This window comes from Moschus berezovskii, chromosome 15, assembly GCF_049115385.1.
Source record: "Moschus berezovskii isolate FMDL1 chromosome 15, NW_MosBer_1.0, whole genome shotgun sequence".
NCBI classification, from domain to species: domain Eukaryota; kingdom Metazoa; phylum Chordata; class Mammalia; order Artiodactyla; family Moschidae; genus Moschus; species Moschus berezovskii.
This window is the reverse complement of record NC_142474.1, coordinates 34,929,340-35,073,518: the sequence shown is the minus strand read 5'-3', so window position 1 is coordinate 35,073,518 and position 144,179 is coordinate 34,929,340.

Sequence of the window (144,179 nt, the reverse complement as noted above, 5' to 3'; positions counted from 1 at the left end):
ACAGTGGATTGAAAAGCAGAGATACTACTCTGCTGACAAAGGTCCACATAGTCAAGGCTATGGTCTTCCCAGTGGTCACATATGGTTATGAGAGCTGGACCATAAAGAAGGCAGAGTGCCAAAGAAATGATACCGTCTAACTGTGTGCTGGAGAAGACTCCTGAGAGTCCCTTGGACAGCAAGATCAAACCAGTCAATCTTAAGGGAAATCAACCCTGAATACCCATTGGAGGAACTGATGCTGGAGCTGAAACTCCAGTGTTTTGGTCATCTAATATGAACAGCTGACTCATTGGAAAAGCCCCTGAGGCTGGGAAAGATTAAGGGCAGAAGCAGAAGAGGGCATCAGAGGATGAGATGGCTTAATGGCATCAGTGATGCAATGGACATGAGCTTGGGCAAACTTTGAGAGATGGTGAGGGACAGAGAGGCCTGGCCTGCTACAGTCCATAGAGTTGCAAAGAGTCAGACACGACTGGACAACTGAACAACAATAACATCCTGTACTTTGGACTTCCCTGGTGGCTCAGCCAGTAGAGTCTGCCTGCAATGTTGGAAACCTGGGTTCGATTCCAGGGTCGGGAAGATCCCCAGGAGAAGGAAATGGTAACACACTCCTGGATTCTTGTCTGGAAAATTCCATGGATGTGGAGGAGCCTGGCGGGCTACAGTCCATGGGGTTGCAGAGTCACACATGACTGAGGGACTAACATCCTGACCTACTGTATTTCAATCATAATATGTCACCAGCAGGTGGCAACAGTGAGTGCAATAGAACAGGGGAAAAAAGGAAAAGGCATGAGGTCAAGATCTTTGCAGATAACTAGGAGGGTGACAGGCCATTGTGTGCAGAAGGGAAAAGACTGCTATTTATTTTTTAAAAATTGTCTTACTGCTCTACCCCACCTCTCCAAAACCCCATTTTCTTTCTTCTGTCAACATTGATTTGCACTACAATTCAGTACTCTATTACTCAGAGGAAGTTTCTTTTAACAGCCTGTAGATCTTTTCCTTTATATCAAGGGAAGGGTGGTTTGCCAACATTTGTTAGAGTTATCATTTTCTGACTTGCTTGCCCCTATGAGCCTCTTAAAACAACTCTGAAGGCAAGCTTCATGGAACACTCAGAAGACTTAGCAAGTGATAACTAATCTGACCTGTTATGTAGAGAATCCGAAAGCTAGGAAGGGATGACTAGGTTATTTGCCCACATGTAAGAACAAAAGAATCCATGGTGTTGGAAGCGAGCAGCAGCTGCGGTGAGTGGGCTTCACTTGCACTGACTCTCCCAGATGGAAAGTCCCATTTCTTAATGGATACCATCTCAGAGAGGGAACTGTAACTCTGCACTGGTCTCTGTGATCTCACAGCTAGAGTCGTGATGGAAAATATGGCCGAGTGAACCATGCTTGGATTTGTCATAAGCACAATGAGGAGCTCATGCTCTCTTTTTCAGTTTCAAGAGACACACTTTTTGAAGAAAGATCAGCTAGAAGCAAGTGTTCTTGAGGGGACATCTGTTCCATAATGATGCAGACCCTTGGAAGTGCATCCTTTGCAGGCTGTGGATGGGACAAGCCATCATGAGTAAGGCTGAATTCACCACGTGCTTGGGTCTACTCTGAGTTCCAAATAATGTTATAGACTGAAAAACTTAGTGAGGCTTTAACCAGCACAATGCATCAAAGGAAATAAATACAAAAAATGTGAAGACATGGTTGTAGCACAGGCTTCGCAGGGCTCCTCTAAAAAATGATCCTTTCATGTTCTTGTGAAAGCAGGAGTATGAGAATTTTGCAGAAATGTCTTGCCTCTGTCCCACTTCAGTTCAGTTCAGCTGCTCAGTCATGTCCAATTCTTTGAGACCCCATGAATCACAGCATGCCAGACCTCCCTGTCCATCACTAACTCCTGGAGTAATCTGAATATCTTCCTGAGATACAGTTCCAGTCAAACTTGAGGGTCCTTCTCACTTCACTTGCTTTCAAAGACCAACAACTTGTCATATTTTCAAGGAGATGGGCGTTGTATTTCCTTCTGCACCTATAAAAGCTCATTGTAGGATCTCCAGCTATGGATTTGGCTTTGCTTGTGATTAACGTTTAAACTTTTAAGTAACAAAATTTTTGCATTTCCATTTAGTCATCTGTTAAATAGGATAATGATTCCATCATGGATACACTATGGAATATATAGTAGTAACTAATTATGACTATTATTTATTCATGTGCTAATTGCTAGACCATGTGGCCTGGTGCTTTACCCATCTATCTGAGAAAAGCCAGAGTCTTACCATCACCTGTCAGGTCCTATTATGACCTCACTCCTTTATCTCTGACCTCTGAGCTCCAACTCTCCTTTCACTTGTTCGACACATGTCTGCACATTGGCTCCTTGTGATGTCTGGAGTGTACTGGGGTCTTTACATTTTCTGTTCCCTCTGCCTGGACTGCTCTTCCCTGATTTGCACATGGTCAAATTTTTAACCACCTTCTATTATTTGTTCAGATACTACCTTCTCAAGGAAGTCTACATGGACCACACTTTTTAAAACTGTGTCTGTTCCCCCCACTCAAACTGCTGGCATTACTCATAACCCATGTCTGGTTCTACATTTTCTGCATTCCAAAGCTCCTAATTGCCTATTAATTATGATTAGTGTTTATTGTCTATTTCCCTCAACAATAGTTCAATGAGGGCAAGTAGTTTTGCTTGATTTTTCTCTGTGAAGTATTCCAAGTATCTGGAAGATATCTCATGTACAAAGGGATACAATTTAATACTTGGTAAATGAATGACGACACTATAGTCCTACAGTTAGGTACCCACACATTATTCACACTTTTGTACACACACAAACACACACTCATGAACCTGCTTGCTCTCACATACACATCTCTCACAAACTCTCACATATACACTCATACTCAGGTTAAAGGATTTAGGTTTATTTTAGATCTTGCTGAGGTTGGTTAATAACTTATTTTGTATTTTCACTACACAGGTAGTACAATTAGAAATATTTTAATATATGTTTAGGTGAATTGGCTAGTTTTTTTTTTTTTTGGTGATTTATTTATGGCTGCCCTGGACTTCTGTTGCTGCATGTGGGCTTTCTGCAGTTGCAGTGAGCGGGGGCTTCTCTTCGTGTGGTGCACAGGGTTTCTCATTGTGGTAGTTTTTTTTGTTGTGGAGCATGGATTCTAGACATAAGGGCTTCAGTAGTTGCTGTGTGGCTTAGTAGCCCAGACTAAACTGTTCCATGGCATATGAGATTTTTCTGGACCAGAGATCCAAACCATGTCCCCTTTATTGCCAGGTGGATTTTTAATCACTAGACTACCAGGGAAGCCCTGGAACTATTTTTATAAAAGAAAATACTTTTATATTTATATTTATACAGAAGTATATCTCTTTACACAGGTATTTTTTAGAGAGCATTATATTTCTAATATGAAATAACTGTGAAGTAGTCAGTATGATTATGAAAAAAATCAGAATGTAGGAGTATTTCATAAGAGAAATGTGGTTTGTCTTTAGTATAAAGTCAGAATAATAGCAGACTCCTGAGCTATTCCAAAGAAACACTCTTCTAGCCTTAGTTGAATGAATAGATAAGGATCATTTATAATTAACACACTGTATACAGTTGGGTGGTTGTAAATGTGTTTGAAAATAATTTGTTCTCTTAAGTAAATCTGAACACCTTCCACCTTCACTTTTGTTTACATTATCAATTTGTCGAAACAGTCTATTGCTAATATTGACCATGTCTCAGATCCTCATTCGAACTCCAGATTCTGGATTGCTTTGAGAACTAATAGAACAAAAGGAATGCTTAGCAGAATAATATTGGGTGGGCCAAAAAGTTCATTTGGGTCCTTCTGTAAGATGTTATGGAAACACCTGAAGGAACTTGTTTGCCAATCTAATATATATTTACAAAGTATAAAAATACATATGTATATTTTTTCTCTCAGACCCAGATAACAGAATTATCTGAAGGAGATGAAATGTCAGAATAGAATAGGGTAAAAAGAATTACAAAGGAAAATCACCTTTGACTTAAAACTAATTATGGTGATATTTCACATTAAAGAGGATTCTTGCAGAGTGTAGAGTTGTTTAGTCCTTACAATCATCATTTTCAAAACCACATATTCTGCATTATCTTTATACTAGGTTTTGTCTACTAGCAAATGAAGAGAAGGCCCCTGGGCTTTTGGAAACATTCAAGCTATCTACAGAATTAGTCGTGAAGTGGGGCAAGAGGGTATAGGCTTATTAAAAAAAATGGCTATTCGTATCTGTCATTGGATTCCTAATCAAAATATCTGAACATTTGGATTTCTTTGATGAGCTCAGACTTTTTCTTGCCAGTTACCAACATATTTCCAGAATTTTGGGACTAAATGAGTTCAGTTTCAAAGGTGATAAAATGTTTTGTGAATTTTAGAAGAAAAATTCAATGTGGAAGTATGTGGTTACAAAATGATTATTGTGCATATTTAATCAGAGTAAACAAGTTTTGTGTCCTTGGGTAATTTTTTAAATTAGTAGGGTCTTAACTGAAGGCTTAATAGTGGACGAGGTGTAGCTGAATTTATATTAAAATTGTATATGAAATATATAGCAGCTTATGATATTACGCAAAGAGAGTACTATCACGCACATTCACCAAATTTTTCCATATTTGCTTATTTGAGGCTCCAGGAGTTGGTAAATATTAAAGGTCTGAAATGTATTGTGTTATTACAAAGACTACCTTTTTTTATGTTTTCTATTTCTTAATGGCCTCTGATCATTTGACCAATGGGACTTGTTAAATAGAAGACGAAAGACATCTGACATTTTGCTGGGCAGTTTTTCATCTCTTGTGCCATTCAATTTGAAAATAATATTTATAGTTTTTTCCACTTTCAAATAATATATGCCCAATTATGGAAAACGGAAATATATGAAAAGTATAAAAAGGAAAAACACTGATCCTATTGCTCAAAATTAATAATGTTAATATTTTAATATGTTTTTACTTCTATTACTACATTTTACATATTATATATCTTTTTGTGTTTGTTTCACTTCATATTATTATTTTGCATATCATGTGATTCACATTTTGTTTTGCATAATATGAGTTCTTCCTGCTGCTGCTGCTGCTGCTGCTAAGTCACTTCAGTCGTGTCCGACTCTGTGTGACCCCAATATGTCTTATTGTAATACTCTGTCAGAATGGATAATTAATAGCATAAATTACCAAACTTTTTCACATTTCAACAACATTATGTAGGAAAAACATACTTTAGATGATGAAAAAACTTGAAACCTAAAACAAAGCTTCATTTATTATTGAAGACTACTATGAACATATTAAGTGCTCATGGAGTGTTTTTGCTTTTTGATTCTCCAGCGCTCTTGAGACAGTCTTTTAAAACTATCATCTAGATATTGGAAGTAAATTTTTGAAAGTTGTATTTCAGACCAGGAGGCTTACTGGGAAATAAAACCTCTAAGTCATAGAAATCCATTGATCTCCTAGAGAAAAGTTATGTATTTTTCTACATTAATGTTATACCTGAAGGTAGGCTGAGAATGATGAATTTCCAAGGACTATTTTTTGTAGTACAGTGTTAAGTGAAATAGAATATATCCCCAGTGTCTGGAACACACACTTACTTTGCACTTAATGAGTTAGAAATATTTAGAAAGGAAAGATGCTATTTTCCGAATTTCTCTGTTTTTATCTCTATGTTAATCATTTGCACTTTCCTTCTAATTTAACTTTCTTTGTGGGTTTCAGGATAGGGAAAACTACAATTTTCCAGTCTGTTGAAACTTTTGAATTAGGCTGCAAGCCTTTTAGCACACCAGTACCCTCACCTTTCAGGATATCACATAACCTTTGTTTTTAATAGGGAAGACAAAACAAAACAAAAATATAAAACCCTCTAATGAAACAGCACAACACTCTTAGATGGAATGTTTCTCTTTGTTATTTCTGAATAAGTCAAAGTAACACATGGTTAGTGGGATGTTTTAGCTGCTGAGGTAGCAATTTTTTGCACCCAGGAATTTGAGACTTTTGGATTTACAGACTTTACCCTGACCACTGTGTCGCCTAGGCTGATATGCTAAAGCCTCAAGTATGCTTTTGAGACCATTAAAAAGGTATTGATACAACTGAGAATGTGCATTAATTCCTCTTATTCAGAGTTATGAAAGAAGACAAGGTCATGTGTTCTTGCTTGGAAATTGTAGGGTTCCCGATGTAAACATTTCAGACCTGGAAGACACTTGAGCCAGTTCTTCCCTGTTCAAACCAATCTTTATTTTCTGAAGAGTAAAGTCTCAGTTTGCTTAGGACCATGGTTCAGTTTGCCTGTCAGTCCCAATATATGCCTTTTGACTGTGTAATTATAACAGCATCTCCCCTCACTTTCAAGAGTTTCTGGTTTAAAGGATAAATTATAGAGCTACCTTACTAATGAGGGGACAGCCTCAAGCTTTGACAGAGCTACACAAGTTTTTAAGTAGATCAAACTAAGTTTATGGCAGAGTTCAGAGGTGGACCCTTATAACTTCCAAACTAGGGTTAAATTTATTATCCTGAAGCTGTTCATGAATTCAGAGGAGTGAAATAAACACAGAAACTTCTAGATTTGTGACTAAGCAGTACCTGTTTCATGGTGTTAGTCATGCTCTCATATTGAGAACTTCTGCCATTCACAATGTTTCATGTTGGAAGACAAAGATGGAGGGTGCACCTTCCCCACTGCAACCATTCACTTTTTCTTCTCAATATATAACTTATTTTTTATATATTCCAGATTTTTTCCACAGTAAAAAAGGGGTGGAGTAGAAAATTAATTTGAAATACAAAATTCACTGGAAAAGGTTGTGTGATGTAGGGATGAGTTTGTCATTTTTTTCATCAGGAGGCACAAGGCTACTCTTTGACAATAAAACTGGAATTTAATGCAGTCAGAAGGGAGAAGCTGCATCTTCATTTATGCTCGAGAACCTTGCTACTCAGTGGGTCCATAATCCATGAGGGTCATCTGGTTATTGCTGGAAATACAGAGTTAGGAGATGGCAGGGCTCCTGTGAGGGCCTCCTAACTTGATGCTAGTTAATTTGTCACCGTGAGTGATTGCATTAGAAACTGATTCACTGAAGTGGAGGCAGCACCAAAGTTGACCTTGATGTGGAGGAGGCATCAAAAAATCGTTTCCTATTGAGATACTAGCTTCAGAGTTTCTGCTTTCAAGCCACTATGAAGGAAGATTAAAGTGTACAAAAGATTGACCAGAACTGTGTTCAGTTCTGTGTTCTAAGCACATAATAAAATCCTGAAGCAGGAATCTTCTGGGGAAGTGGAGGGGGTGACCTGTATCACTCCCTTTCATTTGGAGAAATAGAAACTGGAACTAGACAGTAAGGGTAAAATCAGGGTAAGAAAACAGAGAAAGGTTAATGAGATTAAAATAACAAGGAATGCATCATGTCAGTTAGGGTCATGATATCCCAATATTGCTTAAGCCAAGGTTAGAGGCATCAAGGGGGCTTCCATGATGGCTCAGTGGTAAAGAACCTGCCTGCCAATGCAGGCAACATGGGTTTGATCCCTGGGTCAGGAAGATGCCCTGGAGAAGGAAACGGGTACCCGCTCCAGTATTCTTGCCTGGGATCCCACGATCAGAGAAGCCTGATGGGCTATAGTTCATGGGGTGGCAAAGAGTTGGACACGACTTAGTGACTAAACAACAGAAGAGAAATCTAGTAGGTAAGAATGAAGTTATGTATTAATATGCATCATTGAAATTAGATTCACCAGGACCTCCTGAAGGAGAAGTTAATAAGAACTTCCAGAATTATTATTTCTAGTACTCCAAGTTTTCCAGGAACTTGTTGTTGTTCAATTGCTAATTTGTGTCCAGCTCTTTGCAATCCCATTGACTGCAGCATGCCAGGCTTCCCTGTCCTTCACTATCTCCCAGAGTTTGCTCAAAATCATGTCCATTGAGTCCATGATGCTATCTAACCATCTTACCCTCTGCCACCCTCATCTCCCTTTTGTCTTCAATCTTTCCCAACATCAGGGTCTTTTTCAACGAGCCAGCTCTTCGCATCAGGTGGCCTAAGTATTGGAGCTTCAGCATCAGTCCAGTGATGATTCAGGGTTGGTTTCCTTTAGGATTGACTGGTTTAGTCTCCTTGAAGTCCAAAATACTCTCAAGAGTCTTCTCCAGCATTAAAATGCAAAGGCATCAATTCTTCAATGCTCAGCTTTCTTTATGGTCCAACTCTCACATCCATACATGGTTACTGGAAAAACCATAGCTTTGACTATATGGACCTTTGTCAGTAAAGTGATGTCTTTGCTTTTTAATATGTTGTCTAGGTTCATCATAGCTTTCCTTCAAAGGAACAAGTGTCTTTTAATTTCATGGCTGCAGTCACCATCTGCAGTGATTTTGGATCCCAAGAAAATAAAGTCTGTCACTGCTTCTATTATTTCCAGGAATAATTGGATCAAAATGATAAGATAGTGGCTTCTCATTCCTTGCTTTTCCTCAACACCAAAAAATGGGAAAATACATATTAAAAAACACACGTTTGTAGGAGTCAAGTAGAACCACCTGTAGCAATGGTGAGTCACCATTTTAAATTACTTGTCAGCTCTCAGAACCCTGTGGTCACTATGAATGACACCACCTTTCCTGGAACATGCCCCAAAGATAGTCAGCTCCAAAGGGCATTGTTTTCTGTCTACCTTTTAAGACACCAAACTTTTTCTCTCCCTTTTAGGACACCGAGCATTCAAAATGCACTTTTCCCCTGTGCACCTGCAGTTCTGAGTCAACAAAAATTGCCAAACCAGGGTGATAAGCTCCATATAAATAATTAATGACATGAAACTAATTACTCCTGCATTAGGCCACCTGCACCCTCCAAGCTCAAGAGCCCCAGGTGTGAAAATTGCAGGGGCAACTAATTGTGAGCTGCATCTCATCACGTAAACCCTGCTGAGGAGGTCCTGGCTATTTCCTGCTCACGTTTTTTTTCAGGGTTCAGCAGGCCGAGCATGGGTGAGACCGGCAGCATTTGTGACTATCTCAGAAGGCAAACCAGATAACACAGTGGCTCTTGAAAACCGAGCCCTTCAAGGCAACCAGGAGGTAATAGGGATTAAGTTTAATTAGAGGAAAATGTGCCTTGAAGGGTATGGTTAGAAATTGTCCCTTGAGGTATGTGAAAGCTCCTGCAAGAGCCATAGGTGAGAATGCTGTACTAAGGAGCTATGAGACTTAGTAGATTCAGAAAGAAGAGTTTAGGACTTCAGTCTCCAAAGGTGTGAATTAAGTTACCATATATCTGTATATCTGAAGCTTTTATTTTGGTGGGGATTGTGTTTTAGTGTGTTGGTGCTCTGTGTGTGTGTGTGTGTGTGTGTGTGTGTGTTTGTGATGTAGACTCCCCTAAACAAGATCTTAAAATCTTGTTTAAAAGGAATCAGTGGAAGTTCTGAGTCTGTCTTGTACTCTGTTATTTTGTTTGGCTTTGGCATGTGGAATAAAAAGAAAAAAAAAAACATGATGTAAGTTACTACCACTACCAACTTCAAATTCATATTTGATTTTGTTTGCGAAGCATCATCTAAAGATCTGGCTCCTCACTTAATGATAGTTTCATGGTTTAAAGGTGAGTTGATGAGTTGAAGAAAGAAATATTTATGACAGAGTAGAAATAAGGATTCTAAAAGTATTTGAAAAAACATTCCAGCTGGGTTTGTCCAACTATGTATTTTCCCTTCTATACACACACACACAATTTTATATGAATTAGATCCTAAAGTGCCTATTGTTTTCCTATTATAAGCTTAAAAATTAAAAAAAAAAAAACTTTTTTTTTTTTTTTTTGCTTAACTCCATTATCCACCTCTCTTCTTCCTCTTCAAACTGCAACTGAGATTGACATCCTACAGTTTTCTCTATACTCATTATTATATTTAAATCTTAAATACATACATAGTGGTCTCTAACCTAATTATATTTAATTAACAGACTTTTTGAGTAGTTTTAGGTTTACATAAATATTGAGTGGTAAGTACAGAATGATTCCATATACCTTTCAACTCCTTTACCCTATTGGTAACATCTTGTATTAGTGTAGTCCATTTGTTATGATTGAGCCAATGTTGATGTATAATAATAATACATTATTATTAGCTAAAATCCATAGTTAGGTTTCTCTCTTGTGTTGTATATTATATGAGGTTTGACAAATATGAAATGACATGTGTCCACTATAATGGTGTCATACAGAAGAGACTGTTGCCTACAACTTCTAATCATGTCTTTACAAAAGTTGGATATAAGTTGCATCTTGCTTTTCTCTTGGTAGTTTCAATTTAACTGGCTGGGTAGAGTCACCTTATTTCTTTCCATTGCTGTGTTATTTTCTATGGTATGTCTCTGCCACAGTTTATTCAACATTTCCCCTTGTGGAGTAGAAATCACATGTGCTTCCTATGTTTTTACACCTACTGGATTAAGTCTTAGGAGTAAGGCTGCAAGATCAAAGCTATGTGCACTATTAATTTTAATAAGTATTGTCACATGACTTTTAAAGAAAGCTACATCAAGTGACATGTCCATGAGCCATATGTGAGTACTTTTTTGGCCCCAATCCCCACCAGGATCAGATTTTGTTTTTTTTTTAAACAGTTGATATTTTTAAACACTTGGTAATTTTTGCTTGAGAAGGACACGCAACATACTAGTTACTTATGTTGGCCCTGAATTCTGATTAGGGGAGAGTTCTGTAATGATTCTATTATATCATAGGGCTGATTGAGTGATTAGACAAATACTGAACATAATAGGCTTAACTTCTGCCTGCCTTAGACAAAGCATTCAATCAAGAACAGTTCTTATTAGAATATTACAGAGTGATTGTCAGACTTTGGGAGCAATAAAAAGGAATATTTATTGATTATGTATATTCCTGGATGGACTGTAGAATTCTGCCAAATTTGATGATAACTAGGTGAGATACAAAGCGGGTTAAAACATTCCCCTCAATGCCAAAGCACAGGATATAGAGCCCCCAAACAGAAGGCCTCTTCTGATCACTATTTCTCTATAAATGTATTTTAAAAAAGAAATTAAATAAAATCCAGGTTATTATAGAACATTTTTCTGTACAAGCACAAACTTTTAAAGTGGAAGCTACCAATTTGGTGTATTAAATTTATTCAAGTGTTATGTCTTCTTTTTCATATTTACAAATAAGAAGTTGTTACTATTAAATATTCAGTTAATAGATATTCAGCAGTCTGTAGACTATATCTCAAGGCTAGCTATATGCTCCAAGTGATGATTGCTTTTCTGACTCTCATCCTATCCCATGCTAGTTTTGCTACTCATTCACTAAAATTTGTTGCTTAGGGGAAGAGAAGGAGGAAGGGGGAGGGGAGCAAGTGTGGCGATGGGTGTCTGAGCTCTATCTTTGAAATGAGCATTATCCTCCAGGATTCTCTAGGCCAACAGCAGCCAGGTGACAGTTCAGTTGCTCTACTCTAGGCCTAGGTGAAATGACCCCTCACTCAGATGAGAAGTCTTGTGATAGATTAAGAAATTGTGAATGCCCTGATAATACAGCTCCTGGTCTCACACTGGGCAATGTCTAATTATGCAGAAAATTGGTTCTATTGGATAAAACCCTTGAAAATGATGATGAATTGTTTTTTTTTTTTTCTTGTCTGGGGGCTTTTGTTCTATTCTGAAGTAGGACATATGGTTTATGAACTGCATATTATGTTAAATATGCCCTGCTACGTCAGCTCTTATTCCTGAAGCAAAGTCAGGGCGTGTATTCTGATAAGGGAGTTTTATTAGCTGTTGTGACTAATGCCAAACATTGAAATCTCCAAGACCTTTTCACTATGTGATGGGATTTGTGGAAATCAAAATTGGTATTGACTTGAGAAATCAATAAGTTGCACTTTCTGAAAAATGAAATTGAAAATTAGTTGTGTTTTTTAAAAAATAAATTCGAACTCTTTCACATATGATACCATACTGGAAAGCAATTTACTATATTTTTAATTAGTAATTCTGTGATATCTTTTGAATGTTCATGGTATGTGAAAAGTGTGCAACAAATGTCTAAGAGCTCTGATCTCCTCTCTAAGCTTATCATCCAGAATGGGAAATACAACACTTGATAATAATCTCAATAGATAGAAAGCTCTGAGGAAGTGGAATTAACCCTAAGTGAGTGTGAGAAGAAGAAGGAATAACTTCTGCTTGGAAGATCAGCAACAGAGTCACATGGGCAGGTAAAGGGGTTGGACTTTAAATGATGGGTACAATTCCAACATCTTCAGTGAGGGGAAGCCTTCTTAAGAAGCAGTGATGAGTGTGAAATTTGAGTGTGAGAAATATTCTAGAGAGGGTGAATAGACCTCAGACATGGGGTGGGGGACAGTATGAATCTAAAATATTCCCTTTTGTTGTCTTTTCATCCAAATAAATTTATGACTCAGTAAAAAGAAAAACCGTTTGATATGACACATGTTGCCACCTGGGCTGACAAAGTTTGTTCACCCAAACCCAAGGGAAATGGTGGCAGTTACTCTTAAATTGTGGAGAGACTGTAGCATTGAGCACCTCAAGCAACAGCTTAAAAAAAAAAAGAGCTTCCATTCTGGAGTCCACAGGGAATTATTAAAATATTTTGAATGGACATGATGGTGGAATTGTCAAAGATGAGACAGTGCCCAAGAGTTTCCAATCATTTATATGGAAGGGACAATGAAATGGGAGAAAAGAAGGAGAAATTGAAGTTTTTAAATGTTGTGGGTTGATTGAAAGGTAACATAATGATTAGATGCTGAGCTGTAGGATGAATAGATACAGTCTGAATCTTATTTTCCTTGTTTCCTAAAATTGTAACTTTGGGAAAGTTTCCTTGTTTCTAAACCAGAAATCCTAATGGAGTCCATATTAATGTGTAACTGAAACAAATCTGTGCTTTCAAAATTTTATATTATTATGAAAATTCAGTCAAGAAAACCTAGATATTCTCACTAACATGCCTAAGTCTCTTTTATTTTCTGGATATCAGAGGCAGAAATCAACATCAACATAAAATAGTGGGGAGATTGTTCCTTGTTTTCCCATTTGTAAATTGCCTATAGAATTCCATGGATGGTATATGGAAATTTCAGTAGTGAAGGAAAGACAGTAAAACAAAAGGACAGAAGTGGTAGGTGGGACATCCTGAACCAAGGCAGAGAATTAGTACCAGAAAAATGATGTGTGATGGGGGGATGGGATATATATCTTTGTCTATTCATCTATCAAAGAAGACCTAGCAGCTATGAACATAGGGTTGAATGTATGCTTTCAAATTATAGTTTTGTCTGGATATATGTCTAAGAGTGGGATTTCTGGATCATATGGCAACTCTAGTTTTAGTTTTTTGAGGAACCTCCATACTGTTTTCCATAGTGGCTGCACCAATTTACATCCACACCAACAATGTTGGAGTTTTCCCTTTTCTCCATACCCTCTCTAGCATTATCAGTTTGAAGAGAGATTAATATGGAGTCTATCATGTTTCCATATGTTTCCATTTTTTTCTAAGTTAAACCTAACCCAGTCTCTTCAGTAAATTCTCACAGGACATAATCAAGACTGTTGGATATTTTCTCTTTCTAGTACTTGAAGTCTGTCTTATTAGTAATTAATAGTATAGTATTATGTCTTTGGCCACCTCATGCGACGAGCTGACTCACTGGAAAAGACTCTGATGCTGGGAAAGGTTGGGGGCGGGAGGAGAAGGGGACGACCGAGAATGAGATGGCTGGATGGTATCACCAACTCTGTGGACATGAGTTTGAGTGAACTCCGGGAGTTGGTGATGGACAGGGAGGCCTGGTGTGCTGTGATTCATGGGGTCGCGGAGAGTCGGACATGACTGAGCGACTGAACTGAACTGAACTGATTATGTCTTTGAGATAAATTATATTTTTAAGTATGCTAGGGTTTCACATATATGAGCAACTAATTTTTAAAATTAATTTTCTTCTGAAAGTTAACATGTTAACATGTGAAGCTGATAAGTTCAATTTATATGACCAGTTTTCCAAGGAAAACTGCTTTGGCATAATTTTGGGAGTTTGCCACTCTGTTTTTCAGATTGGTCTCTGGTGACCAAGTCAGATTTAAACAGGCACCAAAAAAAATGAAATGCATCAAATTTTACACAAAGAAGTGTCTAACTTTGAGGGCAAAATTGTTTTATATTATTAATTCCTTGACAGCAATATCAAAGTGAGCTCCTTCATTTTGAGCTCACTCATCTGTTCATTCAACACTCCCCAGTGCCTGTAGACACTGGGTGAGAAGTGGTGAAAGATGAATCATGTTCCTGCTGGTCACCAAAACTCTCCTAGTCTCAGTTGGCTTTGCTCTGCCATTGATCCAGCTCATTATTCCATTCAGAGGACTTTCATGTGCACTATGGCATTTGAACCTCCTACTCTAGAATCTGGAGGAACAGGGAAGATGGGGGTCTCACTCTTGGCTGAGAGCTGAGGTACCTGAAACCCAGTTAAAATAATTAGACCCTGATCACACCCTGTTCATCAAGTTCTGCTAACAACAGTGAATTTGAAACCAAAAGTGATGTGAGAAGTTTTAAAAATGACAAATGACTTATTATTCGTATATTGAGTGGAATACATAATTTTCAGTACATCTTAGAGACTTTTTCTGGTGTTAACTAGGGAAGGACTCCTCTCAGGAAAATGTTTCAAGGCCATTATTAACTTCCTGATACCCTGGAGATAATAGTATGTATTTATTATAATTCAGTCCATTCTAAAGGAGATCAATCCTGAGTGTTCATTGGAAGGACTGATGCTAAAGCTGAAACTGCAATACTTTGGCCACCTCATGCGAAGAGTTGACTCACTGGAAAAGACTCTGATGCTGGGAAAGGTTGAGGGCGGGAGGAGAAGGGGATGACAGAGAATGAGATGGCTGGATGGCATCACCGACTCTATGGACATGAGTTAGAGTGAACTCCGGGAGTTGGTGATGGACAGGGAGGCCTGGCGTGCTGTGATTCATGGGGTCGCAGAGAGTTGGACACAACTGAGCGACTGAACTGAACTAAACTGATTATAATTTAGCAACGAATTTAATCTGTATGATATTTTTCTAGCCACCTCAACTTTGGGGACATGGACAAAACCTAGAGGGAAACAAAAATTCTTTGAGCAGCCAAACAGACATTACAAGTTCTATAACTGAGTTTTAACAAGAGAATTTTGCAAATTCAAGAAATAGCTAAACATTTACGCAGAGAATAATTTAGAAAAATGGCTAAACTAATGTAGAACAATATTGAATAAATGAGTTATTAGCGTGAGTTGTTTAGCACACAAAAAATTTCCACTTGAAACTGAAAAATCTTTGGAAAAAGACAGTGAATAATACAAGTTCAAGAGGTTTTTGCTTTTGTTTTTTAAGTAACATTGCTAAGTAAAAAGATATTTGAAGTTAAGCCTTGAGAATTGTCCCCAAACCTTTGAAGCTGTGATTTTGGCTTGTGGCTATGTGATGCGAGCCTTTTACCTTCATTTCATTACCGTCACTGGACCCCATCAATAAGCACATTATTTAGCAGTATAGGTCAAATTCTTTTAAAAAAAATGCCACTAAAATGCGAAAAGATTCCCAAATGTCACTAATTTTACATGGCATTGCATACAATAAAATTTCAGAACTATAAAATAACTTTGTTAAACCTGAGAGTTTATTGTATAAGAGAATTTGGTCTGTGCCCCAGTGAGCCGAAATATAATATTGTTATCCACCTGGGTTGAGCCTAACTTCTCATGAGCTCTGGCACTGAGGAAGGGAGTCTTAAGCTAATTAGTCAGTTCTTGTCATAGGCCAGGGATTAAATCATGTTTCCTGGAAACTATATAATTCATAGATCTGTTTTCAAAGTCCTATACCTCTTAACAGTGTCACCCATCTGCAAAGTTATGTGGTACTTGCCCCCAGTATTTGACTGCTTGTGTGTAAAAGGAAAGAAACTTACGGTTGGACTGATCTAGGATTTGGTGGTGCAGTAAAAGGACAAGGCAAAAGGGGTTAACAGGTGAAGTGGAAGCTGAAAAGACACACCAGGATGGATGGCTAGGCTGCTTGGAAAAGGAAGCCAGGAGGAGGCTCTTGCAATGGAAGGAAAGGGGAGCAGCTAGAATTGGAAGAAAGACAGAGGGAGATGGAAGAATGTGTTCAGAAGGAAGGGTGTATGTTACTAAAATTTCAGAAATGGAACAATCCTGAAATTCAGGATATGGTCATGAAAGTAGATTAAGGCATGGGTTTCAAGCAGGCAGACAGCATGGGATCTGATAACAGCCATGTCAGTTGCTTCATGTTTCAAATTGATTTAAGAAGACTGGGATCCCAATACCAAAGTCTTCAGTAGATGAAGGGAGTATTCTAGCAGCTGGTAGGTATCAACTATGAGGAGGGACAAGAAGTTATGGAGTTCGGTATCTTAGGCTTGGGGAAGCAGGAGTATTGTAGGAGATCAGAAGGTGTTGAGGGGGCTTCCTAGGTGGCGCTAGCTGTAAAGAACCCACCTGCCAATGCAGGAGACATAAGAGAGGCCAATTAGATCCCTAGGTCAGAAAGATCCATTCCCTGGAGGAGGACATGGCAACTCACTCCAATATTCTTGCCTGGAGAATCCCATGGGCAGAGGAGCCTGGTGAACTATAGTTCATGGAGTTACAAGAATCGGACATGATTAAGTGATTTAGCATGCTTGCACAGCTGTGAGAAGCACAGAGGCTGTTAATGTTGAACTCTCCATGAGTAGCTAGAGAGCAAATAGTCTTGCATTAGAAAAGTGAGGAAGGGTTTGAAAGGAGTGAACTTGTGAAAGGGCAGCTTTTGCTTAGCAGGGAGCACACGTTCAATCTTCAGTTTCCTGAATCCTTAAGACTCTTGGGATCTGTTTTCCACATTTAGACTTCCACTGTCATCCATGACGCAGTGGCTGATGCTTCAGCCCATAAAGGAAGAGACATGGTGGTGGCTTGGTTTCAGCAACTTCTGTGAAAATCAGCAGCCTGAATCTGCAAGCCTGCTCCTTCCCAATTGATGGCCCCCAGCTGTGATTTCTCCAGTAATTACATATTGGGTAATGAGGTTTGCTTTTATCTGTACCAAATTTCAGTTTTAAGCTTTATTAATGGCCTTTCATTTTGGCACTTGTGGGAAAAGGACAGTGAAGAGAGCTATTAAATTTTCTCTTGGTTTTTATATCTCTACCTTCCTTCCAAATAGAATAATAAAAATGGGCTTCCTTTTATCTCCTGTAACATGCTCTTCATCTACATTAACCCAGAGCCCCTCCACCATGTCTGAATTCCAGGTGTGCCACTGATTACTTCTTGAACTTCTCTGAGCCTATTTTTTTCATTTGTAAATTCATGATAACATTATCCACCTCAGAAGGTTGTTCTGAGGTATAAGTGAGGTAAAATTTGCAAAGCAGTCAGAATGGTGTTTGGCAATAACAAGCCTAATGAAAAGAGTTTGTTAAATAAAAATACCATGTGGGAGGGGGGCACTCTTTGGGGGTAATTTTTTTCACAGTAAAACTTGCTGGGAACTTAACCTCAGAAACTAGAAGCATAAAGCTATTGACTAGTGTTGTCCTCTTTCAAAGATCCAATTATTTTCCTCAGAGCTCCCCACTGTGGTTGTGCAGACCAGAAGAATCTTGTGAATAGATCCGTCCTTCATATCAGCTTCATAATTTCCTTTGCCTCAGTCGCCATGACCGCTATCTCTCTACTGTCTCACACTTGTTCCCGCCGAAGATTGCGAATTTCAATCAAAGCCCTGATAGTGGATTAGGAAGCTGCCTTCTGCTTGGTACACTACACTAAAGCCTCGCAAGACTAGTGGTTGGGCCATTAAAGGACCTGGATTGAAGTTAATTGTCAACCCACTTCCTAACCAAACCTCGAACTCAATTAGCACTTATTTGACTGTCTAAACCTTTGGCTTGAAGCACCCTGCCAGTTTGGGTGGGAGCTATTGGTATGAAAGACACCCTTCTCCTGGGAACTCAGCCCAGACAAACCAATTCATTTCACACTTATTTTTCCAACTCACTACAACTGGGGAAGGAAATCTTCATCACACTTCATCTATTGGGACTGTAGCCAGCAAGCCGATAGATCCCATCAGCCCGTCTCTTCAGTTACCGTGTCTTTCCATGCTTATAATGGCTTTTGAGTAACACCTTTGCTTTGAATAACCATTTCACAGAGAGGCTTCCCAGGCCTGCTGGAGTTCCTTTGGGGAGAGCAACATTTTTGAAGATGGTATTTGTGTCCCTTTTAATGCCATTTTATAATTTCAGTGTTAAAGATTGTTAAGCAAACAAGTACAGCCTACAGTTTTGTACTAACATTTTATGACTGGTGAATTCAGTGACCTTCTACTTAGCTTTGATCTTAATTATTTTAAATATCATAGGGTCTGATTCACAAGGCAGTAACGGCAGGTCATTATTTCTGGAATGATTAGTCTAGGTTAGAAATTAGCTTTGAGGCCCCCGGCACTACGCTCTAATACTTTCTGAAATGGAACACCTGTGTAATGGCTGCACAGATTATTTTGTTAAATCAGCCTCTAATTTAATGAGCTCTGACTTCACATTTTTGTTGTGATCTTTAAGAGTTAAATATGTATACATAGTTTTGAATTTGCCATGTAGTACAATTACCTGCACACTCAATATTGCTACTAATTTGTGCAAGAAATCTTTGCATAGATAAGCATCTGTAAATTAAAAACCAGCATTGACTTTAAACAAAACAGAGTATAAATCCATGTAATCTGTCTATACATCAACCTACTTGCCAAAATGTAAAGACCAGGAACAGAATGTCATCATGATTTATCCTCAGAAACTTTAGATGGAGTCGCAAGTGAACAAGAGATTTTTTAGTATCTATACCAGAGGTTCAAGATTATATGTGGCCAATTGCCAGCAATACATGAACCATGAACTTCCCAATGTTCAAGCTGGTTTTAAAAGAGGCAGAGGAACCAGAGATCAAATTGCCAACATCCGATGGATCATCGAAAAAGTGAGAGAGTTCAAGAAATACATCTATTTCTGCTTCATTGAATATGCCAAAGCCTTTGATTGTGTGGATCACAACAAACTGTGGAAAATTCTGAAAGAGATGGGGATCCCAGACCACCTGACCTGCCTCTTGAGAAACCGGTATGCAGGTCAAGAAGCAACAGTTAGAACTGGACATGGAACAACAGACTGGTTCCAAATAGAAAAAGGAGTACATCAAGGCTGTATATTGTCACCCTGCTTATTTAACTTATATGCAGAGTACATCATGAGAAATGCTGGGCTGGAAGAAGCACAAGATGGAATCCAGATTGCCAGGAGAAATATCAATAATCTCAGCTATGCAGATGACAACACCCTTATGGCAGAAAGTGAAGAGGAACTAAAAAGCCTCTTGATGAAAGTGAAAGAAGAGAGTGAAAAAGTTGGCTTAAAGCTCAACATTCAGAAAACAAAGATCATGGCATCTGGTCCCATCACTTCATGGGAAATAGATGGGGAAACAGTGGAAACAGTGTCAGACCTTGTTTTTTTGGCTCCAAAATCACTGCAGAGGCTGATTGCAGCCATGAAATTAAAAGACGTTTACTCCTTGGAAAGAAAGTTATGACCAACCTAGATAGCATATTAAAAAGCAGAGACATTACTTTGCCAACAAAGGTCCATCTAGTCAAGGCTATGGTTTTTCCCGTGGTCATGTATGGATGTGAGAGTTGGACTGTGAAGAAAGCTGATCGCCGAAGAATTGATGCTTTTGAACTGTGGTGTTGGAGAAGACGCTTGAGAGTCCCTTGGACTGCAAGGCAGTCCAACCAGTCCATCCTAAAGGAGATCAATCCTGGATGTTCATTGGAAGGACTGATGCTAAAGCTGATACTCCAATACTTTTGCCACCTCATGTGAAGAGTTGACTCATTGGAAAAGACTCTGATGCTGGGAGGGATGGGGGGCAGGAGGAGAAGGGGACGACAGAGAATGAGATGGCTGGATGGCATCACTGACTCAATGCATATGAGCTTGGGTGAACTCCGGGAGTTGGTGATGAACAGGGAGGCCTGGCGTGCTGCTATTCATGGGGTCGCAAAGAGTCGGACACAACTGAGCGACTGAACTGAACTGAACTGAACTGAAGTTCCTCTTATTTTGTGGTCTCTGGACCATCACATCACCTGGGAACTTAGAAATGTAGAAACTCAAGTCCTGTCCTGCTGCTGCTGCTAAGTCACTTCAGTAGTGTCTGACTCTGTGCGACCCCATAGAGGGTAGCCCACCAGACTCCACCGTCCCCGGGATTCTCCAGGCAAGAACACTGGAGTGGGTTGCCATTTCCTTCTCCAAAGTATGAGGTCTACTCAATTAGAATCTATGTTTTAACAAGGTCCTCAGATGGTCTGCAGATACAGTCAATTTTGAGACACACTAATTAGTTCATTCTTCTCAAGCTGATATTAAATTCAGCCTTCAATGTTGATATTTTGGGGCAAAATTCCTAGATAGATAAAATCAAATGATACTGACAGAAGCCAAAACAATATGGATCTCCAGCAACATCAAAACCTGAATGTAACCACCTCTCTGCAGGGTCATCTTAACATCTTTACCCAAGCCCCTAGTTCTTCTTGCTCAAAGTTCTAGGAAATTAGGCTGGTGAGATAGGAAGGTGAACTTCAGAAAAAGAATGTGTTGGCTGTGTGGAGTCTTGGATTCAGCAGTTCAAAAAACTGCCTGGGGAAGCCTGTGTGATGCTGAAAAAATTGCACTTCTTGACCTTCCCTCTTGGTGCTTTTGTCTCCTTCCCTCTTGCTGTATAATTTTTCTTTCTTCTCATTTTCTTTCTTTCCTTTATATATATATATATATATATATATATATATTAAATTGAAGTGTAGCTGATTTACAATGTTGTGCTAATCTCTGCTGTACAGTAAAGAGACTCAAGTTTTATACATATATAGACATTCTACATTTTCCTTCTTTCTCTTCCTCCCACCTTTCTGCCTACTTTCCTTTTCATCCTTCCCTCCTCTTCTTTTGCTTTCCTTCATGTCTTCTTCAGGTTGCTTTGAGAACTGAAGCATATTATGAATTGCTTTTTGTTGCTATTCAGTCGCTCAGTGTGTCTGATTCTTTGGGACACAGTGGACTGCAGTACTCCAGGTTTCCCTGTCCTTCACCATCTCCTGGAGTGTACTCAAACTCATGCCCATTGAGTCGGTGATGTCATCCAACCATCTCATCCTCAGTCGTCCGCTTCTCCTTTTGCCTTCAACCTTTCAGGACCCATTTCAGTATTAGTTCACTTGCTCAGTCTGTCTGACTCTGCGACCCCATGGACTGCAGAATGCCAGGCTTCCTTTTCCATCACCAACTCCCAGAGCCTGTTCAAACTCATGTCCATCGAGTCAGTGATGCCATCCAACCATCTCATCCTCTGTCGTCCCCTTCTCCTATCTTCAATCTTTCCCAGCATCAGGATCTTTTCAAATAAGTCAGTTTTTCGCATCAGGTGGCCAAAGTATTGGAGTTTCAGCTTTAGCATCAGTCCTTCCAATGAACACCCAGGACTGATCTCCTTTAGAATGGACTGGTTTGATCTCCTTGCAGTCCATGGGACTCTCAAGAGTCTTCTCCAACACCATAGTTCAAAAGCATCAATTCTTCAGGGCTCAGCTTTCTTTATGGTCCAACTCTCATATCCACACAGAACTACTGGAAAACCCATAGCTTTGACCAATGTCTGCAATTCAGCCTTTTGTGGATAGAGACCAGTCAGGACCAGGAACCTGTCTGAGCTGTGTTTCAGAACAGCACCCTCCATCTGAAGTAGATCACCAGCCAGTGGAAAAGCCAGCTAGAACTCGTTTCCCCCAAGGGAGCTAATTTTTATTGCATAATATTCTTCAGAATATTTCTCAGGCTATAGAAAGCAAAACAAAAAAGTATGTGGTCCATAACACTAGCTACTAGCTAGCTACTTACCAAGGTGTTTGACTTGACTATCATTTTTTTTCTTAATTTTCTTCTGGTGACAACATAAGCTCTCAATCACTCACTTATTTGTTCTTGAAAATTGCATGGACCCACCTTAATTATAGATCCACAAAAACTTGAGAGAGGCTATCCTTGGGTAAATGGGTCCTTCTGCCTGTTTGTAGAGGTGGTGGAGAGGAGGAAGCAGACTAAAGGCAGGTGAACTGTGAAGAGGATTGCCTGGTGATTCTAGGCAGGAAGAGGCACAGGAGAACAACAAGTTAATGCAGAAGAATCCCTAAGAGCAATTTGGCAAGATTTGGTATCCTATAGAAGAAAATTAAAAACAAAGAAAAAAGTTCATGCATGTGTTTATTTTCTGTAGTGTTGCATCTTCAGAAATTAGGGCAATGTTGGGCAAGTAGTAAATATTGAAAAATATTTACTGGAAGAAAGGAACAGAAGTGCCTCCAGTACTCTGTTTTCAGTCCTGCAACTTTTGCATCTTTCTTTCAAATTGTTAGTGAGGATAGAAGAGCATGAGCCCTCTTCATCAGAAATTCTTATGACTATCAGGGAAGAATAAATTATTTTGGCCACCCTCTAATTGATTAATTGCATCTTCCAAATGCAGTGAGTTAAAAACTATACATTGTAAGACATAAAAATCAAGCAACATATTCCCAGTTCCTGGCCTCTGCATAAAACCCCTTTCTTCTCAAAGTAACGTAGGTTATAATCAGCTGCTATTAGTTTGGGATCCTTAGCCTCTGTCAGAGAGGCTTCTTCTTGTTTCAACTGTCCAAAGACTAGAGACCTGCCCCACCCCTCACCCCCTTAAATAAAGAAAAACAGAAGTTAATTCACCAGAGAGATCTGTGGACATGGCCAAGTTATAGCTTCCCAGGGGCAGAGGAAACTGGACTCTCTCTTTAATAAGCAGATGGTTGACCTTAGTGACATTCATTTACCACTTTTCCTTTCTCATTTGAGGCCCTGGGAGGTAGGTTTCCTCTCTTGTCTAACAGATATATTATGAAATTCCAAGCACACAATTTCGGGACAAGGAGCAAGGTATTAAAATGAGGCAAAGCATTCTTTCACATGTATTATTCATAGATCATCTTCTTAAATGAAATGGTCCTGGCCTTGTGGTTGGTATTCCAGGAATAAGAGCATCCACTTATCAAGTTCATTTTATCCCAGGTCCAGGAAGATTCTAATGTGTAGGGATTAGTTTTGTGTCCCACATTCCATCAGAAGACCTTGGATCTTGGCCACAGCATGTTCTGTGGCATTTCTTAGAGGGACTTCACAAGATGGAGCCCCCTTGCTCACAATGTAAATACATCAATTAACCTTTTAATGGACTTCCCTCATTCCTTAGTTCATTTTTGTGGGATCATTCCTACTCCCTATGGGATCACCTCTCAAATAAATACTGGCACCCAAGTCCTTATCTCAGACTGTACTTTTGGAAGAACCCAAACTAAGACAGCTTCCTAGATGGCACCAGTGGTAGAGAACCTGACTGCCAATGCAGGAGACATATAGAGATGCAGGTTTGATCCCTGGGTCGGGAAGATCTCCTGGAGGTGGGCATGGCAACCCACTCCAGTATTCTTACCTAGGAAATCCCACTGGACAGAAGATCCTGGAGGGCTACAGTCCATGCGGTTGAAGAGAGTTAGACACAACTTAGCAACTAAGCAACAACAAGAAGATAGGGTATGAAGAAAGGATTTGTGTAATACTCCAACGTGTATTTTAATACTCCTAGGTTTATTTTCTTATTTTAATGATAATTTGACTACTGTTCATATTGGCTTGAAGGAGAAATGGGAAGATATAATTGTCAGAATGGAGAACAGAGACGGCTGTGCAGAAAGGGTCAGCAGACAGGAGTTAGAAGTTTGCAAAAGACATAACCAGTCTGCAATAATTTAGCAGGAGTCTGCAGAGATAATTATTCCAGCAGCTCTCTCCTCCTTTTTTTCCAATCTCCTACTCAGGCAATCCATTCTCAAAGCCATCTGTGCCCTTGAGACGCTTCCAGTCTGGTTCTAGTAGGGTCTGAACACTCATCTGAGCCTCAAAAGATTCACTGTGTTAGCAATAGAGCACATTTTCACAAAATGAAGAATCATCTGAGGCCATAAAGAACTAGGCTGCAATAAAGTTAGGTGGCAATATGAAATACTAATAGCGCTTGGGCTATTTGGAGTGATGGGGGGAAGTGGAATCAAAAGCACACTGATCTGTTTGCTGGGAAAGCTGTGCTTTAACTAATGAAACTACCACAATCGAAGCTGGAAGAGTGGAAATTTACGAGGCGAGTATGCCAGGGAACATTCTGAAGGAAATCCAAGGGAAAGGTGTCTAGACAATATTAAGGAGTGGCCGGACAACGCCGTCAGTTGGTGACACAAATAACTATCTGTAAAGTTAGCGGCTCAAAATGGTTGCCATAGATACTTCTGGAATGGAACAATGGGGTTTCTAGCAATGCTTTCTTTCCAACATATTAAAATATTTGAAGGAAATCTTCTTGATTTCATTTGGTAATTCTTGACTACTGACTTGTGGAAAACCCCAGGTTTTAGAATATGGGACTGGGGGCAGTATTCTACCCTGACCTAGATTTTAACCTCATTTTACTTTTCAATCTTTGGTCAACAGGTTTCAGAGAAATTATAAAATCTAAGACTTGGATTTTGACTTTCATCATTGCTTTCCAAAAGTGAGAATTTGGAGGTAGGGTGAGGTAGAAGAAGGTTGTTTTAACCTAGAGGGGTGGGATGGGGTGAGAGTTTCAAGAGGGAGGGGACATATGTATATCGATGGCTTATTCATGTTGATATATGGCAGAAACCAACACAATATTGTAAAGGAATTATCCTCCAGTTAAAAATAAATAATTTTTTAAAAATTTAAAGATATTCAGAGAAATGAACTAGTGCCAGTGTTCATTAATGTGAAGGTCATTGGACTCCTAGCAGCTGAAACTTCTATTTGAGCATCAATCAGTTTTGCTTATAAAGTACAGTGTCCTGAAACCTTAATGATTCATGCCCAGTGATCACACTGCACAGTCCCTCCATCCTGGGACCACAACTTTAGTGTAACATTTTTGTGGAGGTTGCTCAGAATGTGGTTTGGGTTCATCTTTATAACAAAGAAGAAAGAGAGAGGATGAAGATATGCTGAACAGAAAAGCAAGAGATTTTACACAATGTTTTTGCTTTCAAGCAAGGAGATCCAACCAGTCCATTCTAAAGGAGATCAATCCTGGTGTTCGTTGGAAGGACTGATGCTAAAGCTGAAACTCCAATACTTTGGCTACCTCATGCAACGAGTTGACTCACTGGAAGAGTCTGATGTTGGGAAGGATTGGGGGTGGGAGGAGACAGGGACGACAGAGAATGAGATGGCTGGATGGCATCACCGACTCGATGGACATGAGTTTGAGTGAACTCCAGGAGTTGGTGATGGACAGGGAGGCCTGGCGTGCTGTGATTCATGGGGTCGCAAAGAGTCGGACACGACTGAGCGACTGAACTGAACTGAACTGAAGAGAGAAGACCCAATCCAAACTGGCTTTAACAATTTAAGGTGGTTCCCTGGTGGCTCAGATGGTAAAGTGTCTGCCTACAGTGCGGGAGACCCGGGTTCGATCCTTGGGTTAGAAGATCCCCTGGAGAAGGAAATGCCAACCCACTCCAGTACTATTGCCTGGAAAATCCCATGGACAGAGAATCCTGGTAGGCTACAGTCCACAGGGTCGCAGAGTTGGACATGGCCGAGCAACTGCACTTTCATTGGTTTTTGCATTTGGAAAGTTTATAAGCTTTAAGCCTGGTTTGTTCAGTGTTCAAGCTCTTGTCAGTGATTCCCTAATTTCAGTCTTCTTATGTATATAGTTTTTGTAATTGTGGTACCACAAAGGCTATCATGGCACTACATTCACATCCTGCATCATGACTCGGAACATAAGAGGCACTGTCCCAGAGTTCTTAGAGAATTCCCAGAAGTCACTATGATTTGATTGACATCCCCACCCTCCAGATCAATCTTGTGGTAAGAGAAATAGGTTATATCTTCTTCACTCTCAGTATGTGCTGCTGGAAACCACATTTACATGTAGTTTGAAGAGAGATATGAAATGGATGGTAGAGAGGTTACCATGGCACCCTTGTGAAGAGTGAATGTGTAAGAGAAAGAAAAGAGAGGTCGAGAGCAGAGCTTGACAATAATAAAGTTAGTTTTATTCTGCAGCAGATTTAGGCAATGCCAAATCTATTTGAATCAGAGGCAGTATCAGTGAAATAATTTAAAGTGGTTATATCAAGCACTAAGAAAAATGTTGGTCCCATCACTTATAAATTATAAGGTTTTGGTGAGTATTTTTATTTTTCTGAGTCTCATTTTTTTCAACTGTAAGATTTGTAATAATTACTATTGTGCAAGGCTGTATTGATAACTAACTGAGACAGTGTTTCTAAAGTCCTTACTATGGTATCTTCTGCAAAATAGGTGCAAAATATATGACAGAATTAATGGCCAAAATAATATTTTTTTCTACTATATTTAGTTCATTTTATGCACTCCCAAGATGAGAGTTGGGCTTCCCTGGTGGCTCAGATGGTAAAGCATTGCCTGCAATGTGGGAGATCTGAGTTCAATCTCTGGGTTGGGAAGATCCCCTGGGGGAGGGCATGGCAACCCACACCAGCATTCTTGCCTGGACAGTCCCCATGGACAGAGGAGCCTGGTGGGCTATAGCCCATGAGGTCACAAAGAGTCAGACACATCTGAGCGAGTAAGCGCAGCACAAAATGACAGCTACTATATTTTAGAGTTGTTCTGATAATTTTAAAAGATAGTGCCTTTAAAGGATTTGGATAAGTGGGGAGAAAATTAACATTAGAATCAATAATAATAAATTTTATTTAATATTATATAACAGGTAATTAGTACTAATTTTATATTTTGTATATATCCAAGGTGCTAATTGGAAAGACAGCACTCCCTTGAATAATGGTAGCTTATAAGATTTGTCTCATTATTACATGACTCCATATGATAGTCACTGTGAAAGGCTAGTAAATAAACTGCTGCAGTGATGGTTATGATTCACTAATATGTAGTTCAGTTCAGTTCAGTTGCTCAGTCGTGTCCGACTCTTTGCGACCCCATGAGTCACAGCACACCAGGCCTTCCTGTCCATCACCAACTCCCGGAGTTCACTCAAATTCATGTCCATCGAGTTGGTGATGCCATCCAGCCATCTCATTCTCTGTCATCCCCTTCTCCTCCTGCCCCCAATCCCTCCCAGCATCAGAGTCTTTTCCAGTGAGTCAACTCGTCGCATGAAGTGGCCAAAGTGGAGTTTCAGCTTTAGCATCAGTCCTTCCAATGAACACCCAGGACTGGTCTCTTATAGGATGGACTGGTTGGATCTCCTTGCAGTCCAAGGGACTCTCCAGAGTCTTCTCCAACACCACAGTTCAAAAGCATCAATTCTTCAGTGATCAGCTTTCTTCACAGTCCAACTCTCACATCCATACATGACCACTGGAAAAACCATAGCCTTGACTAGATGGATCTTTGTTGGCAAAGTAATGTCTCTGCTTTTTAATATGCTGTCTAGGTTGGTCATAACTTTCCTTCCAAGGAGGAAACATCTTTTAATTTCATGGCTGCAATCAGCATCCACAGTGATTTATTACTAAAAGGTTAACTCTTAATATGTATTCATTTGTTTACAATGATGTAATTTTGAGAAGACAAGGTACCGATGTCCATGACTGGATTCAGAGGTTGAGGTCAACTGATGACCAAACCTTCCTGGGTTTTACTTTCAATTACATGCTCAATGGCTTATCTTCAGCAATTTGTCCTCATAAGCCACTTTTACATACTCGGCAGTCTTTCTTTATAGGCAGTAGGTAAGATGAAATCTGTACATCTTGGCAGTGTTTAGTGTATGTACTTATGTTTTGAGTTGTCTTGCCCTGCAACACTCAAAATGTGTTTTTCATGTTATACTCTTCCATATTCACTACTATTTGTTGATTAGTCATCACTGGAACTTTTACTGTTTAATTCTTATGGTAATCTTGTTTTTAGTTTCAATTGTTGTCTTCCTTCAGAAATTTTTATCCTAATAAAAGGTTAATTTCAGTCTTATGATCCATGAAATTTTCCCTCTCATCTTTCTGAAGCATGTCTTTCATTAGTTCTCTGGGTTCTTTTCCAACTTTGAACCATTTTAATATATCCTAAAATAGTTAAAACCTTTCTTAAGCTTGATAAAGCACATATAATTATTTGATCAAGGAAATGAAGGCTTAGAAACTCACAAGATTCTTAAAATATTTTATATGCTATATCAAATTTCAAATAAGAGACACAGGTTTGTTACTAGACAACATTAGAAATTCTAACTTTCTTTTGAAAATTGAGTAGACCCATGTTTAGAAATGCGTAAAATTCTTATTAAATGTAGTTTGGGCAATAGGGTTGTAATTGTTAATTTGCATCCTTTGCTCTGAGATGGGTGTTGATCAATTTACAAATAATGAGAAGTTTTGTTTCTCTGAGTTTTGCATAAACTCCACAAAAGGTGAGTTTGTGGAAATCTTATGTTGGTTTTTCCATTTGCCAGTAAATTGAGTGGAAAGACTACTGAAAGGTCAGGAGTTTTTTGCTGTGTGACTGTGGGCAAGTTCTTTGCCTCTCTGAATCTCAGTCACTGCATCTGTAAAATGAGAGGGTAGAAGTAGATTATCTTTAATTTTTAAAAATCAGTTTATTTTTAGGGTCTTTGTTGCTGTGCACAGGCCTTCTCTAGTTGCAGAGAGCAGGGTCTACTCTTACGTGGGATTCTCATTATGGTGGCTTCTCTTGTTGCAGAACACAGGGTGTAGAGTGCAGGGGCTTCAGTAGTTGTGGCACATGGGCTCAGTTGTTGCAGCTTATGGGCTCTAGAGCATAGGCTCAGTAATTGTGGCTTAGTTGCTCTGTGGCATGTGGGATCTTCCTGGATGAGAGACTGAACCCATGTTCCCAGCATTGGCAGGTGGATTCTTAGCCACTGGATTACCAGGGAAGCCTAATTACCCTTAAAATATTCTTCTGTTTCAAATTTTAACCTCACAGGGTGCATCAGGAAAGTAGAAGTTACTCATTGCTACCAGATTAACACAGGAAAGGTGCCTAACCTGGGGCCAACTCTGTCTCTTCCCTGCTCAGTGCCTGGGGAGGCAGTTCACATGGTGAGTTGGCAATTGTGGACATGACATAGCACCATTCAGGTGAGCCTGTATGAAATTAGAAAACAGGAGCGTCTCCATGTGAATGATAGCTCCCGGATATCCCTGTGAGCCAATAGCAAAAAGGGCACGAAACCCAATCAACTCTAATCCCTCTTCCTCAGACAGCTGTCACTCTCAGCCCAAGATTCACCACTTTAGCTCTTTAATTGAAATTTCACAAATGCTTTTATATATTTAGAACTTACCTTTAAGGAAAACCTGAATGAACTGTTTGGCCAACCCAGTATATTTTATACATAAAAATGGAGTTCCTACTCAATTTCTCAATTTTTGTTCTTCCCAGAACATTTCTGAGGATTTTCCTACCTGGTTTTCTCTGTCCCAGTCATGACATTTCCTTTATAATGTTTGCATTGATTTTATACTTATGTGTGTTCACTCATTTTTCAGTTTTCCACATTAGGAAAGAATTTCCATGAAGACAGAAACTTAGCTGACTTGTTATTTTTATATACCCAGGCCCTGGCACTTAAAGAAACATATTTGTTGAATTAATAAACAAAATAAAGTTTACTGTGTGCAGTGTTCCAGTAAAACACTGTGTCAAGGACTGTCTAATATTGTCCCATAATTTTGAGGTAGGTTATGTTATTATCTGGAGAAGGGAATGGCAAACCACTTCAGCATTCTTGCCTTGAGAACCCCATGAACAGTATGAAAAGTCAAAAATATATGACACTGAAAGATGAACTCCCCATGTTGTTAGGTGCCCAATATGCTACTGGAGAAGAGTGGAGAAATAGCTCCAGAAAGAATGAAGATACTGAGCCAAAGCGGAAACCACACCCAGTTGTGGATGTTGGTGGTGGTGAAAGTAAAATTTGATGAGGTAAAGAACAATATTGTTTAAGAACCTGGAATGTTAGGTCCATGAATCAAGGTAAATTGGAAGTGGTCAAACAGGAGACGGCAAGAGTGAACATAGACACTTTAGGAATCAGGAAACTTAAATGAACAGGAATGGGAGAATTTAATTCAGATAACTGTTTTATCTACTACTATGACGGCAGACATGAAATTAAAAAATGCTTGCTCCTTGGAAGAAAAACTATGATGAACCTAGACAGCATATTAAAAAGCAAAGACATTACTTTGCAACAAAGGTCCATCTAGTCAAAGCTATGGTTTTTCCCATAGTCATGTGCAGTTGTGAGAGCTGGACCATAAAGAAGGTTGAGGGCCAAAGGATTGATGCTTTTGAACTGTGGTGCTGGAGAAGAGTTTTGAGAGTCTCTTGGACAGCAAGGAGATCAAACCAGTCAATCCTAAAGGAAATCCATCCTGAATATTCATTGGAAGGACTGTTATGGAAGCTGAGGCTCCAATACTTTGGCCACCTGATGTGAAGAGCCGACTCCCTGGAAAAGACACTGATGCTGGGAAAGATTGAAGGCAGGAGGAGAAAGGGACAACAGAGGATGAGATTGTTGGATGGTATCACCAACTCAATGGACGTGAGTTTGAGCAAACTCCAGGAGATTGTGAGGGTCAGGGAAACCTGGTGTGCTGCAATTCATGGGGGCTTGGCAGTCCAAAGAGTCGGACACAACTGAGCAACTGAACAACAACAAATGTTATTATCTCCTTTTTGACAAATGAAGGAACTCGTGGTCCAAAATAAATGCAAGTAGATTAAACTCTCCTATACGAGTTGACTCACTGGAAAAGAGTCTGATGCTGGGAGGGATTGGGATGGGAGGAGATGGGGACGACAGAGAATGAGATGGCTGGATGGCATCACTGACTAGATGGACATGAGTTTGAGTGAACTCCAGGAGTTGGTGATGGACAGGGAGGCCTGGCGTGCTGTGATTCATGGGGTCGCAAAGAGTCGGACACGACTGAGCGACTGAACTGGACTGAACTGAATACAACAGCAATAACAAAACAGCCAAGTGAATAATATATTTTATCTCTATAAGACAGACAAACACAAAATGAAAGCAGTGGAAAAACTGAGATGAAAAGACATCCACTGGAGACTACAAGGAGAAAATAGACAAACCCTTCATCGTTTAGGGATATTTTTACACACTACCCAGAAAATGACAAATCAAGCCCATGAAAGATGATTATGGATACAAAATTTTCAACAACTGGCATTCTTGATATTAACCTTATCTTCCAACCTGCCCAAGATGTCCATGTTCTAAATCCCTGGATTCTATGCATGTTACTTTATATGGCAGAAGGGATTTTGCAGACAGAATTAAGGTCAGGGACCTGAAAATAGGGAGATTTCTTTAGATTATTTGAATGGGCCAATCTCACCACAGGAGCCCTTAAAAGCAGAGAATTTTCTTTGGCTGGAGGAAGAAGAGATGAGGCAGAAGGAAAAGTCAGACGGATGTGAAGCATGAGAAGGATTTGACACCTTCTTTCTGGCTTACAGATAGAGAGGCTGATGTGATGAATAGAGGGGATCTGAAGGAGCTGAAAGAGGGTCCTGGTCGACAGCCAGCCAGAAAATGAGAGCTTCAGCTTAACAGTCTCAAGGAACTGAAAATTGCCAGTGATCTGAATGAGTTCGGAAGTAGATTCTCCCTTACAGCACCAGTAAGAGCCTGGGATAGTTGACACCTTGCTTTGGGGCTTATGAGACCCAGAGCACAGGATCAATCCAGTCCACCTGTACACTCATCCTACAGCATAACCCATTTGTGTTGGTTTAAATTTGTGGTAATTTGTTAAAGCAGCCATCAGAAACTAACTGAACGCTCAAGTCCTTTGTCAAATGCATTGTGAATGTGTTCCTCCAATCCTTGATTTGGCTTTTCATTTTCTTAATGGTGTCTTTGATGAATAGCAGTTTTGAATTCAGATGAATTCCAATTTATTATTTTTTAATTCATCCTTGTGTGTGCATGTGTGTGTGTGTGCTCAGTCGTGTCTCTTTGAGGCTTCATGGACTATAGCCTGCCTGGTTCCTCTGTTCATGGAATTTTCCAGGCAAGCATACTGGAGTGGGTTACCATTTCCTTCTATAGGTGATCTTCCCTACCCAGGGATCAAACCTGTGTCTCCTGCCTATCCTGCCCTTTTATTTTACCACTGGGCCACCTGGGAAGCCAAATTTCTTCCTTGTGCTCTTTATTTTGTTCTTGGGAACTTATCTCTTACATTAGATTCCCTCTTCTAAGGGATTTTAGCCTTTATCATAATTGTTAAGAGTTTTTTCATAATTGTTAATTTGTCCTACAGCCCCCAGTATTTCTCAAGAACAACTAAAATGTATCAGTTCATTGGTTAACTAGGGATCTTAAATATCACATCCACATTTATGGGCTAAGGATTCCCCATACACAGAATCATTCATCCTTAACTTAGTACATTGATTTTAATTCATTTTCCTCATACTGTTAGCTTCATATATAATTTTATTATGGAATATTTTAATTCTAATTGAAAGTAAAGTATCTTCAATACAGATTTTCATTAGCTCCCCTTTAGTGAAACTTGTAACATGTCAAGTACTCTCGTAGGAACATAATATATCTCTAATTTTCACAATAACCCTTAAAGTTGCATATTATTGACACCACTTTTAAAAATAATATTGTAGCTTAGTATTTAAAGGAAAATACAAACATACTGAAAATCTACTGCTTCAGTTTTGCCACTTTTCAGCTCTCATTCCCATTAGGATATTAACCTATATCCATACATTTATTTTGAGAGTAGAATCTTATCAGTGTTTACACTTTAGACAATATAATTCTGATAAAAATTTATTTTGGATTCAAAAGTCTTTCTCTTTAAATATTTAAGCACAAAGTTATTATAGAAAGTTAATGAGGAATGGAAGGATAGTCATATAGTTTAAATGTGTCTTTCCTTTAGGTAAAGAGACAAATAGTAAGTACAGACTGGAGAAATCAGTTACCACCTTGGTGAAAATAATGCCATAAATGTAGGCATATGGACATTGTATGTCCTCCAGATATGATATGTATAAAAAGACATATATTGTTTGTGAGATTCCAGCTGAGGCCATGTAAACTGAGTCTAAATGTAAGGGGAAGGAGAAGCTCTAAATAAGGAACAGTAAATTTTTTTTTTTTTTAACAAAAAGGGCCATATTCTTTAAAAAAAAATTCAGTCCTGAAAGATAAAGAAAAACTGAGGAACTGTCTTAAACCAAAGCTGACTGAAGGGGCTTTCAGTCAGCCGGTTCTCATTTGAAAGAACCAAACTTCCGCACCGCTTTCCAACTATACGATCAGTGACACCATTTTGATAAATTGAAATTGTCACAGAAATGACGGTGGTTCACTAAATCCTGAAGTGGAGAGAAAAATATACTACACAGGACATGCCTGGGTGGGTCAGTTGACAAAACTGGAAAAGAGATGGTAGAAGAGGAAGAGGATGGTGTCAATGTTAAATTTACTGAGGTTGATAATTGACTGTGGTTATGTCAGAGAATATTTTATTCTTGGGAAATACAGATTGAAGTAGTATTTAGGAGTAAAGGGTCGGCATGTAGCAACTTACACTGATGTAAGAAAGAAAAGAGGAGGAGGAGGAGAGCGTGTATTGTTGCTGTTTTAGTTGCTAAGTCATGTCTGACTCTTTTGCGACCCCGTGGATGCCTGCCAGGCTCCTCTGTCCATGGGATTTCCAAAGCAAGAATACTGGAGTGGGTTGCCATTTCCTTCTCCAGGGGACTTCCTGACACAGGGATCAAACCTGGGTCTTCTGCATTGGCAGGCAAACTCTTTACCACTGAGCCACCAGGGAATGTATAAAAACAAGCAAATGATAAAACAAGAGAGATAAAATACTAACAATATATAAACTTGATAGAGATTGTATGTGTTTTTAAAAACTCTTTCTACAACTTTTCTATAAGCTTAAACTTGTTTTTAAATAACAGCTTAAAAATATACTAAAATTTTTAAAAAGCACCATCATGAGACTAAGTTTAAAAATCAGAAGACCTGTACATGCATTTAGTTTCATAACATATCTTTTTAAAGTAAAGACAGATTCTAAGCTACACATGGAAAAGAAAGGAAATTTTACCTCCCTTGGTAAATTCCTTATTTTGGCAGGTTTAGGAACTAACAAGATGTGTGCCCTGGCTGTTGTGGTTTTTGTGTATCTATGCCACCTGGATCAAAGATGGCTCAGAATTTCACCTGCATTGGGCAAATAAGGCTACATGAAACTCGATGCCCTGTAATTCATTCTCCTGAAATCTTTATAAAGAAGTTGCAAGGGAAATGCATGGATAATTACTGTTTATGCTCAAGGACCATATTTACCCCTTTCATTGGGTTTGAAGGAGATGGTAATGAGCTTCTTTTGTGGCCCTGCCATTCACCAGAAGACAGCTCTTTCAAGCTGAAGGCTGATTTAATTCCTTCTCACTGAATAGCATTTCAGCAAGGTTGCCAGGGGAATTTCATTTTTATTTTTTTCAGTAAAAGTATTACATACAAACGTTAGAAACATCAAACTATACAGAAAGGTACAAGATGAACATCAACAATTATATCCATTCCTTGTGCTCCTAACCCTATAGTCATTATTAACCATTTCTTGTATACATCTGGGGGAAGAGAATATACCAGCACACCCCTATGCATGCTCTTTAAAAGTATACAAATGATTCCTACTCTAGAGTACTTTACATTTTTCTGTGTAAAATCCTTCCCCCCACCCCAGTAATACATCTGGGCCATCTTTTCTACTATATTGAGCTATTTGAAATTGCTGTTTTTGTGTTTTGACCTAATATCTCAGGATATAGATGTAGTTCATCTTTTGAACCAGTGTTACAGTGGTGCTGATGCAACAGATGTTTAGAAATGTAATCTGGACAGTTCCAGTTACTGCACATTCAGTTTGCCTAGATTTTTGGCTAATACATACAAAGCTAAAATGAATAGGTAGATAGATACTTTTGTGAGTTCATTTGTTGGACAAAATTTAGTAGGAGAATTTCTAGGTTAAAGAAAATGCACATCCAGAGGGAATTCTGTTAAATTTCCCTCCAAAAATGTTGTATCCCTTACAGGGGCCTCAGCAGTTCAGGACACTGCCTCAACACTGTCGCAACTCAGGAATTTTAATTTTTGCCAATCTAGTTGGTCAAAGTTTTAACTTTTAATTCATTGTCTTCATTGACTTTTAAAAAAATAAATGATTTTGAGCACCTTCTTATAGCTTCATTTTGCTGTCTGTATTTCTTTTTTCTACAAAAGTTGCCTTTATGTATCTTTAAAAATAATCATTTGACTCATCCCTATCCATTTGTGGGTGAGCTCAATTTAAGAAGCTAGCCCTTTGTCACATGTTTTGCAACATATAGGGCTTCCCAGGTGGCACTAGGGCCTGCCAATGTAGGAGACATAAGAGATGCAGATTCGATTTCTGGGTTAGGAAGATGCCCTGGAGGAGGGCATGGCAACCTACTCCAGTATTCTTGCCTGGAGAATGCTATGGACAGAGGAGCTTGGTGGGCCACAGTCCATAGGGTCATGAAGAGGACATGACTGAAGTGAGTTAGCATCATGCACATTGCAAAATTTAATGAGACTGAGTAGTGTGAATAAACTATAAACATGGTGACAGTAATTTTGAAACTGTCACAACTTACATACAGGACATTTTTTATCCTTGCCATTTGATTTTAATTTTTTAATTTAATAAACATTTTATTAATTGTATAAGCAATTTTTACTTGTTTCAAATTTTTTTCTCTTTTTGGTATCTACATTCTTTGTCAGAATGACTTTTATTGTTCCAAATTTATTAAAAATTCAACCCTATTATCATCTAAGATTTCTAAGATTTCCTTGTTCCTTTCCTAGGAATGCTCTGATTATATATGGTTCATCTTAGTATCAGACTATTCCACCAGAATTAAATTTAGAAAAAAGTATAACTATTGCCAATAATTCTAATTACAAAAACATAGCTGTGTAATGGTCTACATTAATTAAGCATCCCTGAAAGCTATTTCTACTGTTTTTCCGCCTTCTCCTTCCTGATTCATGCTCCCAAGTCAACTTTCCAATCACTATTTCAGTGTTTTGGAAGGTGAGTCTCTGGAGTAGGAAAGCAGCTTGAAATCCCACCTATAAATGATGAATTTGTATTCTGATGCAAAGAAATGGTTCCTGAAAGCCAGGCTTTGGCACTCCAGACTTGCTGAGATGAGATCAAGCTCACTCTGGAAACTGGAGGTAAGAGCAACTTGGAATTACAGGTTAAGGAAAGGGTTAGAGCCTGTTACTAATTTGGTTTCCCATCTGAAAGATGGCTCAAACACTTATTCCATATAAGCCAAAAAAAAAAAAAATGTTTCCAAGTAACAAGACCTGCGCTGGACCAAGCAGCAGGTAAGGTGACAGAGCCGGGGGTGGGTGTTGTTTCTGTGCATTTTGTTTGCTTGCTGAAATTTTCCCCAGGAGCTCATTGGATGTAGGCAGCCCAGCTTTCATTTAAGGAAAGGTTCGTGGGCGATTGTGGGCTTCACTCCACATGCCTCTGCACTACATCTATAACTCGCAAAGACAACCTCATGGTGTGTTAATTCAGTCTTGGGTTTCTTTTCCATATAAAATACTGCCAACTTGGCCTTAAATGTGTGCCAGATGCACTATGGTATGGTTTTGTGATGTGATATGGTTAGGAAGTCTGGGTTAAGTATGGATGCAAGCTGGCCTCTGCTCCTGGGGTGGTTTCTGTCGCTGATGACTATGGCACAAGCTTTGGAGCGGGAGAGCTTGCTGGGGACCTTGGCCAGAAGTGCCTGGCAGGAAACAGTCATCGAGAAGGCTTGTCACAAGTATCCCAGGGTAATCTGATGTGCACGCCTAGGGTGCTATCCTTTCCAGTTGAAGGATGTTGTCATTGTTTATGGGCTCAGAAACTAGAACATATTTAACTGTTGATTAAGAATTGGAAACAAAACGAGAGAGAGAGCGAGAGATAACCACTGCAGGGAAAAATTAATAACTAGGAAGTTTAAGGAAAGAAAGATAATTTAAACTGAAGTGGGCTCTTTTGAAGATATACACAGTTTTCCCAGTTTTAATATAGATTTTATAAGAAACATATTCCAAACTTTGTGGTGCATATTATCATCATTAAGATTTCTTCTTAATTTCTTAATTAATTTCTTAATTTCTTCTTAATTTCTTCAGTTCAGTTCAGTCACTCAGTCGTGTCCGACTCTCTGCGACCCCATGAATCACAGCACGCCAGGCCTCCCTGTCCATCACCAACTCCCGGAGTTCACTCAAACTCATGTCCACAGAGCTGGTGATGCCATCCAGCCATCTCATTTTCCGTTGTCCTCTTCTCCTCCCACCGCCAACCTTTCCCAGCATCAGAGTCTTTTCCAGTGAGTCAGCTTGTCGCATGAGGTGGGCAAAGTACTGCAGTTTCAGCTTTAGCATCAGTCCTTCCAATGAACACCCAGGACTGATCTCCTTTAGAATGGACTGGTTGGATCTCCTTGCAGTCCAAGGGACTCTCAAGAGTCTTCTCCAACACCACAGTTCAAAAGCATCAATTCTTCGGCGATCAGCTTTCTTCACAGTCCAACTCTCACATCCATACATGACCACGGGAAAAACCATAGCCTTGACTAGACGGACCTTTGTTGGCAAAATAATGTCTCTGCTTTTTAATTTACTATCAAGGTTGATCATAACTTTCCTTCCAAGGAGTAAGCGTCTTTTAATTTCCTGGCTGCAATCAGCATCTGCAGTGATTTTGGAGCCCCAAAAAATAAAGTCTGACACTGTTTCCACTGTTTCCCCATCTATTTCCCATGAAGTGATGGGACCAGATGCCATGATCTTTGTTTTCTGAATGTTGAGCTTCAAGCCAACCTTTTCACTCTCCTCTTTCACTTTCCTCAAGAGGCTTTTGAGTTCCTCTTCACTTTCTGCCATAAGGGTAGTTTCATCTGCATATCTGAGGTTATTGATATTTTTCCCAGCAATCTTGATTCCAGCTTGTGCTTCTTCCAGCCCGGTGTTCCTCATGATGTACTCTGCATATAAGTTAAATAAGCAGGGTGACAAGATACAGCCTTGACGTACTTCTTTTCCTATTTGGAACCAGTCTGTTTCTTCCATTACTTGTAATTAAATGAAAAGTGGTTACAATTTGGTGCCTTGTTTCTAATTTTGACCAAATCTGATGTCTCTTATGCATAACTGTGGCAAAGATATAGTATCACAGTGATTTTAAAATTTCATACACTTTAGAGAACCAAACAATGTTATGAATCAATGAAATTCTAACATTTTAAAATCTTGATAATCCAGGTTCTATTGGTCACTGGGCACCCTTGAATATTTTATTTCTGAAACCTCTTTGCTTCCTCTACAAGTATTCACGGTTAATTAGCACCAGAAATATTCAGGAGTGCTGATAATAATAATTACAGGTGGAATAAAAGCATAGAGGAAGGCAGTGATGTATCTTGTACATCATTTCCCTGATGAGATACTTACAAAAATGCAAAACAATGAAAAGGATTTTTACATTGAATTGAAATGAGGTACCGAAGTCCGGTTTGTTTACAGCATGTGGTAGACAGCACCTGCCATTTCCTGTAACAGGCTCATAAACTCCTGCTAACAGCTTACTTTCTCCCACACCATAGGGATACAAAGAGATTTATGACTTTTGCTGCCTAGGGTCATATTTGGTAAAGGGAGTATGTACTTGCAAACTTGGGATAGAGGTAAAGAAGATAACCCATTCCCTTCATTTCCCTTTCCACTTTTTCAGATATTTGTCCTTGGGCAGAGCTATCTGCCATGATAGAAATATTCTAAATCTGCCCTAATATGATTGTCAGTGGCCATGTGTGACTACTGAGTCCTTGAAATTAATGTGATCAATAAACTGCATTTTAAAAAGCAGAGCCATTACTTTGCCAACAAAGTCTGGCTAGTCAAATCTATGGGTTTTCCAGTAGTCATGTATATATGTGAGAGTTGGACCATAAAGAAAGCTGATCACTGAAGAATTGATGCTTTTGAACTGTGGTGTTGGAGAAGACTCTTGAAAGTCTCTTGGACTACAAGGAGATCAAACCAGTCAATTCTAAAGGAAATCAACCCTGAATATTCATTGGAAGGACTCCAATTTCATTGGAGCCGAAACTCCAATACTTTGTCCACCTGATGCGAAGAACTGACTCATTTGAAAAGACCCTGATTCTGGGAAAGATTGAAAGCAGGAGGAGAAGGGGACGACAAAGGATGCGATGGTTGGATGGCATCATCGACTCGATGGACATGAGTTTGAGCAAGCTCCAGAAGTTGGTGACGGACAGGGAAGCCTGGTGCGCTGCAGTCCTTTGGGTCACAAAGAGTTGGGAACAACTGAGTGACAGAACTGAACTGAACAAACTGCATTTTAAGTTTATAAATTATATTTAAATAGGCCCATGTGGCTATTGGCTGCTGCTTTGGCTAGTGCAGCCCAAGGCTAGAGATTAAATACTCTTCCCAGTGAGGACTAGCTTGGGAACATACCACTAACCAGAGCTTCTTAAATAACATCACAGGTGAAAAGTAAATGTTTACATTTTCCAGAATTTAACTTAGGTAAGATTTCATAGGACCCTAGTGACTTTAGGAAAAAGTCCTTGATTATAGACAGAAAGAAGCTCTAATATCACTTTCTAAAACGTTCAAACAAAAATGCATAATTTAAGTAAATCTATCACTTAGTTTCCTCTTTAAAACACATTTAAGTTATTCTGATATGACCTTATATCAGGTCAGATGTTAATTTGGAAGTCTCTTATATTTCTTCCTAGTTATCTCAGTAGAAAGCGTATATGAAGATTTATGGCAGAGGCATCTTTCTTATGTTTTGTTGCTTTTCCTGGTCTACTTTTAAATCACAGAAAGATGAAGGAAGTGCATGAAGTTGTTCTTAGAAAATATTTTGTAGTTGGCTTTGCCCCTCAGCTCTGTGAAGATTAAGTTTTTGTTTGTGTGTAATGACTAAAAGTAAGCCTCTATTTCCAAAAAGAGGAATTTTTAACGTGTAAACTATTCATTGTTGTTGTTATTTAGTCACAAAGTCACGTCCGACTCTTTGTGACCCCATGGACTGCAGCATGCCAGGCTTCCCTTGTTCTTCACTATCTCCTGGAGTTTGCTCAAACTCATGTCCATTGAGCCTGTGATGCCATCCAACCATCTCATCCTCTATCACGCCCTTCTCCTCATACCCTCAGTCTTTCCTAGCACCACCAAGGAGACACTTGCCAGGTGGCGAAGTGATAAAGAATCCGTCTACCAATGTAGGAAACACAAGAGACATGGGTTCTATCGCTGTGTTGGGAAGATCCCCTGGAGGAGGAAATGACAACCTACTCCAGTATTCTTACCTGGGAAACCCCATGGACAGAGGAGCCTGACAGGCTATTGTCCTTGGAGTTGCAAAGAGTTGACACAACTGAGCACACACACAAGGAGCCTGATCTGTGTCATGATTTTCCTATAAGGGACGTAATAAGATAAAAGGTGATACCAAGGCAGAGAGGTTAAGAGATATCAACTGTCTGTGAGCAAACTGACATGCAATAAGTTAAGTTTGACTTCCTGGAAACTGATTTTACTTATGAACCTACTTTTTCATATGTCCATGCTCTTCTTTGGTGGAAAATCATTGTTCACATCCCATTTCCAAGGTATGTATGAATATTTCAAAGAACACTGGACTTTGTGTGTGACTTCTTAGCTGAATGACAAATTTCTTCATTCTTTAGTTCTTCAGGCATGTGTTCAATCATCTGATATCAATGTACCTATCTATCTATCTTTAAAATTTACTAAGCAAATTTAATGCTGCCTCCTTAAATATTCTTTTAGGAAAAATGATGCAGCAGAAATACATGAAAAATATCATTGGTCACATGATTTTAAATGTTAGATTCTGGTTGGGGTTTGGGTGAAAGTAGTTTATTTGGGAGGTGCAGGAATCAGGGGGAGGGAAGTGGGGAAGTGACAAGGGAAAGAAAGTGAAGACCAGGCAAGATGATGAGCAGGTACCTACGGCAGGCAACTGGAGCTCTTCCTTCTGGGCCATCTGGGAAACTGTGTAGAATATGCCTCAAAATTGTCCCATTGGAGGAGTGAGGATGCCAATGTATTAACTGGCCAACTCTTGCTCATCAATGCTGAGCTCTTCTTCCCAGTCTGTTAATTTTCAAGCACCACAATTAAGGGCAACTAATGAGCAGAGTGGTTTTCCATGGCTTTGGAAAATGCCTGCAAGCAAAGAGATGTAAATACTGCAGTTAGAAATAAGAAGGTACACAATGAAGTGATAAAACTGAAGAATATGTGGAGCAACAACATCATTTGCTACACAGGAAGAAAGCGGGCCAAAAAATGAAAAGAAGAGTCTTGTCAAGTTTCCTGTTCTTGGTGACTGGCCATACTTGAGATCAGTGCTGCCATTCACTCCTGATGAATGGGTTAACCACTTCATATTCTTGGTGATCTTGGGATAACCACTTCTTGGGTTAACCACTTCATATTCCTGGTCTGCTAGAGAAGGAAATGATAACCCACTCTGGTATTCTTGCCTGGAAAATTCCATGGACAGAGGAACCTGGTGGGCCCCAGTCCATGGAATCACAGAGCAGATTCCTGTGCCTCAGGTTCTTCTCCTGTAAGAGTCAGTGATTGATCATAAAAGCTATAACTATGTTTCTTTTAATGCTAATACTGTTTGATTATTGTCTGTGTCTTCTAGGACCTCGGTATTTAAACTGTGGTCCACAGACCGGCAGTAGCAGCATTACTTGGAAACTTGTTAGAAAGACCCCAGTCCAGTACTAATGAGTCAGAATTATCATTTTAACAAGATCTCAAGATTTGCAGGAACTTTGAGGAGCAGTGGTCTAAGGTATTGCTTCCCATGCTCCTTTCATTCACAGTATTTCGAGGGTGGAAATTCTCAGGTGGGCCAGCTATATTGACAGAGCCAAGCAGGTGATCTACCACCCACAGCCTTCATCCCACCAGCCCCAGAGTGAGCAGACTATTTTGTCACCCAGCTGCCTCATCCATCTGGAGGCAATAAAATGTGTTCTCTTCAAGGACTTTGTTCAGCTTGATGATTCCATATTTCCAAGAGCACTCAATGAAGGGAGCACCTGTACGTGCAGAAGACATGGCAACTTGGGACCAACCCTCTTCATTGGAGAGACTTGACTTTCTCCCCAACTTGTTGGCAAAAACTGTGGAGTTTGAAAATGCTAATTGACAGGATGCAAAAGTTATTCTACATTATGAATTTGATAAGAATCACTTCTATATGTCTATGAGTAGACATAAAATTTAATTCAGTTGCTGGGATTAGTAAAACTATGGGTGAACATTTTCAACTAGCAGCTGTTTGCATTTATTTCACTCCCTAGGATACTGTTCATCCTTTCAATAAAATCTTATTGAACAACAACCCAACATAAGCATAGTCCAAAGATTTGAAGCAATAGGGTAAATATGCAATTATCTGATAAGAGAAACAAATGAAAAACAGTGGTGACTATAATATAAAGTGATGAGCATCATTAGAGAGATATGGCCATTATGCTCTGGAAAATGATGATGATATCTGGAAATCTCAATAAGAATCTTAGGAAGTTAAAGTTTTCTAGATAATGTATTAATTAACAGGAAAAAATTCTACCATATTCTAGATAGTACCTGAAGCTCTGAAGCAAGATTTGGTAACTCTGGCAAACTATTGTGATGTTGAACCCATACATACTTTGTTTTCAAAAATAAAATTTAATTGAAACACAGATATGTTCATTTGTTAATGTGCTGTCTGTCTCTAAGGTAATTGTGACTAAGATCATATGGCTTAAAAAGCCTAAAATAATTACTCTTTGATTCTTTACAGAAAAAATTTGCCAATCCCTGGTCTATAAATGTAACCATACTAGAAGGTCACCATAAAAAATACTTGTTAGAGACCAACTCCCCAGGAATCATCAGGAAGAGCCCAAGAAGGAGGAATCTTTGACCGCAGTTGAGTGTTTTGAAGAAACTGGCTTGATTGCCTGCCTCTTTCTCAGCATGATCAAGATTTGTGCTCACCATTATCACAGAACTGATATCACAAAACCTTCTTGTATCTATCCAAGAGCAGTGCAGGTACTCATTTATGTATCAGGGAAAGCACTCAGCAGAATACCAGTCCTCTTCTCACTTAGAAACTCATTAGTGTCAGGCCTGATTTCTTTCTTTGGTGACTTTGTGCAGATTCAGGAAGACTCAGGCAGGCTACTTGCCTTTGGAATAGGGGCCTCTCATTCTAGGGTTTCTCTCGTAGCTCAGTTGGTAAAGAATCTGCCTGCAATGCAGGAGACCTGGGTTCAATCCCTGGGACGGGAAGATCCCCTGGAGAAGGAAATGGCAGCCCACTCCAGTATTCTTGCCTGGAGAATCCCATGGACAGAGGAGCATGGCAGGCTACAATCCACGGGGTCGCAAGAGTCGGACACGACTTCATGATTAAACCATCACCACCACATTCTAGGGGTGGTACAGTGGAGAGATGAACTATTGTGTGAAAATGCCTCTTTCTCTAAACAACAGCATTTCCCCAACACCAGCAGCACCATCACTTTGTACCCATTTACCAGGCAAACACTTGAAATTTAATTCCAGCCACTTGACTAGGTGAAAAGCTTCCTCCAACCTTTCCTCTGGTGACCAAAATAACAGAAATGCTTTTGTTTGTTTTCAGTTCAGTTCAGTTCAGTTCAGTTCAGTCGCTCAGTCGTGTCCGACTCTCCGCGACCCCATGAATCACAGCACGCCAGGCCTCCCTGTCCATCACCAACTCCCGGAGTACACTCAAACTCATGTCCACAGAGTCGGTGATGCCATCCAGCCATCTCATTCTCCGTCGTCCCCTTCTCCTCCCGCCCCCAACCTTTCCCAGCATCAGAGTCTTTTCCAGTGAGTCAACTCGTCGCATGAGGTGGCCAAAGTATTGCAGTTTCAGCTTTAGCATCAGTCCCTCCAATGAACATCCAGGATTGATCTCCTTTAGAATGGACTGGTTGGATCTCCTTGCAGTATAAGGGACTCTCAAGAGTCTTCTCCAACACCACAGTTCAGGGAGTACTAATTAGCAGCTCTTTCAAGTATATGAAGATATGAAGTATTTTCCTCATTCTATATTTCATTTCTTGACAGCTTGACCTCTTCCCCTCCAAACAGTTTCTGCCACCATTTCTGCTGCCTCCTTTTCTTTGCTTTAGCAAAATTCAGAGGTTATACCCATTAGACTTCTAAAGACAGTAAGCACTGGCCCTCAGGTTCTAGAAATTGTCTTATATTTTTAACGTTTTTGACTTTTGACCCTATTCAATGGAACTGTAGCCTGGCACAGCCTCTCAAACCATAGAACTAGTTTTCCAGTTTGGAAGGACTTCACTTTGCAGAGGGAAAGCCTTACACTATCCTTAACTCCACTCATTGCTGGATTTGAGCTTCTCAGAAGCCAGAGACAGATGTGACCATCAGGAATGCTTAGAAATTAAAAGTCTGGACATCAATGTGAACCACAGAAAGAATGAAGAGATACATACAAGGCTACAACTTACGGTTGTGAGTCCGTAAGTGATCAAATTATTTTATTTTTCTTTCTTCTTAGTTTTTCACTCTACCATAATAATAGCCTGGGTGTGTTTCCTCACACATATTATGTTGTTTCATCTCTCACTGGCCTTCATCAGGTTGTTTCAATCCATCCATCCATTAAGCTAGTAACCCCGTGTGCTATATACTCTAAAGATAACCTTACCATATTTGAAGCACTGTGCTAATCACTGTACTTGTATTGGCACATTTCTTTTGGAGAACTATCACATGAGATATATAGTCTAAGTATCTGCATTTTTCAGGTAAGGAAACCAAGACTCAGAGGTTAAGAAACCTGCCCAGAGTCATACAGTTGTTGGGTGCAGCACCCACTGGTTTCAGATTTCATTACTAATTATGCCCCTCAGCTTCCTCCCCATAGGCTCTAAAAATATAAAGCCTCCTGCATTGCAGACAGATTTTTTTACTAGCTGAGCTACAAGGGAAGCAAAAGAATACTGGAATGGGTAGCCTATCCAGTTCTCCAGTGAATCTTCCCGACTCAGGAAATGAACCAGAATCTCCTGCATTGCAGGCAGATTCTTTACCAACTGAGCTATGAGGGAAGCCCAAGAATATAAAGAAGTTTTGTATATTCTCCTCATTCTCGGAAGTCACGGTGGATGAGAAGGATGACCATACATAGGATCAAAAATGTTAAGTGAAAGTGAAAGTCGCTCAGTAGTGTTCCACTCTTTGCGATCCTGTGTACTATACCATCCACGGAATTCTCCAGGCCAAAATACTGGAGTGGATAGCCTTTCCCTTCTCCAGGGGATCTTCCCAAACCAGGGATGGAACCCAGGTCTCCCACACTGCAGGCAGATTCTTTACCAACTGAGCCACAAGGAATGTATGACAACAAAGGCATATACAGAAATGAGAGGAAGAGAGCTGGGAAGTAGGTGACACAAGAGGAGGTGAAAACAGAGAACTCAGGTCAGAGACACCCTGGAGAAAGGAATGTCTCTATTGAGTTTCTCAGGATGGTTAAGAATTTATCAAAGAGAGTTGGGGTGTAAGGAAGCCATTTAAGACAGAGGAAACCTCAAACACATAGAACAGAGGTAACACCTTGTAATGAAGGTCAATACTGACCGAAGGTAGAGTGCATTGTGGATTAAGGTGGGAAGCAGAACTTCAAGATCAATGGGGGTGATTTCAGGAAGGTGTAGTGGGTCTTCCAAAGACGCTTTCATGGGGAGCCATGAAAGGCTCTAGGCAAAGAAGCTGATTTGAACTTCAGATACATGACATTAAAATCTGGAGGAACGATGAGCTTGAGAAAGGGAGCTGCTGTGATAAGTGCAGATGTGAAGTGATAAAAGCAGGGTGAGCAGTGAGGATGCTGAGGCTACAGTGAAAGGAAGGAGGGGGGAAGCTGTAAAATTTTCATCAGTCAAAATCAGCAGGACTTGGAGACTGACTAGATGTGAGGTGCAGTGGGAGGAAATGGGGTGATAAAAACGGGATTCTGTGTTCTGATTTGGGTGACTGGGCAGGTACTGGTACCAACGACTGATCTGTGAACTTTGGTGGGTAAACCAGATTGAGGCTTGAAGTGCTCTTGGAAATATCCAGGAGGCTACGAGATACTTAAATCGAGGTTAGAGAAAATGGCCTTGTAAGAAAGAAAGATTTAAGAATAAACAACATTCTGGTAACCACCCGTGTGTGGGCAGTAATGGACTAGAATAATCAACTTATAAACAAAGCCAAAGAAAAAGGAGCCTGTGCAGGACATAGAGAAGGCACAGGGTTGGGGAGAAGGAGGATGAACAAGAGTATTGTGTCATAGAAAGGAAAAAGGTAGTTTTTAGAAAGTGTATGTGGTGAGCACAGAAGAGAGTAGAGACTAAGGCTGTCCTGTATCCACCCACTGTTAACTGTTCCTCTCTCTCTTAACTAACTCCTCATCATGCTGAACCCCTGCATATTCTCCTGTGCATTTACAAAACTCAATTTAGAGGCATTGTCCCTTAGAGGTAGGCAAGCTTTCCACCTATCTAAGTTATAGGAGGTACGTCTCCATTTGAACTCTTGTCATTTCACACACAGACCTGTATATTTACTTTCGTTCTTATGCTGAAGTTCATTGTGGTAGACTGATTTGCCTTAAGGATTCCACTTTTTCACTTCCTTTGGCAGTGTGCTCTCACACTTGGACTTGACTCTGTGTCTTCAAGCATTTTATTCATGCCAATGAAATAGTAGTAAATGATGTAAGCAGAGTCTTGAAAAGTGCTTGTGCATTTTTACTTTCTCTTTTAGCTTCCTGGTACTACTGAAGGAGGAAACAGAACAGGCTCCGTCTTGAAAGCAGGACTCCATCTTGGGCTGGACTGTGGACTTTGAGCTATATGCCCAGTATCTATGAAAATGACATACCAAATGGAAAACCAGGCCCCCTGGATGGAAGAGCCCCAGGGCTTGTACCTAGACTCTCTGTTGCCTAAAAGAATACGCTAATTATCTGTGTAACCAAATAGAATCATAAATTCTATTACGCTTATTTGGGTATGACCACAGACCTATTGAAAATTGTCCACTGTTAACTAGCTGGGCTTAAGGCATATACATCACAGGTTAACTTTGATTGTATCTTTCTTTTCCTTTGTTCAGACTAGTTTCATGGAATTTGGGGAGGTGGGTTTGGGCACGTACACTTAGAGTATATAAGGTTTTCAGAAAAACAGGTCAGGGTCCTTGGCTGGGAGGAGACTCTGCCTTGGGCCCTCAGGTGTAATAAACTGCACTCCACTATCTGCATTGTCCTTCTGAGTGAGTTTGTTTCCCAGAACGTGTGGCTACAACATTTGGTGCAAGGGCCAGGAAACTCCTCACTTTGAGAAGACAAGTCCCATTTGGGACTACTCTGAGGCCTTGCGGCTCAAATCTTCTAGAGAGGGGAAGGCCCCTCACCCTTCTGGAAGGATTCTGCTTCACAATGCCCGGACCTTTCATGTTAGCATGTAATGGATGGTGGCAGGGGAACTGAGCGCTCAGGTGAGGAGGAGCCCATCCGGCAGGGTGGAAGGGGGGCCTGATCACCCCCCTGGGAGGGATTAGAAGGGGCACAGACCCACAGGAGCCTGGAATAGGCAGGTGGCAACGATTGCTTGGTACACAGGTTGATGAGCGTGTTAGGGCTTAGGAAGGAAAATTTGAAGGTCATTTAGGAGGTGGTGTCCATGCCATCTTGGGGAAAATTATTACCAAGCAATTGCCTAAAAAAGGATTTTTAGGAGAAGAAACCTGGTTTTTGTGTGCTCATATTCTGCCCTCCCGAAGGAGGTGTCCTATCTGCTATGAAATTCTTGATCCCCTCGGAATTGTCAGGCTAGAAGGAGGGGAATACAGAAGTGAGTACGAATTGGCTTTTCCAGACACGGCCTGGGACGTGGGATATTTAACCCATCTGTATTTTCATCCGCTCCTGATCAAGCCCACCAAGGCAGAATGGACTTTAAAAGTTAAGGGAGAAACAGTCTTGGATCACATGGTGTTCTGGTTCAGCAGTGCTGACTGGCAGGTGAAGACACGCCAATCCCCTTTCTCCCTCTGGGATCTGGCAGGTAAGGCTCTTCTCACCCCAGTTAGGAAGGAGGAAGAATGGCAATTTAAGTGTCATTGAGTGGAAATATCAGAAGTACATAGGGTACTGAGAACTTCGTAGGCAGAACGAAAAGTTGAAGAAGGTCCGAGAAGGTAAGCAAGATGGGGGGAAGTGAATCTAAGGCAACTGTATTGAGTGCATGATTAAAAATTTAAAGAAGGAGTTTGGAGGAGACTATGGGGTGAAGATGGAGCCTAACTGCCTCCACATACTCTGTGAGGTCGAATGGCTCCCTATGGGAGTAGGATGGCCACCAGAGAACACTATGAACTTAAAAATAGTGGAAGCAGTCTATGCAGTAGTCACAGGAGAGCCAGGACACCTGGATCAATATCCATATATTGACTCATGGCTAGAGTTAGCTCAAGACCCTCCTACCCGGACAAGGTTCTGTATCCAGAAGGGAAAGGGAAAAATATTAATGGCATAAAAATTGACTGATGATCAAAAAGGGAATTCTACAGGATTTTGATGGGGATGACCTGATCCATCCCCATATCAGATAATGACCCGCCTGCCTCCCAGTGCTCCACCAGGACCAGAGGGTGCCTTAATGCCCGATTCAGGGCCAGGTGAAGTTCCTGCAGCAGCCACTGCTCTTCCATCAGCTCTCCTGGAGTTCACAGAGCCGCCGTTTCAGCAGGCTCCAATCCCAGCAATGAAGACGTCTGGTCAATGCCCCAAGAATTCCACCTCAGCTGGACCTCCTAGATTATATCCACCTCTCCCAGTGAGTACTGATAGGAAGGGGGAAGAAAACACAGCACTTAGACAGAGGCTGCGCTCCGCCAAGGTACAGGGGGAAAGAACCCCACTACAGATGCCCCTCAGAGAGCTACAATAGCCTCCAGTTCAGAACGCATGGGGCACTCCCGTCACCTCGCTGTAGCCTATTATTACTAGCCATTTTCCTCTATGGATATATTAAACTGGAAGATAAGACCGCTAAACAAGTAGCCGAGGGCTTGGGGGTGACAAGTGAAGCCTCATATTGGCAGAGCTACCTGAACTAACGCTAGACTCTCCAAAATACACTGAAGCTAAAAATCAACTAGTCAAAGCAGAAGGGGCCATCAAGACTGAAAAGGGATGGTGGGAATTTCCAAGTGGCAAATTATTGGTACTGGAGGAGCTGGCACCCACTCTGGTAAGCCAAACACACCAAGCGACCCATCTAGGCCATGATAAACTAGAAGAGCTAATTTAAAAATATTTCTTGGTTCCCCACCTCTCCTCCCTATGCAGGACAAAATCTCAGAACTGCACTGCCTGCTCGCAGGTCAATGCTGCCTCTCGGCACAGACAGAAACCTCCAGGGATTCAGGTAAAAGGCACACTGCCCTTTGAACATCTGGAAGTGGATGTCACTGAAATGAAACCTCACCAACACTACCATTATCTGCTGGTCATAGTATGTACATTCTCAGTATGTATGTTCTCAGGGTCGCTTTTCCTACCCTGACTGCAAGAGCATCAAAAATAGCCTGGTGCCTGCTTAGGAAGATAGTTCCCAGATTTGGATTTCCTACCAGCATTGGATAGGACAATGGCCCGGCGTTCGTAGCTGAATTAGTATAACAAATAAGCAAAACTTTAAACATCAAGTGGAAATTACATACAGCATATAGGCCCCAGAGTTCTGGGATGGTGGAAGGAACCAACCAGACACTTAAAGAGCCACTCTCCAAGTGGATCTTAGAGACTGACTGTTCCTGGGTGGACTTGTTTCCAATGGCTCTCCTCAGACTCAGGATGATCCCACAGTCCCATGGCTCTTCTCCGTACAAAATTGTGTATGGAAGGCCCCCTCCCATAATAAAACAGGTGTCAACAAATTTGCCTCAGGTAAGGGGAGATAAGATTTCACAGCAGATGGAACAACTGGGTAAGGAAATAAATCAGGTAACTAAGTTGGTACAAGAATGGGTGCCATTCCCCCTTGAGGAACAGATTCACGAATTTGTGCTCGGGGGTCAGGTGTGGTCAAGGACTGGAAACACAACTTCTTGGCCCCACATTGGAAGGGTCCGTATACTGTTGTTCTAACCAGCCCTAATGCAGTTAAAGTTGCAGGTGTCACTCCCTGGATCCTCCACTGAGGGTGAAGAGAGCATACCACGCAGACCTGGAGGACGCCGAGTGGACTACACAAAAGGACTCCACCGATCCCTGGGGAAACCAAGATCATCTTAAAGAAGAAAAAGAGATGAAGCTCTACAATCAATTGTTGCTACAAGGACTTGCTGGTATCATCTTGAGACTAACCATAGTTTCAGTACAAAGAGGGACCTGTGCTATAATTAAAGCTGAATGTTGCAAATATATTCCTGATTTATCTGACTATATATTAGCCACCCTGATGACACGAAAGGTCAGGTAAAAGTTCTGTCTGATGATAATCTTCCTTTTTGGACTTCAGTCCTATCTTGGGTGAAGGGTGATTGGTGGAAAACTATATTTACCATTGTTATAGTTGCCTTGATAGTTCCACTTTGTGGACCCTTTATTTTACAATGTATAATGAACTTTGTACACAAAGGTTGATATCAGTTCAGTCAGTTCAGTTCAGTCGCTCAGTCGTGTCCGACTCTCCGCGACCCCATGAATCACAGCACGCCAGGCCTCCCTGTCCATCACCAGTTCTCCCAAATTGGAGGTTGGAGAGTCAGGGTGCAATATATCCCTATGAATGATGCTCATACTATGAGTTAAGAGCATCAAGAGGGGGGAATGAAGGAGGAAACAGGCAGAACAGACTCCGTCTTGAAAGCAGACTCCATCTTGGGCCGGATTGTGGACTTTGAGCTATATGTCCAGTATCTATGGAAACAACATACCAAATGGAAAACCAGGCCCCCTGGATGGAAGAGCCCCAGGGCTTGTACCTAGACTCTCTGTTGCCTAAAAGAATACACTAATTATCTGTGTAACCAAATAGAATCATAAATTCTATTATGCTTATTTGGGTATGACCACAGGTCTATTGAAAATTGTCCACTGTTAACTACCGAGGCTTAAGGCATATGCATCACGGGTTAACTTTGATTGCATCTTTCTTTTCCTTTGTTCAGACTAATTTCATGGAATTTGGGGAGGTGGGTTTGGGCACATACACTTAGAGTATATAGGGTTTTCAGAAAAACAGGTCAGGGTCCTTGGCTGGGAGGAGACTCTGCCTTGGGCCTGCAGGTGTAATAAACTGCACTCCACTATCTGCATTGTCCTTCTGAGTGTTTGTTTCCCAGAACGCATGGCTACAACACTACAAGTTGATAAGTTCCGGCTAACCTGCTGGAGGAAAAGAGATTGCTTAGAGAAGAACCAAGTTGTCCTAACTAAAGCCTTTCTATACCATCCAGACCCTCGCTGGCCCAATAGCTGACTTCACAAGTGCTGTTCTGGGGTGGTTTGTTACATAGCAGTACCTGATATGATTAAAAATTATGTCCTATATCACTTTTTATCTAGCATATTAACCAAGTGCTTAACATATCAGGTCTATAAATATATGTTGAACTAAACAGCATAGAAGAAATGGAAGGAAAATTCCAATCTATCACAAAGCCCCTTTTTTCTCCTTTTTTTCTACCAAACATCATGACTGCCCTAACTTTCTCACTCACTTTTACCTCTGAGATCTCAGAAGCTAAGACTGTAGGGACAGCTGTGGGAATTCCAGCAGGCACACTGTGGTTTGAAATCCACAGACAAGGGAGCATGGCTTCCTTCCTTGGCCTGCTGCCCCACGCATGGCGAGCAGAGCAGCCAAGCCAAAGTGGCAGCCGCAGTGTGGGAGCCCAGCTCTGCTGCCATAAATTACCCAGAGGCAGGAAGGAGCAGTGAGAGTCAGCGGTTTCAACTACCTAGTAGTTCATTTTTGTTCTTGTTTTTCAGTTCGCAACCTGTAAAATTTATTGCAAAATTAAGGTCCCTGCTCCAGAGTCAATAATATTCCTGGTGCCAGGTGGTGTAATAACTCACAAAAAGGGCAGGAGTTGGAGGGAGTGAGACTGATTTAAGAAGTCGACTTCCAAGCCCTCCTTTCTGCTGCCTACTCCCTGCTGCTAAAGGTCAGGTAAGTAGAGGGCTAAGATTACAGCCTCAGAACATCCTTGGAGGGCTAGAATTTCTATTGGATTTGAAATTTGAAACAAAAACTGTTTCTTTTGCATGATGGATTCCTTTTATCCTTCCCACCTCTGTTTCCATTTTAGCATAAAAATAGAAAATTAAATTTCATATTTTGTTTCTGGCATCACAAGGAAGAGGTACTGTACAAAACTCGGCCCTCTGCAAGCTACCTATGGTGCTTTCTAATAACCTAACATCAGTCTGTCTGAACTCGAGGGGCTGTTGGCGATTGCTCTTACTGCAGTGACTTCATTTACAGAGGCAAATACCAAGTCTCAAGGTAATTAATGGTTGTTCAGGTCCTTCCCAGGTGAACAACCTGGGATTAGAACTAAGATCTGATTCCCAGGTCATACACCAGCTGCTTCACTCAACATTTTGTTACTGAATGGACTTCAATTGATCACTTCAGCCTTTCTTGAATATATAGTTTCTTTAAAAATTGTCTCTTTGCGTGTGTGTGAAAAGATCACCACAAGAAGTCTAGTTATTATTTTTGTTATTATAGGAAGTTATTGTTAAGTCCCATTATTTATTATAGAATATAAATTCTCTGTCTGATTATTTAAAAGGACCATACAGTCACATTTTCATTACAGCTGCATTGTACCAGATGTTATCATTAATTTGCTCTTAGTTAATTATCTTTACAAAATAACTCTCTGAAAGACAATGATTGAAAGGCTATATTTGGTTATTCCACATGATCTCTTCCTTGAAATGCCTACAAAATCATTTTTGCAATCTGTGGGGTAAATTTAATATTTCTCGAGGGACATTTAGCAATTGTGAATTAAGCTCTGCAAGTTAAGTGTCTATGTATTTCTTGATCCCATTTGCTCTTTTAGAAACTTTAGACGGAATTTGTTTCCTCAGCTTCTCGGTTCTTCTTTATTGGTTGTTGAAGCTTTAGCCACTGCTCGGTGTTGGATATAAGGCTTAGATTAGAAGGAATTGCTTTGATGTTTTTCAGTCAAGAAAGAATTTTACACTTCTCTGAGTATCCCTTGACTGCAGGTAAAGAATGTACCTCTCTGGAGAGATACCAATTAAAGTTAATTGTATATAACCTGATTGATCCATGGAGCACTTAGAGTTTCTAATTGAATTTGCTATTGTCTTCATAAAATGAAGATTTCATTTAGTTTCAAATTGTGAATTGGAGGGCCTGGCTGCATTCTCTATCTGAGCACAATGATACTGTCAATAGAATGACCAAAAGGAGCTTGTACAAATCTACCCTTGCGCAGAATTCCTGCTCTATTCCTCTTGTAAATCAAGGGTGGTTCAGGAGAGCTGTTTCCTGGCTTCTAGGAGGTAATGCTGGTTTCACCACTCAGGAGCTGATGTTTTCTCCAGTTCTTACAAGGCAGGTAGGGATGAAAGGGGTCTATGAAACTTTTGTAACTTGACCTGGAACTGGGCAAGACTAACCTGGCTTTAAACTTCACCAAGACCTTGAAACTCAGCCAGAGATGATTAAAACCCCTGAGTATGTGAGTCTTTTCAAGTACACTAATTGTGTTACGTTGTGGATGAAAACCATGAAAAACGGGTGTGTTGAAAGTCTCCAGCTTGGAATGCATTTTACTTCTAAGATGATTAAACATCTGTTTCATTCTGAGATTTGAGTAAAAACTCAAGTAAATGAACAGTTGGGAAACAAATGGGGATAGTCAAGTGGTCAATAAAATGGATATACATTCTGGTGACATTTATTCTGACCTAGTTAAACTCAAATGCCTATTGTGGGTATCATCTTTTCATTTTTAGGTACAAGAATGTTTAAAAAAAAACTATTTCAGTCTGCTGTACACCTGAAAATTATGCAACTTTGTATTCAATTTTAAAAACTGTTTTTTTAAAAAATGGATTTGATACTGCATTTTCAAGTGATTTCAAAATAGGAATTGAGGCAAAGAAACTTTGTTAAACTTACTTTCTTTTTGTGTATGTATGTATTGAACATTCTATGATCTCCATGGAAAGCACAATTAAAGGTAAGGCTATCATTCCCTTCAAGAAATAGTGTTTGTCCTCAGTTGCATACCTTACCTCATATACACTAACACCATTAATTCGCCCACCTACCAAACACCCTGGACATTAAATTCTAGTCAGCCTTTCAGAATCCATGCTACACAACAAAAAACAAGAAGAGAAAATAGAAGCATTTCCTCAACTGGACATTTTCCCTTCAATTTGTATAACAGCAGATTATCTGCAGGTGCAACTTAAGCAGATGAACAGGCCACAGATAATGTTGTGGTGAGGATATGGACTTTGAAACTCGACCACCCAATGTCAGATTCCTGCTCTGTCACTTACTAGCCATATGACCTAAGGCAAGGTATTTAAACTGCTTGAGCCCTGGTTGGCTCATCTACAAAGTGGGATAATAATTCCACCCATCTCAAGGGATGTGGTTGAAACAAATCAGTCTACATAAAGTCCTTGAGATAGTGACTGGGTGCTTTTACACTTATGTACACAATATATACATTTATCTTACAATATCCTAAGTGTCTTAGGAATCTCCTTTTTGTGAATTCAAGTAGTCATGAAATAAATTGTGTTTTTTTTGGTTATATAAGATTATCTAATTAAAATGCTCCAACTTGAGGTCATTTGGTACCCATATGCCACCCTCCCCTTCAGATCAAGGATAATTTGCTTCTAGCTCAGGGCCCTTCTGCTTGTATAGCACAGATCGTGAAGCCCAAGCCCCAGAGTAACCCTTGGGAGATTTTTAAATAGCTTTATTTTCTGCTTTTTCTCAGGCTGATGTAAACATTATTTTTATCGCTACAAAGGAGAAGAAAGGTTGACATACCTGATGGAACAGTTTTAGTTATGGAGTGAATGGGAGTCAGCTGATTTTATCTGACTTGTCTCTTCAGTATCTGCTCAGCTTTAATATAACCCCACAAAAGAGCATAGTTCTAGTTTTCTAGAATTCTTCTCATTAAGAAAAGTTTTTAAAGATCCTTTTGGAAACCTGTTTGAAAATTTATGTTACTTGATGTCATGAGGTTTTCCTAGGGTTGGGGATTTTTCCAGAAAAAGCCATAAATCAACGAGTATACAGATTTCACTGGTCTCCTTTATGATCCTGATATGGATGAGCCATTTCTAAACTTGAAGTTTAAATAAGGTAGAAAAAAGAGGAAGGGAGGGAAAAAAAGTAAAGAAGATAAAATAATAGAATATAAAGGAGATGAAGAAAAAAAAAGAGCAAGTAAAGGAAAGAAAAGGAGAGAAGATGAAACAAACGAAAGGAAAGAAAAACTAAGCCCTCAGATTTCAGTTCAGTTCAGTCGCTCAGTCGTGTCCGACTCTCTGCGACCCCATGAATCACAGCACACCAGGCCTCCCTGTCCATCACCAACTGCCGGAGTTCACTCAAACTCATGTCCACAGAGTCGGTGATGCCATCCAGCCATCTCATTCTCGGTCGTCCCCTTCTCCTCCCGCCCCCAACCTTTCCCAGCATCAGAGTCTTTTCCAGTGAGTCAACTCGTCGCATGAGGTGGCCAAAGTATTGGAGTTTCAGCTTTAGCATCAGTCCTTCCAATAACACCCAGGATTGATCTCCTTTAGAATGGACTGGTTGGATCTCCTTGCAGTACAAGGGACTCTCAAGAGTCTTCTCCAACACCACAGTTCAAAAGCATCAATTCTTTGGCGATCAGCTTTCTTCACAGTCCAACTCTCACATCCATACATGACCACAGGAAAAACCATAGCCTTGACTAGATGGACCTTTGTTGGCAAAGTAATGTCTCTGCTTTTTAATATACTATCTAGGTTGGTCATAACTTTCCTTCCAAGGAGTAAGCGTCTTTTAATTTCCTGGCTGCAATCAGCATCTACAGTGATTTTGGGGCCCCCAAAAATAAAGTCTGACACTGTTTCCACTGTTTTTCCATCTATTTCCCATGAAGTGATGGGACCAGATGCCATGATCTTTGTTTTCTGAATGTTGAGCTTCAAGCCAACCTTTTCACTCTCCTCTTTCACTTTCATCAAGAGGCTTTTGAGTTCCTCTTCACTTTCTGCCATAAGGGTAGTGTCATCTGCATATCTGAGGTTATTGATATTTCCCCCGGCAATCTTGATTCCAGCTTGTGCTTCTTCCAGCCCAGCGTTCCTCATGATGTACTCTGCATATAAGTTAAATAAACAGGGTGACAATATACAACCTTGACGAGCTCCTTTTCCTATTTGGAACCAGTCTGTTGTTCGATGACCAGTTCTAACTGTTGCTTCCTGACCTGCATACAGGTTTCTCAAGAGGCAGGTCTGGTGGTCTGGTATTCCCATCTCTTTCAGAATGTTCCACAGTTTATTGTGATCCACACATTCAAAGGCTTTGGCATAGTCAATGAAACAGAAATAGATGTTTTTCTGGAACTCTCTTGCTTTCTCCATGATCCAGCGGATGTTGGCAATTTGATCTCTGGTTCCTCTGCCTTTTCTAAAACCTACCTGAACATCTGGGAGTTCACAGTTCACATATTGCTGAAGCCTGGCTTGAAGAATTTTGAGCATGACTTTACTAGCGTGTGAGATGAGTGTAATTGTGCAGTAGTTTGAGCATTCTTTGGCATTGCCTTTCTTTGGGATTGGAATGAAGACTGACCTTTTCCAGTCCTGTGGCCATTGCTGAGTTTTCTGAATTTGCTGGCATATTGATTGCAGCACTTTCACAGCATCAACTTTTAGGATTTGAAATAGCTCAATTGGAATTCCATCACCTCCACTAGCTTTGTTTGTAGTGATGTTCTCTAAGGCCCACTTGACTTCACATTCCAAGATGTCTGGTTCCAGGTGAGTGATCACGCCACCGTGATTATCTTCATCGTGAAGATCTTTTTTGTACAGTTCTTCTGTGTATTCTTGCCACCTCTTCTTAATATCTTCTGCTTCTGTTAGGTCCATACCATTTCTGTCCTTTATCGAGCCCATCTTTGCATGAAATGTTCCCTTGATATCTCTAATTTTCTTGAAAAGATCTCTTGTTTTTCCTATTCTGTTGTTTTTCTCTATTTCTTTGCATTGATCGCTGAGGAAGGCTTTCTTATCTCTCCTTGCTATTCTTTGGAACTCTGCATTCAGATGCTTATATCTTTCCTTTCCTCCTTTACTTTTCACTTCTCTTCTTTTCACAGCTATTTGTAAGGCTTCCTCAGACAGCCATTTTGCTTTTTTGCATTTCTTTTCCATGGGGATGGTCTTGGTCCCTGTCTCCTGTACAATGTCACAAACCTCCGTCCAGAGTTGATTAGGCACTCTATCTATCAGATCTAGTCCCTTAAATCTATTTCTTACTTCCACTGTAAAATCATAAGGGATTTGATTTAGATCATATCTGAATAGTCTAGTGGTTTTCTCTACTTTCTTCAATTTCAGTCTGAATTTGGCAATAAGGAGTTCATGATCTGAGCCACAGTCAGCTCCTGGTCTTGTTTTTGCTAACTGTATACAGCTTCTCCATCTTGGCTGCAAAGAATATAATCAATCTGATTTCGGTATTGACCATCTGGTGATGTCCATGTGTAGAGTCGTCTCTTGTGTTGTTGGAAGAGGGTGTTTGCTATGACCAGTGCATTCTCTTGACAAAACTCTATTAGCCTTTGCCCTGCTTCATTTCGTGCTCCAAGGCTAAATTTGCCTGTTACTCCAGGTGTTTCTTGACTTCCTACTTTTGCATTCCAGTCCCCTATAATGAAAAGGACATCTTTTTTGGGTGTTAGTTCTAAAAGGTCTTGTAGGTCTTCATAGAACCGTTCAACTTTGGCTTCTTCAGCATTATTGGTTGGGGCATAGACTTGGATTACTGTGGTATTGAATGGTTTGCCTTGGAAACGAAGAGAAATCATTTTGTCATTTTTAAGATTGCATCCAAGTACTGCATTTCAGACTCTTTTGTTGATCATGATGGCTACTCCATTTCTTCTAAGGGATTCCTGCCCACAGTAGTAGATATAATGGTCATCTGAGTTAAATTCACCCATTCCAGTCCATTTTAGTTCACTGATTCCTAGAATGTCAACGTTCACTTTTGCCATCTCCTGTTTGACCACTTCCAACTTGCCTTGATTCATGGACCTAACATTCTAGGTTCCTATGCAATATTGCTCTTTACAGCATCGGACCTTGCTTCTAGCATCAGTCACATCCACAACTGGGTATTTGTTTTGCTTTGGCTCCATCCCTTCATTCTTTCTGGAGTTATTTCTCCACTGATCTCCAGTAGCATACTGGGCACCTACCGACCTGTAAAGATCCCACAAAAAAAGAAAACTACAGCCCAATATCACTGATGAACATAGATGCAAAAATCCTCAACAAAATTCTAGCAATCAGAATCCAACAACACATTAAGAAGATCATACATCATGACCAAGTGGGCTTTATCCCAGGAATGCAAGGATTCTTCAATATCCACAAATCAATCAATGAATTATACCACATTAACAAACTGAAAAATAAAAATCATATGATTATCTCAATAGATGCAGAGAAAGCCTTCGACAAAATTCAACATCCATTTATGATAAAAGCCCTCCAGAAAGTGGGAATAGAAGGGACATACCTCAACATAATAAAAGCTAATATGACAAACCCACAGCAAACATTATCCTCAATGGTGAAAAACTGAAAGCGTTTCCCCTAAAGTCAGGAACAAGACAAGGGTGCCCACTCTCACCACTACTATTCAACATAGTTCTGGAAGCTTTAGCCACAGCAATCAGAGCAGAAAAAAAACATAAAAGGAATACAAATTGGAACAAAAGAAGTAAAACTTTCACTGTTCACTGATGACATGATCCTCTACACAGAAAACCCTAAAGACTCTACCAGAAAAGTACTAGAGCTAATCAATGATTACAGTAAAGTTGCAGGATATAAAATCAACACACAGAAATCCCTTGCATTCCTATACACTAATAATGAGAAAATAGAAAGAGAAATTAAGGAAACTGTTCCATTCACTGTTGCAACAAAAAGAATTAAATATTTAGGAATATATCTACCTAAAGAAACAAAAGACTTGTACATAGAAAAGTATAAAACACTGGTGAAAGTAATCAAAGAGGACACTGATAGATGGAGAAATATACCATGTTCGTGGATTGGAAGATTAAATATTGTGAAAATGAGTATGCTACCCAAAGTAATTTATACATTCAATGCAATCCCTATCAAGCTACCAACAATATTTTTCACAGAACTATAACAAATAATCTCACAATTTGTATGGAAATACAAAAAAAACCTCAAATAGCCTAAACAATCTTGAGGAAGTAGAATGGAACTGGGGGAATTAACCTGCTGGACTTCAGGCTCTACTACAAAGCCACAGTCATCAAGACAGTATGGTACTGGCATAAAGACAGAAATATAGATCAATGGAACAAAATAGAAAGCCCAGAGATAAATCCACGCACCTATGGACACCTTATCTTTGACAAAGGAGGCAAGAATATAAAATGGAGAAAAGACAGTCTCTTTAACAAGTGGTGCTGGGAAAACTGATCAGCCATTTGTAAAAGAATGAAACTAGAACACTTCCTAACACCATACACCAAAATAAAGTCAAAATGGATTAGAGAGCTAAATGTAAGACCAGAAATTATAAAAACTCCTAGAGGAGAACATAGGCAAAACACTCTCTGACATAAATCACAGCAGGATCCTCCAAGACTCACCTCCCAGAATATTGGAAATAAAAGCAAAAATAAACAAATGGGATCTAATTAAAACCAACAGCTTCTGTACAGCAAAGGAAACTATTAGCAAGGTGAAAAGACAGCCTTCAGAATGGGAGAAAATAAAGCAAATGAAGCAACTGATAAAGGATTAATCTCCAAAATATACAAGCAGCTCCTGCATCTCAATTCCAGAAAAATAAATGACCCAATCAAAAAATGGGCCAAAGAACTAAACAGACATTTCTCCAAAGAGGACATAAAGATGGCTAACAAACACATGAAAAAAATGCTCAACATCCCTCATAATCAGATAAATGCAAATCAAAACCACAATGAGATACCATTTCACACTAGTCAGAATGGCTGCTATCCAAAAGTCTACATGCAATAAATGCTGGAGAGGGTGTGGAGAAAAGGGAACCCTCTTACACTGTTTGTGGGAATGCAAACTAGTACAGCCACTATGGAGAACAGTGTGGAGATTCCTCAAAAAACTGGAAATAGAACTGCCATATGAACCAGCAATTGCACTCCTGGGCGTACACACCGAGGAAACCAGAATTGAAAGAGACACATGTACTCCAGTGTTCATTGCAGCACTGTTTATAATAGCCAGGACATGGAAGCAACCTAGATGTCCATCTGCAGACGAATGGATAAGAAAGTTTTGGTACATATACACAATGGAGTATTTTTCAGCCATCAAAAAGAATGCATTTGAATCAGTTCTAATGAGGTGGATGAAATTGGAGCCTATTATACAGAGTGAAGTAAGACAGAAAGAAAAACATCAATACAGTATACTAACACATATATATGGAATTTAGAAAGATGGCAACCTTAACCCTGTATACAAGACAGCAAGGGAGACATAGGTGTATAGAACAGTCTTTGGGACTCTGTGGGAGAGGGTGAAGGTGGGATGATTTGGGAGAATGGCATTGAAGCATGTATGTTATCATATGTGAAATGAATCACCAGTCCAGGTTCAACGCATGATACAGGATGCTCGGGGCTGGTGCACGGAGATGACCTGGAGGGAGGATATGGGGAGGAGGGAGGAGGGAGGGGGGTACAAGAAGGGGAACACATGTTCACTTGGGGCGGATTCATGTCAGTGTATGGCAAAACCAACCAATATATTATTGTAAAGTAATTAGCCTCCAATAAAAAAATTAAAAAAAATGATAAAGATAACAAAGATAAAATGGTTCTCTGAGAAGGCCTTACAAATAGTTGTGAATAGAAGAGAAGCAAATGCAAAGTAGAAAAGGGAAGATATACCCATTTGAATGCAGAGTTCCAAAGAATAGCGAGGAGAGGTAAGAAAGCCTTCCTCAGCAATCAATACAAAGAAATAGAGGAAAACAAGACTGGGAAAGACTAGAGATTTCTTCAAGAAAATTAGAGATACCAAGGGAACATTTCATGCAAAGATGGGCTCAATAAAGGACAGAAACCATATGAACCTAACAGAAACAGACGATATGGCAAGAATACACAGAAGAACAATACAAAAAAGATCTTCATGACTGAGATAATCACGATGGTGTGATCACTCACCTAGAGCCAGACATCCTGGAATGCAAAGTCAAGTGGGCCTTAGGAAGCATTACTAAGAACAAAGCTAGTGGAGGTGATGGGATTCCAGTTGAGCTATTTCAAATCTCGAAAGATGATGCTGTGAAAGTGCTGCACTCAATATGCCAGCCAATTTGGAAAACTCAGCAGTGGCCACAGGACTGGAAAAGGTCAGTTTTCATTCCAATCCCAAAGAAAGGCAATGCCTAAGAATGCTCAAACTACCACACCATTGTACTCATCTCACATGCTAGTAAAGTAATGCTCAAAGTTCTCTGAGTCAGACTTCAACAGTACGTGAACCGTGAACTTCCAGATGTTCAAACTGGATTCAGAAAAGGCAGAGGAACCAGTGATCAAATTGTCGACATCAACTGGATCACTGAAAAAGCAAGAGAGTTCCATAAAAACATCTATTTTTGCTTTATTGAGTATGCCAAAGCCTTTGACTGTGTGGATCACAACAAACTGTGGAAAATTCTGAAAGAGAGGGGAATACCAGACCACCTGACCTACCTTTTGAGAAATCTGTGTGCAGGTCAGGAAGAAACGGTTAGAATTGGACATGGTTCCAAATCAGGAAAGGAATACATCAAGGCTGTGTAGTGTCACCCTGCTTATTAAACTTATATGCAGAGTACATCATGAGAAATGCTGGGCTGGATGAAGTACAAACGAGTCGAGATTGACGGGAGAAATATCAATAACCTCAGATATGCAGATGACACCACCCTTACGGCAGAAAGTGAAGAAGAGCTAAAGAGCCTCTTGATGAAAGTGAAAGAGGAGAGTGAAAAAGTTGGCTTAAAGCTCAACATTCAGAAAACTAAGATCATGGCATCTGGTCCCATCACTTCATGACAAATAGATGGGAAAACAGTGACAGACTTTATTTTGTGGGACTCCAAAATTACTGCAGATGGTGACTGCAGCCATGACATTAAAAGATGCTTACTCCTTGGAAAAAAAGCTATAACCAGCCTAGACAGCATATTTAAAAGCAGAGACATTACTTTGCTTACAAGTTCCATCTAGTCAAAGCTATGGTTTTTCCATTAGTCATGTATGGATGTGAGAGTTGGACTATAAAGAAAGCTGAGCACAGAAGAATTGATGCTTTTGAACTGAGGTGTTGGAGAAGACTCTTGAGAGTCCCTTGGACTGCAAGGAGATCCAACCACTCCCTCCTAAAGGAAATCAGTCCTGAATATTCATTGGAAGGACTGATTCTGAAGCTGAAACTCCGATCCTTTATCCACCTGATGCGAAGAACTGACTCATTTGAAAAGACCCTGGTGCTGGGAAATATTAAAGGCAGTAGGAGAAGCGGACGACAGAGGGTGAGATGGTTGGATGGCATCACCGACTCAATGGACATGAATTTGAGTAACCTCTAGGAGAACACGATGTACAGGGAGGCCTGGTGTGCTCCAGTCCATGGGGTCACAAAGAGTTAGACACGACTGAGCCACTGAACTAAACTGAAAGATAACAAGTTTCAGCAAGTAAGAAAGCTCAGGAGCACCCTGTGGATAACTTCTCCAAATAAGAAAATGTACATAGCTTCTCAGTCATATATTTGTCTAGCTGAAAGGAGTTCTTACATTACTATTTATTAATTTCACTTCTAATTATGTATTTTATGGAGATAGACCTGGGCTTGTACTCTTTGCATGGACCTGTCACTGGATGCTGGCTGTTCTGGGGAGGGTTTGAGACCTGTAGCTGTAGGCTTTTATAGTCAAGTGCAATCCCCAGGCAGGGGCTCAGGTAGCTGTATGACCTTGAGCAAGTTACTTTAGCCTCTCTAGTTCTCTGCTTTCTTATGTTAAAATGGGGATTAGCAATAACCACCTTATTTACTATGCATGGTTTTAGGGGGAAATCACTGAAATGCCACTGTGTCTCAAAACACAAAACATGAAATATGAGAGAAGTTGTGCTCAGTCCTACAGCCTTGAAAGAATTTTGTCTTCTGGTTGGACAGTCAGTGAGGACATTATATATATATATATATATATATTTTTTGAACTTTATTTATTTTTAGTTATTTAATTTTTGACTGCTCTGGGTCTCATTGCTTTGCAAGGGCTTTCTCTAGTTGTGGAGAGCAAAGGCTACTCTTTGTTGTGGGTGCACCATGCAATGGTTTCTCTTGTTGCAGGGCATGGACTCTAGGTGGGTGGGCTTTAGCAGTTGCAGCTCATGGGCTTAATTGCTTCATGGCATGTGGGATCTTCCTGGATCAGGGATCGAACCTGTGTCCTCTGTATCGGCAGGTAGATTCTTATCCACTGTAACACCTGGGAAGTCCTGGACGTGATCTTTTTCAAGGAGGTCCTTCAGTAACCACACTTTGGCTTTGGAGAGGTTCATAAATATAGGACATGTTGAACACATTTCTTTTCTTCAGTGTGGGACACTATCTTTAAAAAAATAAATATGATGGTTAATTCCTATCCATCTTACACTGGGCGTAGCAAACAGATTCTAAAATGGTCTCAAATTATCTCCATTCCCTCTTCATGGGATATTTAGTTTCCTCTCCTTGAATATAGGCAGAAACTGGGATTTGCTCTTAACCAATAGAATATGGCAAAGAGGATGATTCGTCACTTATGTGACTGTGTTACTTAAGATCATAACTTTCACCTTGTTTGCAGACTTTCCCCATTCACTCTCTTCCTTGCTGACCTCATGAAGTCAGCTGCCCTGTTGGAGAAGGCCACATAGCAAGGAACCAAGGACAGACACTGTGTAATAGCCAGCAAGAAACAGAGGCCCTCAGTTTGATAGCCCACAAGGAACAGAAGGTGGTTCTGTCAACAACCATGTGAGTTTAGAAGCAGTTGCTTCCCCAGCTGAACCTCCGTGAGGTGCAGCCACAGCTGCCACTGACTGCAGCCTTGCAGAGAACCCAGTTAGGCTCTGGACTTCTGACCACCATAAACTGAGATAATAAATATGTGTTTTTCAAAGTTGTTGTGTTTGTGATAATATAGTTACATAGCAATAGATGACTAGGTAACACTTGTCAAAGGCATATATTCCTGAACTATTTCTCAGAAATGGGCATTTTATAAACTAAGCCAATTATTTATTCATTCTCAAGTTGTGCCCACATCACTGACCAGTACTTTCACCAGTACACCAATCAAGAGTTCACCAATCACAAGTTCACTCCAAGAGTTCCAGGAAAAGCTGCAATGAATTTAAACCTGGGGGTGGATTCTATATTCAGTGCTTATCAGTTATGTAACCCTGAGAGAGCCATATAACCTTTCTGGGCTTACAGTTCCCTTATATGTACAGTGAGATGACAAGTTGACTCACTGGAAAAGACTCTGATCCTGGGAGGGATTGGGGGTGGGAGGAGAAGGGGACGACAGAGAGTGAGATGGCTGGATGGCATCACCGACTCGGTGGACATGAGTTTGAGTGAACTCCGGGAGTTGGTGATGGACAGGGAGGCCTGGCGTGCTGTGATTCATGGGGTTGCAAAGAGTCGGACACAACTGAGCGACTTAACTGAACTGAACTGAACTGAATGTTACCTTTACAGGATTTTGTGAGAATTAAACATGCTGATGGAATTTAACTGAACTGACATGAACTCAATAGGCAATGCAGAGGAACAGCATATTACGACACTGAGAGAAACTTAACTTCAGTAGAGGAGGATATGAAATTTGGGGCCCACTCAGCCTTCTGAAAGGTTTAAAATGATGTCTATGTTAGTGATTTCAGTATGCATATTGTCTGAATAAAGCGTGATTTTATTTATTTAACAAAATATTAAGCACCCATTATATATCAGTCACACTCTGTGATGTTAAAGTTTTGCTGAAGTTCAACAGATTTAAATTCAGGGACAGGTTTTCATTAGCTCTGGTTTCATGAGATTATGTTTTTTTTTTTTTTTTTTAGTCAGGATTATTGAAGTAGGATGGTATACTATTCAGCAATAAAAAAAAAACAGTGATAGATTAATCAACTTGGATGAATCACAAATCACTGTGTTGAATGAAAGCAACCACACAAACATAGTACTTATTGTATGAGTCTGTGCACATGGCTGAATGGCATCACTGACTCGATGGACATGAGTTTGAGTGAATTCTGGGAGTTGGTGATGGACAGGGAGGCCTGGTGTGCTGTGATTCATGGGGTCGCAGAGTCGGACACGACTGAGTGACTGAACTGAACTGAACTGAATGCACATAAAAATCTGTAAAGTACAAACAAATTGAGAGTGGTTACCTGGGAATGAGAGCAAATCAAGAGATGAACTGGGTTTGAAGAAATTCTGGAAAGCAGTAGAAATATTTGGTATTTTGATTGACTGTAGTAATGGCTTCTTAGATGCAGAAATATATCAAAGTTCATCAGATAATACACTTCACAGGCATGCCTTGATTTATTTGTCTTGCTTTATTATGTTTCACATGTGTGCTGTACTCAGTCGTTCAGTTATATCTGATTCTTTGTGGCCCCATGGTCTGCAGCCCAGCAGGCTCCTCTGTCCATGGAATTTTCCAGGCAAGAATACTGGAGCAGGCTGCCATTTCCTACTCCAGAGGATCTAACCTACCCACGGGTCAAACCTGAGACTCTTCCATCTCCCATATTGGCAGGCAGCAATTTTAGCACTAATGCTGCCTAGGAAACCCATTACATTTCATACTGGGTACGTGGTTTTTGTTTTGTTTTTTTTTTACTTTATATAGGTTTGCAGTAACCCTTCATCAAGCAAAGCTATTGGCGCTATTCCTCCAACAGCATTTGCTCACTTCAAGTCTGTGTGTAACATTTTGGTAATATGTGTCTTCTTGTCACATTGTGGTAATTCTTAATTAATTTTTGAATGAATTCTTCCATTCGTTTTGATAATTCTTGCAATATTTCAAGCATCCACTGGATCATCGAAAAAACAAGAGAGTTTCAGGAAAAACAACTATTTTTGCTTTATTGAGTATGCCAACGCCTTTGACAGTGTGGACCACAACACACTGGAAAATTCTGAAAGATATGAGAAAGTGAAGAGGAACTAAAAAGCCTCTTGATGAAAGTGAAAGAGGAGAGTGAAAAGGTTGGCCTGAAGCTCAACATTCAGAAAACAAAGATCATGGCATCTGGTCCCATCACTTCATGGGAAATAGATGGAAAAACAGTGGAAACAGTGTCAGACTTTAGTTTTTGGGGCTCCGAAATCACTGCAGATGCTGATTGCAGCCAGGAAATTAAAAGACGCTTACTCCTTGGAAGGAAAGTTATGACCAGCCTAGATAGTATATTAAAAAGCAGAGACATTACTTTGCCAACAAAGGTCCGTCTAGTCAAGGCTATGGTTTTTCCCGTGGTCATGTATGGATGTGAGAGTTGGACTGTGAAGAAAGCTGATCGCCAAAGAATTGATGCTTTTGAACTGTGGTGCTGGAGAAGACTCTTGAGAGTTCCTTGGACTGCAAGGAGATCCAACCAGTCCATTCTAAAGGAGATCAGTCCTGGGTGTTCATTGGAAGGACTGATGCTAAAGCTGAAACTGCAATACTTTGGCCACCTCATGCGACGAGTTGACTCACTGGAAAAGACTCTGATGCTGGGAAAGGTTGGGGACGGGAGGAGAAGGGGACGACAGAGAGTGAGGTGGCTGGATGGCATCCCTGACTCTGTGGACATGAGTTTGAGTGAACTCCGGCAGTTGGTGATGGACAGGGAGGCCTGGCGTGCTGTGATTCATGGGGTCGTGGAGAGTCGGACACGACTGAGCGACTGAACTGGACTGAACTGACTGATGGGAATACCAGACCACCTGACCTGCCTCCTGAGAAATCTGTATGCAAGTCGGGAAGCAACAGTTAGAACTGGACATGGAACTACAAATTGGTTCCAAATCGGGAAAGGAATACATCAAGTTTGTGTATTGTCACCCTGCTTATTTAACTTATATGCAGAGTACATCATGAGAAATGCTGGGCTGGATGAAGCACAAGCTGGAATCAAGATTGTTGGGAGAAATATCAATAGCTTCAAATATGCAGATAACAGAAAGTGAAGAAGAACTAAAGAGCCTCTGCAGATGGTAACTGCAGCCAAGAAATTAAAAGACACTTGCTCCTTGGAAGAATTATGACCAATATAGACAGCATATTAAAAAACAGAAACATTGCTTTGCCAACAAAGGTCCATCTAGTCAAACCTGTAGTTTTTCCAGTAGTCATGTATGGATACGAGAGTTAGACTATAAAGAAAACTGAGCACAGAAGAATTGATGCTTTTGAACTGTGGTGTTGGAGAAGACTCTTGAAAGTCCCTTGGACTGCTAGGAGATCCAACCAGTCCATCCTAAAGGAAATATTCAGGACTGATTTCCTGAATATTCATTGGAAGGACTGATTTTGAAGCTGAAACTCCAATACTTTGGCCACCTGATGTGAAGAACTGACTCATTTGAAAAGACCCTGATGTTGGCAAAGATTGAAGGCAGGAAAGGGGATGACAGAGGATGAAATGGTTGGATGGCATCACCGACTCAATGGATATGAGTTTGAGTAAACTCCAGGAGATGATGATGGACAGGGAGGCCTGGTGTGCTGCAGTCCATGGAGTTGCAAAGAGTCAGACACAACTGAGCTACTGAACTGACTGACAACATTCCCTTAAGCGAAAACCTAATCCAGAGCAAAGCTCTTCAAATCTTTGAAGATTGAGGAAGGTGAGGAATCTGAAGAAGAAAAGTTCAAAACTAGCAGGGGTCGGTTTGTGAAGTTTAAGGAAAGAAGCATTTTCTATAATATAAAAGTGCAAGGTAAAGCAGCAAGGGCTATGTAGAAGCCACAGCAAGTTATCCAAGGATACAGCTAAGATAAGTAATGAAGGTAGTTATAACAACAGACTTTTAATTTAAATAAAACAACCTTCTTTTGGAAGAAGATGGCAGGTAGAACCTCCACCGGTAAAGAGAAGTCAAACCTGGCCTCAAAGGTTTAAATGACAAGCTGACTCTTTTGTTAGGGGCAATGGCAAGCCACTCCAGTACTCTTTGCCTAGAAAATCCCATGGATGGAGGAGCCTGGTAGGCTGCAGTCCGTGGGGTTGCTAAGGGTCAGACACGACTGAGCGACTTCACTTTCACTTTTCACTTTCACACATTGGAGAAGGAAATGGCAACCCACTCCAGTGTTCTTGCCTGGAGAATCCCAGGGACGGGGGACCCTGGTGGGCTTCTGTCTATGGGGTCACACAGAGTTGGACACGACTGAAGTGACGCAGCAGCAGCAGCAGCAGCAATGCAATGGTGACTTTAAGTTGAAGCCAGTGCTCATTTAACATTTTGTGAGTCCAAGTCCTTTAAGAATTATCCTAAATTGATTCTGCCTGTTTTCTATGAATGGAACAACAAAGCCTGATGACAACGCATCTGTTTACAACATGTTTTGCTGAATACTTCAAGCCCACTGTTGAGACCTGTTGCTCAGGAAATAAGAAAAAAAAGTTTCCTTTAAAAATAGTACCACTCACTGACAATGTACTTGGTCACCCAAGAACTCTGATGAGCTATACAATGAGATTCATGTTTTTTCATATCTGTTAACACAGCATCCATTCCACAGTAAGTGGATCAAGGAGTCATTTCAACTTTCAAGTTTTATTAAGTGTTTTTTGTAGGCTATGAAGTTTGGAAGAAGTTGATTCCGTGCCCCATAGATGACATAGATGACTGTGGGCTTTAGGACTTCAGTGAAGGAAGTCACTGCAGGTACGCTAGAAATGGCAAAAGAACTAGAATTAGAAGTGGAACCTGAAGAGGTGACTGAACTACTGCAATCTCATTATGAAGCTTGAATGAATGAGGAGTAGCTTCTTATGGATGAGCAAAGAAAGTGGTTTCACAAGATGGAATCTAATCCTGGTGAGGATGCTGTGAAGATTGTTGAAGTGACAACAAAGGATTCAGAATATTACATACATGTAGCTAACAAAGCAGCAAGAGGGTTTGGGAGTTTTGACCAATTTTGAAGAAGTTCTACTGTATGTAAAGGGCTATCAAAGAGTGTTGCTTGCTACAGAGAAATCACTGGTGAAAAGAAGAGTCAATTCATGCAGCAAACTTCATTGTCTTATTTTAAGAAATTGCTTCAGCTACCCCAGCCTTCAGCAAAGACCACTCCTAATCAGTCAGCAGTTATCCATGTCAAAGCATGATCCTCCACCATCAAAAAAATTACAACTCACTGAAGGCTCAGATGGTGGTTAGCATCTTTTTAGCAATAGAGTTGGGCTTCCCTGATAACTCAGTTGATAAAGACTCCGCCTGCAGTGTGGGAGACCTGAGTTCGATCCCTGGGTTGAGGAGATCCCCTGGAGAAGGGAAAGGCTACCCACTCCAGTATTCTGGCCTGGAGAATCCCATGGATACAGTCCATGGGGTCTCAAAGAATTGAATATGACTGAACGACTTTCACTGAGCATTAGAGTATTTTTAAGTTAAGGTATGTACACTTGTTTAGACCTAATGGCCTACTGCACATTAACAGACTACAGTATAAACTTTTATATGCATTGGGGAATGAAGAAGCCCATGGACAGAAGAGTCTGGCAGGCTACAGTCTGTAGGATTGTAGAGTCTGACATGACTGAAACAACTCAGCACGCATGCATGCATGCATTGGGAAACAAAAAAATTGTGTGACTTGCCTTAATGCAATATACACTTTATTTTAGAGGTCTGGAATGGAGCTCACAATGTCTCAGAAGTATGCCTGTATATATGTAGTTTATTGTAATCAATTGTTGTTTAGTCGCTCAGTCAGGTCCGAGTATCTGGGACCCCTTGGACTGCAGCATGCCAGACTTCCCTGTCCTACACTAACTCCTGGAATTGGCTCAAACTCATGTCCATTGAGTTGATGAATCCATCCAACCATCTCATCCTCTGTAGCCCTCTTCTCCTCTTGCCTTCAGTCTTTCCCAGCATCAATAATATCTTGATGAATTTTAAAAAATCTAAATCATTTTAGGAATATGTGGAATAAAGTTCATTAAGTTAACTGATATATTACCTACACCCAATTTTATCTAATATCCCTTGATAGTAGAATTTCAGCATAATCTAGGACAAGCAATGAAAATACAATATCTGTTTTTGAGTGCAAATTACATAAACTACTAAGGGATTTGTTATGAACATACTGTGCAAAGTGAAGTCTTGTTACTGGAAAGAAATGTTTCTCATAGACTTTTAAAATACTTCTCTTGATTTTAGGAAATGAAATGTTCTGCCATCAGACTTTGACTGGTAACTGAATGGATCCTAGATTAATTATAAACCAATTTAAATCTATGTACCATGATTTTTATCGAAAATTTGTGGTTAAAAAAAAAAAGCACAGAAATGATTACCATTCTATGTCCCACTCAGGAAAGTCCTTTGTCTAAACATAATCTGAGTTACAGTTGGGATTAAGTAGATTTGTGAACATCTGAGTGGACCTAACAAAGGCAAATAATTTAAATTTTAAATACTATTCACTCACATATTTGGAATATATTTATATTTTGATTCCTTTTTTTATTTTTGCTTTGGATGTATAATATTTTATAGAAAGTTTTTTTCAATAGAGAAATAACCCATCTGATGTGAATATTTGCTTTCAGAAAAGAAACCATCTAAGTAACTTAGAAATAATCATTGCTCATTACCCATGTCATTCACAAAGGCTTACTTTTTCCCTTCTATTTTTCTGTCATGATTTCCATTTCTTTATCCTTCCTTTTATGTTATGGGAGAATATCTCAGATTTATCTTCTAACTTGGTCAATTGATTTTCTGTGATATCCAACCTACTCTTCACTGTTTCCTGTGACTTTTTCTGATCCTGAATAGCTCTCTACTGCCTTCTGAGTGATACCTTTCATAACTACTGACTCTTGCCTAATGGATATATTGCTCTTAGAGAAACAATTAGGTTACAAGTTCACAACCTTTTAGATTTTCTCCCTTTCTTGCTTTATGTTTGATAAAGTGATCATTATGCAGTTATCTCAGGTCAATCTGTTCCATCTAGGTCTGATTTATTTATTTTCATTCTGCTCAAAGAATGTTGTTCTATAAATGCTGTTTGATTGCCCAGTTTTTGTTTTCATCTTGTTTTCTGTTCAGTTCAGTCGCTCAATCGTGTCCGACTCTTTGTGACCCAATGGACTGCAGCATGCCAGTCCTCCCTCTCCCTCACCATACATGTTCTATGAGTGTATCATAATATATTTTTCCATTTTACTATCAGTGGATCTTTGAATTTCTTCTAGTTTGGGACTATTATGGTTCACATAATCTATCTTATTTTGGTTACATTAAAAGGAGTGAATTGTGGGGTCATGTATATGCACATTTTCAGTTAGATGTTTTGCAAAACTTTTGTACCAATTTATGTTCTCTCCAATCAATGTGTTTCTTTAATTGTCAGACTCCGTAGCAGATATTGTTGTTGCCCACCCATATGCTTTGACACTCAAAACTTTCATGAATGGTCAAATCTGGGGCTTTCAATTCTAAACACCTGCAACTCTTTTCCTGAGGGCTTTTTTTTTTTAACTGCCAGAATCCACTTAGGTCCCCAGTGGAGCTGCCTGGAAGGAAATGCCAAATACCCAAAAGTTAACCGTCTCTCCACTTATTTCTGAACGTTTCCCTTAACAAATTCTCACCAAAGCTCCCTTAATAATACTTTTTTGACTTTCTTCTCTTCCTTTTCTGATTGTCTATATTAATATTTCCTAGAAGCAACTCCCATGTAAACTACTCTCACTTGAATCCTTTACAGATACTTCTCAATATTTATGAAATATTTGAGCCTCCTTGTGGCCTCAATCTAAACACTTTTCACACTGTCTTCCAAGAAGAATGTAAGTTCAGTGAGGGAAACAAATTTATGTTTCCTTCCCAGCTCTGTCCCTAGTATCAAGAAAAGTGCCTGGTACATAGAAGGTGTTCAGTGTTTCCTAGAGGAGGGACTGTCTCCTGCAGAATCAGAAGGCTAAATACACTGTGATGAAAAGTAAAGCAGGGAAAGGTGACTGTGAATACATGGAAGTGAGAAGTTTGGAGTGTCTCAAAGAATATTGCTGAGGAAGAACATTTGACCCCAGTGAAGTTTAGGAGTGAGCTTGGCAGATATCTGAGAGGAGAGAATTCCAGAAGCCAGGAGGAGCATGTGCAAAGCCTCTGGAATGGAAACATGGTTGAAATATTCAAAGATAAGCATATGGAATCATATAGCTAGAGGAGAACAAGGAGAGAGCAACAGCAAATGAGGAAGGAGAAGCAGACAGTGATAATACAAAATGAATGCAGGAATACATGAACGTGTAGAATCATGGGATAGATATCTGAATGTGCGTGAGCAGAAGGGTACAGGGAAAGATCACATATTTGAGTTAGATAGACGTAGATCTTGTGAAAAAATTTCCTGATTTGTAATTTGAGAATATTGTGCTTAACGTAGAGGGGTTGAGGATTAAAGGAAAAGAACTGAGCAAATTGCCTCATCAGAATTAGCTATCAATTAGAAATTTTTAGTAGTATTAGTGGTAGCAATAGTTGAAGTAGAAGCAGTCATTCTAGTGCAGAAGTAGTATTAAAGTCCTCTCCTAATTGTGGCAGTAATAATTAAATTTTCCCAAGCAAAGGGAGGGTAAGGGGCAGCTACTGAGAGCAACTAATACTTGAATTTAGTTAGAATGAATGCAAAGAAATTATGAAAATATGCCAGCCAAAATAAGATGAGTGGCATTATAGTTAAATTTTGCCTGTTGTAAATAAAGTTGTTTCTGTTTTCCTAACTGGATGTTACTGAGTCACTTTGATACAATGAGCATGTCTGAGATGTGTCAAATATATTTCCTCATGTTGGAATCTTACTTTCAACATAATGACTTACTTAATACACAAAGTTTACAACAGAAAATTTATAAACTGGTAAGTAAATTGTAATATAAAGTCAAGAAATATTAAAAAAAATGTTTGATTACAGCAAGCTCAAATATTTTATATAAGTGGTTCAGAAAATTAAGAAACTTTCTTTCCTACTCACTTTTCTCCTGTCTGCCTCCTACTGCATCCACTCTAGCTATTGGATTTTATAGATATTTCACTTAAAGCAATGCCTTTCCATTGCACACATTTTATCGACTTTGTTAAAGTGGGCGTTACCTGGTGGCTCTGAATGCTTACCTGCAGTATCTGCTAATGGACAAGTAGGGCAGATACATTGACAGAGACTGTCAAATCATAATCACTTGTGTTTTAAGTAGGAGAAAGAAAACATGATGAATTATGTATAAGCTGATACTTTAGGAGTTCATATATCATAAAACCTATGGCATTTGGAAGATATTATAGAAATTTAAAAAATCCTCCACCCACCATTTGTTGCTGTTGTTTGTTGTTTACTTGCTAAGTTGTATCTGTTTCTTTTGCGACCCCATGGACTGTAGCCCACCAGGATTCTCTCTCCTTGGGATTTTCCAGGTAAGTATACTGGAGTGAGTTGCCATTTCCTTCTCCAGGGGATCCTCCCAACCCAGGGATTGAACCTGTGTCTCCTGTATTGGCAGGCAGGTTCTTTACCACTGAGCCACCAAATTGCTTATTTTCCAAATGAATATACCAGTGGAAGAAGTAGTTACACAGGTCATGGAAGAGCCAAGTTAAATAACCCAAACAGTAACAACAGGAAGTCATTATCATCCCAAAGACTGAAAGAGCAGAGTGTTACCAGAACTCAGGGACTAGGTTCACCCAGTAGAAGATAGAACCATAGTGCAATTGCCTTATGGGGCTGGGGTCATAGTGGAGATGTAGCCACTGCCAGAGGTGTCACCTGGGGCAGAAGGTATAGGCATGGGAAGGGAGACCTATCCTGGTTTCTCCATTATACACTGCTCCTTTTTCCCACCAGTATCTGTTGTTGGCTGAACCCAGAAGTAGAAGTGCTGATATGGAAGGCTAGGATACAGACTCCAAGGTGGTCAACCTCACTGTGATGCAGAGCAGAGAAAGAGCCAAAAAAGTGCAAAGAATGGTTCTGAAGACAAGCCCAGGACTAGTATACCCAGGACTAGTGGAACAACCAAAGTTCAAGGAACTTAGTAAGAAGGAACTTCTTTTGAGGACTCATCTGTGAATAAATGTCAGCCCCAAATTCTAAATCACTGATCTTCATCAGTCAGTCTGATTTTCAAGAGAGAAAACCTCATTGGTTTCAAACCTTCACCCCAATCCTATTACCTGGAGTCATACAAATGTGGCAGCTTGGCACTTTACCTCTATGGATTCCATTTCTGAGAAAGGGGTGACTCAAGGCTGGCATACACTTCACAGTTTGCCTGTATGTAGATTTCAGTCAGTCAATACTTTTTTAGGTTTCTGAATTTGCATTATTCTTAAGTGAAACTGGCCTATTTGGGGCCACATTTGTCTGATTTGGATATCAGTATTAGCCAACAGGGCATCTCTGTGTGGCGCAGATGGTAAAGAATTTGCCTGCAATGCAGGAGACCCAGGTTTGATCCCTGTGTTGGGAAGGTTCCCCTGGAGGAGGGCATGGCAACTCATTTCAGTATTCTTGCCTGGAGAATTTCATGGCCAGAGGAACCTGGCGGGCTACAGTTCATAGGGTCACAAAGAGTCGGACAGGACTGAGCCACTAATACACACACACACACACACACACACACACACACACACACACATTATGCTAACAATATGCTGTTAATTGCCCAGCTTTGCATATTTTTGAGTTAGAGGATATAGTGTAAGAATCATCTTTCCTTGTAATCATTTAGTGGAACTCCACAGTAAAATAACTAATCAGAACCTCATTTTAGAAGTGTCTTTAAAACTCCTCAACTTTACTCTTATTTTTGGTTCTTCATGTGCCAACATTTTCACCTCCCCCCACTTTGTCATATACATTTTTTCAAATTGTACTTATGGCCCCGTGAATCCTCTTTGAAATTTGAGAATACTTTGTCTCATTTATATCTATGTTTTCATTTCTTCAATGTTTAACATTTGTTGAGAGTTCTTAGATTTAAAAAAAAATAAATTCCTCAACTTTTTCCTACTTTCTAGTTCACTAAAATTCATGCTACACGTTAGATACTGTGGTGAATACCTTATGTGGGTGATCACTTTATCTATTGAGTGGCCCAACTTTCTTATTAGTAAAGAAAGCTTGGGTGTCTCTAAACTAGGTACAGATGGTAAAATAGGGTAAAATTTATTCTTATCTTTTTTTCAGGTAAGGTGATTACTTATTTCTTTCACCTAACAAACTTCATCAGCATTCCAGTTAGTGACAATTCCCTGTTATATTCTACATTCTGCCCATCAATTTTATTATCGATGTTTTTGACAGTAGTAATATCTTCAACTTTTTAAAAATATTTTTTGATGAGAAATTTAAAAAATATTCTGTAATATTTGTAATTATAAAACTGTTTTGTGTAGAAATTTGTATCCTGGGAACTCTTAGAAATACTACAATATTTTTATATTGCAAGTAGTAGAAGATAAAATTTATGAATAATAAAAGGGCTTATAGGGTCATATTATTAAAAGGTCAAGAGTTAAGATGGGTGTCAGGAGAAGTTTAACCATGGTTTCATTTCTTTGTGATTCTGTTGGCTCTTCCCTCACCTATGTTTATTTCTTCTCAGACTTGCTTCTGTAAATATTGGAAAATTTGTGCATTAACTTCTGAACATTAAGTCATTCAGAAGAAAGGTTTGTTCTGTCAAATCCTTGAAAAAATGTCCTAAGCTGTGTTCTATTTCTGAAACTCCTGAATTACTCTTTGTTTCTGGGATGGATCATCCAGGTTTACTCTGGGATTAATAATCATAGTCAATCGTTCTCAAACTTCTCGGCTGCTAACTATGCAAGGTAGAGGGAGGACACTGATCCTTAAGAAGACAAATTCATGGTTAAAGTTTTATCCACATTCTCTAAAAGTAGGAAATACACCACAATGGCCAAAGCCATATCTCTTCCTTCTAAAACAAATATTCAGTAGGTGGTTGGCATTTTAAAACTTTTATTAAAATGTCATTGTGCTGAGAATATATTGTTCTTTGACTTGGAAAACTCATCCTTCTTTGACTTCAGGTGTTCAATTGTTCCTTATCTGGGAAGTCTCACCACTTTGAGGACTCTCTCTTGGTCTCACCAAATCACATAATAAACTAAATGGAACTGCTCTTATTTTCTATATTTCTTACTTTTAGTTTTAAGATACTTACTATGTTACTATTAAAACAAGAGGTGATCTCACACAATGTTTCAAAAGCTTTCTGTGACTACTAGGTATGTTATCCTCATCCTTCTTGTTAAAAGTATGTGGTAGATAAAGAGTAAATCTGATAGATTCTTGTTCTTGTCCCTCACAACTTCTTATTTTGTGCACAGAGCATATACTAAATAAAACCCTATTAAATAAAAGAGGTAAAAATATTCCACTGGAATGGAAAAATTTGCTCCAACACAATCACTACCTACGTAAGAGTCTCCTATCTACTCTCTCATCTCCATCCAAATTACATACTCAGTCTTATCTCTCCCCTCTAATTACACCCCCTCTTGACCTGTAAATGATGGGAATACCTACCTGACCTTTGCTGAACTGGTTTTAAGTTTCTCTCCTGTTTGCAAATCTAATGCATTGAGATTTTTTTTCTTTCTAAGCTTTTGGAGGGCTGTATCAAAGTCTATACCCTTTGAGTTATAATCTACCTTAGCAAGATTTTAAGCCCAATTTGGTTCATAAAAATTGCTTTATGATTATATGGTTATTTATTATTTATATGCTGTGATTATATAGTGTGGCTCTGAAGAAAGTCACATAAAGTGGAAGTACATAATATCAAGGAATGCACCTAAAAAACCCTGCGTTAATTTGAACCTTATGTAAAAGAGCAGAAATACAGAGAGTACTACTAAAATAGGAACAATTAAATGCACTTCAATATTTTGAAATGAAAAACAAAATTCTTCCGTTTTATAAACTGTGTATGTAAACATCCAGACCATTATTGAATAAAAACAAAAATTTAATTCAGACATGAATATTTTTGTATGCTTAGACAAAGCTGACTCCCAAATCTCATTCTTGAAACTGGTTTCCCATTTCAAATTGGAAAGATCTATGTGTTTTTATTAAAATTTTTAAATACTTCAGAATAATGAATAGCATTTTTGGAGACTGATTTAATCTTTTAGCTTCTGCTCCTATAGCAATAAGACTTGATTTGCAATAGTCATCAGTTTTTCTACCTTTGTCCAACAGACCTCTCCTAAATTATTCTGCTATATTTTAGTAAGATGGACTATAATATGAAGTGTGCTGACTGTCTTCTCTTCCATTTCCCCTCAGGGAAAAAATGCAGTGAAACAAAATGTAATCAAAATTAAGTAAAGGAGTTAAAGTATAACCATGTTGTCAGAATATTGAAATGAATGAGAAACTTCAATAGTTTAAGCTGCCCAAAGGAAATACTAGCATTCTGATCTTAGGAGAATTGAAGTCTTTTAAATCCTGAACCACTAACAATTAAATGTTTACCCAGACCAGAGGAAACAATTTAAATAGAAGTTGGGATAATTCTCAATCCTTGTACTATCTCTAAATATTCATGGGAATTAATTGATGATATATCTTTTCCTTCAGGTTTTTTGGGTTCGGGTATAGGTTAAAAAAATCAACTAATTTCTATAAAAACTGCATTGAAAACAAATCTTGACTGATTATTTAGAGAGTATAGTAGAGATAGCTCACATTCTCAAATGAAACTGACAAGCTATCCAGTTGCAAGCACATTACCATTTTGAACACGAAAAGTTGATGCTTAGCCTCAAGGGATGAAGCAAGTGATCACAGATAGGCTATTTATAGCAGATCTGCTCTTCCACCACTAAAATAAGAAAATGCTGAGCTCAAGTTCATTCTTTATACTCTTTGAAATTATGTTAATTAGACACTGTCCAGTATGGCAGTTAATTTCACTTTATTCTCAAACCACGAAATCATTCCCCAAACTTGATCTTTGCGAATGTTAATATGAAACAATGAAGTACACAAATATAACCACTTGAAAGTTATTCCTGTGATATGGATCAATAGGGTTCATTCATTTGTAACAGTTTAAGTAACTTCTTTATCAGTCAGCTGATTCTCTGGGCTGATAGTGGGACAATGTATGTGGAAAACACAGAATATGTACCCTTGTCTAAATAATGCCACTTGTCAATTGGGGAGGTTGTCGTCTCAATTTAGTGAATTGTAGTAGGAGAAAAATTAGCAGTTTTCAGGGAAGAAAGGAAGTCTGTTAACAATAAAAAACATTTATCCAGCATTTACTTGCTTTAAATACTGTGCTTTATGTGGATTTATCCTTACACCCCTGTGGCTGAGGAACAGTAGATACGTCCTTTGGTGAAGGAGGAATTTTACATTGTGGACATCTACAGAACTAGTGCATGGCAGAGATGGGATTCGCTTCTGAGCCTTTTCCTTACATAGTGGTGTTCCAGTAAAAGCTACTTTATTTCCAAAGAGTGGCATGTACAGTAACTTTCACAAGGGCAGAAGGTCCACTGGGGAAAGCTATCTGGGGCTAAAAGTTCTTTCATCAGGTGAAGTATCTTTCTCCAGTTCTTTCTTCTTTCTTACTTCCTTCAGTTAGTTTTTTCTGCTTTCAAATTTCCACATGGTCCAGCATTAGCCCACAACAATCTATGTGTTTCTTAATTAAAATTCTCAGGAACCATAACTCCAGTTGATTCAACCTATTACTCACAAATTGCTAGAAACATAATGACTTCTAAAGATGTCCAATGATTCATATATAAGAGAAGGTAAGAGACACATGAACTAGATTAGAGCAGCCATGGACTAGGCTGAGGATAGAGACCCTGTGGATGTACAGCCATCCTCTTCCCCACAGACCCTTGGTCACCTCCTAATACTTTGGTTCTCTCCAGCTTGGAGTTTGACCACATCAACTGCATAAGGACTGAAACCAAGGTAGGAGCTACCTAAGTCCCCAGTTTATGTCTTTACGTATGATGGGGGCTCATTAAATGTCACATTGCCTGGAACTACAGTCCCTTTTATTTAGTTTGTCTTGGCAAGAGAGAACTCATTTTCCCCTTATTGGTTCTTTACATTTGGGTGAGATAAATGCCCCTAGAAAGCCCCTGAGTGAGAGAAGAAATTTTTGGGGGGTTCATACCTGGGGATTCTAAAGGATTTAAATATTACCATGAGATCTCTTCCCTTCTTACTCTATCCCCTGCCTCTTTTTGGAGTAGGGGAGAGGGTCTACTTACCTTTGTGCTAAGGCAATACCCTTCATGGGAGCCCCCCAGGAGGATTCACGGTTCTTCCTTTGTCTCTGTCCTTCACAGAAGCCCTTTTCCAGTTGCTTGGAGTTCTCTGTTATTCTAGATCCATCACTGCCTCAAAGACAAGAGCTTAAAACTTACTGTTCACTTTCACTGGCATCATGAGGAAATCATTTCTACATAGTTTAGCTTCCCCCAAGTACAACATTGTTGTGTTATGTTTCTGAAAACTAGCCCCTATGTCTTCATTTTGGCACATGGCTTGACTGGCAGAAAAATACTGGTTACATTATAGAGCCTCAATATGCTTTTTCTATAGTTGAGGAAATATTGGAGTCACTCCTTTGTTACTTTCAGTTAGCTTTCCTTAGTTGGCTTTAGAATTTGTTGGCTTGGCCTCTGAAGAATGAAGGAGTTGGGAAAGTTTGACCTTGCCTACAATGAACTTTCTTAAGACATGAAGTATAAAGCCATAACCCAGTCTCTCATTACAGTCCCCTTAGCCAACTCAGCCCAGTAGAGGCACCAGGATTTGCAAGGAAAAGCCAATGCTTGACATAACAAGGTCAGAGGTAGGATCCTAGGAATCAAGTTTGGCTACACACAGTCTCTCTAATTTCAAAGCAAAGCAATGGAAGGAGACAGCTTGGTAGTTGTTTTATTTTCTCTAGAGTGGACTTATATTGTCAATGGCAGAAAGCCATGAACCATGAAGATAAAATAATGCTAACCAGAGTGCTAAGTAAAGAAAACAAAGATGGCTCCACAATTAGTAGCATTATATATGTTAGTGCTAAGTAACAACAGATGTGTCTACAGGGAGTGAAGCATTCCTTGCAATCCATCAGAAACCAAAGCCCTCTGACACCACAAGCCATTATGGTTTACTTTGGGCTTGGAGGAATGATGGCTGAGTCCATGGGTTTGGCAAAGTGGGGTTGTTGTTGAGGGTGTTCCAATCTACCTGTGTCATCCTTACCATGCTGCACACTTGTGCTGAGTTAACACTGAGATGTGTGCTGTAAAATCCGGTTCTGTAAAGACATGCACTCGCCATGAGTCATTAGCAAGCATGCAGAGCTAATTGGCAAAATACTCATAAAAGATTTTGAAGGTGGGTTAATTACAATTCATTACACCGTAAACTGTCCCCAGGCTATTGTTAAAAAATGCAGGAGTTTCAGGGCCCATTATTTTATGATTCATTTTGCCATGTTGTGAAAAACAGACTCTAAATCAAACTACATTTATTATAGGTCAGACCACAAAATCTTTATTGGTTTTTCCAACATTCCACCCTTGTTATATGAATTCATATGGACTGCACATTTCTGTCAATTGGAAAGAAAGCATGAAATAAAATTTATGATATTTTCTTACCTTATCCTCAGTACAGCCTTAAAAATCACAAGATCTAATTGCTTCCCCTATTTCCCCAAGTTCATGAGAAACAATACGTATTTTGAAATCAATCCCAAAGTTGTGATTATTGGAAGCAACAAAAGGATAGTGAAGTCTGTTTCTAATGGACACATTTTAAAGAAAAACCTAAAAAAGTATCACTCCGATGAAACATATTAAAACTGCTATTTGCCCCATTTAGAAAAATGATTAGCATGCACTTTTCAGTTGGGAGATAATTTGAAGTTCATTGTCTTCCTAAATGTTAATCTTATTATTCTTGAAAGTACCTGAGAGAAAAAAAAGACACTATTTATTTCTCAAAAAACTGTAATACAGTTGCTTGCCTCCTGTTCTTATCACAGACAGATTTGGTCAGAATCATGGACGGTCTCACAAGTAGTCATTCTGTACCATTATATGTAATTGTTTGTTGATACATGTTTTCAAGTATTTCCATTTTCACTGTGTGACCCAAACCACCTTGACAGCGACAGCCTGCTATACTCATTACTAAGGATGAGTGAAGAATAAACGGCTAGGTTCACTTCCAGCCCTCGAGAGTTCAGCAGCTCATTTGAACCTTATCTGAACTATTGAAAGTTTTGACTCTGCAAAATTCCATGTTTGAGGAAGAGGGGAGTACTGTGTGGAGCAGAAGGCTGGGGAAAAGGGAGGGGTTTATTGGAAATTGTGTGAGAACAATTTCCTTGGGAGTGATCCGGTGCTTCCTGATTCTGGCTATGCCAGAAATACCACAAAAGTCTTTCTTTAAACTTCCAAGATCTTGGGAAGGCCTTCCTCCAAGAAGTTTGCCACTTCCGCACGCCTGGGTTTAGGCCAGGACCAGAGACAGAAATATGTGCAAAAGGAAACAGTTTAATAGAAAGTTACCTGGATACTTGAGAATTGTCAAAAGAGGTTTACCTCTAATGGAACTGAACCTGAAAATTTTGGCTAGGGTCAATGATCATAACTGCTTGCATCCCTTCCAGAAGGAGGGACCTGGAAAGTGACCTTAACATTCCTAGGGCAAGCCACTTATTTTATAGAGGAATTCAGGATATCCAGAAGAGCCATGTGGCTGAACTGACACAGATGTGGAACAGAGTGTAGTGTAAAAAGTCAGTAGAGGAGACAGAATGAGCCAAACCAGTTTCCTCAGGCTTGAGTTCTGGCTTTACTCTGCCGCTAACGAGGGGTGTCACCTTGGGCAAGTCGTTTCTCTTCTGTGACCATCTGTGGATGACTTCAGCCATGAAGTACTAAGCTATTTCTGTGGGATGAGAGAGGTAAAAAAGCATGGTTTAGAAGTGGGGCACAGCTAGATGGCAAGAGTGTCAAAAAAGGAAGAGAAAGCATGCCATCCAGGAAAGACTGATAAAGAGAAAACTTGGATGGAACCTAATAAGGCGTGTTCATTTTGCACTGGGTTACAGGCAAGTTGTTATTTATAAAAAAAACAAAACTGGGTGAGGAAGTAAAATTGTTAGATGTAGTTTTTGTAAGCCATTTAATAAATTCAAGTTTTGCAAAATAATAAAAGAAACAATCTAAAGTGGGATGCATGAAAGGAAGAAGTGCCCCAAAGAGGGAGGCACTAGGATACATTTGTTTTTCAAATTGTGCTTTGTGGAGCATAAGCCAAAATGTATGAACTTCCTGAATAATGATGGTCCCCCGTTTCTCTCTTAAGAGTAGGGTTTTGTTTAAAGAAAGTTTTCTGAGACTAAAAATAAACTTGCTAATTGCTGAGCTTGAAAGATATCAAGAATATTAGTGGCACTTTTATGAGTCCATTTACTATGACTCTTTAAAAGATAAAATTCTAGGGCCTCAAGGGGGTTAAATTCTGAACTGGCCATCCTGTATGAGATACAGTTGAAATTTGTAACATGGACATTCTTGTTGTCAGGTACCTTTGATACCTCTGAGTTGGGCTCTCTGAAGGAAGAGGGACCAGCCTCCTTCCAGGAACCGAAACTTCAGTTTGGGTCATAGTCTCTTGACCGTCCCTTCTGTAAGGGATGCAAGGGTCTGTGAGGGGAGAAGTCAAAGAACAGGATCCACTGCTCTCCCGCCTGTCCTGCAGTTACAGTGACCTCCAGGGGAATCTGATTGCGGTAGAGGAGTTGGGGAATGGCGACCATAATCAGTAACTCGAGAGTATAAACATTGCGAAGGAAGAATAAGCAAGAAAACAGAAACTACTAACAAGCACAATGTCATGATAGAGAAGCATGGATAGCGGTCAAGGCAAAATTGGTGGGCTGGCAGGGGACAATGTTGACACTGGAATCTGTTGGACAACTCTTCCTATGTTGATTTTGTAACTAAATGACGGGAGAAAGAAAGAAGGGAATGTTGCGCAGAGTACCACTAATATTAAGATCCTTCTTTTTGCCAGGAACGCAGATCATGTTTTGAAGCATGGAAAGATAGTATCATCTTCTTTTCTGACTAAAGGTCCTTCCTATTTGCAGTGTGTAATTGTTTCCTCAATAAGCTCTTACTCTAAGACACGTAGGCTTTAACCTCACCTGAGTACAGCAAAGACCTGAGGATTTCAGAGCCAAGTGCAAAAAGCAGCTGCCTCTGCAAACCGTTGTCCAAGTGAGCCAGGCAGAGCAGAGCTAACAATTGCCTTGGTGATGAGAGTGAGAGCCAGGCACCTGACAAATGCCGTGCTGCCTGCTTCCCTGCTCACCTCCTCTCCAGGACTCCTGCTACCAGAATGGGGGTTCACCCTACCACCTTCTCCTCCATAGAGCCAGCTGCCAGCATCCTCTTAAATTCCTTCTGCAGCAAATATTTTGATCCTTGAATAAGTTTATTTCTCTATTTGGAGGAAAAAGAATGCCCTAAAGGAGAAGAGACAATGTCTTTATTTTCATCTTGAATGAGGTGGTTAAACACTGCATGCCCATTCTTTTGTTTTGGGAAGGAGGGAAGGCCTGTGGTGTCGACTAAGTGTGTGAGGTGTGACGAGGAACAGGATTCGAACGTGTGTATTTATCTGTCATCTGAGTCTTGAGAAACTTGAAATCTGCATGCAGATGTGCTGACTCTCTTCTCTCCTCAGCCCTGAGTTAAAATGTTACTATGTCAATTCTTTCATTTCTGGGTGTGCTGGGTCCAGGCTGACTGCAATGAGAAGACACTGGAAAATGGACCCCCAAACTCTGGGCATGAGTTGAAATGGGTATTCAACATGACCTGGATGAAAAGGCTGATAAGGAGTTTTGGCCTCCCTGTCTCTGGCACTACTGCCCACTGGGTTGGCCCTTTGGTTGGAGACATAGGCACTGGCTTGGGAATCAAAAGAACTAAGTTCAAGACTGACCCTGTAGCTAGCTCGCTTGGGCCTCCAGCATGCTTTTTTCTTCACTGGGTTTCAGTGCCCTCGTTTGTAAAATGAGAGCATTAGACATCACCTCCAAAATGCTATTTTTCCTGAATTTTGCCATACTTACTTTGTGAAGCCAGAAGCCCTAACCTGAAGCCTAGGACCCAAGTAAATCTATTTCAAGTTAGTTTCTTTCTTCACACAGGAAACAAAAATGCACACAGTGTTGCAAAGTGCCCAGGGACTAGGTTTGTTTTTAGAAATGAGCCTGGAGATGGCAGCGTTGTGCATGCAGGGCACATTCCTTCACCGGAACCGCAAAGAGCCTGTATAGATTTGTTATTGTTTTTAATTGCAAACTTTTCTAGCAATCTGCCCTTTAGAAATGACTGCCCCTCTCTGAGGATCAGATCACAGCCTAACCAGTTCTCAGAGAAAATTAAATGAAGAATGCTAAGCATGGAATCTATGATTAGGATGCCTGGCTAAGTAAAGATGATCACATACTTTCCCAAATGGGTCAGCTGTGGCCCTAGGGATCCACAATAGGGCAGCAAGTGATTCATGCTGTCTTGATAGCCTCTCTAATAGGGGATTCACAGCTGGATTTAGGGCTGAATGTTGGAGGTAAATCTGAAGGAGCAGAAAGGGGCTAGAGAGGGAATAGGTAGTCAAGGGAATTTCCATCAAAGCTTTTCAGAAGCAAGAATCCATTCCACCTTTGTCGATGACTGTGGTTTGCTAGGATCAAGATCAAAGAACTCCTTGTGGGCAGAGCCATGACAAATGCAAGGCTCAGTCTGGTGAAACCTAGCATTAGCCCTTCTTAGGCTGCCGTCTAGACTGGAAGTGGGTGCTCGTGCCAGACTGGGTTGAGTGTGGATCAGGGTGCTCCTTCATGATGGGGCAGAGGAGGGGTAAAATCTCTTCGTGAATCCTCTCAGGGAAGTCCGCAGCCAGGGCCAGCCTAGCAAAGCACAACGTGGCTACAGCACCAATCAGAAGAGTAAGTTTTATGGGAAAACAGGGGACATGGTGTAGGGGTGGAGCTACGGGTTGACAGAGATGTAGAACCATTTGTTAATAAAATCCAGCTGCCTTGATTTGGGCATCTTCCCCTTCCCTCCCTGATGGCTTTGGAAGACTAGTTCAAAACTCTACTAAAAAGTTGTTCATCTGCAGGCCCAAGATAACTGCAGGCATTTGAAAGGACATCCCCCAAGTAGAACAGCTACTGGGATTTTTTTTTTTTTTTTATGGTTCTCATAGTTTCTCAGAACTTCAGTTAATGTTCTAAGTAGGTGATGAGGGGATGTTCTAGACTCTGAATAATGGTACTAGCCTCATTGTCTGCTACATAGCACATCAATACTAGCCACAGTTTACATTTTTATTTGCCTCTTAAGATCACCAGCATAGGAAAACCATGGACAAATTAAATGGGTACTAATGACAATTTTCCTCTTGTCCCTTATACTGCAAGGAGATCCAACCAGTCCATTCTAAAGGAGATCAATCCTGGGTGTTCATTGGAGGGACTGATGCTAAAGCTGAAACTGCAATACTTTGGCCACCTCATGCGAGGAGTTGACTCACTGGAAAAGACTCTGATGCTGGGAAAGGTTGGGGGCGGGAGGAGAAGGGGACGACAGAGAATGAGATGGCTGGATGGCATCACCGACTCTGTGGACATGAGTTTGAGTGTACTCCGGGAGTTGGTGGTGGACAGGGAGGCCTGGCGTGCTGTGATTCATGGGGTCGCGGAGAGTCGGACACGACTGACTGAACTGAACTAAACTGAATGACAATTTTCCAGTTTTAGTGCATGCATTATCTCAGGTGCCATTTAGATTGACCTGGAGAGGTGGGCAGGGGTTTCCTACCGCACTTTTTAAAAGCTGTTACATATGAACCAGGGTTCTTGGCCTCCTTAATCAATAGAAATTGATTAGAGGTGGGACAAGAACCTCAAGCAAGGCTTTGCTGGGACTCTTGCTGCAGCAGAGGGAGTGAGAACAAATGAGTTCCTTTGCTCTACTCTCTGAGGTGGGATGAGTTGATTCATTCTTTGAGGTGAGGATAGGGGTGTGTTCAGGAGTTACGGCAGAGAGGTGGCTTAGGTGGTTTGTCCACCTGCAGGGGGCATGCACAGTACCCTGCTTTTGCTGCAGACTCTTCAAAAGTGGCATTTGGGGTTTTTTGGTCTTTCTGTATCTTGTTGTCCATAATTTGCTCCTACTGCACATGCATGAAGTTATTTTTAGTCCCTTATAGTTTCTTTGTATTTTGTTGGTTGAGGAAGCATTTATCCAGGTATAAGCACTGCAGCCAAGGATCCCAGATCCCAGCCTGTCTCAGAGCTAAGAGGACTAGAAGAGGACTCAGGAATCAAGGTTTCAATTCTGCTTCTGGGAATAGTTCAAGTGTGTGTAGTAGTTGCTCAGTCGTGTCTGACTTGCTGTGACCCATGGATTGTAGCCCACCAGGCTCCTCTGTCTATGGGTTTCTTCAGGCAAGAATACTGGAGTGGGTTGCCATTTCCTTCTCCAGGGGATCTTCCCAACCCAGGGATTGAACCGAGGTCTCCTGCGCTGCAGGCAAAAGCTTTACCATCTGACCCACTTGAGAAGCCCAGTTCAAGTGTCATTCAAGGCAAATCTCAGATTTGTCAATGAACTTGTCTGTAAATTGAGCATGCTGGGGTACGAGGATATTAACACACAAAATGATTATGCCCATCATGTTGTCATCAGACTGAAGAATTTGTGTGATATTGAGAAACAATGGTTATGGATATAATGCAAAAGTTATTATAATTTTAAATAAAATATCAAACACAAGATTGTTTTCATATTGAATTTACAGCTTTCCAAAACAATATATGAGGAAAGTGGGAAAAGAAAACAATGCAAATTTTAGCTAAAGTTACAGTAGGATAACACTTCATGTATTTTCATATTTTCTAAAATATGATTGGGACTTCCCTGGTAGCTCAGTGGTAAAGAATCCTCCTGCCAATCCCTAGAGAAAGAAATGTCAACTCACTCTAGTATTCTTGCTTGGGAAATCCCAGGGACAGAAGAGCCTGGTGTGATACAGTCCATGGGATTGCAGAAAGAGTTGGACAGTACTTAGTAACTAAACAACAACATAATATGATTAGCAATGTCATTTCTTACAGATCTAATGGAAATGAATATGTGAATTAAAAAAGAGAAGATGCCCCTGCCAACATTCCCCTGCACTACAAAGGGATTTGCCACTTACTAAAGCCTTGAGCAAGTTATCAACTCTGAGCTTCAATTTCCTTAACTATAAAAGGACTATTAAGATCTTACTTATAAGTATTAAGTTTTTACTTTGTGCCAAACAATTATCCTCAGCATTTTCACTTGTACTAACACATTTAATCCTCATTATAACCCAAGAAGTAGGTTTTATTATTATCTACTCTTTAAAAATCAGGAAACTGAGGCACAGGAGGTTAAATCAGGTCATTGAACCATGGGTGAAGCAACTCAGAACGAATCAGGACAGAACAATTCCAAAGCCCATAGCATGATCAGACTACTTGAGCTAGACTACTTCAAGGGATGGTTACAAAATTTGATCTTATTTCTTGGAAATGCTTCTATTGCAGAGCTCTCACATCCCAGGCACTAAAGGATCTAGTTCTTTCCTAGATTCAATCATTTCTAAGGTTCACACCTACACCCAATAAGTTACAGATTTGAAGACTGAACAGTTGGGTGGTCAGAACATCGGTGTATTTTAGTCACTTGGTCACTAATTCCATTCATCTTAGGCTACTCGGTTTAGTGATCACAAAGAGGTACTTGGGAATTATATGGCTAAACTTGGAAATGTGTGTTTTGATCTAAAGTGAAGTCACTATGAACATGTTTTCTTCATATCATCTAATACTCCTATTTCTTTCTTATAAACGTCTAGGGCTCAAAGAAAATCTGAACCTACAGTCTCAGAAAGTCTTTCAATTTTTTTTTTTCTCCTTCAGTGATCTCTCCTCCCAGGATAGGGTTTGATAGGGAACAGGGACGTATCACTATACTTAGAAACCTGAGTCCCCATAGTCCTAACACCTTTCCTTGCAGAATGTTGTTTTGTGTGAGTTATTTGAGGCCCATAGTATCTTTTTTTTTTTAATTATTGAAGTATAATTGATATATGTGTGTGCATGCTAAGCTGCTTCAGTCGTGTCTGATTTTTTGTGGCACTGTGGACTACAGCCCTCCAGGCTCCTCTGTCCATGGGACTCAACAGGAAAGAATACTGGAGTGGGTTGCCATGCCCTCATGCAGGGGATCTTCCTGACCCACGGATCGAACCCACATCTCTTACATCTCCTGAATTGGCAGGAGGGTTCTTTATCACTGGCACAACCTGGGAAGTTCAATAAAATTGACATATAACATTTTATTAATTTCAGGTATTACAATGTGATTTTACATGTATGTGCTTTGTAAAATGATCACCAAAAAAGTAGTTACCAACTAGTAACATATAAAGTAACACAATTTTTTTCTGGTGAAAAGAAATTTTAAAATTTATTTTCTTTACAACTTTGAAATTTACAATACAATATTATTGACTAGAGCCACCATCCTGTATATTACATTCCCATCATTAATTTGTAACTAAAAGTTTCTATTTATTTAGCCCCTTTACCCATTTTTCCCAGCTTCCAAACCCATGTCCACTGTGGCAACCACCAATTTATTCTAAGTATCTGTGAGTTTCATTTCATTTTGCTTGTTAATTTGTTTTGATTTTTAAATTTCACATGTAGGTAAAACCATAAGGTGTTTGTCTTTCTCTGACTTATTCACTTAGAGTAATACCCTCAAGGACCATCCATATTGTTGAAAATGGCAAGATTTTGTTCTTTTTAATGACTGAGTAGTATTCCATTATGGTGGTGGTTTAGTCGCTAAGTCATGTCCGATTCTTGCGACCCCATGGACTGTAGCCTGCCAGGCTCCTTTGTCCATGGGATTCTTCAGGCAAGAATACTGGGATGGGTTGCCGTTTCCTTCTCCAGGGGATCTTTCTGACCCAGGGATTGAGCCCAGGTCTCCTGCATTGCAGGCATATTCTATACTAACTGAGCTATATATATATATATGCTGCTGCTAAGTCACTTCAGTCGTGTCCGACTCTGTGCAACCCCATAGACGGAAGCCCACCAGGCTCCCCCGTCCCGGGGATTCTCCAGGCAAGAACACTGGAGTGGGTTGCCATTTCCTTCTCCAATGTGTGAAAGTAAAAAGTGAAAGTGAAGTCGCTCAGTCGTATCCGACCCTTAGCGACCCCACGGACTACAGCCAACCAGGCTCCTCCATCCATGGGATTTTCTAGGCAATAGTACAGGAGTGGCTTGCCATTGCCTTCTCAGATATATATATATATATACATACATATACACACACACACACACACACACACATATATATATATAGTATTGTGTTAAATGCATTTATATAGCATGACATTATATATATATATTTATATAGGATTGCATATATATATTATACAATATGTATGGTTGTCATTCAGTTGCTCAGTCATGTCTGACTCTTTGCAACCCCGTGGACTGCAGCACAACAGTCTTCCCTGTACACCTTCACTCTCTTCCAGAATTTGCTCAAACTCATGTTCTTTGAGTTTGTGGTGTCATCCAACCATTTCATCCTCTGCCCTTGATCTTTCCAGCCTCAGGGTTTTATTCAGTAAGTCAACTGTTTGCATTCAGGTGGCCAAAGAATTGGAGCTTCAGTTTAGCATCTGACTTTCCAGTGAATATTCAGGATGGATTTCCTTTAGGGTTGACTGGTTTGATCTCCTTGCTGTCCAAGGGACTCTCAAGAGTCTTCTCCAGCATCACAGTTCAAAAGCATCAATTTTTCAGTGCTAAACCTTCTTTATAGTCCAACTCTCACATCTGTCCGTATATGGCTATTGGAAAAACCATAGCTTTGACTATCCAGACCTTTATCGGCAAAGCGATGTCTCTGCTTTTTAAAATGATCTCTAGATTCATCAAAGCTTTTCTTCCAAGGACCAAGTGTTTATTAATTTCATGGCTGCAGTCATGGAGCCCTGGAAAATAAAATCTGTCAGCGTTTTCATTTTTCCCCATCTACTTGCCATAAAATGATGGGACCGGATGCCATGATCTGGTTTTTTGAATGCTGAGTTATTTAAGCCAGCTTTTTCATTCTCTACTTTTACCTTCATCAAGAGGCTCTCTAGTTCCTCTTTGCTTTCTGCCATTAGGGTGGTGTCATCTGCATATCTGAAGTTACTGATAGTTTTCCCGGCAAACTTGATTCCTGCTTGAGCTTCATCCACTCCAGCATTTCAAATGATGTACTCTGAACATAAGTTAAAATAAGCAGGGTGTCAATATACAGCCTTGATATACTCCTTTCCCAATTTTGAACCACTCTGTTGCTCCATGTCTGGGTCTAGCTGTTGCTTCTTGACCTGCATACAGGTTTCTCAGGAGGCAGGTAAGGTGGTCTGATATTACCATCTCTTTAAGAATTTTCCACAGTTTGTTATCATCCACACAGTCAAAGGCTTTAGTGTAGTCAATGAAGCAGAAGTAGATGTTTTTTATTCCCTTGCTTTCTCTATGATCCAACAGATGGTGGCAATTTGATCTCTGGTTCCTCTGCTTTTTCTAAATCCAACTTCTACATATGCAAATTCTTGATTCATGTATTATTATTGAAGGCTAGCTTGAAGAATTTTGAACATTACCTTGCTAGTTTGTGAAATGAGTGCAATTGGGAAGTTGTTTGAACATTCTTTGGCCTTGCCTTTTTTTGGGATTAGAATAAAAACTGACCTTTTCCAGGCCTGTGGCCACTGCTGAGTTTTCCAAATTTTGAAAATATAATGATATTTTGAGTGTAGTACTTTAATAGCATCCTCTTTTAGGATTTGAAATAGCTCAGCTGGAATTCCATCACCTCCACTAGCTTTGTTTGTAGTGATGCTTCCTAAGGCCTGCTTGACTTCACACTCCAGGATATCTGGCTCTAGGTGAGTGACCACACCATCATAATTCTGGGTCATTAAGACCTTTTAAAACAGTTATTCAGTGTATTCTTGCCACCTGTTCCTAACATTTTTTGCCTCTGGTAGGTCTTTACTGTTTCTGTCCTTTATTGTGCCCATCTTTGCATGAAATATTTCCTGGTATCTCTAATTTTCTTGAAGAGATCTCTAGTCTTTCCTGTTCTGTTGTTTTCCTATATTTCTTTGCATGTTTCACTTAAGAAGTCTTTCTTATCTCTCCTTGCTATTCTTTGGAACTCTGCATTCAGATGGGTATATATCCAACTGAATATGTATAGACATATAATAGTGTACTATACACATGTAGTATTCTCTTTTATATATATATATATACACATGCACACACATATACATACACACATATATAGCATTCCATTATATACATTATATACATACAATCTATATTACATATATATATATGTAAAACATCACATCTTCTTTGTCCATTCATCATTTGATGAACATATAGGTTGTTTCCTTATCATAATTTTACAGTGAACTTAGGAGTACAGTTTTAAAAATTATTTTGTTTTTTGTCAGTTAAACTTCCAGAAGGGGAATTCCTGGATAGTATGGTAGTTCTCGTTTAATTTTTTTAGGAAACTCTGTACTCTTTTCCATAGTGCTGCAGCAATTTACATTCCCACAGACAGTACACAAGGGTTCTCTTTTCTCCATATTCTCACCAACACTTGCTATTTCTGTCCTTTTGATAATAGCCATTCTGACAGCTGTGAGGTGATATCTCATTGTGATTTTGATCTTCATTTTCTTGATTCTTCATTTCTTTGGCTGGTGATGTTGAGGTTATTTTTATATGCTTTTTGGCCATCTATATGTTTTCTTTGGGTTTCCCTGGTGGCTCAGATGGTAAAGAACCTACCTGCAATGTGGGAGACCTGGGTATTCTTTGAAAAAAATTGTCCAGATTCTCTGCCCATTTTTAATCAATTGTTTATGTTATTAAGTTGTATAAGTCCTTTATATGCTTTATATTATCCCCTTATTGGATATACAACTTATAAATATCTTTTCCCATTCAGCAGGTTGTCTTTATTTCATTGATGATTTTCTTCACTGTGAAGAGGTTTTTAAATTGATCTAGTCCCATTTATTTTTGTTTTTGCCTTTGGAATCACATCCATAAATATATCAACAAGAGTGATGTTAAGGATATGTTTTCCTCTAGGAGTTTTATGACTTCTGGTTTTATATTCAAGCCTTTGACCCATTTTGAGATAATTTTTGTGTATTGTGTAAGATACATAATGGTCCAGTTTCATTATTTTGAATGTCAATGTGGCTAAGTTTTCCTAAAACCATTTATTGGAAAGACTGTCCTTTCCCTATTTTATATTTTGACTCTTTTGTTATGAATTAATGACCATATATGCATGAGTTTATTTCTGAAATCTCTATTCGGTTGCATTGATCTATGGATTTGATTTCATGACAATACAATACTCTTTTGATTACTGTGGCTTTGTGATATAGCTTGAAATCAGGGAGCATGATGCCTCCAACATCTTTTTCCTCAAGACTGCTTTTTCTATTTGGAGTATTTTGTGGTTCCATACAAGTTTCAGATTATTTATTTCTATGGACAATGCCATTTGCAATTTTGATAAGGATTGCATTAAATCTGTATTATTTCAAGTAATATGGACATAATAGCAGTGAGAATTCTTCCAACTGAATATTCTCAAGGAACACTCAATTCCATGAGAATGAAATGTCTTTCTATTTATTTGTGTCGTCTTCAATTTCTTTCATCAATGTCTTACAGTTTTTAATGCATTGGTCTTTCAACTCCTTGGTTAAATTTATTCCAATGTATTTTATTATTTTTGATACAATTATAAATAGGATCATTTTATTAATTTGAGGGCTTCCCTTGTGGCTCAGATGATTAGAAATCTCCCTGCAATGCAGAAAACCTGGGTTCAATCCCTAGGTTAGGAAGATTCCCTGGAGAAGGAAATGGTTACCCACTCCAATATTCTTGCCTAAGAATTCCATGGACAGAGGAGTCTGTTGCGCTACAGTCCAAGGGGTCACAAAATGTTGAACATGACGAGCAACTAACACTTCACTTCACACTTCTTAATTTGTCTTTCAAACTCTTTGTTGTTAGTATATAAAAACACAAAAGGTTTTTGTATATTAATTTTGTACTCTACAACTTTACTGAATTTGTTTATTAGTTCTAACAGATTTTTTGGTGGAATCTTTAGGATTTTCTATGTATAAAATCATATCATCTGAAAATAGTGACAATTTTACTTCTTCTTTTCCAATTTGGCTTTTTATTTGTTTTTCCTGCTTAATTGTTTTGTCTAGGACTTCCAGTGCTATGTTGAATAAGGGTGACAAGAATGTGCATCCTTGTCTTTTTCCTAATCTTAAAAGAAAGGCTTTCAGCTTTTTGCCATTGAGTATGACGTTAGTTGTAGACTTGTCATACATCCTACCTGTACCCATTTTGTTGAGAACTTTTATCATAAATGGATATTGAGTTTTGTCAAATACTTTTCTAAATCTGTTGGAATGATCATATGATTTTTATTCATTTTGTTAATGTGTTACATCACACTGATTTACTTGCTGATGCTGAACCATCTTTCATATCTGGAATAAATACCACTTGGTAAGGGTATATGATCCTTTTAATGTATTGCTGAATTTGGTTTGGTAATAATTTTAGTATTTTTGCATCTACGTTCATCAGGGATATTGGCCTATAATGTTCTTATCTGTGGTCTGTCTGGTTTCCTTAATGCCCATAGAAGTTTGAGAGCCCTTTCACATGAGCTTTATAGCTCCACTCAATGATTCAGACACAGAGTATCTAGAAGTTGCCAAGTTGTCAAGCTAACTTTGACACCAAGAGGTTTAAGTTCAAGTAAAATCTCCAAACCCAATTAGAAATGAGTTTTTTTTTTAAATTTATTTTATTGGAGGCAAATTACCTTACATTAATATATTGGTTGGTTTTGCCATACATTGACATGAATCTGCCCCGGGTGTACATGTGTTCTCTTTCTTGAACCCCCCTCCCACCTCCCTCTTCCCCATATCCTCCCTCCATGTCATCCCCGTGCACCAGCCCCAAGCATCCTGTATCATGCATCGAACCTGGACTGGTCACTTATGATGATATACATGCTACATGCCGTTCTCCCCAATCACCCACCTTCACCCTCTCCCACAGAGTCCCAAAGATTGTTCTATATGCCTATGTCTCGTTTGCAGTCTCGTATACAGGGTTCAGGTTACCATCTTTCTAAATTCCATATATATGCGTTAGTATACTGTATTGATATTTTTCTTTCTGGCTTACTTCACTCTATAATTGCCTCCAATTTCATCCACCTCATTAAAACTTATTCAAATGCATTCTTTTTGATGGCTGAAAAATAGTCCATTGTGTATATGTACCAAAGCTTTCTTATCCATTCGTCTGCAAATGGACATCTAGGTTGCTTCCATGTCCTGGCTATTATAAACAGTGCTGCAATGAACATTGGAGTACATGTGTCTCTTTCAATTCTGGTTTCCTCGGTGTGTATGCCCAGGAGTGCGATTGCTGGATCATATGGCAGTTCTATTTCCAGTTTTCTGAGGAATCTCCACACTGTTCTCCATAGTGGCTGTACTAGTTTGCATTCCCACCAACAGTGTAAGAGGGTTCCCTTCTCTCCACACCCTCTCCAGCACTTATTGCGTGTAGACTTTTGGATAGCAGCCATTCTGACTGGTGTGAGATGGTATCTCATTGTGGTTTTGATTTGCATTTCTCTGATTATGAGGGATGTTGAGCATTTTTTCATGTGTTTGTTAGCCATCTTTTTGTCTTCTTTGGAGAAATGTCTGTTTAGTTCTTTGGCCCATTTTTTGATTGGGTCACTTAGTTTTCTGGAATTGAGCTGCAGGAGCTGCTTGTATATTTTGGAGATTAATCCTTTATCAGTTGCTTCATTTGCTATTATTTTCTCCCATTCTGCAGGCTGTCTTTTCACCTTACTTATAGTTTCCTTTGCTGTGCAGAAGCTTTTGATTTTAATTAGGTCCCATTTGTTTATTTTTGCTTTTATTTCCAATATTCTGGGAGGTGGGTCTTGGAGGATCCTGCTGTAATTTATGTCAGAGAGTGTTTTGCCTACGTTCTCCTCTAGGAGTTTTATAGTATCTGGTCTTACATTTAGCTCTCTAATCCATTTTGAGTTTATTTTGGTGTATGGTGTTAGGAAGTGTTCTAGTTTCATTCTTTTACAAGTGGCTGACCAGTTTTCCCAGCACCACTTGTTAAAGAGACTGTCTTTTGTCCATTTTATATTCTTGCCTCCTTTGTCGAAGATAAGATGTCCATAGGTGCGTGGGTTTATCTCTGGGCTTTCTATTTTGTTCCGTTGATCTATATTTCTGTCTTTATGCCAGTACCATACTGTCTTGATGACTGTGGCTTTGTAGTAGAGCCTGAAGTCTGGCAGGTTAATTCCTCCAGTTTCATTTTTCTTCTTCAAGATTGCTTTGGCTATTCGAGGTTTTTTGTATTTCCATAAAAATTGTGAGATTATTTGTTCTAGTTCTGTGAAAAATATCGTTGGTAGCTTGATAGGGATTGCATTGAATGTATAAATTACTTTTGGTAGTATACTCATTTTCACAATATTTGTTCTTCCAATCCACGAACATGGTATATTTCTCCATCTATTAGTGTCCTTTTTGATTACTTTCACTAGTGTTTTATAGTTTTCTATGTACAAGTCTTTTGTTTCCTTAGGTAGATATATTCCTAAGTATTTAATTCTTTTTGTTGCAAGGTTGAATGGAATAGTTTCCTTAATTTCTCTTTCTATTTTCTCATTATTAGTGTATAGGAATGCAAGGGATTTCTGTGTGTTGATTTTATATCCTGCAACTTTACTGTATTCATTGATTAGCTCTAGTAGTTTTCTGATAGAGTCTTTAGGGTTTTCTGTGTAGAAGATCATGTCATCAGCGAACAGTGAAAGTTTTACTTCTTTTTTTCCAATTTGTATTCATTTTACGTCTTTTTCTGCTCTGATTGCTGTGGCCAAAACTTCCAGAACTATGTTGAATAGTAGTGGTGAGAGTGGGCACCCTTGTCTTGTTCCTGACTTTAGGGGAGATGCTTTCAGTTTTTCACCATTGAGGATAATGTTTGCTGTGGGTTTATAGTATATAACTTTTATTATGTTGAAGTATGTCCCTTCTAGTCCCACTTTCTGGAGGGTTTTTATCATAAATGGATGTTGAATTTTGTCGAAGGCTTTCTCTGCATCTATTGAGATAATCATATGATTTTTATTTTTCAGTTTGTTAATGTGGTGTATTACGTTGATTGATTTGCGGATATTGAAGAATCCTTGCATTCCTGGGATAAAGCCCACTTGGTCATGATGTATGATCTTCTTAATGTGTTGTTGGATTCTGATTGCTAGAATTTTGTTAAGGATTTTTGCATCTATGTTCATCAGTGATATTGGCCTGTAGTTTTCTTTTTTTGTGGGATCTTTACCAGGTTTTGGGATTAGGGTGATAGTGGCCTCATAGAATGAGTTTGGAAGTTTTCCTTCCTCAGCAATTTTCTGGAAAGTTTGAGTAGAATATGTGTTAGCTCTTCACTAAATTTTTGGTAGAATTCAGCTGTGAAGCCATCTGGACCTGGGCTTTTGTTTGCTGGAAGCTTTCCGATTACTTCCTCTATTTCCGTGCTTGTGATGGGTCTGTTCAGATTTTCTATTTCTTCCTGGTTCAGTTTTGGAAAGTTGTACTTTTCTAGGAATTTGTCCATTTCTTCCAAGTTATCCATTTTATTGCCATATGATTGCTGATAGTATTCTCTAATAATCCTTTGTATTTCTGTGTTGTCAGTTGTGATCTCTCCATTTTCATTTCTAATTTTATTGATTTGGTTCTTCTCCCTTTGTTTCTTGATGAGTCTGGCTAGTGGTTTGTCAATTTTATTCACCTTCTCAAAGAACCAGCTTTTGGCTTTGTTGATTTTTGCTATGGTCTCTTTTGTTTCTTTTGCATTTATCTCTGCCCTAATTTTTACGATTTCTTTCCTTCTACTAACCCTGGCGTTCTTCATTTCTTCCTTTTCTAGTTTCTTTAGATGTCGAGTTAGGTTATTTAGTTGACTTTTTTCTTGTTTCTTGAGGTGTGCCTGTATTGCTATGAACTTCCCCCTTAGCACTACTTTTACAGTGTCCCAGAGGTTTTGGGTTGTTGTGTTTTCATTTTCATTCATTTCTATGAATATTTTTATTTCTCTTTTGATTTCTTCTATGATTTGTTCATTATTCAGCAGCATGTTGTTCAGCCTCCATATGTTGGCATTTTTAATCATTTTTTTCTTGTAATTGAGATCTAATCTTACTGCATTGTGGTTGAAAAGATGCTTGGAATGATTTCAATTTTTTTGAATTTACCAAGGCTAGATTTATGGCCCAGGATGTGATCTATCCTGGAAAAGGTTCCGTGTGCGCTTGAGAAAAAGCTGAAATTCATTGTTTTGGGGTGAAATGTCCTATAGATATCTATTAGGTCTAACTGGTCTATTGTATCATTTAAAGTTTATGTTTCCTTGTTAATTTTCTGTTTAGTTGATCTATCCATAGATGTAAGTGGGGTATTAAAGTCTCCCACTATTATTGTGTTATTGTTAATTTCCCCTTTCATACTTGTTAGTAATTGTCTTACATATTGCGGTGCTCCTATGTTGGGTGCATAAATATTTATAATTGTTATATCTTCTTCTTGGATTGATCCTTTGATCATTATGTAGTTTCCTTCTTTGTCTCTTTTCACAGCCTTTGTTTTAAAATCAATTTCATCTGATATGAGTATTGCTACTCCTGCTTTCTTTTGGTCTCTATTTGCATGGAATATCTTTTTCCAGCCCTTCACTTTCAGTCTGTATGTGTCCCTCGATTTGAGGTGGGTCTCTTGTAGACAACATATATGGGGGTCTTGTTTTTGTATCCATTCAGCCAGCCTTTGTGTTTTGGTTGTGGCATTCAACCCATTTACGTTTAAGGTGATTATTGATAAGTATGATCCCGTTGCCATTTTCTTTATTGCTTTGGGTTCGAGTTTATATACCCTTTCTGTGTTTCCAGTCTAGAGAAGATCCTTTAGTATTTGTTGGAGAGCTGGTTTGGTGATGCTGAATTCTCTCAGCTTTTGCTTGTCTGTAAAGCTTTTGATTTCTCCTTCATATTTGAATGAGATCCTTGCTGGGTACAGTAATCTGGGCTGTAGGTTATTTTCTTTCATCACTTTAAGTATGTCTTGCCATTCCCTCCTGGCCTGTGGAGTTTCTGCTGAAAGATCAGCTGTTATCCTTATGGGGATCCCCTTGTGTGTTATTTGTTGTTTTTCCCTTGCTGCTTTTAATATTTGTTCTTTGTGTTTGATCTTTGTTAATTTGATTAATATGTGCCTTGGGGTATTTCGCCTTGGGTTTATCCTGTTAGGGACTCTCTGTGTTTCTTGGACTTGGGTGATTATTTCCTTCCCCATTTTAGGGAAATTTTCAACTATTATCTCCTCAAGTATTCTCTCATGGTCTTTCTTTTTGTCTTCTTCTTCTGGGACTCCTATGATTCGAATGTGGGGCATTTAATATTGTCCCATATGTCTCTAATATTGTCCTTATTTTTTTAAATTCTTTTTTCTTTTTCTGTCTCTGTTTCATTTATTTCTACAATTCTATCTTCTAGCTCGTTTATCCTGTCTTCTGCCTCCGTTATTCTACTGTTTGTGCCCTCGAGAGTGTTTCTGATCTCATCTATTGTATTATTCATTGTATATTGACTCTTTTTTATTTCCTCTAATTCCTTATTGAACATTTCTTCCATCTTATCAATCCTTTTCTCCAGTTTATTTATCTGTAACTCCATTTTGCTTTCCAGATTTTGAATCATTTTCACAATTAAAATTCGAAATTCTTTATCGAGTAGGTTCCTATATCTTCCTCTTTTGTTTGTGTTGGTGGGCATTTATCCTATTCCTTTACTTGTTGGGTATTTCTCTGCCTCTTCATCTTGCTTATATTGCTGTGTTTGGGGTGGCCTTTCCGTCTTCTGACAGTTTGTGGAGTTCTCTTTATTATGTAGTTACCTCGTTGTGTGTGGGGTTGGATGGGTGACTTGTCAAGGTTCCCTGGTTAGGGAAGCTTGAGTCGATGTTCTGGTGGGTGGAGCTGGATTTCTTCTCTCTGGAGTGCAATGAAGTGTCCAGTAATGAGTTTGAGATGTCAGGGGATTTGGGGTGGCTTTGGGCAGCCTATATATTGAAGCTCAGTGCTATTCTCCTGTGTTGCTGGATGGCTTGCGTAGTATGTCTTTCACTGAAACTTGTTGACCCTTGGGTGGTGCCTGGTTTCAGTGTATGTATGGAGGCATTTGATGAGTACCTATCAATTAATGTTCTCTGGAACAGGAGATCTCTGGTGTTCTCAGGATTTGGCCTTAAGCTTCTGCCTCTGGTTTTCAGTCTTATTCTTGCAGGAGGCTCAAGGCTTCTCCCTCTGTTACTTCCAAGGCAGTTCCTTCTGTTGAAAAAGCTCTTCTGTTTTCTGGTCTCCTCAGTGTCTAATTCCCGTCCTGACACCAGGATGCGGTGGTGGACACTTTTTTTTTTTTTCCCCCCGGCTCTCCTATTCAGTCCTGCTATGGGGAGGGAGGAACAGCTAACAAATATCCCTGGTGTCTGTGGGGAGTGCTCGAGGTGTCTCGGCTACACTGGGAATGCTCCCGCTTGAGGCGTGTGTGCTTTCCCTGTTTATGCTGTTTAGGCTTTAGTTTGCTCTGCTGCAAGCTGTCCGCGGCTGGCGCTGGGTTGCATGCACTTCCCAGGTCTGAGCGGCTCATGTTCAGGTCCTTGGGTACTCGACAAAGGCGCAGACTTGGCTGGGCCTGCGTTTTGTGCCTTCCCCGGTCCTAGCATGTCAGGTGACCAGGGGTTTGGCGAGCGCGGTCGCTGCGACTTATCGCCTTCCCGGTCCCTGCCGCTCGGTTTTCTGGGAGTACAACCGGCGCACTTTCTCAGGCGGATATCGACTGGCCCGAACCCAAGAAGTCCTGGCCAGCAAGGAAGCCTGCCTGCAGCTTGGCATGGGAAGCCTCTCTGGGGCCACAGCTGCCCCCGCCCAGGCCCAGGCTGCCCTCCCCACCCGCGTCGGCGGGGGCTGGGGGAAGAGCCGTCCGCTGCCGCTGGCTCTGCTCAGCGCCCGGTTCTGTGGGCGGGGCTGGCAGAGTCCTGGCTTGGGGCTTTTCGCAGGCTTTTTCCAGCCCTCTCGCCCTTCAGCTGCAACCTCTGCTCTGGTATCTTAAGTTCGAGCCCTCAGTTTGCCCTGGGGCATTCAAGCCCGGTTCTCCCTCTAAGCACAGCCGCCAGTTCTCCCTCTAAGAGCCGCCGCCGGTTCTCCCTCTAAGTACACAGCCATTCTCCCTCTAAGCGCTGCCGCCGCAGGCGCCTCCCTGCCCAGCCCCCGCCTGCTAGTGAGGGTCGCGGGCGTCTGCGCCGCTTCTCCGCTGAGAGTTTCCTCTGGGCACTTAGTCTGTGAGTTTTAATTATTTATGTCTTTTGTCTCCAGTTATGCGGCCCTCTGAGGTTCCACTCGCCAGTGTTTCCAGGTGTTTGGAAACTTCTCTCTCTTTTTTTTTTTTAAGCCTCCCTTCCCGGGACGGAGCTCTGTCCCTCCCTCTTTTGTCTCTCTTTTTATCTTTTTATCTATTTCCTACCTCTTTTGTCGACTATGGGCTGCTTTTCTGAGTGCCTAATGTCCTCTACCGGTATTCAGAAGTTTTTTTGTGGGATTTACTCAGCGTTCAAATGTTCTTTTGTTGATTTTGTGGGGGAGAAAGTGGCCGCCCCGTCCTATTCCTCCACCATCTTCCCGTGCACCAGAAATGAGTTTTAACTGCTAAAGTTTTCTCATATGGATGGCTTGGATAGTAGTTGACAGGCACCAGCTTTGCTGAATCAGGCATTTTGATATTCAAGTTTTGTATGGGGACCACGTCCACCTGACCATGTGAATTTGGGAAGGTTTTTACCCTCTGTGGACCTCTTATCTCTCTGGAAATGAAGTGGATTCTATTCATTAAATACTAAGCTTTCTCCCTTAGAAAATTCTAAGGTTAGGTTAAATTATTATCATTCAAGTAGAAAGATTATTACTATTTAAACTACTATGCTGTACACCTGAAACTAACACAACATTGTTAATCAACTATACTTAATACAAAATAAGAATTTAAAAATAATTGCTATGCTGTACATCTGTCATTGAAAAGAAAACCAGGAACTCAACAGTTGGGTGGGTGTTCATTAGGTGTGTCTCCCATTGTACAAGTCCATGATCTCAAAACTCATGCTTCTGGTGCTACCCTCCACTCTTTTTGACAGGTTTTAAACTAGAGAATGAGAGTTGAGGTGCACAACTATAAAATCAGCATCGGTTGGAATTCCATAGAGGTGGAGTTCCAGCTTCTTGGTGGGAAGTAGGAAATTTTCATAAAGGATGAAAAGTGGAAACCTTACCTGGTACAAGTCTTGTTAACAGATATTGTCCTATTCAGTTCAGTTCAGTTCAGTTCAGTTCAGTCACTCAGTTGTGTCCGACTCTTTGCGACCCCATGAATCACAGCACACCAGGCCTCCCTGTCCATCACCAACTCCCAAAGTTCACTCAAACCCTTGTCCACTGAGTCGGTGACGTCATTCAGCCATCTTTCTCTGTTGTCTCCGTCTCCACCCGACCCCAATCCCTCCCAGCATCAGAGTCTTTTCCAATGAGTCAACTGGTCGCATGAGGTGGCCAAAGTATTGGAGCTTCAGCTTTAGCATCAGTCCTTCCAATGAACACCCAGGACTGATCTCCTTTAGGATGGACTGGTTGGATCTCCTTGCAGTCCAAGGGACTCTCAAGAGTCTTCTCCAAAACCACAGTTCAAAAGCATCAATTCTTCAGCGATCAGCTTTCTTCACAGTCCAACTCTCACATCCATACATGACCACTGGAAAAACCATAGGCTCTCTTAATTATTTGAAGGGCTTCCCTGGTGGCTCAGATTGTAAAGAATTCTCCTGCAATGTGGGAGACCTGGGTTCTATCCCTGGGTTGGGAAGATCCCCTGGAGGAGGGCATGGCAACCCACTCCAGTATTCTTGCCTGGAGAATCCCCATTGACAGAGGAGCCTGGTGGGCTACAGTCCATGGAGCTGCAAAGAGTCGGTCATCATTGAGCGACTAAGCACACACAATTTTTTGAAAAGTTCTCTTCCTCCTTATTCTAGCTTCCCTCCCTTTAGGTTGAACCTCCCATGAATTTTATGACTCATCCATTTAATTTTCTATCTAAATGATTAAAGCAAGTGTTGGCACCCCTTCAAGACTAGCCTGCAAGTGTTCATTTATTCACTGTAATTTAAGGCTTCCTCTGCAAGCCAGGAGTAATAACTCCATCCTTCCTCAGACCACTTTGGCTGCAGAACCTCGAAGCCAGCCTGGGGCAAGGGAAGGAAAGAAAGGAAAAGGTAGGTTTCATAGATTTGTAATGGTTCATAGATTTGTTAATATTTATTCTGTGGAAGATGCTGGCACTCGGAAAAGGTATACTGATCTTCAGACCACTGTTTAGGGAGCATAAGCCTGAAAAAAAAAAAAAAAAGAGATTTTGTGGTTTTGAAGAATCTTCTATTTTAAGAAATAGAAAAGGTGTTAAATGGTGTGTGTGTAGCCGGGGGCGGGGGGGGGGGGGAAGAAAACCTGGAGCAGCCTGAAGAACAGACCTAGGCAAAATAGCACATCAGGAAATAGGATGAGGGGCTGTTCTCTCTTTCTATTCTCTTTCCTTCTCTTTATTATACATCTTCATTGGATACATGCATACATGGGTAAAGAACAGTGAATAAGTCAATTTTTGAATGAATAAATGAATCATAGGTCAATGTTTCATAAATCTGGCTCATCTTCAGAATCAACTGAAAGCGCTTTTTATAACAAAAATCCCTGGGCTGCTCCCCTGGTGATTTTGATCCATCAGGTCACAAATGGGGCTTCCTCGTGGCTCAGATGGTAAAGAATCTGCCTGCATTGCAGGAGACCTGGGTTCAGTCCCTGAGTCAGGAAGATCCCCTGGAGAAGGGAATGGCTACTCCCTCCAGAATTCTTGCCTGGAGGATTCCATGGACAGAAGAGCTTGGCAGGCAACATTCTATAGGGTCTCAAAGAGTCAGACATGATGCGACTAACACTTTCACAGGTCACAAATGGATCTGGGTATTTGTAGTTCTCAGTTGCTTCCCAAGATTCCAGTGATCAGCCAGGTTTTGGAAAATGAGGCCTCAGTTCAGTTCAGCCTCTCAGTCATGTCCGACTCTTTGTGACCCCATGAATCACAGCACGCCAGGCCTCCCTGTCCATCACCAACTCCTAGAGTTCACTCAAACTCATGTGCATCGAATTGGTGATGCCATCCAGCCATCTCATCCTCTGTCATCCCCTTCTCCTCCTGTCCCCAATCCCTTCCAGCATCAGGATCTTTTCCAATGAGTCAACTCTTTGCATGAGGTGGCCAAACTATTGGAGTTTCAGCCTCAGCATCAGTCGTTCCAATGAACACCCAGGACTGATCTCTTTTAGGATGGACTGATTGGATCTCCTTGCAGTCCAAGGGACCCTCAAGAGTCTTCTCCAACACCACAGTTCAAAAGCATCAATTCTTCAGCGATCAGCTTTCTTCACAGTCCAACTCTCACATCCATACATGACCATAGCCTTGACTAGATGGACCTTTGTTGGCCCAGAGCAAAACTATAATCCGGAGTCTATTCCTCCCCATTCTTCCATAAGTGAGGGTCCCACTCTGAATACACCACACTGATCAGCCCCACATGGAATTTAGCTACAGATCATTCAAGCAATTGTTAATCTCTTCTTGATCAGACTAGCTGATTCCCCTGTCTGCCATGCCTGTATGTTGCCAGTGAAATGACAATATTTTGCAGAATTTTTTTTAGAAAGTTTTCAATTAAAATAATGAGATTTTCCATCCTGTTGTATTTTAACTGTTCTGGAACTGCCCATCCACAAACAAAGAATCCCTTTGCTTGGTTTCCTTGTTCTTTTTTTGTTAGAAACAAGGATGTTTCTGAAACCCTTGATTTTAGAAATGCCTAAACTCATCTCCCTGTCCCTGCTTAATAAGTATTAAGCAGTTCAGTTCAGTCACTCAGTCATGTCCAACTCTTTGAAATCCCGTGGGCTGCAGCATGCCAAGCTTCCCTGTCCATCACCAACTCCTGGAACTTGCTCAAACTTATGCCCATCGATGCCATCCAACCATCTCATCCTCTGTCATCCCCTTCTCCTCCTGCCTTCAATCTTTCCCAGCATGAGGGTCTTTTCTAATGAGTCAGTTCATATCAGGTAACCAAACTATTGGAGCTTGGGCTTCAGTATCAGTCCTTCCAATGAATAATCATTTTTAATATTCAATAAATAGGTATGAAATCTCTAGACTGCTAGGAATGCTAGGGATACAGAAATGAAAGGTATCATCCTTTTTTAATGAAATTTATAGTCTAGTGGGTAAGTTAAATAAGAAAATGGTTATTCTAGGCATGATAAAAATATGTATAGATTAGGAAAGTTGGGGTATATTTTGGACCAAGAGCATGATAAGTACTCAAAAGAAAGGGAAAATCAAGATTTAGATGATGAAGAAGCAGTACGTCTATAGTCATAGAGGTGATGACACTAAAACCTTGGAGAACTAAACTCAGATCCATGTGTGCCGGAGGATTGATGGGAGATGACTCCCATGTTATGATATACCTTGAACGTCTTCCTAAAATTTTGGATTTTAGACTGAAGCACCAGGATTTCCATAAGGGATTTGAGCATGAGATGGACACACAGAAAAATACAGTTGAAGTGCTTTCATCAGTGTACAGGTTTTGTCTGACCTGAAGTTTGCCAGACTGGCTTCAGGGGATCTAAGGAGAAGAGACAGAGGAAAATAATGAAGTGGTAGAAAACATTTCTAAACCTGGATGATGCATGGGTGTGTTTGCACATGACAGGAGAAGCAGTGACAAAACAGAGGGACCATAGAGTGATTCTCAGACATTTAAACCTTGACCGCGTAGAGAATGGGGGTGCCATTCAGGAAGCAATTGTTTGACTGATTTTTATTCCTTTTCCTGTGGTATCCAAAGAGATTGTGGACAGCATCATAACATGAATTGAGCAAGTACCATGCTGCCTTCTTTTTTTTTTTTCCCAAGTCCTTATCAAGGCTGAAAAATCTTCTAAGCACACATGAAAGAAACAGCAGGGCCAAGATGACTTTGAACTCACTGCACATGATTCCTTTTATATAAGACATGCTTGACAAACATTAATTAAATCTCCCAGCATCTCTTTGAAGTAATGTAGGAAATATGTACAGGTGGGTAAACTGAGGCCTCAGGAACTAGAAGGAGAGCCTGAGGACATACTAGGGCAGGTGCAGTATTTGAAGAGACCCTCCTAAGAGGCCCCTGTTTCTCTGATGAGGCCAGATGTAGGTGCTTGTTGACAAGCAGAGGTCTTCAGCAAGTTCCGTAAACCAGACAGGATGAGGCAGGCTGGTTATTGACTCCAGGGACCACATCATCTGACCTTAGACCTGGCAGCCTTGGGCCTTAGAGCACATCCTGTCTAGTCATAACCCAGAGCCACTAACTCGCTTCTGAAATCTACAGCTGTGCCATATCACTTCTAATGCTTACTTAATCCCTGAAACTGACTGGTAGTCATGAGTGTCACAGGTGAGGGTGCTTGACTTCACGGCCAGAAGCAGGAACCTGAGTCATTTTTGTACCGGAGTTTCTACTTTTCAACTTATCTATTTGCAGATTGGACTCTGGTTTAGGATGTTTTTGCAGAGGAATAGTCCAGCTGTGATGCAGGCCTATCAGCAGCATTGGTCAAGCTTACAGGGGGCTTGGAATTAAAAAGGTCCTTGGGAGTTATCCCAAGTTGGTTATGATGACCGGGCCTTTGTACTTTCACTTGATCAGTGATTGGGTGTGGCTGCCCTGGAAAGGACTGCAGCTAAGTCAGCCCCTGAAGAGGCTGATGTCTGAAGGCTGTGCACAGTGTACATTGAGAACCTCATTTTCTGCTTGCTAAACTAGATGCATCCTACAAGATGGTCTTTGACCAGTTGTATCTACTGCCCAACTACTGATTCCTTCTACTCAGTTATTCTACTAGTATCCAGCCTCTATCTGTTTATTGTACCTATAACACCTATGATCCTAAAGGAGATCAGTCCTGGTGTTCATTGGAAGGACTGATGCTAAAGCTGAAACTGCAATACTTTGGCTACCTCATGCGAAGAGTTGACTCATTGGAAAAGACCCTGATGCTGGGAAAGATTGAGGGCAGGAGGAGAAGGGGATGACAGAGGATGAAATGGCTGGATGGCATCACCGACTCGATGGACATGAGTTTGAGTGAACTCCGGGAGTTGGTGATGGACAGGGAGGGCTGGCATGCTGCAGTTCATGGGGTCGCAAAGAGTTGGACACAACTGAGCGACTGAACTGAACTGATAGCACCTATGATGTTAGAAATGGAGTTAGATGCTATAATGGCAAAAGATAGACAAAGTCCCTGTGCTCAGGAAGCTCTCAATCTAGTGAGAGAGACACAAAATTAATAGATGAACACAGAAACAAAATCAGCTCATAAATAAGTGCTTCAGGGAATAAAAGAATCAAATAGAAAATAACAACAACAAAAAAAAGCATATGCACGTATGCTGTTGGAGAGATAAAGATGGAAACACTTTCACATCTATCCAGTGAGATAAAAGGCCTTGTCTCTCATAATTTAACAAGATATAGAGTTCACCAGCAATTTAGGAGCTTACAAAATTGAGCCATGCTTGAAACTAGTGGGAAATAATTGAAAACTTAGCTTCGTAGTGCCATTGGCCTTCTTCTGGACAAAGAGAGCGAATGAAAAATAATTACCCAGAGAAAAGTGCAATTTTTTAAAGGAAGATTTGGAATTGGATTGTAAACAATGTGTTTTCTGAGTACCAGAGTGGTAATATCAAGTGACTGTTTTTGTCCTTTTCACTAACTCTCTATTTTTATTTCTGATATATTTTTCTGACTCCATTGTCCTTTATTTTCATATTAGAAGTTTAAAATTGTTTTTCCAGAAGCATTTCTCAAAGAAATCTTTGACTGTGAACATATTCAATTGCTTTACTGAATGTAATGACCGATTGAAAATCCTGTTCTAGTTTAACTTTCTAAGGAATCCATTCAGAGATGAGAGACATTTAGACATTTTGTTCATTAGCTTGGTTAACCATTGGTTTTCCATTTTATTTACCATATTTTCCTTTTTTCTCTATGATTTAGTTCTCTCAAACATTTGGACAGTTTGCATGAAAGGGGCTATATCATAAATGCTTTTAAGGTTTCTATGATTTATATGCATAGCACTCATGATTCATGTCTCAAATGGCCATGTTAGTAGATTTTTTTTATTAAATTCTTGATTTATGTGAAATAGATAAATACACGGATCATTCAGAACAAGGGTGTCTGTGTCTGGGGGTGGAGGGAGGGGAAGGACGAGAGGGGTCTGGATACATGAATAACTGCCTATTGATTCTAATGGGATTTGCACAAGGAAGACTCCTGTATTTCAAGACATAATCTTTCTTCATTCTAACATGGGGTTAGGTATATGTTATTGATATAATTTTAATTTCCGAGCCATGTTAAATCGATACACGTTTTAGATGTCCCCCTAGAGGAAGGAAACATAATAGAACATGCCTTTTTCCTTCTCCCTTTTCCCATGTTGTATTTGGCAATATACCTTGACATTCTAAAGTGTCTTATCTACCTCTGATTTGGTTTACTCGGTCTTTACCATCATAATAGCAGAAAGTGGAACCAAGAATGCTTCTTAACAATGAGAATATTTTGTAAAAGATGATACTTAAATAGGACTTCCTATAACAGTAAAACATTTTCAAGCCCACTCTCAGCTGAAGAAAGGAACTTTCACCCTGCTCAAAGCTGGAGTTGTGTGAGAAAGGGCATATGTGTGTTTCAAATAACCAAACCAATAAGTCCTATTTCTCTGCTTATTATAATCAAGGGAACAACCCTTCTAATAAAATTGTGTTCAACAGTTCCTCTATAAATTTCCTCCCTCATCTTAGCTCCACCTGGTATAATATAAAAGGTAATATACTTTGGAGGTATTTTTAATAAAACTTTTTCAGATGACTTTATATGGCAAAACAATTCATTTATAGCTTCTTATTAGTTCACTTTTATAGAGGTTTTAGTCTGTCCTATCTCATGGGGTAAAATCATTTTTTTTCCCATGACCAACCTTTGTATTTCTGTTGATTTAATCTCTCCATTTCTTAATGTTTCACATATAAGAACATGGTTAAGGCAGGGAGAAAATTAGCTTGTTCATACTCTTGTGATATTAAGATTGACATTTTATATGAATCTTGCTGTATCTTGATATTTTTATTATAAGGCCCTATATTAACTCTGATGTTTATAAAAGTAAAGACAAAGCGGAGAGAGAAGCTAATTCATAATTTGTTTCATATTAAAATAACTACATGATTATTCTGTTATTCATTCAAAAATGATTTCTTATGTAGTTAAGATTTTTAAGGGATCATATTAGTGTTCTTCATTTAAGATGACTACTTTTGTAGATAAGATGCTTCCAGAATGGTGAGAATCTGGAATGATTTCAAGGCAAAAAAGATTAGTGAAAAGCATGACACAAGCATGAGAGAAGGAATAGCCAAAATAAGAAGCAACTGGCTGAAATATAACTACAATTGTTTTATGGTTCATCCTTTCTGTTCTTCAAGGCAGGTCATAGTCCAAGAGAGGGGAGAATAAGTTCTTCTGGGAGGCTCATTGCTTCTTCTATTTTTCACCAATTCTCCCCCCTTTAGCTTCAACCTGAACCCAGAGTTAGTAGGCAGGATATGCATGGAGATACACTGGATCTGTTTGACTCATGAGTATGCTTTAAATCTCTTAATATTCTGCTTCTTGGAGCTATAGACTATTAGAGGCACTAGATATATGCACAAGCCAGGCTTTGGAGTTTGCATGGTTCCATGAAAAATGTGAGAGCCGAGGCTCTGTTAAAAATACTATTAAAGATTTAAGATGGTGACAGTAAGCATTAAACCACACATGGGGAACCATCTAAGTGTGGGACCCTGTGTCTCTGTACAACTTTTACACCAATGAAATTGACCCTACCTTCAGATACTTCTAGATGTGAGGGTGAAAGTAAGGCTAAAAATAAGAATTTTGTCTGAATGTGTATTTAAGGACAGGCTGGACACCACATTTACATGGCTATTCTTTACAGCTGCTTCTGTTCATCTCCGTCCCTGAACCGCTTATTAAATATACTCAGTAGTAGTGCTTACATCAGAGGGTTGTTGAATGGGTTCAATAAGATAATACACAAAGGGAAAAAAAAAACGAAAAAATTAACAATATGATAGAAACTAGAGTTGGACACGACTGAAGCGGCTTAGCATGCATGCATGAGTTAGAGAAGGAAATGGCAACCCACTCCGGTATTCTTGCCTGGAGAATCCCAGGGACGGAGGAGCCTGGGGGGCTGCCATCTATGGGGTCACACAGAGTCAGACACGACTGAAGCAATTTAGCAGCATCAGCAGCAGATAAAAATAAAATAAAAAGAGAACTTGTATACTCTCTTAAATAATATCTACTTAAAACTTCTAAAAAATAAACAATAGAACTCTATAATAAACATTATCTCAAATCAGGGAAAAAATTAATACACAGATGGTACTTCTTGGGGTGTCTGGCACACAGTAAACATTCAATAAGCATAATTTGATGTGGATGAAGGAGGAAGAGGAGGGGAAAGTGGTGGTGGTGAATATGGAAGCTATAGTTGCTAAAGAAGAGGAGAGCTGAATTTAAACCAGTCTACGCTGGAATCATTTTCCCACCACTACCCATGAGAACTTGGGCAAGTAACTTAACCTTAGTGCCTTTATCAGTTAGTTATTGCTGAGTAACAAATCAACCCAAACCTCAGTGCCTTAAAATAGGTATCACTTATTTTTTGATCATGTGACTACACAGGACTTGGCTGATCTAGGCTGAACATGTGTTCAAGTTGAAGATCTAACTGACCTGGGTTACATACTGACAGTTGGGCTCAGATCTGCTTTCCATATGTTATTCCTCTTGGATTAGTAGTCTGACTGGAGCATAATATTTTTATGGCAATGCTGGCAGCATGAGGAAAATCCTCCCTGTGAAAATCCATTTTAAAGCTTTGTTCATTATGCCTGTGAATATTCCATTGACCAAAGCAAATCACATGACCAAGCTTGAAGACATAGGTCAAGGAAAACATACACCATCTCTAGAGAGGAAACTCATAACAAAAAGGGTATGGAGAGAGAAGGAAAAGTTCTGGGGCCAATAACTCAATTTTTTTACATGGTAATATGGAGTTACCATGGAAAACTCAGCAGTGGCCACATGACTGGAAAAGGTCAGTTTTCATTCCAATCCCAAAGAAAGGCAACGCCAAAGAATGCTCACACTATCACACAATTGCACTCATCTCATACGCTAGCAAAGTAATGCTCAAAATTCTCCAAGCCAGGCTTCAACAATATGTGAGCTGTGAACTTCTGGATATTCAAGCTGGTTTTAGAAAAGGCAGAGGAACCAGAGATCAAATTGCCAACATCCACTGGATCACTGAAAAAGCAAGAGAGTTCCAGAAAAACATCTATTTCTGCTTTATTGACTATGCCAAGGCCTTTGACTTTGTGGATCACAAAAAAACTGTGGAAAATTCTGAAAGAGATGGGAATACCAGACCACCTGACCTGCCTCTTGAGAAATCTGTATGCAGACCAGGAAGCAACAGTTAGAACTGGACATAGAACAACAGACTGGTTCCAAATAGGAAAAGGAATATGTCAAGGATGTATATTGTCACCCTGCTTATTTAACTTATATGCAGAGTACATCATGAGAAATGCTGGGCTGGATGAAGCACAAGCTGAAATCAAGATTGCTGGGAGAAATATCAATAACCTCAGATATGCAGACGATACCACCGTTATGGCAGAAAGTGAAGACGAACTAAGGAGCCTCTTGATGAAATTGAAAGTGGAGAGTGAAAAAGTTGGCTTAAAACTCAACATTCAGAAAACTAAGATCATGGCATCTGGTCCCATCACTTCATGGGAAATAGATGGGGAAACAGTGGAAACAGTGACAGACTTTAGTTTTTGGGCTCCAAGGTCACTGCAGATGGTGACTGCAGCCATGATATTAAAAGATTTTTACTGCTTGGAAGGAAAGTTATGACCAACCTAGACAGCATATTAAAAAGCAGACACATTACTTTGCCAGCAAGGTCCATCTAGTCAAAGCTACGGTTTTTCCAGTGGTCATGTATGAATGTGAGAGTTGGACTATTAAGAAAGGTGAGCACAGAAGAATTGATGCTTTTGAACTGTGGTGTTGGAGAAGACTCTTGAGAGTCCCTTGGACTGCAAGGAGATCCATCCAGTCCATCCTAAAGGTGATCAGTCCTGAGTGTTCATTGGAAGGACTGATTTGAAGGTGAAACTCCAATCCTTTGGTCAGCTGATGTGAAGAGCTGACTCATTTGAAAAGACCTGATGCTGGGAAAGATTGAAGGCAGGAGGAGAAGGCGATGACAGAGGATGAGATGGTTTGATGGCATCACCGACTCAATGGACATGAGTTTGTGTAAACTCAGGTAGTTGGTGATGGACAGGGAGGCCTGGTGTGCTGTGGTCCTTGGAGTCACAGAGTTGGACACGACTGAGTGACTGAACTGAACAGAATATGGAGTTAATAAAATGACTTCCTCTTAGACTTGTTTTGAAGACTAAATGAAATAATCCATGTAAAGTATTTAGCACAGTGTAGGTATATATTTAATGCAATATATGTTAGCTATGTTTGTAATAATGACTCATCTCTCTGACTCAAATACAATGAAGGATTTTAGATGAGAGGGGCAGGTTAGGTGTGGAAAGCTGAGGAAGAGTTGGTGGCTAAGTGTTTAGCTGGATCTTAGAAGACAGCAAGTTTTGCAAGGAAAAAAAGGGAGGGGATCTTGTCGGGTGTGACAGAGCAAAACGAAATAGCCAAAGGGCAAAATAATGTGGACTTATAATTTTGATTGTGTTTAGAGTTTTAGGTAAATTATCCACCCTTTCTTTCCCTCATTTTTCACTTAAAATCCTTGAGATGACTTGTCAGTCCCAATACTACTGTTTGGAAAAGAGAATATACCATGCACATATAATAAACCAGTTGTGTTCTCTGTGTGGAACTTCCTCTAGCATTTCCTTTCCCTGGGCAGGCGCTGCTTCCCAAGAGTCTGCTCTCATCTTGAGTGGAAGGCTCATCCACAGGAATCTAGGATGCCAGACTGCGAAATATTCCTTGTAGGTTCAGTCCTGTGTTGGAGCCTTTGAGAAGGCTATTGCTTATGCACAGGGTTTTGAGGGAGAGCTGTGTGAGTTCTGTTCATGGCAGTGAGGATTTGAAACACAAAACTCTGAGCAATTAATACTCTAAGTTCTTCAATTCAAAGTTCTTGCATATGCCTTCCCCAGTCCTCCAGCCCCACCAGTCTGCTGCCCTGATTGCACTATGGAGTCCTGAGGAACTAGTGGGAGCAGAAAGCCTGCTGCTAACACAGACAAGTTGTCCAGGCATGTTAGCATCCTCCTCAGCAGCCGCAGCCTGAAGAAAGATGAAAGCCTTTCCTCCCCACCCTGAGTGACATATGTATACAAAGGGTGTTCTTTGGAAGACAAATCTTTAGAAAAATGAAACATATAATATAGTCAAACAAGGAGCTGGAGCTTGGAACTCTTTGGTTGTGACACTGTCCGCACATTGTTCCTCTGAACTTACTCCATACTACCATAAAAAGGACCGATTGAAACCTCTCTTCAACTGCTGATGGCTTTTACTTCTAGCCTTACAAATCAGTTTTGATAAATCACTTCACACAAAACCATTTTGTCTCATCATCCCATCTGATACTGGTGCCCCCCAAAGTTACCCTGCCCTCACACTCTTCAGTTCAGTACAGTCACTCAGTAGTACCTGACTCTGCAACTCCATGGACTGCAGCACGCCAGGCTTCCCTGTCCACTACCAGCTCCTGGAACTTACTCAAACTCATATCCATTGAGTCGGTGATGCCATCCAACCATCTCATCCTCTGTCATCCCCTTCAGTTCAGTTCAGTCGCTCAGTCGTGTCCGACTCTCCGCGACCCCATGAATCACAGCATGCCAGGCCTCCCTGTCCATCACCAACTCCCGGAGTTCACTCAAACTCATGTCCACAGAGTCGGTGATGCCATCCAGCCATCTCATTCTCGGTCGTCCCCTTCTCCTCCCGCCCCCAACCTTTCCCAGCATCAGGGTCTTATCCAATGAGTCAGTTCTTCGCATCAGGTGGCCAAATATTGGAGCTTCAGCTTTAGCATCCATTCTACCAATGAATGTTCAGGACTGATTTCCTTTAGAATGGACTGGTTGGATCTCCTTGCAGTCCAAGGGACTGTCTAGAGTCTTCTCCATCACCACAGTTCAAAAGCATCAATTCTTTGGTGCTCAGCTTTCTTAATAGTTCAACTCTCACATCCATACATAACTACTGGAAAAACCATAGCTTTGACTAGATGTACCTTTGGTGGCAAAATAATGTTTCTGCTTTTCAATCCACTGTCTAGGCTGGTCATAGCTTTTTTTCCAAGAAGCAAGTGTCTTTTATTTTCATAGCTGCAATCACCATCTATAGTGATTTTGGAGCCCAAAAAAGTAAAGTTTTTTTACTGTTTCCATTGTTTCCCCATCTATTTGCCATGAAGAGATGGGACCAGATGCTCTGATCTTCACTGTCTTCTTTCACTTTCATCAAAAAGCTCTTTAGTTACTCTTCACTTAGTGCCATAAGGGTGGTTTCATCTGCATATCTGAGGTTACTGATATTTCTCTCTGCATTCTTGATTGCATCTTGTGTTTCATCGATCCTGGTGTTTTGCATGATGTACTCTGCATATAAGTTAAATAAGCAGGGTGACAATATACAACCTTGATATACTCCTTTTCCAATTTGGAACCAGTCTGTTGTTCCATGTCCAGTTCTAACTGTTGCGTCTTGACTTGCATACACATATCTCAGGAAGCAGGTAAGGTAGTCTTGTATTCCCATCTCTTGAAGAATTTTCCACAGTTTATTGTTATTCACACAGTCGAAGGCTTTGGCATGCTCATTGAAACAGAAATAGTTGCTTTTCTGGAACTCTCTTGCTTGTTTGATGATCCAGTGGATGTTGGCAATTTGATCTCTGATTCCTCTGCCTTTTCTAAATCCAGCTGAACTTCTGAAAGTTCTCGGTTCATGTACTGTTGAAGCCTGGCTTGGAGAATTTTGAGCATTACTTTGCCAGCATGTGAGATTAATGCAATTGTGTGGTAGTTTGAACATTGTTTGGCCTTGCCTTTCTTTGGGATTGGAATGAAAACAGATCTTTTCCAGTCCTGTGGCCACTGCTGAGTTTTCCAAATTTGCTGGCATAGTGAGTGCAGCACCTAGCAGCAGCATCTTTTAATGTTTGAAATAGTTCAACTGGCATTCTATCACCTCCACTAGCTTTATTCGTATGGTGATGCTTCCTAAAGCCCACTTGCCTTTGGACTCCAAGATGCCTGGCTCTAGTTGAGTGATTAAACCATAATGGTTATCTGGGTCATTAAGATCTTTTCTGTATAGTTCTGTATATTTTTGCCACCTTTTCTTAATATCTTCTGTTTCTGTTAGGTCCATATTGTTTCTGTCCTTTATTGTGCCCATGTTTCCTTTAGTATCTCTAATTTTCACACACAAATGAAAGGAGCCAATGGGGGCAGCCAGCAGCATTTTGACGCTCACAGTAGCAGATGGTGTGGCGTCCTGCCTAGATGACCCTCCACAACCCAGGCTCTCATCCTCCAGCTGCTGGGCCTGTTGGCAGCTAATATCCCTCAGCTGTGCACCTCTCTGGTCTTCTTGCCTTCAGATGGAGATCAGCCTCACACCTTCCTGGGGGTGGCCCACATCCATGGCTAATGGATATCAGTGTAAAATGCCTCCAAGTGGGACAACTCAGGACTGACTGTTTCAGCCTCAGAGCTGCCTCAGGGTTGCTAAGCCTTCCGTTGCATCTTATCTCCCTGCTTAGTCTTCTGACCCCTCCCCTACATGTGTTAATAACACTATAATGGCTCATTCCCATTGGAATGAATCATTCCCAGCTGCTATGTGGAGGTCAAAGGGGAAATGGCAAGGATGGGAGATGAGGTCCCCTTGGCCAGAATCTAGAATTGACATCATGAGAGCCCGAGATAAGTGTGTAGAAACCAGAATGATGGCCTCAGTCAGAAGCCACCAAATAAAGTTGTAGATGACACCAATGCCTTCACTGATCTAAAGACATTCTCTAGCAGAAAGAAGATACTTGGCCAGTGTGCAGACTGTGAAAGTGCTGAGAGAGATAATGTCCCAGGAGCAACCCTCATGAGGGATGGGAGTTGGTGGAAGATACTCCAGATCTGTCGCCTCTAGGCAGGTTTTTCTGAGGTCAGAGGACACCGATGGATGTGAGCTCCGGCTGCCCATAGTGGTAACCTACTTCTGCTTTCCCTGCATCCTCACTGCTCTTCCTGGGGTCATCTCTCAAATAAACCACTTGTCCACAAAGCTCATCTCAAGGCAGCTTTAAGGTAACCCCAAACTAACAAAGACTGTCTCCATACCCCAAACTAACAGTAGGTCTGGAGAGAAAGAAACTATGAAAGATGTGGTATTACAGAACCTGATCATAATCAAATCTGAAATGACAGAGCAGGAGGTACAAGGATGATGTTAATTTTTCTTTCTGCCTTGTGTAACTAGTAGAAAGGTCTACAATGCTCTGAGATTGAGTTTGGCAGGAGGAAGAACAAATTTAGGGGGAGAGCATCATTAACTCAGTGTCGACATGATGACGGGCAAGGGACATAGATGCCTAATAGGTGGTTGGAAATGCAGAAGCAGAGTTTACAGAAAGGATTGGCTTGGTGGTGATGGCTTACTTGGAGTCATCAAGAATTTGGAGGGAATTTTGCAGGGAAAGTTGAGGAAACCTGAACTACCATGTTTTGAACAGCACATTAGTGGAAGTGGCTGTCTTTCAGGCTGGCCTTCTCCCTCTCATAATTCTGATTCTGCCACCTATGTCTAATCACTGGCATCTCTGACTTAGTGGAAAGCAGTTTCCTGCCTAAAATTCCTTCCCGTAATAGAAAGTCAAATTAAAAATATTTTTTTTCTGTTCTTATTTCAGTTTCTACAAAAGCAAATATTATTTGTAGGGTGATCGTAATCTTGATCATCCAAATCAAGAACTTCTGAGAGTCAAGGGAAGCACTGTTTATAATTATTCCTGAGCAGTAGATATAAACTGAGATGATCTTGGACAAATGAGGACATATCGTTATCTCATTAAGACCACATATCTTTCTAGAAGCACCTAGAAGTAGAAATGAGAGATAGAGAAACAGGCAAGGACAGAGAGGGACAGAGAGAAGAGGAAAAGGAGGGAGAGAGAGGAAAGGAGAGAGAGGATAAGGATAAGCTGTACATCTATTTTGAGAATCCTTAGTGACACAATTATCTGGAATACTCTTTTAACTTTCTCTACCTTTTTCTTTTGTACACAGGTAGGCTGGACATAAAAAACTGAATAAGACGGAATCTGCCCAGTACACACCAGACAGTCAAGAAGTGATTTCTCAACCATGAGTAAATATATCTTTTGAAAAATACTCCTAAAAATTCCATTTCACAATCAGTCTGGTCCACAGGGAGGTTCTCTCCCACAGTCATTTCTAGTTTTATTGCACAGTTAAATACCTGAATGAATGTTCTATTGATCAGTTTAGTCACATGGAAATTTGATCTCTGCTTTTCTATTAGATTGAGTCTATTAAAATGTCTTGACTTTGGTATTTCTTTCTGTAAAATGGAGATAATTGCAATGCTCAACTCATATGATTATTGTGATAAGAAATGAGCTAAAAACACAAAAATCCTGACACATAGTAATCATTGTTGTTCCTGATTTTATTTCTAAAACAGGGATGAGGCCTTTACACTTACTATTATTTAGGCATAATATAGGGACTGTTTTTTAATTACTTAAAAACATACCAACCTATATTCAACAAAATGGTTTCACTGAAGTAAACCAATTCTTCATAGCTAGTGCACTCATAAATGGTATTCAGTGAGCAATGATATCAGATTTTAAAATGATTTTTCCTGAAATATTCCAATTTAAATATTTGAAGCTATGTTTCTAAGTATTCAATTACCTCTTCCCCTTAATATGAGATCACCTTGGCTGTGGGGCTTCCCTGGTAGCTCAACTGATAATGAACCCACCTGCAATGCAAGAGACTGGATTCAATCCCTGGATTGAGAAGATCCCCTGGAGAAGAGATAGGCTACCCACTCCAGTATTCATGGACTTCCCTGGGGGCTCAGAGAGTAAAGAATCTGCCTGCAATGCAGGAGACTCCGGTTCGATTCCTGGGTTGTGAAGATCCCCTGGAGGAGGGCATGGCAACCCACACCAGTATTCTTGCCTGGAGAATCCCCATGGACAGAGGAGCCTGGTGGGTTACAGTCTACAGGGTCACAAAGAGTCAGATATGACTGAGTGACTAAGCACAACACACAGTACATTGGCTGTAGCAAGATGGGTGGGGAAAAACGCCTGGAGTTTAAATGAAAAACTTGAAACAGATCTTCCAAGACTTTTTGAGAATGGAGAAAACTCCTTTAACCACCATTATTTATACTCTTTTCTGGCTTTCACAGCATAAGGGTTAAAGTTAAAAATGTGTCCTTCAGTAGATAGTATTGGCTGAATTTCTAACTTACCTAGAAATTTAGGCAAGTGTGTCAAAAAGACACCTATAGTGGGGATTGTCGCCTTTCTTGAAAGAATATTCTCCCTTTCATGTCAGAGCTTGAACTTAAGACCTTGCTTTCATTGGTCCCTAATTGAAAGTCCCTCAGTCTAACTTTCTGCCCTTTTCTCTTTGAACACATTCTGAAACACGTTATCACCTTCCCCAGTCCTCTCCTAGATAACGGAGACAAATGCTGCATCCTGTCTTTGCTCTGACCCTAGTCAGCCTTTCACTCCCCACCTCCCCTTACTTCCTGGAACGGTGGCAGTATTTTAATACCTGGGATATTGCTTCACTTTTGATTTACTTTGTCACATTCTTTCATGGGCATTGGAGTCTCTTAGAACTAGTGCTGTCTGACAGAGCTATTCTACAAAGATGGAAATGTTCTATGTTTACAAGTGTCCAAAATGCCCACTAGGCACATGTGCTGCTGAGCGGTTATTGAAATGCAGTTATTGAAACTGAAAAGTTGAATTCTTAACCTAAGTTAATTAACTGAAATAACCATAGGGAGCTAGTGACTGTCATATTGAACTGTGCTTAGAGTATCTTTTCCTTCAAAGATTTCATCCAAATTATAGTTCCTGGGGAAAACAAAAACAAAACCAAAAGTGAACAAAAATGCTATTTATTTATAGTCACAGGTGCTGTTTAAACCATGTGTCTAGATAACCACAAAGAGACATTTACTGAAATTGTGAGGTATGTTGGGAATTGGGTTTAATTCAAAGTTTTCCTTTGACTTTAGTGATGCTGCTAAGTTCTTGCTTTTCCTTCCACTTCTGTTATCTCTCTTTAGATAAATATTGCTAATATTTTAATATTGGAAATCCTCGGGAGTGAGTCAGATGCTCCTTTTTTTAGCTGCATATTCTGTTTCTAGTTTATCTTACCATGCTGATAGCTTCAGTACACCAGTGACTCCTTAAGGTTTATTTCCAATACACACTTCTTCTCTTTGGGGTTTTCTCGAATAGAGCATGTTCAAAACTGAACATATGACTTCATCACTGAAAGACACCAATTTAGCTAGGCAACCCAGAAATCCCCAAAATAGCCTTGACATCTTTATCTCCTTGCATTAATTCTTACCTCTCAGCCATCTCCAAGTCTAATTCTTTTAACTTGGGAAATAGCTTTCAAGTTCATCCACCTCCCTTCATTACCACTGTTGCCATCATGATCCAAGTTCTGGATCTTTTGCTAGTGGTTTCTACACAACCATCGTTACATTGATTTTTTTTTTTTCTGCGTTTTGTAAATGCATCATGCTCCTTATAGTTATGGAGCCAGTATAATGTCTCTAGAATTAATGCTGCCTGGATGCTCCCCAACTTCACCCCTGGTCACACTGTCCTTCTCAATACCTGATTTATCTCCCTGAGATTTTATTCAGGCCTTAGTTCAAATGTCACTCTTTTTCTCCGATACCCTTGGCCATATCTGTACTGCATTATACACTTTTGTATCACCAGGTACCTCCTCTTTTGAGCATGTATCATAATTATAATTAATTGGCTTTAATGTTATCACTGCAATTAAAAAAATAAGGAAAAAAAAGTAATTTTTTCCATAAGCGGAGGGACCTGTTGGTCTTATTCATCATTCTATTCTTTGTGCTTGACTTAGTTGTTGTTTAGTTGCTAAGTCTTGTCCCACTCTTTTGCAACCCCATGGACTGTAGCCCATCAGGCTCCTCTGTCCATGGGATTTCCCAGGCAAGAATACTGGAGTGGTTTATCATTTCCTTCTTCAGGGTATTTTCCCAACCCAGGGATCAGCCCGATTCTCCTGTTTGCAGGCAGATTCTTTACCACTGAGCCAACAGGGAAGCCTGTTTGACTCAGTAGATACACAAAATAGGTGCTCAGTCAATATATGCTTAGTTTCTTAGTTACACAACTGGAAGTTAAATATACACTCTTGTTGCCTGGGGTTAATAAGCTGAAACATGACTCAGTATCTGGATCAGGAAATTGATGGGGGAAATGAGTTTGGTAACCTGTTGTTTGTATGTGATCTAAATTCTCAAAACAGTGAGTTTCTCTGTGAATAAAACAATAAGAAACTGGAATCTTGGAGTTTCAAAACAAACTCTTGATGTAAACTTTATACTTGTGTTATTGCAGCTGCAAACTTCCCAGCTGTTCTGTAATATTTTAAATGTGTTTTGAATTATTCATTTACTTTTTTAGTTCTTGAGTACATTTTTGCTTTTTAAAATTTTCAGTTAACTTGCTAACATGACTCTAATTGTTACTATTCTGTAGAAAAACGTTCTTTCAAAAGTTCTTGTCCGAGACTCTCAACAAAGCCATTAACTGACCATGGTTACTGATTTCCAATGAGTCATCCATCCTTCAAGAAAAATTTTTGCAATCAATTGTCTTTATCTAGCATGACACCAATCTTCTAACTCTATTACTCAAAAGTGGTACCTTTTCTATTTTCTATATTATAGTTTCCAAACATAAATTTGACAATTTTCATGCAGGAAGGGAGAATGAAGGTTTTCTGGAATTCTATGAGACTTTCGGTCTTTGTCGATTAATTGCTCAACTGACCTTGTAACTAGCTTCCTCTCTTTGATCTGATACTTTCTTATTTTGTGCTTGCAGATGTTTTAAAATGTTCCAGCATTTTTCCCCCTGGGTAAACTGGATGCTTTTTGGTAGCGGTTGACGTAGATTGCTTGGCCACTGTGGCTTAATTTGATAACTTTTCCTAATGAGTAAGACATGTAAATTGAGGATAAGAAGGACTACTAGACTACACTAATCTAAATTTGAGATAGTTCACATCAGATTGCCTGATAGTGAGTTACATCTGTTTTTTCGAAGAAAGAGATTGCTTTGTATATACTGCAAAATTTGTAATTTTACAAGTTTATGGTAAGTTTTTGAACAAGGTCAATTTAAAACATATATCACTTAAAGGAAACAGGCTTTTAAAGAATCAGTCAATAGATTTTAAAAACTTAAATGTCTGCTTTCTTCAGAATATTTGAAGCAAGTCACAGGAAAATCTGAAAAGTTAACCATGGAGTAAGTATCCAAGACATTATTGAAGTATATTAATTTAATTGAATTTAATCATCAAAATTGTGACAAGATCATAAAATATTTACACCACTTTGTAATAAATAAGTATTTTGAATAGTCATTTTCTAAGACCATGGAAATCTATGGTTCTTTTTAATTAACTAATTAAACTAAATAATATTTAACTCATTTTCAGAAACACATCTTGTTTTTCTCATTTCTTAAAGTAAATTGTAATTCACTGTACTTTTGTCAAGGGTGCTTCCCTGATAGTTAGGTTGGTAAAGAATCTGCTTGCAATGCTGGAGACCCCAGTTCAATTCCTGGGTTGGGAAGATCCATTGGAGAAGGGATAGGCTACTCACTATAGTATTCTTGGGCTTCACTTGTGGCTCAGCTGGTACAGAATCCTCCTGCAATGCGGGAGACCTGAGTTTGATCCCTGGGTTGGGAAGAACCCCTGGAGAAGGGAAAGGCTACCCACTCCAGTATTCTGGACTGGAGAATTCCACGAATGTGTAGTCCATGGGGTCACAAAGAGTCGGACACGACTGAGCAACTTTCACTTTGTCAAGGGTAGAATCTTAACTATCACTGTAAAGTAACGATTGAGAAATTCAATAAAATGATTATTTTAAATTGAGGAGCAACTATTTATAAATGGCAATTATAGCAATAATAGTCACACATACCTTCTGGGCAGAAGAAAACATGTGTAATAAGACTAAATTACATCTAAAACAAAGGTATAGGTTTTACATATGAATGCTAAATAAAGAACTTTCCAGATGCTAACTCAAATGGGCACCAAGATCATAATCACAGGAATATTCCAGGGTGAAGGTGGGAGTGTTCAGGGCACCACACAGTGCAGCCTCTCCAGAGCCATTCCAGGCCCGCTATCCTACACGGGGATGGAAAATTCAGCTCTGCTTCTGATGAAATCTCAGCCTGTCCCTTATAACTTTGGGCAGGTCACTTAATGTCTCTCTAGGTTAGCGTTCACATCTGTAAACCATGAAGATAATTACACCTATTCTTCAGGTTCTTGTGTGGATTAAATGAGATACTGTATGAAAGTCCCCGTGAGTATTGGATAAATGCTAACTATTTGAACTGCCAGTATTCCCTCCATGGACTTCAAGTGAGTTTTATTTCTTAGACCTTGTCGACTTTATATTTCTTACTGCAATGTTGTCACCAGAAAGGGGCAGAGTATTAGCTTCAATAAATCTGCATTGGCTGCTGTGAAGATCCTGTGTGGTCAGCAACTGGATTTCTCAGAAGAAAATCTGTTAGAACCAGATTTTCTGTGTCCACCAACAGAAGCAAAACTCTTTACCTTCTTTAGCACAGCCCTGCCAATAGCTTTCAAGTGGTCAGGACACTAAAAGTTCTATTCAGCTTGGGGCCATTTTGCATTATCTCCAAGAGACACTTTCTCCCTGGATAGGACACCTGCCTCTTATAAGTTGAGATAGTATCTCTGCTCAATCCTGAGCTTCCACAAGCTGCTGAAGGCAGACATTTATCATTACAAAGGGAATTCAAAGGACAGGCAAGAAACTTGCTGTCATTTTACCAACCCATTGCCTATTTTTCCGTAGGCTTTCCCCAAATTTTCATTAGGGTTTTGAGATGGAACCAGGAAGCACAACACAATAAAAAAAATATATAGTAATAGTTTTTTAATTAAACTTTTTATTTGAGGTTATTGCAAATTCATATGCAATCATCAGAAATGATAGAAATGCTGTATACTGCTTAACTTGTAACTTTCACTCAGTTTCCCCCAATGGTAACATATCAAAAAACTAAAGTACAATAGCAAGAATATTGACACTGATACAATCAAAATACAGAACAATTCCATTACCACATTCTTGCCATACTTCATCCCTCCTCCATATGACCACTAATCTATTCTTTATTTCTATCATTTTGTCATTCCAAGAATATAAGAAAGGTGAAATCATACAGCATATAAACTTTTGGTATTGTCTTTTTCTATTCAGTGTAATACCCTGGAGATTCATCCATGAAGTTGTGTATGTCAGTACTTTGTTCCTTTTCACTGATGAGTAGTATTCCCTCATGATGAATATATATATCATGGTTCATCTAAATTTTCACCCACTGAAAGACATCTGGGCTGTTTTCAATTTTAAGCTAATATGGATAAAACTTCATTGAATATACAGTTTTTACGTGACCCCTAGGCCACTTCCTGGTGGCTCAGTTGTAAAGAATCTGCCAGTGGTGCTGAAGATGCAGGAGATACAAGTTCGATCCCTGGGTCACGAAGAACCCCTGGAGGAGGGAATAGCAACCTACTCCAGTATTCTAGCCTGGAGAATCCCATGGAGAGAGGAGCCTGGCGGGCTACAGTCCATGGGGTTGCAAAGAGTCGGACATGACTGAACACGCATGCACGCAGGTCCCAGTGAAAGACAGAAAGGCTAAAGGAGGGGTGGAAAGAGAAAGAAAGACTTTACTCTGAATTCGGGCTTCCTAAATCCTAGCTCAGTGATCCTAGCCCTAAGAACTCATTAAATAAGTGGATTTATACCTGTATCTATGTCTACATCTCAACTTGTTGTTGGAGCTAACATTTCCCCCTTTTTTTAAAGGAGACACCTTATAAATTTAACTCCTTCAATGCAAGAAATAAAATGGGTTTCTAAAAATCATTTCAAATATGGTCAAAAATATATAGAGAAAAAGAAAAAGTGTGTGTTCAGTCTGTGCTATAGATCTCATTGTGTATTACTACGGTTAGTAATAGAGGGGGCCTTGTGGACCCAGGAGCTCATCCTTCTGACTGGCAGATGAAGAAACAAGAACTTGCAGAAATGAAATCCCCTCTAAAGTGCTGCTCAGGAGGGGACTGGAGGAGTTGGAACTGATGGTATTTCCTAGCAGGGATCCCAGTGCCCCTGACTGAGCCATGTTCTTAGATGGGACAGGTACACTGGAGACCCAGGGCTCTGTTTACTATGAAGGCCTTTTGGCAGTGGGAATGGAGGTGGAGAGAACTGGGCACTTATAGTCACTACCAGGGATCAAAATATGACTCCTTCTTCTAGCCCAAGGGATGTCATCAGTTGTTCAGCTTTGCTAAGAGAACAACTCTTTTCATTTGGACATAAAAATCTTGATGACCATATATAGAGCCAGTTGCCACCCTAGCCCCAGGCTCTGCAGGCCCAAATGGCAAATGGAGTAAAAGGAATTAAAAAAATATGCTTAAGGCAGAGAGAAAGGGATAAACAGGGCATCTATCTAACTCAGAAAGAAGGTGGTTTGAAGTCAGGAGGGATCCCCACAGGTCAAGAAGTGAATTTTGGCCCTGGGAGTGGGTTTCCAGCCTTTGAAGCTTTGTGAAATATTACAAAAGCGGCAACAACCCAGGAAAGTGAGGGATGGCCAGAGGTTGAGGAAAATGTCCTTGTTTAGGGGTCTATGGAGGATGTGATTTTGAGCATCTAGATCTGGCTCATGGGGCTTCCTAGGAAGCGCAGTGGTAGAGAATGTGCCTGCCAATGCAGGAGACCCAGGAAATGCATGTTCCATCCCTGGGTCGGGAAGATCCCCTGGAAGAGGTCATGGCAATCCACCCCAGTATTCTTGCCTGGAAAGTCTCTCAGAGCCTGGTGGGCCACCGTCCATGGGGTCATAAGAGTCAGACAGGAGATAGCAACTGAGTACGGGGGAGACCATCTGGCTCTTACAAGGGTTACGAGCCAGTGTGAACCTTCTCAGATGCTGCTGGAGGAGGTGTTGTGAGCCCTGGAGAATCCCTGCCACCACCATCTTTCTGGAGAAAGTAGCATGGCAAAGCCCTTATCCACACAATTCTTTCCTTGATAACAATTATGTTTGTTCCTTCATGTCTTGAAGCAAAGGCAGCAGATGTAATAGCTGTTGAAAAAAAATTAACTGGTACGATGACTGATTTATAGTTTTGTCATAACATAAATTATAACGGAGGCAAGGGCTTTTTGGAAGCACTGCTTTTCTGACGAAGTGCAAAGCCCTTACTTCTTTTCCAGCTATTGTTAAATTTGCTAAAAATAATGTCTGTGAAATATGTAAACATCATCCCTCCCCCATATGGAAACCATGAATTATTCAGATAGTAACTCTGAGTAGGCAGGAAAGAGTTGGATGTTGGCCTAAGGCCTTAGGTTCCTGTCCTCGACAGGCTCTGAGCTTGTCAAAACCACTCTTCAATCACCTGACTAATAGTATGGTGTATTTCAGTGACTGAACTGGTCACATAATTAGAAGCATTCTCCTCTGGCTGGAAAGAAATCTGATGGTACATTCTAAATGAAAGACAACCAACTAGTTATGCCTGGTTATATAATTTAATGGTGGAACTGTAGAAGGAGCCCTTGAAAAAGTGTGATGGTGCATTCATTTTTAGTATAGGATTAAGTACTTGAGCAGAACGCTTCTCTTTTAACTCCCAGCTAATGCTCATCACTGCTGTGTAAGTGAATTCAGTGCAGCCAAAAGCCCCAGCTGGCTGACAGAATGGAATCAGTGGAGACCTGAATGTGTGGGGTCTATTTGCATTCGCCTTGTTACATCTTGGGCAAACCAGTGCTGAAGTCCAGTGCAGAAGGTGAACATTTCTGCTCTCATCATTGTTGTAAGACTAGTTTTTTCAAAACCCGGTATCTCTTTGTTATTTAAACAACAACAACAGAAATCTGGTGGTAGATCTCTCTGACTTCATTGAGTCCAAAACGGCATCTTCCTCCCTTTTTCTCTCTCTGGCTGCTCCTTTACTTTTCTTCTCTTTTTCTCTTTCATCTGGCTTCTCCACCCAAAACAGCCAAGGGAAGTGAGGTAACAATAACTTTGTTGCATTTCACCTGGCCCACCCAGAGGAAAGCTATTTCTAGGCAAATGCGGAAAACCCAAACCTTGTGGAACTCACCAGGTCTCTAATCTAACATCCTCTGTGTGCTGCGGAGCCTAATGTTTAATTTGAAAAACAATCCGAAAATAGCATGAAAGGAAACATGGAATTTGCATAGCTATATATATATATGTTTAAGATAGTCTTTTTCAAAAACACTGTGTTTGAGAGCTGGCCCTTTACTTGAAGTTGCCCGGATTTCATGGACTCCTCGGCGATAAGGAGTGTAATTTTCACTTGAGTGACGGTTGATTTTCTGCACCATCTTCTTGATGCTGGGGAGACTGTTCTCAAACTGTCCTGCTGGAAAGCTAAAAGCTGACACTCAGAACTGTTTGCTGACTGAAGCTAAAGTAACAAACAGTGGTGACAGGACGATTTCTAATGTGCTGTCATACTTTTGAGAGTCATGAAAATCTTGTTTTCTCTTTCTTTCCTTTTATTTCTACCGTTCTCTTTTTTCTTTCCTATCTTCTAGAACTGTTTATTTTCCCTTTTGGAAAAAAAAAAAAAAGTATTTTTTCTGCATCTTCTTTATTTTCAAAGTTTAAATTACAACAACTTTTTTGTAGGCAAAGCCTTCGTTTAGTTTAATCCAGCTACCTATAGATGGACTTTTTTCATCATCAAGCCATTTGGATGCTGACTTCTATTTCCAAAATGCTAAGTTTAATAACTGGAGAAGAATAGCAAAAACCTATCATTTCAGGTTTCCTAGAGATTCAGTGCTAGTCAAGGTGCCTTTCAATACAATCTTACTGACAGGTGCTAGAAGTCCATATGTGCAGCATTGTTCTTCACTTAGAAAGGGCTGCTCTGCAGGTCAAAGTGCAGGGCAGGGAGGGTGTAGAACCCATACAGTGAAAACATTTAAGGGAGATTTAGAACCGTTGTATGATTCTTTACAAAAGGATTCTTACCTTGGGATCCATCAGTGGATCCATAGGTAGAAGTTAGGGTGTCTGAGAACTTAGATAGGAAAAAAATTACTTCTTTGTGTTTCCTGTGCTTTAATTGAAATGTAACTTTTTCATCAATTATAAATATTATATTTATATTTATTATATAAATATAAATATAATATTTATTATAATATATAAATATTTTTCATCAATTACAAAATTCTAGCAATCAGAATCCAACAACACATTAAGAAGATCATACATCATGACCAAGTGGGCTTTATCCCAGGAATGCAAGGATTCTTCAATATACGCAAATCAATCAACGTAATACACCACATTAACAAACTGAAAAATAAAAATCATATGATTATCTCAATAGATGCAGAGAAAGCCTTCGACAAAATTCAACATCCATTTTTGATAAAAACTCTCCAGAAAGTGGGAATTGAAGGGACATACCTCAACATAATAAAAGCTATATATGACAAACCCACAGCAAACATTATCCTCAATGGTGAAAAACTGAAAGCATTTCCCCTAAAGTCAGGAACAAGACAAGGGTGCCCACTCTCACCACTACTATTCAACATAGTTCTGGAAGTTTTGGCCACAGCAATCAGAGCAGAAAAAGACATAAAAGGAATACAAATTGGAAAAGAAGAAGTAAAGCTTTCACTGTTCGCTGATGACATGATCCTCTACACAGAAAACCCTAAAGACTCTACCAGAAAACTACTAGAGCTAATCAATGATTACAGCAAAGTTGCAGGATATAAAATCAACACACAGAAATCCCTTGCATTCCTATACACTAATAATGAGAAAATAGAAAGAGAAATTAAGGAAACTATTCCATTCACTGTTGCAATGAAAACAATTAAATACTTAGGAATATATCTACCTAAGGAAACAAAAGACTTGTACATAGAAAACTATAAAACACTAGTGAAAGTAATCAAAGAGGACATGAATAGATGGAGAAATATACCGTGTTCGTGGATTGGAAGAATAAATATTGTAAAAATGAGTATACTACCCAAAGTAATTTATACATTCAATGCAATCCCTATCAAGCTACCAACAATATTTTTCACAGAACTAGAACAAATAATCTCACAATTTGTATGGAAATACAAAAAACCTCGAATAGCCAAAGCAATCTTGAGGAAGAAGAATGGAACTGGGGAAATTAACCTGCCGGACTTCAGGCTCTATTACAAAGCCACAGTCATCAAGACAGTATGGTACTGGCATAAAGACAGAAATATAGATCAATGGAACAAAATAGAAAGCCCAGAGATAAACCCACGCTCTTATGGACACCTTATTTTCGACAAAGGAGGCAAGAATATAAAATGGAGAAAAGACAGTCTCTTTAACAAGTGGTGCTGGGAAAACTGGTCAGCCACTTGTAAAAGAATGAAACTAGAACACTTCCTAACACCATACACCAAAATAAACTCAAAATGGATTAAAGATCTAAATGTAAGACCAGAAACTATAAAATTCCTAGAGGAGAACGTAGGCAAAACACTCTCCGACATAAATCACAGCAGGATCCTCCAAGACCCACCTCCCAGAATATTGGAAATAAAAGCAAAAATAAACAAATGGGACCTAATTAAAATCAAAAGCTTCTGCACAGCAAAGGAAACTCTAAGCAAGGTGAGAAGACAACCTTCAGAATGGGAGACAATAATAGCAAATGAAGCAACTGATAAAGGATTAATCTCCAAATTATACAAGCAGCTCCTGCAGCTCAATTCCAGAAAACTAAGTGACCCAATCAAAAAATGGGCCAAAGAACTAAACAGACATTTCTCCAAAGAAGACATAAAGATGGCTAATAAACACATGAAAAAATGCTCAACATCCCTCATCATCAGAGAAATGCAAATCAAAACCACAATGAGATACCATTTCACACCAGTCAGAATGGCTGCTATCCAAAAGTCTACATGCAATAAGTGCTGGAGAGGGTGTGGAGAGAAGGGAACCCTCTTACACTGTTGGTGGGAATGCAAACTAGTACAGCCACTATGGAGAACAGTGTGGAGATTCCTCAGAAAACTGGAAATAGAACTGCCATATGATCCAGCGATCGCACTCCTGGGCATACACACCGAGGAAACCAGAATTGAAAGAGACACATGTACTCCAATGTTCATTGCAGCACTGTTTATAATAGCCAGGACATGGAAGCAACCTAGATGTCCATCTGCAGATGAATGGATAAGAAAGCTTTGGTACATATACACAATGGAGTATTTCTCAGCCATCAAAAAGAATGCATTTGAATCAGTTTTAATGAGGTGGATGAAATTGGAGCCAATTATACAGAGTGAAGTAAGCCAGAAAGAAGAACATCAATACCGTATATTAACGCATATATATGGAATTTAGAAAAATGGTAACCTGAACCCTGTATAAGAGACTGCAAAAGAGACATAGGCATTTAGAACAGTCTTTGGGACTCTGTGGGAGAGGGTGAAGGTGGAATGATTGGAGAGAATGGAATTGTAGCATGTATATTATCATAAGTGACCAGTCCAGGTTCGACGCATAAATTTTCCTCCGTTCATTTCTTTGCATTTGTGCTTTTTTAATAAAATTTTTTTTTAAAAATAAAAAAATAAATAAAAAATAAATAAATAAATATGGACAAAAGCCCATGGTAGTATCAGCCATCTGTCACACATCACATTACAGCTAGTTGTTGGAAGCATCTCAAACAGTTCTTTATGCTCAAATGAAATTGTGATAAATATTAGACCCACTAAATTTTAGATCTAAATATCAGACCTATTAAATATTAGATCTTTTTATTTAACATTTTAATAAAAGAATAATTACTTTAACACAATTATAAATATTATAACTATTTCACTATAATCATTTTCCTTAATAACCTTATGTACTTTATTTATTCCATTCAAATCATTGTTCTGAGAAGCAAACAGTGAATTGTGCAATGACTCCCTGCCACAATATAGGTTAAGAATCTTGGGTTTGGAGATTAAATGATTCTTCCAATAGGTGTTTTGTGGTTCTGGGTTTGGGAATCGGAGAGGGGTATAGAAAGTAGGAGAGAGGGAAGCTTGGAGTTTGTCTTGGGCCTTGCAGAGAAGCTGCTTGCCTCTGTTGGGCATGTATTCAGGGCTCAACATCCAAACAACCCTCCCAAAATGTAGAGAAAAAGAAAACAGTGCATACTAGGCAGCAGATGTAGGGAAAATAACCAAAAAAGCAACACACAATTAGTAACCCCATTGAGGGATTAACAGATACACAGTACCATATACAAAATAGATAAATAGCAAGTACCTACTGTATGGCACAGAGAACTATATTTGATATCTTGTAATAAACTATACAAGAAAATAATCTGAAAAAGAGTATATGTATGTGTGTGTGTGTATATATATATATATAATATGTATATATAATGCATACATAACTGAATCACTTTGTTGTACACCTGAAACTAATACAACACTATAAATCAACTATAATAAAAAAGCAGTGAAAAACTCCACTTAAAGTCTTATAGCTCAAAGGGTTTTTTTAAAAATAATTTCTTCCCTTTTTTGCACATATTTTTCCTGGTGCTAATCCCCACATTCCCCATTTTTAAGCAGTTTTCAATGCATTCCAGAAGATACCATCCACTTCAATGTTACTTTGCAGAGGCATTTATTTGTAGGCATAACAACTTTCACATAACTCTCCCTCACTAGCAAGTTGTCTGGCCTGACTCTTTACTACTATTACAACAATGACAAAAGACCAGCTTGCTACTAGAGTTAGTATTACCTGCAGGTATGAGGAAGGTTTATTTGCAAGACTTACAGCAGGGGCCAGGGAGGTAAGTTGATAGCCATTGTATGTGTTAAATTAACTCAGGGAGTTACTGACTGACATAACATGAGTTTAATGAGACAAAGTTTCCCCAGGGTTTCTGTTAAAATATTTTCATCTCAATAAAACTGAGAAGAGGAGGCCTTTTTAGGAAAAGCTATTTTTTTTTTTTTGCTTCTACATTACCTTCTGATTCTGAAAACTGGTAGAAAAGAGAGACGAAGGAAGGATGAATACGGCAGCAAAAGTGGGCAGGGAAGTTTATGTGGGCTGAGAGACAGGAATAAACTTTGCAGTCACAGAACTAGATTCAAATCCCCACTGGCTGTGTGATCTTGAGCAGGTTGCTTAATTTTCTGAGCTTCAGTTCTCCATCTATAAAATAGATACAATTACAGCCCCAGCTTATAGAATTATTGTGAGAATCTGATGACATAGTGTGTGCAAGATGTTTGGCACTGTGCCTAGTATCCTGTAATGAGAACTTAATAGTAGTTGGCTCCTGCAGGGGTGGTGCTGAGACAGGGGGAATATGTCAGCAGGAAGAAGAGACAAGCATAAGAGCAGCTGCTATCTTGACCCATCTGCCGTGTTTATCTGTAATCAACCAGCCAGTCCTGTTCCACTGTGAAGGGATGTTCTCTTCACTGGGCTGCCAGTATCCTGACCTCCTTCCTTTCCTCTTAATAATCTTGGTTGCCTTATTGAATTACTGGTTTGTCTCAGTTTTTCTAACTTAAAAACCAGGATCTTAATGATAGTTAATATCTACTTCACAAGCTGGATGAACTAGTGTACGTGTGAAGTCATGCTATTTTTCAGTCAAGATAGTGACTCCCCTACTCTCATAATGAGGATGTGAGCACGGAGGTAAATGTATATGTAGATGCCTATCTGTAGTTGGGTTTTTTGTTTTTTTCTATGTAGACTACCTAGTTAATATTTTAAATATGATAATCATTTAACTGATAAATAAGTTATGTGAAAGTCTTTGTAAACAGCAAGTATCATTTAAGCCAGCAATTTATAATTTTTATTGGTGCTGCTCAAAATAAAAATAATTTGGTCATTGGGAAATTGCCTGCTGGAATCCTTTGGCCTCTGTTAGGTAAGAACTTAATTCCGTCAAAGGGTATTAGATCTCTAAGTTCTCATCTTGTCTAATCACCAAGGAACCAGGGACAATCCTGAATGATTTAGAATCTTATCTTGCTCTTCTGTGAGTTAAGACTTGACCTTTGGTCAGCATTCTTAATAACCATTCTTGGAGTATGATGTTAAGAAGTAGTTGATAGAGGGTATAAGAGAAGAAATTTTGAGTATTCCTGCAAACACTCCTTGCTTCTTCCAATAACCAATGATGTAAACCTCATTCACTAAAAATCAACTTTCTTAAATTTAGTTATGTCTTGCTGCTGCTGCTGCTAAGTCTTAGGACTTTTTAAAAAACTCAGCGAGTGCTTAGAAATCCCCATAATGGTTTCTTACCTCCTACAATGGTACCTCTGGACATGGAACAGCTTGAATATGAAAGCTGCCTTGTCTCTAATCCTATGTGTTTATTTAAACCATAAATATATTTTACCCGTGTTATTATATAGAGCCTAGACTAATCTGTCTCTTATTTATTAAGAGTTCATCCGCCCAGGCTTTTCTAGTAATCTAGTGGTTGAGAATCTGCCTGCCAATGCAAGGGACATGGGTTCAATCCCTGGTCTGGGAAGATCCCACATGCTGTGGAACAAGTCTGTGTGCCACAGTTACTGAAGCTTGTTCATTATAGAGCTGCAGCTATTGAAACCTGTATGCATAGAACCCATGTTCCACAAGAGAGGAAACTCTGGCGGAACAATGAGAAGAGTGCAATGAGAAGCCCATGCACTGTAAAAAAGAGCAGACCCTGCTCACAGCAACTAGGGAAAGCCTGCATGTAGCAACAAAGACCCAGCACAGCCAAAACTAAACAAATAAATATTTTTTAAAAAAGAGTTGATCAAAAAAAAAGCATAGGGACTGAACCATTCATCTGGTTTGATTGTGGGGAGAGAAATGTCATAGGAAGATTTGATTTACCATATTACTTTAAGATACTGGCTAAGATACTGCAAGGAAAACAAAGAGTTATGGAAGAAAATGATCCAGTGTTGTTTAGCAGACCGTCAGTACCTCCCCTGACCAGTGGGAAGAAACCAGCTGCTGAAGCTGTCAAAGCTGTGACCTCCACTGGCCTGCAGCCATCCTGGCCTCTGGTATCCAGACCCACAGGATGATTCACCCAGTACTAATTTCATGATGGTTATTATTAATAGTACTAGGCTAGTTTGCTATGAGTCTTGATTCAAAGTGATGTTGTGATTGTTTTAAAATAGTTCAGAGTGATAACTTATTGGTAGAGTAACTCTAAAGAAATCATGAAGGCAGAACTCTTTACCAAATTAGTGGCCAATATCCAGGCTTGGTGGAGAAGGAAATGGCAACTCACTCCAGTATTCTTGCTGAGGAGAATCCCATGGACAGAAGAATCTGGTCGGCTACAGTCCATGGGGTTGCAAAAGAGTCAGACATGACTGAGCATATCCAGGGTTGGGTTGGAAGTCTTTATTTGAGGGAGTCTTACTTCTTGTGCTTGACCAGAATAGCTCAGGGATGCTGATTTATAATTTGCTGCTTTTCAATCCAAGATTTGGCTATACATTTAGGTTAATTTATGCAAAACTGGCAGAGATTGAATTCTATCTTTTTCTAGTGTCTTAAGTTTGATCACTTCCCTCTGGTTAGCGTGAAGAGAACTAAAGCCTTCTGTTCTGACAAAACAACCACAACGCAAATAGGCCAAGACACTAGGGAAATACTGGGGCAAGTGAAATGAGTACAGTTTAGAGCAGCCAAGCTGAGGCATGGAGCTCAAACCAATGCTGGGGCAGTGTGAGCCATGTCTCCAGGGGCCTAGCACACTTCTCATATGAAACTTTAAAGTAAGGGTGGTTTACATAAATTTGGGAAACATTCAAGTACTAAATAGCTCTGTTTCTTTTACTTCTCTGTACCACTTTGGGAACTGTGTTAATTTTCCCCTGGGGACTCATTCCTTCCTCCCTTTTGGTCCCTCAGATTCAGGTGGGGCTGACTCACTTTCTTTCCACCTGTACCAGCTCCAGGTGTGGTTATGTAGCCAATACCTGACCCATTAGACCAATAATCAGATCACTAATGAACTACCATCCAATTTGAGAGAGTTAGATCTAGGTCTTTTGTTAGAGATTTTAGCACAGAGGTGCTAGCCATCTTCTGGTGTAGATACACTGGTAGAAGGCAAACCTAGCACTTCTGGAGACCATCTTTGTTGCTACAAGGAGGAAGGTTATCTGAGAATGAAGCCAATACAGAAGAAAGCAGAGTTGAGAGACAGTGACAGATATACCATTTGAATCCCATTAGATGAGGATCTAAGTCAAACTTTGCCTAAAATGACAGGTGTGAATAACAGATTTATTTTTATTCAGGACAATTTGAGTTAGGCTTCTGTTACTTGCAATAGAAAGTGTTCTGAATAGTATATTGTCTTTTGTAGAGCCTGTATATCAGTCAGCTATTGCCACAATAACACTACATAACAAAACACTGAAAGGCTCAGAGGCATCCAATAGTCATTTCTTTCTTTATTATGAGTTAGCTGGGATTGGGTTAGTCTAAGTTGGGTTTGACTGGGCTTGGTTCCAAGCTTTAAGTTGAGTCAAGTGTACTCCATGAATCTCTTACAGTCTTTTGACAGGTGGTTATTTAGGGCATACTGCTATTTTCATGGTGACTGACAGAAATGTCAGATAGCAGTCCCAACCACATAAGCACAGTACGAGCCTCTGCTTATGTCCTGTTCACTAACATTGCATTGGCTAAAACAAGTAATTTGACCAAGTCCAACATCAAAGTGGGGAAAGGCACCTTCATGAGGTGAAGAGAAGGGAGTGAATATTTAGTGAACAATAATCTAATGGACAGGGAGGCCTGGCGTGCTGTGATTCATGGGGTCGCGGAGAGTCGAACACGACTGAGTGACTGAACTGAACTGAACTAAATCTAATCTACTACTGTCTGAATTTAAACCAAAGGAAATAAGGGCTAGTGAAAGTCACTCAGTGTCCGACCCTTTGTGACCCCGTGGACTACAGAGTCCATGAAATTCTCGAGGTCAGAATACTGGAGTGGGTAGCCTTTCCCTTCTCCAGGGAATCTTCCCAACCCAGGGATTGAACCCAGGTCTCCTTCATTGCCAACGGATTCTTTACCAGCTGAGCCACAAGGGAAGCCCAAGATTACTGGAATGGGTAGCCTATCCCTTCTCCAGTGGATCTTCCTTGTCCAGGAATTGAACGGGGGTCTCCTGCATTGTAGGCAGATTCTTTACCAACTGAGCTACCAGGAAATAAGGGCTACTTATTTTCAAATAGTGTGATTTTAAAACTATAAGGCTATAAATATAGTGATAAATAAGCAATGTAATATATTTTAAACAAGTTAATGTAACAAATGGTGGTTGAATTTTTTAGCAGTGAGTGCTGTGTATTTCTGAAAGAGTCAATCTTCTAATTTGTTTTCTAATATGAATGATGTTGAAATTACTTCTGATATTAATAGAACATCATACAGGCGCCACCTTCTGATCAAGATATTATTTAGGTCTTATGTAATACATATAGATATCAACTGATGAGGACATTCAGTAACAGTTTAATTTTGAAATTTTAGCTCATACAACAGGCAAATATTGTGAACCCCACAGAGCCTAGAATTAAAAGACAATATATGAATTCATAATGACTGTCATTCTTTTGTCTCCTAGTTTCAGGTACTTTGCTAAATGAGGCTCAGTGATATTAAATGTGACCAAATCCTCAAATCTGACAAGGACCAGAGAAGGACATCTACCTGGATCTGTGTTGGGTTAAGACTTGAGCCTTTATTTCACTATATTGTAGGAAGTCTAGGTTAAACAATGAAGATGAGTTGGCAGCAATTCTAGAAAACACTACTACCCTGATAAATGAAACCATTGCTCCAGTCCTGCTTTGAAGCAGGAGGTTGGATTCAGCACAATGAAGTTTGGTTAAGGAAGACAGTTGAGGGCGGCCGCTGTGTGTGATGGTGAAGAGCATAAGATCTTGTGGGGTTCCCCTGGGGTCAGTGGTCTGCCTTGTACCAGGCGAAAGACAGCTATCCTAACCTACAGCTTCATTGTGGGAAGTTAATGTCATACTGCATGAAAAGATCTTTATATAACCTATGGCCAAGGGAGCACAGTTATAAAGTCCAATAAAAAACAAACACAGAAACAGACTAGCTCTCTGTCTTGGCGATACTATAACTGACTTAACTGACTTGTGTAAAACAGAGGCTGAACCTGGTAATCTCTTGAAATTAATTTTGACCCTTACAGTGTTTAGACTTGGGGACTTTTCTAACCACTTGAAAAAAAAAAATTCAAGAGTGGCAATGTCCTAGGTTTAGAGTGAGTGATAATAGTTGGTATCTGGGTTGCTTGAATGATTGTGATTGGGCAGAAAAAAGTTCCTGGGGTAGCAGACACTTTCAGTGTCAAACTCCACTTTGAATATCTGAAAGCAAAGCTTTATAGTTAAAATTTTTGGATGGAAAATAGGATTTTTTGGCCTTTTCTTTGAGTCAAGGTGACAGTGGACTGAGGGTTGAGTGTCAAGTAGCTGGAGTCAGTAATAAAGTCTCCTTCCACTCAAGAAAATGAAGAGGAAAAACTGCCTCAGAATTTGTCATGTCTCTGTTCTACTATATAACAGTTTATGGGTGATAAAATAGATGACATTCATGATAACATCTAGAATACAGGTAATACATGAATATTATTCTGTTTATAAGGCACTTTTCAAACTAGGTAAGCCCAACTTAAAAATAATTGCATGGGAGGGATGATTCCAGACACATGGAGAGTGTGGAGACAATTAAGTCTGGGGCATGTGCCCATTTTTCCTGAGCTCTGAAGGGGGAGGAAATCTTGATATATTTTTGTAAGTCTTCTTTTCCTCTTCTATTTTTAGGGTGGGAGGCTGGCTTCAGTGCTGGGTGAAGATCTGAGCAAACACACAGGGTTGGGAAAGGCCCAGAAAATGGAGTAAGGCACCTCCTTCCAGCAAAATCTGGAGAGAACAGAGTGGGGGCCCTGGGTGGTGGCAAGCAGGTGACCTGTGAGAACATGAAACAAGGAGTACAAAAGTTCTGGCCTTGCCCAGAGAATATCCTGTATCCCATATCTAGATGTTACTTCTGAGAAGGTGAGCCTTCCTTTACTCCCCAGATTGGCTTACAGAGAGCAAGGAGGTTCAGCCCTTGACTATTCTGAGTTTCATAAGCAGAGTGACATAACCGCACCATGCTATTATTTTTGTGACTTCAGGAACTCATTTGACCTAGCTTTCTCTCTCTCTCTCTTTTTTTTTCCATTTGAAGAAATATAGGTTATAGGTCAAGTTGGTAGCTTTAAAATTGTGAGTCTCAGAGCCCTGGCGCTCCTCAGAAACCTCAGAAGACCTCAAAAGCCCCTCAGATTTGGCAGACAAGTAGGACGAGTGAGAACTCCTCTCCCTGCGCCTCCCTTCATTTAGAATCCTTTCTCATTTGGGGTTTTGTGGATGACTCTGAGCAGCAACTGCTGTCATTAACCATCTAGAAGCCAGTTACTAACTGGTCATGAAATTCCCCTCTTGCTCTGTGATCCTTCAAAACCCTGAGCATTGGAGTCAAGTTCAGACTTCATTCTTGGAAGGAGGTTCTGTGTTATGAATATCACAAGTGGCCCTGGAGATAGAAGAAACAAAAAGATATAATATTTGCCCTCAAGGATTTTACTCTCTAGTGAAGAAAATAAGCAGGGTGACAATACACAGCCTTGACATACTCCTTTTCCTATTTGAAACCAGTCCATTGTTCCATGTCCAGTTCTATCTATTGCTTCCTGACCCGCATTCACGTTTCTCAAGAGGCAGGTCAGATAGTCTGGTATCCCCATCTCTTTCAGAATTTTCCACAGTATATTGTGATCCACACAGTCAAAGGATTTGGCATAGTCAATAAAGCAGAAATAGATATTTTTCTGGAACTCTCTTGCTTTTTTGATGATCCAGCAGATGTTGGCAATTTGATCTCTTGTTCCTCTGCTTTTTCTAAAACCAGCTTAAACACCTGGAAGTTCATGGTTCATGTATTATTGGGGCCTGCTTATTTAACTTAAATGCAGAGTACATAATCAGAAATGTTGGGCTGGATGAAGCACAAGTTGGAATCAAGATTGCCAGGAGAAATATCAATAACCTCAGATATGCAGATGACACCACCCTTATGGCAGAAAGTGAAGAACTAAAGAGCCTCTTGATGAAGAGGAGAGTGAACAAGTTGGCTTAAAGCTCACATTCAGAAAACTAAGATCATGGCATTTGGTCCCATCACTTCATAGCAAATAGATGGAAAAACAGTGGAAACAGTGACAGACTTTATTTGGGGGGCTCCCAAATTGCTGCAGATGGTGACTGCAGCCATGAAATTAAAAGATGTTTACTCCTTGAAAGGAAAGTTATGACCAACCTAGATGGCATATTAAAAAGCAGAGATATCACTTTGCCAACAAAGGTCCATCTAGCCAAGGCTATGGTTTTTCCAGTAGTCATGTATGAATGTGAGAGTTGGACCATAAAGAAAGCTGAGTGCTAAAGAATTTATGCTTTTGAACTGTGGTGTTGGAGAAGACTCTTGAGAGTCCTTTGGACTGCAAAGAGATCCAACCAGTCCATCCTAAAGCAGATCAGTCCTGGGTGTTCATTGGAAGGACTGATGTTGAAGTTGAAACTCCAAAACTTTGTCCACCTGATGCGAAGAACTGACTCATTTGAAAAGACCCTGATGTTGGGAAAGACTGAAGGCAGGAGGAGAAGGGGACGGCAGAGGATGAGATGGTTGGATGACATCACTGACTCAATGAACATGAGTCTGAGTAAACTCTGGGAGTTAGTGATGGACTGGGAAGCCTGACGTGCTGCAGTCCATGGGGTTGCAAAGAGCCAGACATGACTGAGAGACTGTATTGACTGAATGAAGAAAAAGAGAAGCAAATTCGTCACTGGTTAAATGGCAAGAAGACAGAGAACAGAGAATGGATTGCACACGTATAGCTAAGAGAGCACGTGATAGTCGCTCAGTCATGGTCCACTCTTTCTGACCTATGGACTGCGAGTAGCCTGTCAGGCTCCACTGTCCATGGACTTCTTCAGGCAAGAATACTGGAGTAAGTAGCCATTGTCTTCTCCAGGGGATCTTCCCAACCCATGGATCAAACCCAGGTCTCCTCATTTCACGTAGATTCTTTACCATCTGAGCCACCAGGGAAACCAAGGGCAAGAGGAAGTTTCAAAGAGAAGGAGCTTGCCATGCTGGACTTGACAGGTAGAGGGGCATTGTACAGGAAGGGATGTATTATCACACCGTGTAATTCATATCTGTCTGTCTGCTCTTTGAAATACTGTACTTCTCAATGTAGCTATTGACTTCATGACAAATAGATGGGGAAACAATGGAAACAGTGACATACTTTATTTTCTTTGGGCTCCAAAATCACTGCAGGTGGTGACAGCAGCCATGACATTAAAAGACACTTGTTCCTTGGAAAAAAGCTATGACAAAACGACACTGTATTAAAAATCAGAGACATTACTTGGCCAACAAAGGTTTGTATAATCAAAGCTATGGTTTTTCCAGTAATCGTGTATGTATGTGAGAGTCAGTCCATAAAGAAGGCTGAATGCCGAAGAAGAGATGCTTTTGAACTGTGGTGATAGAGAAGACTCTTAAGAGTCCAAAGAGTCCTTTGGACAACAAGGAGATTAAGCCAGTCAATCCTAAAGAATATCAACCCTGAATATTCATTAGGAGGAATGTTGCTGAATCTGAAGCTCCAACACTTTTTTCCACCTGATGTGAAGAAAAGACCCTGATCCTGGGAAAGATTGAGGTTAGGAGAAGGGGATGACAAAGGATGAGATGGTTGGATGGCATCACTGACTCAATGGACATGAGTTTAAGCAAGCTCCAGGAGATGGTGAAGGATAGGGAAGCTTGGCGTGCTGCAGTCCGTGGGGTCTCGAAGAGTTGGAAATGGTTGAGTGACTGAACAACAACAATGTACTTCAAACACAAGTTAAACCCTTTCATAGGGTTACCAGGTACTTGTGTCCCAGGCCTTTCTCAGACTCTGCTCCTGGTCTCTTTCAGGCTTGTCATCCTCTAGTCTCCACTCTTCAACACTTTATGCTCATCCCCACTGGTGGCTTTTACCTTTGCTGTTCCCTCTGGTTAAAATGCTTTAACCTCAGAGTCTTCAGTAATGACTCTTCCTCATGCTCTGTTTTCAGAATAAATGCAGCAGCTCCTTGTCAACCTTTCCAGTTTTCCTTCTCTGATTACAAGGGATTAATTATCACTTGATGCCTCCTAAAAGTTAGAGAATCCTAGATGACGTGCTTTGGTGAATGTGGTGGAAATGAAAGTAATACACGTTACTTCCAGGCAGAATCAGTTACTTTTCAGTGTGAAGCTATGAAAATGTTTTGTTCTGCAGTCAGGAAACTGGAGACTCTCCCAGACCCATTGGGAAACTCTAAGTGGGAAATTCTAAATGTTTATTGATTTTATCCATTGACATTTGAGGGACTGCTATTCTGACTGACACAGATCCTTTCTAACTACCACTCTTAAAGTTGCCCCTCCTCCTTGACTACAAATTACTTTTTATCTATATTTACTTTTTTTGATTGCACCTCTCTGAAATTATGCTGCTTGTGCATTTATTTTTTATTAATGTCTCTCCACGAAAATATAAATTTCATGAGAGCAAGTGTTTCTCATGTCTTGTTCTGTATTCTCAGTCATTAGACAAGCCCTTGGTGCAAAGCAATCACATAAAAACAAATGAACACAAAGTGTATCTGTGCCACATGGGGCACCAAAACATATTAGAAAGGTATGCATGAGAAATGTTGAATCAATGAACCCTCTCCTCAACTTAAGAAAGCAAGTTTAAGGAAATACAAAAGGTAAAATGGTTGTCTGAGAAGGCCTTACAAATAGCTAAGAAATTAAGGAAGTGAAAGGTGAGAGAGAAAAGGAAAGATATACCCATCTGAATGCAGACTTCTAAAGAATATCAAAGAGAGATAAGAAAGCCTTCCTAAGTGAACAATGCAAAGAAATAGAGGAAAACAGTAGAATGGAAAAACTAGAGATCTCTTTAAGAAAATTAGAGATAGCAAGGGAACATTTCATGCAAATATGGGCACAATAAAGGACAGAAATTGTAGGGACCTAACAGAAGCAGTGCAGAGTACATCATGAGGAACACTGGGCTGGAAGAAGCACAAGCTGGAATCAAGATTGCTGGGAGAAATATCAATAACCTCAGATATGCAGATGACACCACCCTTATGACAGAAAGTGAAGAGGAACTCGAAAGCCTCTTGATGAAAGTGAAAGAGGAGAATGAAAAGGTTGGCTTGAAGCTCAACATTCAGAAAACAAAGATCATGGCATCTGGTCCCATCACTTCATGGGAAATAGATGGGGAAACAGTGGAAACAGTGTCAGACTTTATTTTTTGGGGCTCCAAAATCACTGCAGATGCTGATTGCAGCCATGAAATTAAAAGATGCTTACTCCTTGGAAGGAAAGTTATGACCAACCTTGATAGTATATTAAAAAGCAGAGACATTACTTTGCCAACCAAAGTCCGTCTAGTCAAGGCTATGGTTTTTCCCGCGGTTATGTATGGATGTGAGGGTTGGACTGTGAAGAAAGCGGATTGCCGAAGAATTGATGCTTTTGAATTGTGGTGTTGGAGAAGACTCTTGAGAGTCCCTTGGACTGCAAGGAGATCCAACCAGTCCATTCTAATGGAGATCAATCCTGGGTGTTCATTGGAAGGACTGATGCTAAAGCTGAAACTGCAATACTTTGGCCACCTCATGCGATGAGTTGACTCACTGGAAAAGAGTCTGATGCTGGGAAAGGTTGGGGGCAGAAGGAGAAGGGGACGACAGAGAATGAGATGGCTGGATGGCATCACCGACTCTGTGGACATGAGTTTGAGTGAACTCCAGGAGTTGGTGATGGACAGGGAGGCCTGGCGTGCTGTGATTCATGGGGTCGCGGAGAGTTGGACACGACTGAGCGACTGAACTGAACTGAACTGAACAGAAGCAGAAGATATTAAGATGAGGTGTCAAGAATACATAGAAGGACTATATATTAAAAAAAAAATCTCAATTGACCCAGATAAACACAATGGTGTGATCACTCACCTATAGCTAGACATCTTGGAGTGCAAAGTCAAGTAGGCATTAGGAAGCATCACTAATACTACAAACAAAGCCAATGGAGGTGATGGAATTCCAGCTGAGCTATTTCAAATTCTAAAATATGATGCTGTGAAAGGGCTGCACTCAATATGCCAGCAAATTTGGAAAACTCAGCAGTGGCCACAGAACTGGAAAAGGTCAGTTTTCATTATAATCACAGAGAAGGGCAATGCCAAAGAATGTTCAAACTACCGCACAATGGCAGTCATTTCGCATGTTACCCAAGTAATGCTCAAAATATTCCAAGCTAGGCTTCAACAGTACGTGATCCAAGAACTCCCAGATGTACAAACTGGGTTTAGAAAAGGCAGAGGAACCAGAGGTCAAATTGGCAACATCCGTTGGATCAAAAAAAAGCAAGAGAGTTCCAAGGAAACATATACCTT